A 144,179-nucleotide genomic window follows, 5' to 3' on the forward strand; every position below is an offset into this window, starting at 1 on the left:
CTGTGCCTCCGTAAACCGACTACCGCCGGACCAAACAAACCATTGGTGGAAATGGGAGCATCCAGAAAGGAGGGATTTGGTAGTGCGGTAGATTTGGTAGCGCACAAGGCTAGATCAGTGGTGTTGTGCAGGTCCTTCAGTGTCTCGGGGTTAGGGGACTTGTCCATTGAACGGAGGAGTTTGGCCTGGAAAACTTAAAGGACGGCCATGGAGTGGAGCTCCAAAGCAGCTTGGCAGGCGGTGGCATATGCTTAATCGGCGAGAGCTGAAGGGGTTCGGCAAGGTTTTTTACGGGGTGTTGCGCCTTATCCTGCCATCCTCTGGAGGAGGCGGGCAGGCGACGGCCTCTTAGAGTGGAGGAAATTCTTCGTAGCCTTTTTCCTTTGAGCTGTCGACAGACGCGAGTGCTGGGGAAAATGACGACTTGGCACGAGCTGAATAAGGGGATTTCCACGACTTGGTCAACTCGTCATGAACCTCCGGGAACAAGGGGGTTTGGCTTCTGAGGGAAGGATAGGCAACGGCTCAGCAAGAACCACTCATCCAGCCTACTTCCTGTTGGCTCCTGGGGCTGGGACCACTCTAGCCCGAGGTCTCCCTCGGCCCTGGTGAGCACACGGACCAGCTCTGTGTCAACGTTGGCTTTCTGCGTTGAAGCAAAGGGCTCCGAGACAGAGTCTGACCACTCACTGCCAGATGCAGTCGTAAAAAGGCTGTCCTCCTCCTCATCGTCTTGCTCCGTTGCTGGTCCGCCAAATGAGACAGAACAGGTCACTGCAGGTGAGGGGACGCTGTTCTTCCTGGGAGAACATCTAAAGCGAGGGCGAGGCACATGGAGAGTTACTTGCCGTGTGGTCGCTCGATCGTTCAGGTAGCCTCTGACCACGCCGCTTCTTCTGGCTCGGTTCTAGAGGCGCCGGCGGGGCAGGAACATTAAAGATGACAAGGCAAGCTCTCAGGGTTTGCAGAGCCCTCTCGTCACACTCAGGGCAGCCCTCACACGAGAGTGCGACCTGGGGTGGTCCCGTCCAAGACACGCCACACAGATGATGTGGCGGTCGCCACCGAAGAGAGGGCCTCTGCACGAGGCGCTGGAAGTTTTACGAGGCATTTGAAACAACGGTCGTGCTCTTTTAGAAGTGGGTTGCAGCGGCAACACACAGAATAGAATAAAGGATATAGTCTCGCCCTCAGGGCTGCAGAGGAGTTCCGCTGGGTGCTTTTCAGCGGCAGTGCTTCAATTCTGAAGATCAACAAAGGTATCGCTGAAGGAGATTAAATTTGAATTCCTATGGCTGAACACTGTCTTTTCTAGCCTAAATTGTTTGTGTTAGCTGGGATAGGCCTTGGTTAAATTTGGACATTTAAGTAGCCTTGTTATAAATGTGCCTAATGGGTCCTGCACACTGTGCGATTTTTCAAAATCCTTTGCCAATGTCCCTTGTCAGACTGTACGAATGTAAGCCATGTCACACTGTAAGATCTCAGTTGGCATTAATGTCAGACTGCACGATAGTTAAGACGCGCTAAAGACAGACGTGCGCAAGAAAACTCACTCGGAGTTTTATATCATCAATGAATGACGCGTTGGGTGACGGTGAGCTTCATTACACGCGGGACTGAAATGCTGGCTACAAAGAAATTTCTAGCTCTCGTTTTGGTCATAGTTTGTCTTGAAAAACCAAGATATTTGACTGTCGTCGTAGGAGAAGTCACACTGCAGGATTCTGTGCCAAATCTTCTGACACTGCCAGAATTTCATCTGAGGTAAAATTTTATCCCAGCGCTCTTTTAATCGGCTGCCGGTGAACATGTCAAACTAACGACCAAAGACGTCAGATTTTAGCTTAGGATCTGAGAAATCTTTTAGGATTTGCTAAATTTGTCTCAGACGGCCAAATCCAGGGCAAAATCGCACAGTGTGCACCCGGCTTTAGAAAGAAAAAAAACTACTGGTGTGCATCTTGTGACAAAACAATTAAATTGCTTTCAATTAATAATGCTCAAAAATGCATTATAGTCTTGAACTAGGCTGCATTATCTATGAAACCGGGCATGAATCAAAAATTGTGTAATGTTCCCCTTGTGAATTAGCTCAAGAATCCAAGTTAAAATATGCTGTTGATTCATCACACTGTTTGGTGTTTGGGTAAATGGGTTTGTTTGACATTTTGATGAATTGAAAAAGGGGGGAAACTCAAAAAGTTAGTTTGAATAAGCAGTAAAGCATGTGTATAGCAAACATACTTTGCTTTCACCTAAAACCAAAGTAAAAGGTCAAAACAAAGAGTATCTGTGAAGGACGTTCGCCATCCTAACTTTCACTTCCTGGCTATTATTTAACCAAGTCACTCAACCAAAAATATGCTTTTTAAAATGACCAAATATAAAATGAACGAATAATCTAAAGGCTCAGAGCTGGGAGGGTCTATAGGTTAGTTAATAATTGATTGTAATCTGATGAAGGTGATACAGCAAAGGGTCAGTGAATAACTCTTCTGTTACACATGGGTAGTGTTTTAAAACCGACATAGGCAGATTTTGGGGAAATATATGCTAATGAACCTATATGCTGTCCAAACCTGCTGTCTAGGTGGGCAGCACACTAGGTATTGAGACACGTCCCGAGTAGCGTGTCAACTGCAGAAGCACAGGACGCGAGACACCACAGGAGCAGATAGACTGCTTGCAGGAAATTAAAACTCGTCCTCGCTGGTCTGAAAAGGATAGACAAAACCGCGGTCGTTTGAAGACAAACAGAGGTGGTTTGTTAAAGCATGACCTGGTGATAGTCTGACTGTCATGGGTGAGTTAGCATGCTCGCTAGCTGTCACACCACTGGTGATCTTAAGACATGTCGCGCCCATAACATATTCATCAGGTGGCTTTATGTAAGACCATGTATCGTCGTAGTTGTGGTCGAATTGAGTTGAGACATCATGCTTGGTGCGAAGCTGTGGTCATGTTTTGTAAATAAGGGAAGCAGCAGCACATGCTAACTCGCAGCTAGCCGTCTAAACTTGACCCTAAACATCTTACCGAGCAGTGCTACAAGAAGTCAAATGTTACGACAGCTAACGGGATGGTTGATCCTCACGTAAGTGACGATGAGCGACAAAAATATTTGGATTACAAGAAACGGCATGGATTGAATGACTTTCGCTCGGATATTTAAAGTTTCAAGTGCGGCGCTCGTCACGCGAGTTGGCTAGCAGTGTCGCTAGCTCAGCAACCCCAAACATACAAGTAAGTATTTCTCTTTACAGTAATTGTTTTTCTCGTCCAAATGTGTTTTTTTCTTTTTCTTGTGTATTGCACCCTGTATTACCATATGTTAATGTTGAAGATTAGATTCATTACATGCTGTCATGTATAATTCATATTTTTATGTAACTGTACAGTCAGCTTGGCACACTGTCGACTGTTGAGTGTTAATAAATTAATGGAGTAACGTTACAGGTTCACTTCTATCCATGCATAATTCATATACACGAGTTTATTCAACTAAGTTACGGGCCCTTCTAAAAAATAATTTTATTTAAGATATTTTTCACACTCTCACTTGTTTATTTAACGTCCGGCCGGCGGTCAGTATAGCTAGTATTTATGTATCTTAAAAACAGCTTATTAAACAATGGTTTCGCATATTTGTGCTTAATTGATTTGAAAGTTATGCACAATCAAAATATTTTGTTCCGTGATTTACAATAAAGGTTTCATTTGTTAGCATAACATGTTAACACGAACAAATGAAAAATGCTTCTAAAAAATTAGTTAGGCGTCATTCATTGAGAAATAAGCTTTCCCCTGAACTTTTGATTAGGGCTGTGCGATATTGAAGAAATATGCTATGCAGTATTTATTTTCTCGGTTTTATTTGGCAGAAGCGCTTTTCTCTTAGCAGTGTGAAAATGTCACAGCAGCGCAGAGCAAATGCACAGAGTAACGTCATAACATAATTTTAAACAAACTTAAATCGAATATGATAAACAGAGCTGCTTTACCTATACTCATGACGGAAAAAGCGGAAATAGTGCAGGTACCCGGCCCGTCATAATAAAAGCCCCGGTGCTCGCGAGCCGTGTGTTTGTGTAACAATCGCTCCAGCAGCCATGCTCAGCTCCACAACACTCGGCCCTGCTCTGCTTTACACTACAGTTACAGTACGATATTGCTTTTAGGGTCTAAAATCTATTTAAATTATATTTTAAAAAATCTTTACAAACTGAGAATGATACCATGTATGTGTTACACATTCTTTCTGGGAAAAGAAAGTGGAAAAAAAGAAAGTGGAAAGACCAGCAGTGTTTTATCAAAAATTTGTCAGAAATCTGCTAATACAATTTTATCATCTATGTTTCGGTGTGTGTGCATCAGACAGCGCAAGATTCTAAGGAGTTGTTTTTCACAAGTTATAGTGTTTAATAACTCTTTAAGGTCAAGCAAGTCACATAAGTAACAGTCGTGTGCGCAGTCTATTCTCTGCTATATGCGTCGACCTAAAACGTACGCTTTTCACAATGTTCAAGTATCCTACTAAAATCATTCAGATACTGCGTGCCGTTCCGTTATGCATATTGCGATATGTTAACTTTAAAACTAGCGTGCACAGTTGGTAATAACACAATAACCATACCGTGTTGTTCATTATAAACGTAGGATTATGAATTATATTGAGAACATCATACATAGAAAGCCTGCCGTAATTTAACGTTAACGTTACCCTGTAAACTTTAGCTGCAGTTCATCGTGAAGCGTTTTAACTTCTTGTGGAGGGGCAGCATAAACACGAAGAGCTGGTACAGATCTTTATTCAGGAGCAGCTGAATTAAATGTTCGGATTTAGGAACATCAGAATGACTGCTGTGTTCATTATTACACCCAAGAACAGAACACAACAGTCACCCAGCGTCTCTACTTATAAAATGGCGGACTGTAACGACCATGGACATCATATAGATTTGAAACCTATATGATGTCTATTGTAATGACGACAGCTGGAGCTCGCGCAGGGATGAAACCCTGCTTGTCAATCAACAACAGTCATGGGAGGGGTGTCCGAGCGTGTGACGTCACACATCAAACGGCTCGATTTGAGACAGGGGAAAACATATAAGGAGATTTAAAAAAAAAAAAAAAAAACACTTGATGTATTTTTATCATTATATGATGGTTGTGTACAGACACCGCCAACGCACATTTCCATACAATCAGCTTGTAAAAGTGCATGTACCATTATATGACCCCTTTAACAAAAACCCCTTTGTAGAAACCCCTTTCAGATAGTGCGTGCCATTGTGATATGCGTATTGCGATATGTACATTTGCGATATTTTAATAATTTTGATATATTGCACAGCCCTAGTGTCTTTCAAAATTCAAGATTCTTGAAGGTAGCAAAAACACATGACATAGTAAAAAAAAAAAAGTGTTTTAATGGAAACTCTGTTTTGTTCAAAATGGACTAAATTGTTCAAAATAGACTAAAGTGTAAGTCTGTTTTAGACTCTTTTATAAAATATTTTAATTTAAGAAAATCAAACCCTGTGACACATAAGTGCCTGTAGTTGAAGAAATGCCCACGTGTGCAATGTTTCTTTCAAAGGAACTCTTTTAAACCACTGTCAGCTCAAATCTTCCCTTTCATCTTGACCATGTAATAGTTTTTGCATAGCAATATATTCATGATAGGAATAAAACACGTGTTGCGGTTGGCAGCAGAAATGGCCTGCACCGTGCTTGAAGGTGATGTTACAGTGAAAAAAACAAAAAAACTCCCCCACAGGAAGTCGAGTTCACTCACTTCTTGTGCTGAAGAAAATCCTCCTGTTGAAGGCCTTTACTCCTTCAGAGAGTTTCTGTTCTCTACATCTTCCATTCAATATTTTGAGTTGGATTTTATTTAGCTTATTTATAGAGTTTTGTGAATGTGCATGCATGGGCTTTTCACTCTGTCAGGTTTAGTTGTGCGGTTTACAGGATGTGAGATTTAATTCAAAAGCTAAGATGCAAAAAAGTTGACTCAAACATCCACAAAGAGCCATAGCATGCACTGTTTCGTTACAAACTTTTCCAAAACACATTACCATCCATGTTTACCTTTCAATGACAGGTACTGGGCGATCAGCGTTCAGTCTGAAATGAATGCTGTGTGAATGCAGGCTTTGCATTGATCCTGTTGTTTGAAAGATTATTGAATCATATAAAGTCTGTTACTGATTGAAAGAGCCTGCTTATTTTTCTTCAACCTTCCCAGTACGAATGAGTTGTTGCAGCGCCTGCATCCCATAGAGAATTCCTAAATATAGAAAGGGCACGGGCGGGCGGGGGATCTCAATGTTTGCAACAGTGCAAACAATATGAGTCGTTATTAATAAATAAGCGTGTAGTGCAATAGCACAATCCAATAATCAATCGCAGTGCAGGTTTAAGTCAAAGTCTGTCTGTGATGTTGGTCAAAAAGCTTTCTGAACTCTACCGTCTGACTTTGGCCAGTCGCTCAAGGGCTTATTGTAAAACAGTAGGCTCTTACTGTAAAAGCACAGTCAAGACATTTCTTTTTCTTGAAACAAATTTCATAATCTTCTGATGGCCTTTGTGTCCTGTTTTTGTGTGTGTGTGTGTTGCCATAGCAAACAGCAGCAATGATGACAGTCCCAGCTTTGCTATTATTGCAGTTCCATTTATGTTGTACTTTATATGGTATTGCATAATTATTTTCTTGTTACCAGTAGTGTTGATGCTATCTTGTAAACACTTCTCCAAAGCTGATGGATTTGATTCTGAAAACAAAAGATAGTAAGAACAATTTTGTTGCCACACCGCCCATTTGCGAGTCTCGCGAGTGTGAGTGCGACACGCTAATCCTAGTCTCTTCTATAGTTAATCTTAAAACTTTGCAGGGATTGCTCTGTAAATTAAATTGAGAATATAACTAATACATATGCTATTTTAAATACTGTAGTCTACGCCAGAGCCATGACTTGTACGTCTGTGAAAATACCGTGCCAGGCAGGCTACACAAATATCGATCTTGACTTTGTTAGCCTCTTTTCTTTTTTACATTTCGTACTGTACATTTAACTGTAACACTGTACATTTAACTTAAAATATTTCATTTTGTACAAGAAAACAGCCCTTGTTAAGGGGGGGGGGGGGGGGGAACACTCAGTTTCAGTCAATCTCATGTCAATCTTGAGTACCTATAGAGTAGTACTGCATCCTTCATATCTCCGAAAAGTCTTTAGTTTTATTATATTTGTAAAAGAAATATGGGCTGTACCGAGTCTTTCCGGAAAAAACAGAGCGCCTGGAGGTGTATCGTGTGGGCGGAGCTAAAGAATGACGAATGCGCAAAGCGGTGACGTCCTCAAGCGTGGAGAAACCCATGCTATCGATTTCAGCTAATAGATATGATCCAGAATCTAATTCGGAGGCTGAAATAGAAACAGCAACAGCAGGACGTCCGTCTCTGTGGTATGTACTGTATTTAGTGGCCTGTCAACATTTGTCTTTACTCTCCGTTTATGAGGACATGATTCGGTTTATGGACTATTGTATGCGACCAAACCTTAGTAGCAAGCAAAACGGTTTTGCACGTCAGACTAGTGTAACGTTATACATAGAACAGCAATGAAGTCCGTTAGTGCATTTGAATGATGGACGCACGCGATCGTGTCGTTTACTGATGTTTACATACGCAACGATAGCCAACAGCACAGACATTTGAAGCAGTTTTACTCACCGGCTGCTTCCAAAGCAGGACCGAACCTTTATCGCTGGGACGGCTCCATCAAAAACACTTCTTGGAGTGTGGAGATCCACTTTGCGATGCGACTGAAGCATTTCTGCGTTCAAATCGGTTCAAATGCAGCGCTGCGTTCCCGGAATGTCGCTTAATGTCAAAGTGGAGGAATGAAGTGGAGCGCAGCGCGGACTATAACGACATAAGTGTTCACGGACGACTGCATCTGCAGCTGAGAGAGTGTTTATGAGCGTGCATTTCCTCTCTCGCTCTAGTTCACCCTACCGGGAGAAGAGCACGTACGGCCCATACAAGGACCTTCAGGTCTATTAACGTCAAGTCGAGCCATACTCGAAAAAAAAACTCTCAGAAACCGGAAGGAGTATTTTTAACACAGAAATACTCCATCAAACGTCCAACATTAGTTTTTGAAACTTTGTCTATGTTTAGGATGGGAATCCAAGTCTTTAACAGTGTAAAAATCTCAGTATGCATGAAACAGCATTTAACCCCCCCCCCCCTTAATGAATTAGTAGTAGCCTATTGTAGTGTCTCAGGAAATCTTGGTTATTGTCACATACGCTGTAAAAACTTTTACAATTTACCCTTTTTATTTTTTGGTGAAACATTTTTACTCAAAAAGTTACTTTTCAAGCAGTGAAATCAATTACATACACTGTATGAGCTGAGTAAATGCAAGTTAAAAAAAATAGATCTGAATAACTGCATTTGGTACATTTGCAAATGAAAGAAGAAGAAATTGGGGAAAATACATTTAAAAACAAATATTTATGAATAATATTAACAGTTTTTATTTATGAGTAATATTAACTTTTATATTTAATTTCCTCTAAACCTTTGTAAAATACTCCACACAACCACACTTATACATGACATTGGCCTTGATTTTGGATGAGTAATGTTACAGCAATGCAGCATTACTGTTTTGACATGTATACAATACTGCCAACATTTAAATTGAACCTGAGATGAGACACGCTCTGCGAGTGCACCGTTTTAAAAACATTTTATCATGCGAATGAATTATATTCATTATCTTAGAAATAAAGTTGTGTGTTTTGAGCAAGGCATCAGGCGTTTCAAAGACGGACGCCACACTCGATTAGGTGACTCACATTGCGTCCCTGTATGTTGTTTTGCATTAAATAAAAGGCTTTTAAGCACAGTAATGATTTTATAGATAAAATAAAACACACAAACCTGAATTTCACAGAGGAAATGCACCAATTATGTAACACTGAGAAAAAGGAACTGTTCTGGGGACTGAAGAGAATTCAAGCAGCTGCGAGTCTATGTTTTTCCAATTCAAATCGCAGTTCACAATTTTCAAAAATAAATTTTCGAAATGTTTATTATTAATATTTTGATGTTGTCGGATCAAAGATGACAGTTTTGAGATTGCACAGACTGGGGGAAGCATTATGAAGGAACCTTACTTAACAGTTCCTATATCAATATCAAAACTAATAGAAAATAGCCTTAAAGGTGCAGTATGTAATATTGACAGCTAGCGATTGAAATAGGTACTGCAGTCCAAATTCAATGTACGAGAGAGAGTTGTTTCTCCCACCTTGTCCTCCCAGACTTGACACTAGTTTGAGCTTGTTCCGCCAGTTTGAGGAGGAACAAACGCAATTGACAATGGAAGGCAACGAGAAGACTTATACACGTGTTAGTTGATTCATTGATTTATCCATGTTTTAATATGCTCCTGTTCATAGAGAGTTTGAGGCTTTTAAAGTCAAGTAAGTCTGTTTGTAAGCTGTGTTTTCTGCCAACTGGCAACCCATGGTGTCGAAATACTATTGGGTAAACTGAATCACAGACCAAAACAAAAACACATTCTGACACAGAAAGTACATTTGAATAACTGTCTGTAGCATTGCTTTTTATAAAAACAAGTATGTGAACATGTTTCCTAAATGTCTACAAACATTTTTATGCTTTACTACAAGAAAAAAAAAGGAAAAAAAAAGAAAAACATAAAGCACCTCATACAGCACCTTTAACCCTTAAATGCAAAGGATTCGCCAAACATTCTTACATATTCGGGTCGTTAGCAACCCGGATCTATATTTCACATGGATAGACCTCTACCTGTCGTGATAATATATAAAACTCCTGATGTTAGAGTAACACTTACAGAAGAATAAAAATAAAACCTATTTCGTTACCTTTTGGAGCTTGGAAGGATTCAGTTTGAGCAGATGTTTAATACCATTATCATCTGTCCTCGTCAGAGTTCATTTACCAGTAGATTCAGCATTTGCCTCATATTTGCGATCTCGAGCATATTCTCCAAACTCATTTTCAACATCTTCAAAATCAATATTTTGATCACTGACAGCTTCTTGACCACATCCATCATCAAGAGACAGTGACACTAATATTTGATTTGTGTTTAGTACTTGCTCTCTGCAGTAAATCACTAAGCCATTTCAAGTTTTGCAGATTATAATTATTATTGTTTTGTTTTCTGTCAGAGGTAACTACGAGTGAAACGTCACTTCATCATTGCGTATCAGACATTGCCACCTTGTGGAATAAAGGTGAATTGCGCCCTATTTCGTCATTATAGATTAATTTATCATTGTGCAAAAAAAAATATACGTACAATCATACACACCTCGGGTCGTTAGCGACCCTATACAATTTTGACAAAAAACTTGTGAAAAAACAGGCATTCAATTATAATTCTATTATTTTTTTCTTGTTATATTGTTTAAAATGGATTGATTGAGGAATACTAAGAAGGTTGATTTTTACCCCCCAAATGCCATTTTTCCCCCAGAGAACCCCCCGAGAAGCTATTGTTTAGGACTAGTAGTTGGCGGGTTTTGTTGTAAAAACTTGGCAACCCTGTCTGCACGCGTGCTGAAATCAGGCTGGAATACACAATCTTTGCCGGTGTTGTAAAAAAACAAAAACAATGTAATAATACACAGAGTGCTTACCCAACATGATCATCATTTCTGAGAGAAATTGTGATGGTGAATGCAAACAAGCTCTCCGTTTAGGATTCGAACAAATATAATCCAAGCCCCTTTGATGATGTGCATGATTTGAGTACTGTTGATCATCTGTCCGTCATCGGCTAAAGCCCGCCCTGATGATTTCATTGGTTCGAACAGTTTCCGTTCGGGGATGATTACTCCTCTATGGAGCGAGGCCAGACTGAACTGCCCGACCTAAAAATGTTGTGGGCGGGGCAAAGTTCGGCTGGCATCCAGGCTAAGTCGAATCATCTATGTGTGTGAATGGGTTGGGAGGGACACAACACTAGTCAGCAGGAGGGTATTTTCCTTTACACACTGCATGCAGCAAAAACTTTTAATAAAGCAATCAAAACTGCCTACCAACTGACAGAAGAACTGACAATGGCTTTCTTATTTAGGTTTAAATAAAAGGTAAAGTGGTTGATAAACATTCGTAAAACGTTTTCTCTTAACATTTTAAAGCCACGCTTGAAATACAGAACATCACACAAATATATAAAAGAACATTTTGATAAATAAAAAATAAATAAAAAAAACCTGCCTAGAGAGGAAAAGAACACTTTGAGTGCGTTTACATCAAGGGGGTAATCTAGCACTCGGAAAGCGTTCCACCCATTGCTAACCAAGCCATCACCTGCTGTTAGCATCCCATTGACTCCCATTGACAGTGAATAACTTTACATCTGAGGCGTTTAAAGACTCCATTTGTCCATTGTTTATTTATAAAGAAACCGACAATGCATAAAAGGCTCCATTACCTTGAAATGGCACTCCATGTGGTGTGGCAGGATTTTAAACAACTTCCTGACTTTCCGCGGACAGGTGCAAAATGGAGGAGGAGCGGGACAAATACAACACAGACCAACACAAATTATTTAAAACAAGAGCCAGAGCAAATACATTGCATTGTATCTGCAATTTTATATAGAATCAATACAGAAACAAACTACTTGTGAAATTAGTAACACTTCTGCAGATTTTCCGTATCATAACAAGAGTCTCAACTGAAGAAGAAAAAACGCTGCCTGCCAAAATGCTCTCGAGGCGCTTTCAGCAGAGCGTTTTCAGATCAAGAAAGAATTTTTGCAGACGGGCGTATGTTTTGGTTTGGTACAGCCCTGGGACTAATACTCCATATGATACTACATATAAAAAGACGCTTTACACGCATAAGTTTGTTGCACCATTCCTGTCAGATCCAATATAGAAGGCACAACATTGTGTCTGCAAATCCAGCAATTGAGACTTGTTTAAAAACTAGTCAGCGGTGAAATAAAGCGAACACATGAACATGGTCTTTCTCACGTTAGTTGGAACTTCATTAAAAATAAATGAAGCATCATACATTCCTAATATTATGATCTGTAGGAAGCTTATGCAGCGACTGTGTTCTTCCACAATATCTTGCTATCTTCTTCCACATGTTTATTGCTGCTGGCTAGCGAGCCGAACAGCTCAATGAGTCGGTGGGCGGGGCTACTCAATTAAACGTTCTGTAGAGGTGTGTATCGTCGTGCAATGACGTCAGGATGAAGCTCACAATCGTTTTCTGGTCCTGGTGTCTATAAAAGCTTTTCTTTGACTAAAAAGGAAGTTTTCAGCTATGAAACTTACAGGATAATCTTAAATTATCATGACCTTTTAAGCTCAAGGGAAAGTCAAGGGGGTAATCTAGCACTCGGAAAGCGTTCCACCCATAGGGGCGGCCATTGCTAACCAAGCCATCACCTGCTGTTAGCATCCCATTGACTCCCATTCATTTTTGAGTCAGTTTGAGTCACCCCCAAAGCTTGCACAGTCCCCTAGCTCTTCCTGGGTCGACATTACATTTGGTAACGGCCTGTTATATCCGAGAGTGTCATGATTCAGAAGTCTGGATGACTTGGCCAACACCAAATTAGGGCCGGGTGATAGAGTAATATATCTATATATTTTTATATCTACTGTATGTATGTAGGAGGAGGCAGTACAGTAGTTTAATTTTATGAGAGTATCTATAAAATATACAGAAGCATGCCGACTGAGCTGCGGCAGGGAAATTGCATGATAAGCCAATTTGTCATAACAAGATACATGCTCTTTATTAAAGGATTACTTCAGCGATTAGCATATGGCTTTCTATCAGTAGAAACCCTTGAGTATATTCGAATGATCGTGCTCCCCCCTCTCATATCTTCCTGAGACGAGATTTATATGCATTTTTATTTCTGGAAAAATTACTCCGGTGACGCAAATATCGTCGATTTGCATCACCGGTAAAATGTTTGTCCAGACGCTAAAGACTACAGCCAGCAGAGGGAGCTATTTCTGCATGTTGGGGATGGGATCACACTCACAGCTCAGCTCGGCTCAGGCATTCATGGAAATGGTGCGGCCGGCGGAGCAAAGTGAGTATTTTATCTTCTGAAATTAATTCCTATGAAAGTTAATCTTCCAAAGGCATGAACTGAAAACGCGCCAGACTGAACACATGTTGAGAACTACTGATGCGAGCGTGGACGCGTATACCTCAGCTCTCATCACGAGAGCTCATTCAGCTCATCACTCCTGCTGCATTTGAGCTGACACTTCCTCAGCGGCTAAATCACAATATATCGAACAGACACTTTCAGTGTTTAATTGTAGTGTCTGTTCTCTAACTGAACTGATTTTATGAAGATGAACGCAGTGGTTGGTGGGAAAGTCAAAAGCCCCTTTCACACTGCGATTTTGGCAAATACACAGATAATGCGACCAGGCATTTGTTCCCGGGCCGCTAGATTTGGCCCATTCACACTGCCAGCTAAATACCGTAATATGTGCGCTTTCACACACAACCTGTAACAGTCCCGGATTGAGTTGACACATGACATCCGAATGTGACGTATAATGGCGAGCGATCTCCGCTTCAGCGCGGATAGTAAGGAGCTCCGTGGTCTCGACTTGTGTCCAGTTTGCACACATTTCTGCTTGTTTAATTTTAGTTTCTTTTGTATACGAACACTCTCTGTGTTTAAAACACTGACTAGCTCTTCTGGCACTGCAGGGTTGTATTATTGAAAAAACAAGCTCTATGAGTCGCACGATAAATGTACACATTGCGGCATTAGTTTTGGCTTTTGTTAACACTAGGGCTGTGTATTGCCAAGACTCTGGCGATACAATACGTATCACGATACAGGGGTTACGATACGATGTATTGCAATACATTGCGATATTTCTTTTTTGTGTGTTTTTGTTTTTTATAATTTAAAAGAATAAAGAACACAACCATAAGCCTAAAACATGAGACAAAGTATTTTATTTAATTAATACAGTATAATTGATATCACTAATCATATGCAATGTGCAATCTACACTCTAAAAACTAATACTATGATTTACTCAATTTTTTTGGTGAAACATTTTTACACTAAAAAAATTGAGTAAATTTTAAAGCAGTGAAATCAATTATAGACACCATATGAACTGAGTAAATGTAAGTAAAAAAATTAAGTAGATCTGAGTAACGGCATTTGTTACATTAACAAATTCAATTGAGTAGAAAAAATTGGGTAAAAAGCATTTAAAAACCAATATTTATGACTAATTTGAACTGTTTTTACTTATGAGTATTACTAACTTGTATAGTATAACTTTAATTTCCTCTAAACCTTTGTAAAATACTCCACAGTCCACACAAACACATACATGACATGGCCTTTATTGTCGACGAGTAACTTAAGTTAAAGCAATAACGTTACAGCATATACTGTTTTGACATGTTAAGAATAACAGTTATTTTACAACATTTAAACTCATGTAACAGACATTTTAGAAGTAAAAATGAAACATTTAAAAGTAATTCAAGTGTAATCAACCGGTCTGTTATCCCATTTCCACCGTATCAGCGCTGTCTCTCGAGCCTGAGAGGGACTAACGTTAGTGGTCTGCGGGTGGACTTTGAACTTGAGACCGGTTTCGTAGCTGAAAGATGCTGCGAGGCGCCAGACTCCATAACCTGACAATAAACAAACAGTGCCCAGTTTAAATAAGATTTTATCATCCAAATTCATTATATTCATTATCTTAACGAATAAAGTTGTGTGTTTTGAGCAACACAGCAGGCGTTTCAAAGACCAACGCCACACGTTAACTTAAGGTGACTCACACTGCGTCCCTAGATGTTGTTTTGAATTAAACAAAATGCCTTTTAGCACAGTAATGATTATATAGATAAAACAAAACATACAAACCTGAAGTTCACAGAGGAAATGCCCCAATTCTGCGACGCTGAGAAGAAGAAACTGCTCTGGTGGTGACTGAGGAGAATTCAAATATCCGCCCTCACTCAACCGTCGAGCTGACATCACGTCAGAGGGTGGGGGAGGGGTGCATTGTTTTAATCGAGTAAACTTACTCAATTTCTTCAGTGTGTGTTAAATATTAATAATCTTGATTTTAATCAAGTAAATGATATTGAGAGATTTTATTAAGTTAATAAAGTTAATTATTACTGTGATATTTACTAAGCCACTGAATTATTTTTTAGAGTGTAAGTTAAGGGAAATGTAAAGTTACTGCAGGATTCTTTGTGTAAATGTTTTAAAGGTTCACAGTATAGCAGTGGCTATTTAACAACAGAAAGTGCAGTCCATTTCATGACAGAATGACTGTTTGTTTTATATTTAACACAGTAGGGCTACTACTATCTCACAGAACGCGTTTTTGCAGCGAGGCGCCTTTTTTGAATGGATTTCGGTTGGCAGAGAGCATTATGCGTGTTGCTTATGCGCCCTGGGCGCCTCGCGTTTTTGAATGAGCGCATGAAGTTGAAAAAAGTCAGCTCTGAGCGGAAAAGAACGCAACATCATCAAGCTTATTTTCTGTTGTCCAATCAAATGAATGAAGTGGCAGGCCTTCCGTTGTGTTGACCGTTACATTGATTTGACTGACAGTACAGGTGATTCGGGGGTTGCCTAGAAACATTAAAGCGCACTGCTCATTTTTGAATGAAAAAACGCCGACCAAAAAAGGGAGTGCAGTGCGCCTCGCGTTTTCGAACCTGAAAAACGCGTTCTGTGTGATCGGACCCTAAAGCTGTTTTCTATAGAGCAGTCTATTTTAAAAAAGTGCTATTTCAAGTAACGTTACTGAACTGCAGAGCTGGTGCATCCATATCCACATCGCTATGATCTTTCGTTCTCCTGCCACCGCTGTCAGTTTTGGAGTGTGTTTATTTTGTTACTGAGAGGAAAACGTGCAGTAAATTCTATCGAAACACTTCTCACCAGCGCGGGTGACGACAGGATGTTAAGCGAGCTCTCTGTTTCAATGTGTTTCCCGAGTATTAGATTATAACTTGGCCTATTTTGCAAACAAAATGATTCTTGTCGATTTCCTTAGTGGCTTATTTTTAGCTGAAGCCAACATGAGTCCACACTTCAGCTCTGTACTGCAAGAGCGGAATAATTCTATCGTCTTGAGAGCTGGGTTTGCTAATGTAAACACTAACGTTAGTGATGCACGCACTTTTACCTTCTGCTTCTCTGAGATAACACTGCCATCTAGCGGTGGGGTGTTATACAGTCTGGTTTAATCTAGGGCTGAAACGATTCATCGAGTAACTCGAGTTAATCGAATCAAAAAAATCCTCGAGGCAAAATCATCTGCCTCGACGCTTCGCTTAGTCCATTTAACTACACACAGATATTGCACAAAGACATTTTTTGTGTAAGGACTCGGAGTATGAGCGGATTGCGGTTATATCCGCGGTTCGGGTGCGTATAAACATCCCAAACATTGCAGGTGGATGAGAGAAATCGTTAATATGTTGATTTTAATAAAGACGCGGAACTCTCATATCACGCTAAAACGCAATGAATGCGTGTCGTTCTTTAACTTTCGTTTTCAGCTCATGTCGAGATCAAAGACCGCAATGCGAGAGAGAGAGAGCGGGCGGGCATCAGCACTGGTAATATCATTTAATATCGCTGTTTTTAAATGAAGAAAACTGTGTGTTGAGCTTCAGGATGCGGCGCTGAACATTTAAGTTTCATTTGCGGCAGTACACGCGTCAGCTGAGGAGATACGCGCGACTCCAAACACATGAACGCGATGGACTTTGCAGCTTTGCACATGGATCACCGTCATTGTGATGTGTGTGAAATCTTTAATGAGACTTTATATATCCTACTTGATAATATCTTCGAAATGCACCATTAGATGTTCTCAATATAGGCGCAACAAATATCAGAACAAGCTGTAACGCGTGTGTGTGTGTGTGTGTGATGAGCAGCGCTCGTGCTTTCAGAGCTCAGAGCTGCGTGCTTTCATTGATTTGTGTAATTTAAATATCACACTTTAATCATATTTATAGCTACTAACTTAAAACAAGCTGTGTTACAATGATGAATGATTAGTTCAAAAGATCAGCATGTGTGATGTACTTTAACTGAATTAATATCTCGCGTTTGATCATGTTCTAGCGGTTATTCCTCTGTGTGATGTAGCCTATAGGTTGTCGACCCTGGTTTATGTAAATGTAATTTTGCCAAAATAAGTTTTTTTGTTTTGTTTAGCAACCTACTTCAGTGTAGCTAATATGTGACGATAGCATCGCGCTTAACACGGTGGATTTGAAGTTGTGACTATTGGGCACTGGTGGATGGTTTGCTTCTAACAGCTGATTCGGTGACGATAGAGCTGATCCGCACATCTCTTATTCCAAGTTAACCTGTCCAATACATTTTGCTTCAGTAAAGGAGTAAATAAGACAGTAAATGCTTATGTCATGCCTGAGCTGAAGCTGATACATGAAAGTTAAGTTGCACAACATAAATACAATGTTTAGTTATTTATATTATTTATAGAATATTTATAGAATATTAGAATATTTATATTATATAGAATTTATAGAATATTTATATTATTTATATTGGCATTATTGTTATTTATATTACTAATATTTAGATTTATTGGTTGTAGGTTTAGTTTTAGATTGAACTATGTTAACCTTTTTGAAGTAATTTGAAATAGATTTTTATTTAATATAATATGGCAATTGTATGCATTAAAATTGTTTAGTTTCACTGTTATTAATGTGTGCAATTTCAGCAATAAAACTTAATTTTTCTAAAAAGAAGACAAATTAGATGTTAATTTTAAGATACCCGTCTTATTGTCTCTTATTGCTCTTTAATAAAGAAAAAGTAATTATTATCCGATTAATCGATCGATTAAGTGGTAGATTAATCGATTACAAAAAGAATCGATAGCTGCAGCCCTAGTTTAATCCGAACACAAAGCCACGAATCTTGGATGCAAATAAATAAATATATAAATATCAATACAGCGTTTTTGAGAATCGATACAGTATCGCCAAACATAATATCGCGATATTCACGTGTATTGATATTTTCTTACACCCCTAGTTCACACAGTGCTCGTCCCGGATCAAACCCCACAATGTTACTAGGTCCCCGACCCGGGTTCAAATCGGTAATCAATTCCGGGACGTGGTTGCTTTCACACAGAAGGCGACCTGGCAATGTTCCGGGAATATTGCGGTCCGACGTGCAGTGTGAAAGGGGCTAAAGTGATTCAGTAGTGGTAGCTTTGTGAGTGGCCTCACAGGGTAGTGAAGCATTCTGGGAATTGTATAGTCTTTCATCCCCATGAGACAAAAATACATTTTCTGTCTTTTCTCAGTCTAAAAAATCACCAAATTCAAAAATTATTTTACATTTCTACTACATTAATGGCCCAGTTTAAATACAGATTCATCTTCCCAACGCTGAAGTACCCCTTTAAGGGCTTAAAAATGCCTTGTGAGATATAGCTAACGCAAATAGTTGTAACATTTTGCTTTTCCTGTCAGATGCTAATTTGTGCTCATTGCATAACTTGCATTTTACATCATGCAGATCTCTATCGGTAAATGTTAGAAGGTCATTCAAATTTATTCTGTTTTGGTGTCAGGAGAGGATGAGTTGTAATCCAATCTCCACTAAACTTCACAGAACGACGATGCGCATTGAATAGCACAATAATTCTGACTAAAATATACATTTAAAATGCTTGTTGGTAATAATTTTAAATATGATTAATTCTAAAATTATGTATGTGGCACAAGTATATTTTTATTATAGAAGGAACTGTAAAGTGACTATTGTAATGGGGTTATCAAATGGAGTGTGATGTGGTCCTCTTGCCAGTAAAGTCTGAAGTGAATAGAAAACGAGTTGAAAAAACGGAGATGTGTATTGCCATACAGCCTAAAAAAATACAGAGATTCACTCGAAAGTGAAGTGAAAATGATGACGCAGGGAAGGGCATTGCAATAGGCTATATATATCAAGTAAACTCTGTACGCTTGTTAATGTGTGTACAGTTCACACAGTGGTTGCTAGTACAGTGTTGTACTCTTCATATACAGACAGGTAAAAGCACGCTGTTGATAGAATTCACCTGATCCTTCTGCATTTACACATTCGGTGTTTTGACCATATATACAACAACTACTATGACTGTCAGATGGTTTGCGGATCGGGTCCGTTCTCTAATCCGTGAGTAATACCCAAATGACAGATATTGAAGTTAAGGCATATTGAAGTTATTGTTGTGTTTGTGTATAATTACATTTGTGTGTTACACCTATTATCTGGAGCAGCTAAAGAATTAAAAACCCTTTACTTGATTCAAAATCTTGTTAGAGTCTGAAATCATAAATCAGCATGGATTTAGGAATTCTGACTAACTCTAAACTTCTGCTTTTTAAGTCGCTGAAAAAAAATTAAAGTTCTATTTCATGATTTAATGAAGTATTAGAAGTGAGTAAATAAATAAAGCAACAAACTTTTTTCTTCACATGAAAGAGTGTGAAAACCCTTTTATTAGATGCAAGTGGCTGTTCGCACAGGACATAGTTATGTGTTCAAAAAGAGTTTAGTGGACAGAGATTTCTATCTGGCGCATGGCATCTCCACATAAACCTGACCCCCTGGTCATACACAGATGTGGCTTTGACAAGATAACCTTACAAAGCATCAGGATTCAGGTCAAGCTTACATGCTGACCACATGAAAATGATTAGGTCATACACAAAAAGATCTTGGTATACCATGGCTAGCAAGTTATTGATTAAAATTTTCCTTAATTAGCATTACAATTACCATTAATTCCACTTTCAGCATCAACATAATTGTTATTGTAAAATGCCACATGGTTGCTGATATATTTTACAGGGCTACTTTGTATTCTTTTTGTTTTGTTTTGGTTGTTGTTGTTTGTTTTTGTTTTGGTTGTAGATAATAGGAACAGGGAATGAATGCACATTGCTTTTCAGATTTAAATTTGCGATCACGTACTGCTTAAACAGGAATGTTTATACCTGCAGCTGTGGTAACTAGAGCAGAGCTGGCAACCCGGATGCCAAAACACTACCGACTTTGTGATTGGTCGATAGGTGGAGGGCGGAGCTTCAGGCCAAAACACAACATGTCAACATCAGTTGAGGGCTGCAACAACAACTTTTAAATGACAATATCCTGGCCAGACTATGTTGTCAGTGATAAGTATTTGAAATGAACATAATTTCTTAATGTCTAGTGACATATCAGGGCCATTTTATGATTCATTGAAATACATTTCTTTCATACAGTTCATTTAAGGTATAATTCAACCAAAATTTTAAACTGACATCATGTACTCACCCTCTTGTCGTTTCGTTTAACTTCCAAACACAAATTAAGATATTCTTTATGAAACCTGAACTTTTTCTGTCCCTCCATTTAAAGTCCATTCTTCTCAAACTTAAAAGATCCCAAAAATTGAATAAAGGCATCGTAGAAATAACTAATCGAGTTATTTAGTTTTTATGCACTAATCTAGTTTTAGTAGTATGATTATTGAAAGCATTTTAGATGGTTTATTCTTATATGTATAGTGCATTAATAGCAGGAGAAGTGGGATTGAGCCCCGGGAGAAAATGCTGCCTGTTTTGAAAGCACGAATAATGCATGAGAGAACAAAATTAACGTTTACTGAGTTTGTGACATTACTGCTTAAAATGACTGTATATAATGTTTGATAATGCAATTGTGGAATATTTGCGGCTCTTGATAATGGTACACTAATAATAATATCATTTAAATAATAATAAAATAGTAAAATAAACTCCCAATCGATTTTAACTGGCCATGCGCTGAGTGAACGTGCAACTTCAGTAGATGGCGCTCCCGGTACACAAGGTGGTGCAGCTGAGCCATTTACGCTTCTGACACTCGCTTTTAACACAAAAGAAGATGAGAGACAGTATTTACGTGCTTGCCAAAACCATTCACACACTTTTTGCTAACTGGCAAGCAGCATTAGCAGCTCATCTTCTTCTCTGATGATCCTACGTCCTCTTCTTCGTATCAATGTGTGCTTGGCAAGACCGTTTTGTGCTTGAGTGCCACCAAGTACTGTTTTTCTCCTGGCACGTGAACAAAAGCGGCAATCTCATTGGTCGGCTGGTTTTTAGCACAGTGCGTCAAACCAAAAAAACAAACCCAAGGGTTTAAAAAAAAAAGATGTTATTACTCTTTTATGCCTGCTGTTTTTCACGTCGGTGTGCACACATTGTTGCCCTTTGTTTAGTCAAGAGGCGTTAAACGTTGTGATAAACATGTGCGATAATCGTCCCGGTGTGAATAGGCCTTTAAATTGAAAGCAGCCTAATATACTTAATTGTCTCTGTGTTTTTAATGTTCAAAAACACTCGCTGCTAATGACTGAATAGCTTTTGTTATTCTCTGTTTAATCTATGTTTAGTTTATACAGTGATGACTATGCTGTATTTTTTGGGTCTGATTAGCCTATAGGGGTTGAGCGACTTCCAATTTTTTTAAGTCGACATTTATGTGATGAAGTCGAGTCAATGTTGACTAGTCGCTGATGACGTCATTAATAAACAAAGAAGCCTGAACCTCGAGCTGAGACGCGAACACGGATTTTCTTGTGCACAGGACAGCTGTGGCATATGACACAGCACTGCCCACAAGGTTATTGGTCCTACATAACAGCTTTTGTATCAGTTCTTTTGTCTTATGGTTGTAATATTTCTCACACATTTCTGTTCATTCTGAATAAGATGCAGAAAGTAGCACAATAAAGATTACATGTATATGAATGCATTAGTGAGTGATTGCATGTGAATTAATTCTACCTGCCAACGTCTCTATACTAATAGTGAAGCTCTGAGCTTTAGTTATCAAAAAATATATGCTAGAACTTTTCCGTTTCTAAGCTATTTTATTGATAAATCACAGAACATTGTTGACAATACATTTCTGCGCTACTGAATGGTTTTAAATGAGGCGCACGCAATCTCTGCGTGATCTGGTTCGGCTATGTGTGTGCGTTGCAATGCATTAGTTTTAGCACGATGATTAACTTGCGTGTACAATAAGCGTGCATTCTCCCGATCAGTTTTGAGCATCCTGATTTTATAATCAAACATGTCTTGTAGAGAGCTCTTGGAGTATGCATTTTTGTCATTTTTTACTGCTGAAAAGAGAGCCTGCTTCAGGAAATTGCTTACCCTGTTGCGCCTTCTATAGGCCAGTCAAGCTTAAAGCGTCATGGCAGAACATTATAGTCGACTAGTCGGTGCAACCCCTATTAGCCTACTTTATAAAATTGTTGTACCTGAAAATTGTGAATTTTCACTGGTATCTAAAAGTTCGGTGTCATAACTCCCTGTTTTTCCCAAAACTTTGCTAAATTTTCATGACCGGTTAAGCATATTTATGTCTGGTCGCTGGCCATTGGCAGGTGTGGCAAGAAGTTAGTTTTAGGGTCTGCTCGTGTTTTTTTGGATCAGAGCAGATGCTTTCAGTTTATATTTCTTTAAAAAAAAAGGCAAAAACGGCTGGGGACGGTACCGCGGTGGCCAAGTAATATACGCCCCAGAACACTGTGTAACACCGGTAACGCAGTAAATCTACCGCAGCAAGTAGATAATGTACTCTTTCTCCATGCCCTCCACCAGGTGAATGTTGCTGTTTAATCTCTCATCACATGTGTCTCTGTAATGGACATGGAGACGGAAGTCTGTAAACCACATTATCAAAACGGTGGCGTCCACCATGAGGAAATCTGTCCAAAGCAGACCACCGTTCTCAAGATCCACCTCTACCACAGCAACCAGAGCGATTCTAACTGCACCCCTCTCTGTTACCCCCCGGGAGAGTACGTGACCGAACAGCTCATCATCGATGCTGCCAAGGAGTGCGGTCAGTTGTGCCCATCATGTGATTTATAGAAAAGAAGCTGAAAGTGTATTTAGAAGTTATAAAGTAGATATGAATTACATGTTCTGAGAAATAATAATATGTTGCACTGTTTTCCATCCAGATGCAATGAGATAAATCCCTTGCATGGAGACTGTGACAAACATCCCACAACATGATTTTTATTGGTTGCTTGGTGTCTAAACTTGTTTTGTTCCACTGATTAGTCCCACCTACTGTGAAGTTTCATTTATCAAAAACTGGGATGCTCACTGCTGTGTGTTAAACAAAAAATATACTGTCACGGAACATTTTCGCTTTCACCGTGAAGAAAAATAGGACTTGCTGAAAACTTGTCACGTTGCTCCGGTTTAGGACACCGTGTTAAACTGATTTTCCTAAAAAATGGGTTTATCAGCCTAACCTTATTTCCTTCTTGCCCAAGTACACAGATTTGTTATTGATAACACAGCATCTTCTTTTTATTCCTATTTAGGAGATGTAATTATTGTACTGAGATTATTGTGCAAACAGTCAGTTATTGGAGGCGTGGTGGGGATTCTCACATTAAAATCAGGTGCAGCATTGATGGCTTATGTAATATAAGATCCTGTCAGTCCACCTGTGTTTACTGTTTAAAAAAGATAAACATTATGCCCAGAGCATTCAGCCTGCCCCCAACAGGGCACTGGTGACAGACATATGGTGGTATTGTAAGATGTCACACTTTTCAATTGCTAAATATAGTGCTGCTGTTATAATAATGTAAACGGGCTAGTGAATTCATCTGTGAGGGATGTCATTCATTCTGCAAAAATGTATAGAAACATTTTGTCTTTTTCTATGCTCTGAAGACATCAACTAATAAATAATACATGTGCATTTTTAGGTGTGAAGTACACTTATGACTAAACTTATCAAATTAATAACAAGCCTTAGCTAATTTTTGTACCAATAATATTGTAGAATAATATAAATATTTATATACACACTATTATATATAAAGTCTCATTGCTCACCAAGGCTGAGCAATGAGATTAAACTTTCATATATTTTAGATTCATTGCACACCAACTAAAATATTTCAGGTCTTTTATTGTTTTAATACTGATATTTAATACTGTATTAAATGTCTCTTATTGTTTTAATACTGATATTTAATACTGTATTAAATGTCTCTTATTGTTTTAATACTGATATTTAATACTGTATTAAATGTCTTTTATTGTTTTAATACTGATATTAAATACTGATATTTTGGCATACACCTCATGAAAACCCAAAATTCTCAAAAAATCTAATTTTTTTGCATATTTCATCCGACCAATAAAAGGAAAGTGTTTTTAATACAAAAAAAGTCAACCTTCAAATAATCATGTTCAGTTATGCACTCAATACTTGGTCGGGAATCCTTTTGCAGAAATGACTGCTTCAATGCGGCGTGGCATGAGGCGATCAGCCTGTGGCACTGCTGAGGTGTTATGGAGGCCCAGGATGCTTCGATAGCGGCCTTAAGCTCATCCAGAGTGTTGGGTCTTGCGTCTCTCAACTTTTTCTTCACAATATGACAGAAGAGTTGGCAGGCCAATTGAGCACAGTAATACCATGGTCAGTAAACCATTTACCAGTGGTTTTGGCACTGTGAGCAGGTGCCAGGTCGTGCTGAAAAACGAAATCTTCATCTCCACAAAGCTTTTTAGCAGATGGATGAATGAAGTGCTCCAAAATCTCCTGATAGCTGCATTGACCCTGCCCTTGATAAAACACAGTGGACCAACACCAGCAGCTGACATGGCACCCCAGACCATCACTGACTGTGGGTACTTGACACTGGACTTCAGGCATTTTGGCACTTCCTTCTCCCTCTTCCTCCAGACTCTGACACCTTGATTTCCAAATGACATGCAAAATTTTCTTTCATCCGAAAAAAGTACTTTGGACCACTGAGCAACAGTCCAGTGCTGCCCAAAAGTGGCTTGACCTGGGGAATGCGGCACCCGTAGCCCATTTCCTGCACGCGCCTGTGCACGGTGGCTCTCCAGACTCAGTCCACTGCTTCCGCAGGTCCCCCAAGGTCTGGAATCGGTCCTTCTCCACAATCTTCCTCAGGGTCCGGTCACCTCTTCTCGTTGTGCAGCGTTTTTTGCCACACTTTTTCTTTCCCACAGACTTCCCACTGAGGTGCCTTGATACAGCACTCTGGGAACAGCCTATTCGTTCAGAAATTTCTTTCTGTGTCTTACCCTCTCAATGATGTGTCAATGATGGCCTTCTGGACAGCAGTCAGGTCGGCAGTCTTACCCATGATTGCGGTTTTGAGTAATGAACCGGGCTGGGAGTTTTTAAAAGCCTCAGGAATCTTTTGCAGGTGTTTAGAGTTAATTAGTTGATTCAGATGATTAGGTTAATAGCTCGTTTAGAGAACCTTTTCATGATATGCTTATTTTTTGAGATGGGAATTTTGGGTTTTCATGAGCTGTATGCCAAAATCATCAGTATTAAAGCAATAAAAGACCTGAAATATTTCTGTTGCTGTGCAATGAATCTAAAATATATGAAAGTTTATTTTTTATCATTACATTATGGAAAATAATAAAAATTATCACAATATGCAATTTTTTTGAGAAGGTATGTGTGGGCATTTCTTACTTTACACTGGATGTTTTAGTGTGAAAGAGTGTTTATGTTCTTTGTTTTTTTACGTGTTGTTCTTGGGCCCTAGGGCTGATGTCATGTCTGTCTCTCTTGTCTCATTAGCGCATGTTCTTTATGTTCATCTGTTTCTCACAGGAGTTACACCAGTCTACTGCAGCCTGTTTGGACTGTACAGAGAAGATGAAGGGGTCTGGTTATCACCCAATCATGTTCTTCATTTAGACGAAGCAGCCGATGATAGTTTGTTATTCAGAATTCGGTAATGCACAGAGCTCCATCTTTCACTCATTTAACCTGGTTTATATTATTTGGCCTTCGTCCTTTCCATTTGCAGCCTGCAGTTTAGTGACTGATATTTCCTGTCAGGTACTATTTTCCCGGCTGGTACAGTTGTGGAGCGTCTCGGGCGTACCGCTATGGAGTGACTAAAGGATCTGAGAGTCCTGTCCTGGATGACTGTGTTATGTCTTACCTCTTTGCTCAGGTGAGGCTTCCCCAGTAATAAATAAATGACCTTTAATTGTGAATTAAGCATTGTTTGCAGTGTCAGTGGATACTGAATCACCATAACAACAGTTTTTTACAGTTAGGCATCACTTGCCCTTAAATCTGAGCATATCTTGTGTAATTGAGCACATCCATATATAATTTAATTGCAGTTTGGCCTAGATTAACTTCTCAGAGAACAGACAGTCTTGGTTTCGGATTTTACAGTGTTTAAATGTGAATTACGCCATTCTGTATTGCAAGGATAAAGGCCCCTATTTACTAAACGAATGGTAAATAAAGGAAAATCATGCTGGCTGCTCTACCGAGTGGGCTGGTTTTCTGGCGCCCGCTTATCTTCCACCAATAGTCTGGTATGTAATGACTGTCACTGAGGGGAAGGTGATTGATCTTATGTTATATTATAGTGCGTCTCCATTAGGATATCTTAAAGACAATTCAACGTGTTTTTTCATGTTAATGCATGCAGCTTTCTATGGAAAATGTAGCCACAATGCTGGATCTTAAAATTCTAGGCTGTTTTTTCCAAGTAAATAAGTGACTGAAAACTAAGATTGTTTTAAATTGGATCTTTAAAAAAAAGTTATTTAAGATTACATTTTAATGGTTACTTTATTACTTGAACTGGGCCTTAGACCGCGGCAAAGGTAAGGTAAAAGTAGAAATAAAGTAAATAGTCTGCATCTATTAAATTTGGGTTAATTCAGCCCAAAATGAAAATCATCCCATGATTTACTGACAATCAAGCCATCCTAAGTGTATATGGCATTCTTCTTTCAGACGAATACAATCAGAGTAATATAAAAAAAAAAAATCCTCGCTCTTCCAAACTTTACGCATAATGGCAGTGAATGGCGGAAAAAAGGGCATCCATCCATTATAAAAGTAAGCCATATGATTCCATCGGGTTAATAAATGCCTCGTGAAGCGATGGAATGCTTTTAATTAAGAAAAATATACATATTTAAAACTTTATAACCTAAAATAGCTAGTTCCCGTCAGACGGCCAAATGCATTGATTAAGTCTTGACCTGACACTCGATGTATTGATGAATGCGGAAGCGCAAGAATTGGAAGTCTAAAAGGAGAATTTATAAAGCAAAAAATGTCAGAGGATTTCAGTATAAGAGAAGAGGTGCTTGAGTTTGTAGGCCAGCCCTATATTTTTGAACCACGTGAGGTGTCAAAGCTTACGCTACTCATATATTGCGTCAAATTACGGTTGCTACTTGCGTAGGCTGTCTGCCACAAGCTAGTTATTTTAGTGTATTAAGTTTTAAATATTGATATTTTAAAACCCATCGCTTTGCTTCAGAAGGCCTTTATTAAAGTGTTAATTCTGCCAAAAAGTCTGTCTTTAATTACTTACCCTCATATCGTTCGACACCCGTAAAACCTCTGTTCATCTTCAAAACACAAATGAAGATATTTGTGTTGAAATCCGATGGCTCAGAAAGGCCTCCATTGGCCACAATGACATTTCCTCTCTCAAGACCCAAAAAAGGCACTAAAGATGTCGTTACAAAGCCCATCTCACTACAGTGGTTCTACAATAATTTTATGAAGCGACAAGAATGTTTTTTGTGCGCGAAAAAAAACTAAATAATGACTTGTATAGCGATGGCCAATTTTCAAAACACTTCTTTGTAAGCTTCGAACTAGGGATGGGCATTTTTGTCAATTTTTCATTTCGATCATCGATAGGTCTCAAAAACGAGTTAATCGATTAACCGTGGGCGGGGCTTGCGCGGGTTAATCGATTAACTCGTTTTTGAGACCTATCGATGATCGAAATGGGGATATGAAATGTATGCTGTATTGTATTTGAGCTGAAACTGAATACACCACCCCGCAGAGCTTTGCTAGAGAATTAATCAACTCAGTCAAACGCATCCTATATGAGATTAATCAGAGATATGCCTATTACAATTTACATCTGCCCAAAAGGCGCGCGTAAACGCGAATGCGCGCGTAAACTTGGCCATGCTACTGTTTAACAGGCTTGAAAACGAAACTCATTTTGAATGTGCTCTTCCCTTAACAACAACGCTAATACATGGGCAACGAAACCACAGATCATTTACAACACTATAATCGTGTTCTTATTATAATTTTATGTAGCCTCTCATGGCCTCCTAATAATCCCCATATCCTGATTGGCTTCATCACTCTGTCTCCTCTCCACCAATCAGCTGGTGTGTGGTGAGCGTTCTGGCACAAAATGGCTGCCGTCACATCATCCAGGTGGATGCTGCACATTGGTGGTGGATGAGGAGATTCCCCCCTTCTATATGTAAAGAGCTTTGGGTGTCCAGAAAAGCGCTATATAAATGTAATGAATTATTATTAATGAATTATTAGCCTACATGACAGATTGGCACTGCACGTAATTTTATTTCTCATGATCAAATGAGAATATGCGCGTTTTCAGATCCATGAGAAACAACTTTAAAACAGATCTACTGTTAAAAAATTAGTAACAATGCTGCATTATTATATCATCAATGATTTTGAAAAAGAAATAGCCTACCAGTATCTAAACATATTATGACCGTCTCAAATAACCCAGAGTCGATAATGTCGGGCTGTTCGCATTTGAGCTAAAGCTGAAGAGAATGAACACCAGCCGAAAACACAGTTATTAAAATCAACCAAACGCCGTCCTATATGAGATTAATCCGATATAGACAACAAATAATCAAGTATTAAACAAGTAATCTTACAGGGTTTTTCCTGGGTCAGAAATGGTCTTCGGTGGTAGCTGTCTAGCTGACCAGACATGGTCATCCACACACAGGCATACATGCGAGCACACACACACACACACACACAAACACAGTAAAAGCTTTTTCTCATTATGTCTTGATGTGTTTCTTTTGTTCCCTGTTTTTACCCAGTTTGTATGGTTTAATGATTAATTGTTTTGACAACAATCATAAAAAAATAGCATTAAAAATGTAATAACAAATAGTCTCATTCTCTACCATATCTACAATTTAATAACATTATCAGCCAGCTATTAACAAACGTAAAACGCAAACGCGCCACGTGGAACATGGAGTCAGTCTTACGACCTTTTACTTTTGTGTAAGTTCCTCTGAAGTCAGAGAGTGCGCGCGGCTCTCTGCTCGTTCTCTGTCACTCAGTTAACGTGTGCGCCCTGTCACACGCATTAGTCATCCACATCAATATATAAAAAAAAAAATTTCAATGTAGGAAAAACCCTGCTTACAAATTGCATCTGTGGAAAAGGACGCGGATGCGCAGATGAACTTGACCGCGCTCTGATCTCGTTGTGGATTTCCTTTAACAGCGCGCGCTGATACACGGGGAACTAAAGCACGGAGAATACAACATTCTATTACAATCGTGTTCTTGTTGTAATGCTGTGTGTGACAGATTAGCGCCGCACATCTTCACATCTTGTATTTCATGATCATTCTCAGTGCTTCAGGCATCACTGCACGCTTCAGTTTCACTTTATTTCACCGTCTGCAAGGCGTGCTGTCTAATGCTAACCAATCAGACCTCAGTTACCGTCTAAAATGCCGCAATAACCAATCTGAGAAATATACAAATATATTTTTTAAAGTCAGGGCGATCATCGTTTTCATGATCGATCATCACTGTCACGTTCGAGTACTCGAGTACTCAACCACTGTTGCCCATCCCTACTTCGAACCATTATGAATCATTGTATCGAATTAGCGGTTTGAATCGCCAAAGTTATCACAAATTGATACGCTGATTCATTAAGCTCATAGGCTTCAGGAAGCAGTGTTTTGAAATCAGCCATCGCTATACAAGTCATTATTTAGTTGTTGTTTTTTTACACACAAAAGTTATTCTCGTTGCTTCATAAAATTATTGTAGAACCACTGTAGAGAGATGGACTTTTTAACGACGTCTTTAGTGCCTTTTATGGGTCTTGAGAGAGGAAATGACATTGTGGCCAATGGAGGCCTTTCTGAGTCATCGGATTTCAACACAAATATCTTCATTTGTGTTCCGAAGATGAGAAAAGGTCTTACTGGTCTGAAACTGCATGAATTTTCATTTTTGGGTGAACTAACCCTTTAAGCTTCTTGAGTCACATGGATTACTTTTAATGGATAGATGCGCTTTTTGGACTTCAAAATCAGGTCTGCCATTCACTGCCATTATAAAGCTTGGAATAGCCTGGATATTTTTTAATATAACTCCGATTGTGCTAGTCTGAGAGAAGTTAGTCATATACACATGGATTGGCTCGAGGGTGAGTAAATCATGGGATAATTTTTTTTTTTTTTTGGATGAACTATCCCTTTAATATCAAACACAGACCAAAAAAATCTTGGCCAATATGCAATATGACACTGATATTCAGCAGGCTTTGTTCAGATGTTTTACACCGTCATAGCCTGAAGTTACGTTCTTACCTTATCGTTCGAGGAATGAGAAATATTCTTTAATGTAGGTTACTTTGACCATCACCCAATTTGTTCAATGATTCAAAAATATCATCGTCAGCAGATTATGCGAAAGAAACCTGCAAGATCTCACTGCAAAAATTATACCACTTATAATGTGGCTACTTGCCACCTAAGTAAATATAATTGAACTCAAAATATTAATTTGATGTATTATCATTGAAAATGTATATTATTATACTAAGTTGTAGCAGTTGCTGTCCACAACTGCTACAACTATAAAAGAGGCAACTATTTTAAAGACAACTTTAAAAGAATGATGCATGGTTCTGAACTAAGCATGGACAAGTTTGTGAAAGGGCACTGTCTACACCAGATCCGAGAAGTGTAACATGAAAATATTTTTCTCTACAAAATATGGGCCCGTTAGGAAAATGAAACCACTATCATAGGGAAAGCTGTGTTTGAGCGGAAGTGTTGAGTCAGATGACCATCATGTTGAGTTCATTCAGGGAAAGAACAGGCTTATGGGGTTTAAAATTAAGCTGTGATGTGTTTGGAGGTGCACTCTGCCTGACCCCATTGGATTACATGGGTTTATGTCCTGTGAAAGTGCAAGTCTGACACTGACAGGAGTCACTTTTAAACACGTTGAGGCAGCAGCTTTGCAGTGTCATGTTGTTGTGTACACCTTGTCAGTCAGTCTGAGTCTTTGGCTGCTCTGTTCGTGGTTGATGTATTCACAATGTATGTTTGCTTTTAGATCTGCTGAGGTCTTCTCTAGCACACTCGTATTAATGCACAGCAGTTTCTTAGTTGGTAATGTACAATAAAACAACATTGTTTGCTTACTGATGCAAGTTTAACATGTTTTATAAATGGTGTTTTTCTGTGTAAAACCCCAGTTCCATGATGATTACATCTAGGGCTGCAACAACTAGTTGATAATCATTGATTCTCATTATCAATTAGTCAGGTCTGCCCTATGTGCATGATAAGCTTCCACCAGGCTATTGGATCTTGGGTTCAATTAGTCAACTCCTATTATATAGTGACCATGATGTGAGGAAATTGTGAAGAAGTTAGTAAAGAATGCAGCATAATCTTCTTTTGGACCATATACAGTAATTAAGTTCAGTGTTTCTTACAAAAGGGTTCCCTTTACAATAACATATCTTCCCATAGTATCATAATTTACCTCAGACATCTGAAATGATATAGATTTATGAATCAAGATAATTACTCATGATTGACTACTATAAGATGCAGAAAAAAACTTGTCCATGCCACCTCTTTCTAACCCTTTTATCATCTTCAGATCTTAGATGTGTTTCTGAGTCGCAGCATGACCTGCTTGAGTTTTGTAATATTGTTAAGTCCCCTACAGTTCCAGGATGTTATCTTTAGATTTACTTCTCTAGACATTGTTATATGCAATGCACCATTGTTCTCTAGTTAACCCTTGCATATCTCCAAAATACAACAAAATAGGCATCTTCGTAAACTTGTAAACCCCAAAATGAAAAGCAGCCCCTATCGCTAAGGAACAATTACACATAAAAAAATAAATAAAATAAAATAAAAACCGAACAAAAAACAAATAAACTAAAACATATTTCCCAGATCTCTTTGAGCGCCCTTACACCCTAAATTAAACTTTGCTATAGGAACAATATGGGTCCTCCAACTCACTTCTTCACGAGGAACCGTTTTTATGTCAACATCTCGCCATCACTTCCATACTTAAGCTCTTTAGAATTTAGCACACTATTTACACTGATATTCCAAGAAGAAGAAAAAAAAAAAAGGTGGGGGGGGTAATGATGAGTAAAATTATACCTTTCCCCACACATCCCTTTAAATCAAGTCTAAAAGATAAAAAGTAAATACCGGTATTCAGGTATAAGGTGGACATACTGTGTCCAACTGATTTAAATAATTAGTTTGCACTCTTTCAGACGCAATGTCATGTCCAACACTGTCAAGCAAAATTGTATAAATAAATAAATAAGATAACTAAATAAAAATAGCAATGAAAAATAATGATTTTTAAAGAGTATACAGTGCCTTGCGAAAGTATTCGGCCCCCTTGAACTTTGCAAACTTTTTGCCACATTTCAGGCTTCAAACATAAAGATATAAAACTGTATTTTTTTGTGAAGAATCAACAACAAGTGGGACACAATCATGAAGTGGAACGAAATTTATTGGATATTTCAAACATTTTTAACAAATCAAAAACTGAAAAATTGGGCATGCAAAATTATTCGGCCCCCTTAAGTTAATACTTTGTAGCGCCACCTTTTGCTGCGATTACAGCTGTAAGTCGCTTGGGGTATGTCTCTGTCAGTTTTGCACATGGAGAGACTGAAATTTTTGCCCATTCCTCCTTGCAGAACAGCTCGAGCTCAGTGAGGTTGGATGGAGAGCGTTTGTGAACAGCAGTTTTCAGTTCTTTCCACAGATTCTCGATTGGATTCAGGTCTGGACTTTGACTTGGCCATTCTAACACCTGGATATGTTTATTTTTTAACCATTCCATTGTAGATTTTGCTTTATGTTTTGGATCATTGTCTTGTTGGAAGACAAATCTCCGTGCCAGTCTCAGGTCTTTTGCAGACTCCATCAGGTTTTCTTCCAGAATGGTCCTGTATTTGGCTCCATCCATCTTCTCATCAATTTTAACCATCTTCCCTGTCCCTGCTGAAGAAAGCAGGCCCAAACCATGATGCTGCCACCACCATGTTTGACAGTGGGGATGGTGTGTTCAGGGTGATGAGCTGTGTTGCTTTTACGCCAAACATAACGTTTTGCATTGTTGCCAAAAAGTTCAATTTTGGTTTCATCTGACCAGAGCACCTTCTTCCACATGTTTGGTGTGTCTCCCAGGTGGCTTGTGGCAAACTTTAAACGACACTTTTTATGGATATCTTTAAGAAATGGCTTTCTTCTTGCCACTCTTCCATAAAGGCCAGATTTGTGCAGTATACGACTGATTGTTGTCCTATGGACAGAGTCTCCCACCTCAGCTGTAGACCTCTGCAGTTGATCCAGAGTGATCATGGGCCTCTTGGCTGCATCTCTGATCATTCTTCTCCTTGTATGAGCTGAAAGTTTAGAGGGACGGCCAGGTCTTGGTAGATTTGCAGTGGTCTGATACTCCTTCCATTTCAATATTATCTTTCAAATGTTACAAGCTTTTTTTTGACCCCGTAGAACCCTTGACGTTTCTTGCTGACCTTGGCTGAAAAATCAGGAAAGCATCACTCGCTTGTCTTTATACAGAACCTCTCTTTTTTTTTTTCTTGGGCCGTATTCGAACTTTATCTTTGTAGTCGAGAAACTTCATTATTGAGGCCCTCGGCTGTGCTTCGTCATCCGACCTGTGAGCACATTCAACGATCAGCGGTGAGTGAAGTGGTTCCATTCCCAGTACGTCGGGAAGCCACTTTTCCAGAAAACCACACGCGTGTCTGCCTTCAGCTTTCTCCGGTAGCCCCTTACGTTGGAACGTCGACTGCGATTCTCCAGATCTTCTGTTTTAGCAGACATTAAGTGACTTTATTTTGTCTTCCAACATTTTAGCTGTAGATTGCAGTTTGTTACCTGTATCCTCGGACAGAGAAATTCGTTCCTCCGCTTCTGTCAGTCTAGCGGAGTAGTCACCCATTTGATTCTTAATGTCCGTCAACATGGTTAGCACAGATTAGAATCTCACAGAAATATCGGACTTTAATGAGACAATTGCTTGGAGGATATCATTCAACTTTCCAGATTTAGCTTTGCTTCGATGTTTCTGCGTCTGAAGACTCTGCCTCTTGAGCTTTGGCTGACAGCCGCCAACTTCATCTCCTCGTGGTTCTCAGATCCAGAGAGTCCTTCATCCCCATCTGATTTAGACGCTTTCCCTCCTTTATTTTTCGACAATTTGGGTGCCATGTTTGTCAGGAGTATAGGAAATGTTAAATTTTCAATGAAATTATATTAAACTGGAAGCAATGCAAGATTACTCTGCCGCCATAACCAGAATTGTATAAACAAATATTATGCAGGTAATAACGGTTTCCAACCATTAGAATGATTTCTGATGGATCATGTGACACTGAAGACTGGAGTAAAATGGTGGTGAAAATTCAGCTTTGCCATTACAGGAATAAACTAAATGTTAATATTAAAATAGAACTTGATATTCTAAAATTCTAATAACATGTCACAATACTGCTGTTTTTACTGTATTTTTGATTGACTAAAAGCTATCAAGTTTAAACATGGTCTTTAAGGGTTAGCTCAGTTGTTATTCTTTTGCTGTCTGCCAGAACTTCGTTATTTTACTTAGTTATATTATTATAGTGTTCAATATTTATTTTTTTCTCACAAAAACGCATCAGTTTACCTCAGAATGCCTTTATTAACCGGAGCCGAGTGGACTTTTTATGACAAACAGATGTCTGTTATGAAAAAACAGACACAAACTACCATTCACTGCCATAATAAAGCTTGGATGAGTCAGGACATTTTTTAATATAACTCCAACTGTGTTCCTCTGAAAGAAGTTGGTCATGTACACCACTTGAGGGTGAGTAAATCATGGGATAATCTTCAATTTTGGGTGAACTAAACTCTTGTATAAAAAAGGGTTTTTAAACATTGTGCCCAGAGAGTTACTATCATTCAACTCTCTCTCTCTCTTACTGCTCTTTTCGGATTTGTATACAGTCATAATGATGTGGGGTTCCCCTCTCTCTTTTGTGTATGCAGTGGAGGAGTGACTTTGTAAATAGCTGGGTGAAGTTGTCCAGTGACCATGATATTCAGGAAGAGTGCCTTGGTATGGCTGTGCTGGACATGATGAGGATTGCCAAAGAGAAGCAGTGCTCCCCGCTGGACATCTACAATGACATTAGGTACTAGTAATGGGATGATCTACTTGATATTTAGACCTGTCAATGTGTCAGATCTACTGTGAGTCTTTTTTTTTTAAATCCCCTGTAAACCCTCCAGAATTTTGGTGCTTTTAAAACCTGCTTTATCTGATTCCACATAATCTCAGGGTGTGTTCACGTTTGGTATGTTTGGTTCGATTTAAAATGAACCCTGTGTGTGATTTTCTCTTTTAGTGCAGTTCATTTGAATAAGGGTGAACATCTGAACCCTGGTGTGCATCAAACAAGCGGACCAAGACCGCTGAAATGATGGGTCTTGGTCTGCTACCAAACAAACTCTGGTGCCGTCCGAATGAAATATGAACGCAACAAATCAAACAGACTAACAAATCATGCTGTGAACGCATCACTATGCCTTTAGGTTCTATCTTTTTTTGTTGAGTGATTAAAAATGCCAATCTGAATGCTAAGCGTACCAGGACTACGTTTTTCTTTTTTTGTACGGACTAAACAAACCAAGCAAGTGTGAACACACCCCTCAGATCTCCAAATTCATCATAGACACAACTTAAATAATTTCAATGTAAGACTTTAGAAACATAAGACCACTGAGATCTAGAGCAGTGGTCGGCAACTGGTGGCCCGTGGGCCAAAAGTGGCCCGCCAGCGATAATATCTGGCCCGCGCCCGCATCTGCCGCATCTGGCAGATTTTTTTGATTGCGGCTGGTTCTGACACATATCTGTCAGTGTAACGGAGGCTAGCTAATGAGAACTGTGCAGGTAGACTCCTGTCATATCAAGAGACTCTATGTCTATGCCCAGTGCAAACAGGCTAATATGCAGCATTTAGCCTCATCGTTGAGCGTCAGACTCCCGTGCGGAAAACCCAGAGTTCGAACCCCGCTCAGAGCGGGCAGTGCGATCCTACTGATTTTGCCTTCAAAAAAAAAAAAAAAACGACTGTTTTAGCAGCAATGTTTTATTTTGGGATAAATTTAGTTCTGAAAGACATTTAAGAGTCTGTGGAATAGATCGCTAGACACACCTCTAAAAAAGCTGTCGTGAAATGTGTGGTATGATGAAAAAACGAACAGTGAACCATTGAAACGTTTGCCTATATCGCGGGGTCTCAGCACAACACACATCAACAATAACAACTCAAATTCAGCTTCCTTTTTATCAAAAAATATTGACAAGACAAGCAGAAAAAAATGTGCCATGCTTCGCCGTGGTGCCGTCTGATATTATATTATTTACAAACAGTGACAACTTTGTTGCAGATTAGACAGACCAGCTTTGCATTCACAAAAACAGGTAGGATGCATGCACAGATGTCTTCCCATTCTTCTTTGTATGCCCTGTTTTCGCTGTTAACTTTCCTCTTTAGACTCTTTGATAATGCTATCTTAAATGTTAACATCACTCTGCACTCGATGTAATAATAATTGTTTACCTCCAGCACGCAAACGATTAAAAAAATGCAGTTTAGTACGTGAGGATGCCAAGGAATAATTCTGAGTGTATAAGTAGCCTATGCTATGTGACGTCAAATAATTATTACAATAAATAGGTTCCATGTGTAACTAGCAAATTAAAATACATTTATTATTCACAATATGGAAAGTGGAAATAATAAAACATAGCTTGTTAAGAGCATGACTCAAACATGCCATTAATGGGCTTATTCAAATCCTCTTTTATTTTTTTAATAATTTTTATCCATTCCGCATCTTCCACGGGGGTTCGACTTCCAAGTTGATGATACTTGCAAGGTTACATGTCACTAGGAGACTTCTTTATTAATTTTTTTTTATTTATAAGCTCACTACCAGTTACAAAAGACAATGTTATAGGATGTCAGGCAATTCTAGTTGTATTTTTTATTTATCTATTGCTCAAATTATCCCTTGACTATATTCTGGCCCGCCATCTAGTGCCGAAAAAAAAAAAAATTCGACCCATGGTCAAATATACTTGCTGATCCCTGATCTAGAGAAATATTCAGATGTCTAAACCTTTGATGTGGACTGACCACCATGGTACTGATTAATTACTATATTTATTTTACTTCGGCAGTGGCTCAGTGGTTCATGTAGATTGTCTACAAACCGAAAGGTTGGTGGTTCAATCCCCAGTTCCACCTGACCAAGTGTCAAAGTGTCCATGAGCAAGACACCTAACCCCAGCTGCTCCCGACGAGCTGGATGGTGCTTTACATGGCTGACATCGCCATCGGTGTATGAATGGGTGAATGTGAGCCAAAAATGTAAAGCGCTTTGGATGGCCATAGGGTCTGTTAAAAGCGCTATATAAATGCAGTCCATTTACCATTTACTCACGGTATTTTACTGTACAATTGGACTACCATGGTAAATATCCAGAAAACATGGTGTTACCTTGCTGCTATGTCCCAAAAAACATTGAAATTTTGTACAAATATAACTATATAAAAACTAGGGCTGTCAATAGATTAAAATGTTTAATCTTGATTAACTCTTTCCCCGCCAAACACAGAATTTTCCATTATTTGTGAGAAAATGCTTCCCAGCCAAACACAGAATTTTCCGGGCTTCCATGTTTTCACTGTAGTCGCTAGGGGGCGCTAATACACATCTTATGAATAAGTACAGAATCTCCTGATCAGAACATATGCGAGGAAGACAGAGTAAAACAAGCGATCGTATGTAAGCAGATGCATATGAAAAATAATATAATCATCATCATTAAAAATAATATAAATCAAAACTATCTAATGTTGCTGAATGAAATTTCGACCCAGGACGAGCTACAGGACTGTACAATTATTAGGGGTGTTGATGGACTTGATCCTTCTGAATCTGATCTGAATGCAGTTTTTGACAAGAACGTGATTTTTCTCCGCTAAATTTTGGTGAAAATGGTCAAAAACCCTGAAGTAAATTGAATAACCAACGTATAAGAAGTACATATAATTCATAAATGTATGCACAACCAAACCACTCATGAAAAAAAAAACGAATTGCAGAAAAAAATCTTTACAGTGCAAAGAATGTGTACAGTGCAACAGAAAAGAGCTTGTTTACATTTGAAGTTGCAATAGTTGCAAATAGGATCACATGAGCCCCTTTCACAATGAGCCTTGGTCTCAGAAAATTGCAATAGAATTGCTAGAGTGCCTTCTGTGTGAACACAAAACGTGTCCCGGGATGGGGACCTAATAACATTGCCGGGATCGGTCCCTGTGTGAACAAAAGGCAGCATCAATGCCATTAAGGGTGTGTCATAGTGATGACGCTGAAGCGGAGATCGTTTGCCAGCTTAGTGAAACAGTACGCGACACACTAGTTTATGATCAAATCAGAAGAAAATGTACAAGCGTGGTGTAACGCGTCTTTACGGGATCTTTACAGGATGTGTGTGTGAATACACGCACAGATTCCAGAAAATCTCTGGCAGTGTGAATGAACCAAAATAAAACAATCCTGGAACATTATCCCGGGAGACATAATCAGGGTATTCTCCAGAATTTCTGTGTGAAAGGGGATATGAGATGCCAAAAATAAACCTAAACCAATCACCTTGACCTGTATGCATATACTAAAGTACACAGATTCATTTAGAAATACTAAAAACAGAAACATACACACGACAGATCAAAACATTATACTGACTGTGTGTGGAAACACACGTCGAGAGAGCACACACAAGGTTTGTTTGCGCATCAATATAACAGACACGCACACTTAATGCACAGGGCAATTTTTTGAGCAATGTTTCTGAAAGATATTGCTGTGGGCACTTTACCATTGAGAATAGGCAACAAATTTCTATCTGGATATCCAAAAAGAATTTATTTGCCCATTCCCAATGGGAAAAAGCACACAGCAAAATCTTTCAGCAATATTACTCAAAAAGTTGCTCTGTGTATCATCAGCTTTACTGTACGACTCCTGTACGTCACTGCAATCATTTTTACCTTGATTACAAACAATGTAATGAAGAATTCTCTGAAAAGCAATGCAAGTCTTTATTCTCTCTACATAATCTTTACATTTGTGCTGTTTTGGACTGATTGTTTGAATGAATTCACCTAACAGATCATTGGACTGAAAATTTCCTTGAAGTTTAGCGGCTTAGATTGATCTGATCGCAAACAGAGAAGCTAAATCAAGTTAAAGGGTAAAATAGAAATTTCCACCTACCAGGGTTATATGTGCTTGCACCATTTTAGATGCTCAGTGTGATAAACTCTGCATGACGTAAATTACGTTAATGACTCAATTTCACACGCTTTAGTAATTTATTTCCATTGTGTGTTGTGATTTGGAATTAATTGCATGTGTTAATGCGTTAACATTGTCAGCCTAATTAGCACTTTGAGATTTTGTTTAATATAAAGTGCATTATAAATAAAATTTATTATTATTATTAATAAAAATGGGACACAGACCTCTAAAACGTCCATCCACCCAACGAACAAAATGTGGTATTTAATATTAACTCTAATTAACATCTGCTTTACTCACAGTTACAAGTCTTTCCTCCCTAAAGACATGAGGGAGCGAATCCAGGACTACCATTTTGTCACAAGGAAGCGGATCCGCTACCGTTTTCGGAAAGTCGTGCAGCAGCTCAGCCAGTGCCGAGCCTCAGCGCGCGACCTAAAGCTCAAATACCTGATCAGCCTGGAGTCCCTGCACTCTGGCTTCTACACCGAACGCTTCCAGGTCAAAGAGCCCTCGGCTGAGCAGGTCACCATCGTCATCTCCGCAGACCACGGCATCCAGTGGTGCCGAGAACGACACAAAGACTTGCAGGCTGAGGTAACCAGTTTAAATGACAACTCCGGTGAGAAATGAACCTAGGGGTAATTAACACATGGTCTGAGAAATTGTGTGAAAAATACTGGGGGGTTTTTTACACGCGAAAGATGAACTCATGTTATATTGCACACTGTAAACACAATCAAAGCTTCAAAAACACGTAGTATTGGTATCGACCGGATTGGTTTTGAAAAATGGTATCGTGCATCCCTTCTTAAAAATCATGTGTACCCCACTGGCCATGCCTATACACAAAGCAAGTTTCAAACTAGTGTGATTTGTCAGTCTGGTCTCAAATATATTTTTGTAAATGTTTAAACCGCTTTATGAAAGCCTATTTGTTCTAGGACCCAGTACCCACTTCAAATGAAACAGATCTGACTTTAGATAGTCAGGCCAGTGACTCCGTAGTGTTTTACTAACACTAGTTTTAAATACAGTGTTTTCAAGGCTGCACAAACAATCTGTTCTTATTTTTTCTCCACAATTAATTCAAAAACCATGTACATTACCGTTCAAAAGTTTATGGTCTCTAAGATATTTAATATTTTTGAAAGAAATCTCTTATACTCACAAAGGCTGCTTTTTAAAATTAAAAATTCAGTAAAAAATACCAATATTGTTAAGTAATATTACAGTTTAAAATAACAAATCGGCTCTGAGGTGGCATTTTGTTTATGGTGAACTAAAGCCTGAAACCTAAACCTTCCTGGAACTTAAAAACAGTTATTTTGCTGCCTTTAATGCATTGGCATATCCTGAAGGAAATACCAGTCTTGTTGTGTTTATTAATATTTCTGTACTGATGCCAAAATAAAAAAGGGGGTTTCTTTTTTTTGCTGGTGAAATTTCGTAACACTATTGTACTTTCTCACAAGGACCTGCAGACGTATTGTGATTTTGCGGAAGTTGTCGATATCAGTATCAGACAAGCCACCAAAGAGGGTACCAATATGAACCGCATTGTCTCCATCAACAGACAGGATGGAAAAACTCTAGTAAGTCTGTTGTAACTCTCTGGGATATCCTTTCATTGTTACACCATTTTAAATGGTCTCACTGCCTTTGAACTTCTGGATTTCTTCCCGCTATTATCTTTGAAAATATTTACAGAACATACGCTAAAATGGGATTTTATTTAAAAAAAAATTTACAGGAGCTGGTGTTTTCCACCTCAATGGAGGCAATGTCGTTTGTGTCTCTAATCGATGGCTACTACAGACTGACCACAGATGCCCATCACTACCTCTGCAAGGAGGTTGTCCCACCCCATCTGCTGGAGGCCATCGAGAGCTACTGCCATGGGCCGATATCGTAAGCACTACAGGAAATCCTTATGAATGACATGCTATTTATTTACTCTTCATTTTCTGTAAATGCTTGACTAAACTTACTGTAAATGATTATTATAGAGCCCCGTTTTTGCCTCTGCAGTGCTTATACAATTCATCATCATACGATGGAAAGTTTTAACCTTAGTTTTAGTTTTTACTGGCTTCTATAAAATGATTCATCAAGTTCTCAGAAGATTTGCATTCATGCATCATTTGTAAGCATCATCATTGTTTTCATTGTTGACAGAATGGAGTTTGCGATCAGTAAACTGCGCAAGTCAGGGAACCAGAGAGGTCTCTTCGTACTCCGGTACAGCCCCAAAGACTTCAACAAATACTTCCTGACTCTTGCAGTTGGGGTACGTACTTGCAAAGTGCCCTTTTAATTACACAAAACATGATAAAAGATCAATTAGATGCATTTTGTACTTTAAGGTTGTTCACATCAGGATGATTATAGCGTGCGTGCTTATCGCCGACGTTTAACGACTAAACAAAGACTAAACTTATCTCTTTGACTAAACAAAGGGTGCCAATGTGAGTGTGCACACCGACTCGCAAAACGGCATGAGTAAAAGCATCATTAAAGCTACACTGTGTGATATTTTCCCCCATCTAGCGGTGTAAAGGTATATGACCATTCAGTGAATATTAGTTTCTGTTCCTCTCAATTCCGATTTAGTTTTGAACTCCTACGGTGGCCTATTTAGTCCAAGATTAATATGGCTTCCAGTTCGACCTCGTTCATGACTGCCATCGAGTGTTAAAATGTGAAAAGTGAAGATTGAATTTACGGGTATGCCCCTTTTTGGCTAATGTACTTTCAAGATGGAGGGGCAACATGGCGACCAGCATTTGAGCCCCTCACCCGTATGTATTTTCAATGGCATATTATAAACTTATGAAAATACTTTTTTACTTGAAAGAAGTAAATATACATTAATGATCACATATATTTTTGAAAGAACTAAGTGTTTTAGCTAAGAATAAACTAAAAAAGTTACACAGTGTAGCTTTAAAGGTGCCCTAGAATGATTTGAAACAATATTTTAAATTGTTCTCTGATATCTAAATAGAGGGTATGTGGCTTATTTAAGGTCAAAAATTGTCCAGATACAGTTTTACAGATCCATTTACAACCCTAGAAATTGTCCCTAGGATGTAATGCTCTGTTTTTTACTTATTTGGAAGGGTCATGAATATTATTTCAGAAGATCTGCTTTGATTGGCTGTTTCACTGCTTTGCTCAATGACAGCTAACACACATCTTTACCATCTGTCATGGCAATGATTTGACAATGATAGCTTCTTAACTTTGAATCAAGAACAGAACTGGGTAGCGCATAAATATGTTGCTTACAGTAACGTTACAGTTTGACGGTAGAGTACTGATTTAAAAGTCACTCAAAATAGTCAGTGGGTGCGTTTTTACATGCACCCGATTAAGCCGATTATGCCCAATAAGACGACAATAAACATGATCATGTAAACACGGTAAACTGTTTTCTATTATCGGTGTAAGGTCATAAACGGTGTAAGCATAAACCGGTCGGGACAGGTAGTTTTCTTCCTCTTACGCCGATTTTGGGCTGCATGTAAACACATTAACCTGCTTTCTGTTGGCTTATTGAAGTGCGCATGTGTGATAGGTGACAAAAACGCAAACTTCGAGCAGATTTAAAGGCATCCAGACAGAGCAAGCTAGCATTTTGCATGAAATAAGTAAGGGATAATGTACACCCAGTCGGTTGTTATCGCAGAATAAACCCCGACAGAGTGATCAGCACCCCGACGCGAAGCATAGGGGTCTTGCATCACTCTGAAGGGGTTTATTCTGCGATAATGCGATAATGTTTATTCTGGGATAATGTACATCCGGCTGGGTGTACATTATCCCACTTATTACACGGCTACTAGTCTCAAATAAATTAGACACAAAATATTGTCTTGAGATTCAATATTTTATTAGCTCTTACGCAAAGCTTCCACGAAGAAAAACAGTTCCAAACTGTTTTAAGCCTTTATCTATTGCTGCTAAATGTTGAAAATGAATGCTGAAAGGGTTAGTTCACCCAAAAATGAAACCAAACCTATGATTTACTCACCCTCAAGTCATTATAGGTGTATATGACATTCTTCTTTCAGACAAATACAATCGGAGTTATATTTAAAAAGTCCAGGCTAACATTAATCCCAGCAGTAGTTGTAGCTGTTTTTGAAGTCCATAAAAAATGCAGCTGTCTGTCAAATAACGTGCTCCACACGACTCCGATGGGTTAATAGAGCCTTCTGATTCTAATCGATGCGTTTGTGTAAGAAAAATATCTATATTTAAAACTTTATAAAGGAAACCTGCCTTGAAGTCTTCCATTGTAGCCATGGCTGTTTAAGTATTTAACAGCCACAAGATGGTGCCAGCGTTAAGCATAGAAGTAGTAACGGTCAAGATAACTCCCGGATGAGCGGTTGTCTGGAAATAACATACCGCTGGAATGTGCGATTGACCAATCAGAATCAAGTATCTCACAAAGCCGTGTAATAAGGACATATATCACAAACGCAGACTCTTTTAAGATCCAGAAAATTTTAAAGATGTGTTCTCTTTTCTCATGCAGCAGAAGTAAAAGAGGTTGAGTCTAAACGCTGCATAACAGCATTAGGGATAATGTGAGCCGTAAATCTCCCGCTGACACAGTGCACGCTTTATTTAACATCACAACTGACGTAACATTTGAAAAACTCAGAGTCAAATACGGACATTATTATTTTTGACGTCACTACAAGGAAATAACCTGTTTTATTTATAAAGTCATGTAATCATGGTTTACTTGCGCTGTCAGTTTACTGGTTTTCATGTAAACGGGGAAAACTGGTTATTTCAATTAGCTGATTTTTTTGGAGTTATCAGCTTACTGGTGTGCATGTAAACGCACCCAGTGTTTACTACTCACCTACTGCAAAATAATCATACTTCAGTTCTCAAAAATGTATATTTATTTAACAAATTGACTAGAAGCCTTGTCCAAGCCCAGTATCAGACGCTGAGTCAATCCTGCTTGATATTGTCCAGGTTAGAAAAACTCTCCGTGGTGAAATGGGCCGAGCAAACAAACGAGTTTTAATTAAATTGTTGCGGTAGCCGATTGTAAATAAACATCAACCATGACTGTTGACATTTTTTATCTGTGGGAAGGCTATGAAAAGTCCTCACATCCCCTGCACAGCCCTGATCATAACATTTATTTCCATGATCTGCCATTTTTGCTGTCCTCGTGTGACGCTTGTTTACCTGTTTAACTCCCAATGATTCGGCTGCACATTTCCGTCTGACAATGAACATTGTTTGTCATGCAAATGTTTGGGGCGTACATATTAATGATCCTAGCGATTGTGTCACAGTTGGTGTTATGTTGAGAATGGCTTGTTTTCCGTGGTGTTTTTCTCAAACAAGATTTACATATGAAGGAGGAGGCAATGGTGTTTGAGACTCACTGTATGTGATGTCCATGTACTCTGGTAAAGTTAATTCAATTTTTCATTCTAGGGCACCTTAAAAAAAAACGCCTGGGGTTCTTTTCTTCTTTTTTTTGGTTTGATGTGTCACATAAAAAAAATGGCAGACCAATGAGATAGGTGCTTTTTTTCACTTGCCTCGAGCTGCTGAAGTTACAGTAAAACACTACTTTGTGGCGCTCAAGCTCAAAACGGTCTTGCCGGGCACAAATTGATTCCTAAGATGACGACGAAGAGGAAGTAAGTAGATGAAGAAGATGGTGCAACAAGGCAAGACAAATAAAGAGCAGCTGGTCTCTTTGGTGTCTGAACACAAAATTTATTACAAATGCCACAGCAACTAGAAAAATCTCAATACGACTGAGAGGAGAGGATGTTATGGAGAGGAATTGCAGATCAAATAGTTGGATCGACTGATGATCCTTCAAAGAACCGGTTTGCCTTTCCACATGCTAGAGAGCCAGCTCTTGCGTCACTGTATATGTATCATCTTTCTCAGCAACGCTAGCGATGCAGCGGGAAACACAAACATCAAATGATATGTAATATCAAAATACCGCATGAGTGATTCAAAAGCATAAGGAGTCGTATGCTCTCGCTGTACTTTGATGTCATATGGCGATCGGTCTGCACAGTACCGATGCATCTCGAACAAGCCTTCCATCAACAATGGTGAACGCTGTTTACTATTGATGCTCATGGCTTTATGATCCTACATCGGCATCAAAACACAGCGAATCCAATGCATTCGTGTAGTTCGCCATGATTTGTATAGACTGAGATTACAATCGAGCAGCTATTAGCTTGAGTAACTGCTATTTTAAAAATAAATAGCCCCCAGCCCCTGACGCAAGCGGTTCTTGCTTCTAGCCCAGCAATGTTTTCGTGCTACTTAAGAACCACTTTTCCTGGTTCAGAGCTGGTGCTTTAGGTGTGGAAAGATTTGAAACTAGGCTCTGGCTCCAAACCAGGACCAGCACAGTGGTGGAAAAAGGAAATATGTAGTATTTTGCAGTAAAATATCCAAAAAGCACTAGGCCAGTGTTATATATTTTGTTCAGTTGAGTTCTTTCTATATGTACATTTTGAGAAAATTGCTATTTTTACCAAGAAACCAGGACGTCTGAGGAAGTCGCCTGTCAATTCAGGGTCCCCGCGGAGTCTTAAAAAGTCTTAAAAGTATTAAATTTCAAAATCAAAATATAAGGCCTTAAAAAGTCTTAAATTCGCGGAAGCACTGCGTTCTAGGTCTTAAATAATGTTTAACAGGTCTTAATTTTCCTACGTTCATGTAACGCTACCTCATTGAAATGCTCTCGCCTCCCGCAGCACGCGCGCACGTGTGTGTGTGTGTGTTTGTTCTGTGGTGTTTGTAGTTCTTTCTTTCGCTAGACCAACTATTGTTCGCTCTAGTACAACTACAAATTAGACAAGCATGCCACGTGTATTGCAGCCAATCAGCTTTCGTGTTATTGGCACGAGCCTCTTTCTGATCGTACCCCACAGACGCATAAAACGGATTTTATTCTTCAGCTGAGTCTGACGGTTCTTGCAGTTCCGCGATCGTGAACGCGAAGGCGAATCTTTCTCACCATCTTGCTTAATGACCAAATAAAAGTATAATATACCCGATTTCACTAAAATAGTTAATAACAGTGATGTAAACTCCGAACTCCGATGTCAGGCTGCGTGTGTTTGCTGCCTGTCAGCGCTCGCGCGAGTGTATTGAATGTGTTATTTCTTGGCTCATTACCCTAAGGTTACTCTTGAACGATCAAATATACACATTATCCATATGTCTATATCCTGATTTGAGCTAAAAAGTTTGGGACGTGTAAGTAAGCGCTGGATCTGCGCATTAGTATGTTCTCAAAGTGAAAGCAAACTAATATAGCTTAACAACAACACAAACGGGGGAAACAGCACTTACACTTAAAGGAACACCAATTGTTTTAGAAATAGGGCTTATTCAACTTTGGTACTTTGCTACATTTAGATATGTGGGGAAATGCATTTTAAGCTAAGCTAGCGGCGACCCTGCCGAACTAAAACAATGCATGCGCTGAGACAAATGCATTTGCCCACATATCTAAATGTCTAAAGAAGTTGAATAAACCCTATTTCTAAAAACGGTGGAGTGTTCCTCTTTGTAGATATGCATCTTTATATTGTATTTATTTGTCCTATTGTCATTTGTTTATAATAAATTTTATTAATGACCGATTACTTGATTACGTAATCACTTGAAAACGTTTTACTTATATTAAGCAATTATTGCTGTGGTTTACTTTTAAGATGTTGGTTCCCACCCTAAGCGATCATGTTATTAAAGATAGATCGCACACAACTGAACCAGCCTTTTTTGATAATAACAAAACAAGATTCATGCATTTTGTCAGTTTTATTGCAATATGTGACTATTGTGCATCTAACATAATAATATGGTTAATGTTGCATCCTAATTATAAAAAAAAAAAATGTTTGCAAATCTATGGAAGTGACCACCACAAAATAAAAACTAATTTTGGTCAATTGAGATATATATATATATATATGCGCTAATCCTAGTGGGACTGAGCTATGAATAATACGTTTACTAATACTTTGTTCAATTTAAATAAATTAAATAATATAATTTTAAGTAGCCTAATTGAGTGATTCTGCATTTCCTATGCGTTTTTTTATTGCGTGATATATGTCTTAAATTTTATTCATAATGGTCTTAAAAAGGTCTTAAAAAGTCTTAAATTTGACTTGGGGAAACCTGCAGATACCCTGTCAATTGCGTCATATGTGTTACCCTCGGTTTATGGTTTTATTTAGCAGAAACTCTTTACTCTTACTGCGGTGAGCAACAAGTGTCATAGCAGCTGCTGAGCGAACAACGTAATGTAGCGTATGAGTAACATCATAACATTATTTTAAACACACTTGCATGTATCTAATATGATAAACAGAGCTGCGTTACCTCATACCCATGACCGGAAAAGGGAAAATGGCCCCGGCGACCAGTCATAACAAAAGTCCCGTTGCTCGCGAGCCGTGTGTTGTGTAACAATCCATTCATGTGGCCTCCAGTAGCCGTGCTCAGCTCCACAACACTCGGTGCTGCTCTGCTTCAAACTACAGTAACATTCATAATCGCATCCATGAACATGATTTCTGCCTGGGTCCTATCCCGATTCTTTCCCACCGTGCTGTGAGGTGAAGACCACATGTCCCAAGATTTTGCGTCATCAAACCACACCTATGTTTTGAATAGCGGGTGGAAAAGTTAAATAGTGCAGCTTTAATATTTTTTGGGAAAACATTATACTTTTTTTCAGGATTCTTTGATGAATTAAAAGTTTTAAAAAACAACGTTTATTTGAGATAGAAATCTTTTAGACATTATAATTGTCTTTACTATCACTTTTCTACCATTTAATGGCTTACATTCAACTTGTGTCCTTCTGAACATCCTGACAGTCTCTTGACATAATGATTTCTTTCTATCAGGCGTATGAGGATGTGGAGTACAAGCACTGCCTGATCACCAGGTCTGAGAATGGCGACTACAATCTTAGTGGAACCAAAAGGAGTTTTAGAAGCTTACAGGAGCTGCTGAAGTGTTACCAGAAGGAAACTGTCAAATCAGATGGCGTCATATTTCAGTTTACCAGGTGCTGTTCACCAAAGGCCAAAGGTCAGTACTGCACATGATGTTCTCATTATAGTTATATGATAGAGGAGTATCAGAAATATACAACTCTACAGTATCATCTTCTCGAAAACAAACCCTTTTGATTGTGAAACTGTATTATTGATATTTATCCTTTGACATAATGGGTTGATGGTTTCCTTTTTTTACTTTGTGTTTTTGATGTGAATAGAGAAGTCGAGTTTGTTGGTGTGCCGAAGTCACCGCGGTTTGGAGGTTCCCCTGTCCTCCTCACTGCAGAGACACAACATCAGTCAGATGGTATTTCACAAAATCAAGAAAGAAGACCTTGAGCTTGTAAGCATCCTTTTATCTTATACACGGGATGAGATTTTTTTATTATTAATACTTTTATTGAGCATGGATTCATTAAAAAAATCAAAAGTGACTGTAAAGACATTTATAATGTTACAAAAGATTTGTATTTATATTCTGGAAAACATGCATCTCAGTTTTAAACGTTGATGTTAATATTTATAATAATAATACATTTCTTGAGCTGCATTTGAGCGTATAAGAATGATTTCTGAAGGATCTTTGACATTACATGAATGCCATTACATGTATTTTATAAAATATATTAAAATAAAAAACAGTAAATTGTAATAATATTTTACAATAATACTGTTTTTACTTTAAAAAAAATTGTACAAATAAATGCAGCCTTTCTGAACATAAGACTTATTTTAATTCCCCAAACTTTTGAATGGTAGTGTAAATGTTAATTTCATATGATTACATGTGTGTAATATTGTTTCCAGGGTGAGAGTCAAGGTCAGGGGACATTCACCAAGATCTTCAAAGGGATTCGGAAAGAGCAGGGAGACTACGGAGAAACCCATAAGACTGAAGTCATTGTCAAAGTTTTGGACAAAGCACACAGAAATTACTCTGAGGTAAGATATATGTACTCTTTTAATAGAGTTTTTTCATAAAAACGGCCCACATAAATGTAGGGGGAAATGTGCAAGCAATTCTGGAATCATTTTGGAATTGAATTATGACTCCCTGAAACGAAAAAAAATTGATTCCTGGCGACCCACTTACCTGAGGAGTTTAGCTCAAATATAACTGAACCAGCTAATCAAGCGCTTCAGGGTCAGTTGGATATAAACATTGCATGGCAGTGGGTCTCCAGGAGCAGGGTTGAAGACCTCTGCTTTAATATGAAATTTCATAAGACGTGACGTGTCTCAGGCTCACTAAGGGAAGTATGCTTGTTTATGCTTGATAAATTGATGTGCCATGTGGTTTCTTCAGTTTCTGAATTTTCCACTCTCTGTAAGTCTTTCTTTGAGGCAGCCAGCATGATGAGCCAGCTCACTCACAAGCATCTGGTGTTGACCTACGGTATCTGTGTGTGCGGAGATGAGAGTGAGTGTTCACACTGTTCACATGTGACCCAAATGATTTACCACCATATACTTGAGCTTGTGGATTTTTTGTCTTAGACATCATGGTGCAGGAATATGTGAAGTTTGGGTCCTTGGACACATACCTGAAGAAAAACAAGAACTCAATATTAGTTAATATCCTGTGGAAGCTGGAAGTGGCCAAACAGCTTGCATGGGCTATGCTGTTTTTGGTAAGAAACAGCAACAAATCAGGAATAGCCCATGTGGATTGTGAGCCAAGTAGACTCATGCTTTTGTTCTTTCACACACAGGAGGAAAAGAATCTGGCTCATGGGAATGTGTGTGCGAAAAACATCCTTTTGATCAGGGAGGAGGACAGGACGTTGGGAAACCCTCCATTCATCAAACTAAGTGACCCTGGCATCAGCATCACAGTGCTGCCTAGAGAAAGTGAGTGAACAGTGTAAAGGCTCTTGGGAGAACGTGTGCCTTTTAAGTATCTCCGATATTTGCATATGTTGGTCAGGTTTTGCCCTCCCAGTGGCAATCGCACAGAACTATCAAACTGGTCATGAAGCAGCCGCTGCCCTCCGCTTATTCTCCATGATAAAGTGAATGAATAATGAATGTATGAATATTTCCACACAAAACAAATGACGGCCAATACGTTTGAAAGAAAAACAGTAGATTTTTAGAGCTAATCAGCATAAATAATTATTTAACAATAATTTTACATAACCACAAATTTTACAGAAAAAGGCTTTTCACACTTGAAATGCTTAACCCTGGGGGATTTTCAACCCTGGGTAAACGAAATCCTGGGTTATCTTGCTACATAATTCACATGGCTCATGATTTACATTAATCATGGGTATTCATAAGATGACGTTTCACACTGTACATTCCTAATCCCTCAGTTATTGTCCTTTGCATAATTGTGGCGTCAGTCTCGCTGATTGGACGAACGCAGCACGCAACCTGTTTATATAAAAGCTCTAGCATTGCACACTCTCATATTATTGTAGAATTTTTATTTTCGTCTCCATTTGACATTTTTCTCATCAAAATGCTGAATTGACTCTTTATACAACATGTTTCGGGTGATGGTCCAAAGCATGTGAATTTGAGGCACGCGATTGGTTGTCTGTTGCTAAATGCTAAGCATCTCGTAACATTCTAACTGCATTTTCACATTAATGTCTTTTTAGTGAAAAGAAAAGGATAAAAATTCTTCTAACTTTTTTTTATGTGAAAGAGATGCAACTCTATGAATGAGAATTGTTTAGTGATGTTAGTTCCATTTGTAACATTACTAAAAATAATTGTTACCTGAAGAAATGTTGTACAATAAAGGTCTGTATACTATAACAAATTAATATAATTAAGTGACATGACGTGAAGACCTCTGGATTTAACCTATCCAAGTTAGTGCACACACATTAGGAGTAGTGAAAAGTAGTGAACATACATGCACACACATGCACATAAACACACACACACACACACAAAGAGCAAAATGTGGACACACATCCAGAGATGAATAACAAGAGAAATTCAAATTAAAGGGTACGTTCACCCAAAAATCGAACCACTGGAGTCCCATGGACTATTTTAACAATGTATTTCTGGGCCTTGAAAGTCTTAATTAAAAAGCTATCTATGGAGGTGTCAAAAAATAAAAAATATCTTCATTTGTGTTCTGACGGTGAACAAAGGTCTTACTGGTTTGGAAGGACATGAGGGTTAGTAATTAATTACAGAATTAAAATGTTTGGGTGGTCTAGCCCTTTAAATAAAACAAAAATGCTTTTCAAGATTTCATGAAGTAGAATGTCAATGCTAGATATACAATGTGTTCCAAATTATTATGCAAGTGACATATCATACAATATTTCAGCACAATAAACATTTAGATTTTAGATTTTTTAAAGAAATGTTTTTATTTATCCATATCTTTTTGATAACTGGTATCATATGCTTCATAAGCCTTTTGCATAACATTGCACCATTTTATGCTTTTCATCTTCCTCCCGATGTTGCATGAGAACTGTGATTTGCCTAATAATGGGAAACAACCTCTTTATGTAGAGTTGGCAAACTATTTAACAAACCTGTCTAATATTAATTTCAGGTATTTAAAAAGATATGAAAAAATTAAACAAACAAAAAAACTAACACTTTGAAAAACTAAAATCTCAATGGTTATTGTACTGAAATCCTACTGATGTGTCACTTGCATAATCATTTGGAACAAAGTATATTTTAGCATAAGCATATTTTACTTGTTGTACATGCACACCAACCAGTAGAGGGCAGAAGTCATTGGTCATCTTATTAACCATCTGTTCACCAGGCCAAAAATGAAAAAAAAAAAAAAAAAATAGGTTATCGTTTACTAACTCCCATGTTGTTCAAAATCTGTATGACTTTTTCTTTTGTGGAACACAAAAAAAAAGATATTTTGAGGAATGTTTCAACCGTTTTTGTACACACAATGACAGTCAATGAGGCCCAAAACAATAAATACACATTATTCCACAGAAGAAAGTTATACTGGTTTGGAATGACACACAAGTGATTAAACGATGACTGAATTTTCATTTTTGGGTAAGCAATACCTTTAAGATTTGTTGTTAATACAGTCCAAACAAAGTCAAATAGCGGTGTGGTCCACAAATCTGGGTTGCTTTAATAGCCGATAGCCAACATAATGACAACTTGTGTCTCACCGCATAATTTAATTAAAACTAATTCCATATACATTAAATTGCTAAATTATATTTACTAAATTAAATTAACTTTATTTAACAAAATGAAACTAGGCGAAAGGAATTTATTTGCCCCATGCTGATCATTTAGAAATAAATTCCCCCTCTAGTCAATCCTTTTTGTAAAAACTAACCTTTTATCACCAAAATGACATATTTTAAATGTTTTTTTCCTGTGAAAATAAATTCTTCATGCCTTAAAATTCCTTGAATGTACTCTGTACCCTTGCTTTATTTAGTATACATGGATCCATGTATATGCAAATTAGTCCCGTCTCCACCTAATCACACCAGTTCAACTGGTTAAATTTACTGTATTAAACGCTGCACAATGGCAAGTTTCCACTTACTGGTTTAGTTCAGCCATATATGTTTGAATCAGAAGTGGAAGAGCAAATTTTACAGGCTTGTCTACAAGTATCAGAAAGATGATGCATTTTATGTAACCCTTTCTACACAGCGATCACATTGCGGTAATTCATATGAGTAGCCTTTGGCTTGACTACGTTATCAAACAGCTAATAATGTGTCGCTAATGTCACACAAACCATGTTTGCGTTCGCCATCTCAGAGTCAGACAGCTACCTTCTAAAAATCAGTATCGTGCTTTGTCCAACTTAGAACGTCAGTGTAGAAAGGCATAGTTCATCATAACATCGTAATATACATCATATACATAATTCGCCTGCTATATTGCTAAATGTACCAGATTTTTTATATCAACAGAAAAATATAGCAGGATAACCTTTCTTTTTTTGTGATGTAGCGAACAGGGGCGATTTCAAACTGTGTTTTTGTTACTGTCTCTGACTGAGGTTCACTGCAGTTTTAAGGAGAAAATACTCAGCAATGGTGTCTACTTATGAATTTGCACGTCGTTCATCTTAAAGCATATTAACAACGCATGACCATATAAACAATTTAAATGGATATGTTATTTGATTAAAATATTTGCATTTATCATTTCGTTTTAAGTTCAATTTTTTAAATATGTTTTCAGTTCTCGTGGAGCGAATCCCCTGGGTGTCCCCTGAATGCATCTTGGATCCCAAAAACCTGAGCCTTGCCTCAGACAAATGGAGCTTTGGGACAACTTTATGGGAGATTTGCAGCGGAGGAGAAAAGCCACTTGCCAGCATGGACAGTTCCAAGGTGAATCAGTACTTGCGTCCACAAATACAGTAAATATCTATTAGAAAATCCTTTCTTAGGACGAAGTGCTGTTAAAGGAATAGTCTGAACCTCTTGAAGAACATTTCTTGTATACCTCCATTCAGAAACACTTGTTCTATGAAAACCGTCACCAACTGCCTGCTCCCAAGTGGACAGAGCTTGCTAACCTGATCAACAGCTGCATGGACTACGAGCCATCATTCAGACCTTCATTCAGAGCCATCATACGAGACCTCAACAGTCTCTTCTGCCCAGGTCAGGACAGTCACTGTACAGTCACAGTCTGACCCAACCCCGCTGACATTTTGATGTGTCAATGTATTCATGTTGTTGGTCATTCTTGCACTTACTGTGTAATGCTGAGGAATGAATTTTGTTCTCAGATTATGAGATCGTGAAGGAGAGTGACATTTTACCTAGCAGAACAGGAGCGTCTGGTTTCAGTACTGGAGCGTTTGAGAACGAGGAGCCAGTGCAGTTTGAGGAGAGACATCTCATTTTCCTGCAGCAGCTTGGCAAGGCTAGTGTTCATTTTGTCACCTATTTTTAATTTAGTCTTAGTCTTGTGCTAAATGTCCTTGTTAGTTTAGTCATTCACATATCTTTTTTTAGTTAGCTGACTAGAAGTCTTGTCATTTTAGTCTAGTTTTAGTCAAAAGACAACTCAATATATCTTAGTCAAGTTTTAGTTGAAACATTTTAGTCTTGTTCTTACATAAATCATTTCTGAGATTATTTCTAATACTATTTCAGTCAAATAGTGTTTCACACATCTCAAATATTGGTTAAATGTCATAATTATCAGACAAAATACACTTGATGAAAATTTAACTTAAATTTATCGATTTCGATCCGTATCAATTCATATATGTATAGCCTACTGTACATATAAGGGAAAAAAAGTTTTCCTTTTTAAGCACTATTTTAAAGGTCCCGTTCTTCGCGATTCCATCTTTAAAACTTTAGTTAGTGTGTAATGTTGCTGTTAGAGCATAAATAATACTTTTAAAATTATAACGCTCAAAGTTCAATGCCAAGCAAGATATTTTATTTAACAGAAGTTCCCTTTCAAAGCCTACAGTGAACGGCCGGTTTGGACTACAGCAGGAAGTGTAGGGATTTAATGACGTCACTAGAAGCGTTTGTTGACTAACCCTCTGCCCACAAGTACATGCAAAATAGGGAGAGTGGTCTTGTTGCTCTCTCACGAGGAGAAGAGTGCGCATTCAGCGCTTGCATCTCCCCGTTATGGTAAGAGGCGGGACCTTTCTGGGCAAAGTGCGCTAAGCTGCTGTCCAATCACAACACGGGAAGCGCTGGCCCAATCAGAACGCGTTACGTTTTCTAAAGGAGGGACTTCATAGAACAAGGAAATCATCAGGCTTTTCCTGATGATTTCCTAAGGTGGGACGACGACCATCGCACTTTCTTCTGATAAGTACCATTGAAATGTATCTCTCAATGGGTCAAACTGCTGGAAACATCGATACATTTGTTTAGTGAAAGAACTATGCGGCCGTCATTTACTGATAACTCTCCTCAGCTGGTCTGATTCTGCGTGCGTGAGCTTCATAGACTGTGGTGAGCTCTCAACCAATGATGCGCTGAAGCTACACAAGGACCGCCTCCTCATTTACATGTTGCACACAGAAAAAGAAAAAGAAATCAGGGTATCTGCGGGGTCTTGAAAAGTCTTAAAAGGTGATAAATCAATTTTGGGAAAATTAAGACCCTTATAAAGTCTTAAAAAGTCTTATCACGGCTTCATAAAGTCTTAAATTTTGAAAGTATTTTGTTCAAGCTTTGTCAAGAGTTTGACTCCAAAAAGTATTTATGAATATATTTCTTTTCATCCCCATAAGTATTAAAAAACAACATGGTGCTCAGTCTGAGATCGGCTCGGAGCGCACGCGCCAGGGATGGAAATTAGCACCGCCACCAGCCAAATGCGGCTGATTTTGAGTTGTGGCGGGTAAACTCGCTTCACCTACCGAGCTGTTTCACCTCTTTGTAAACTTTGTTCAATGCATGCGAGTGCTGCTGTATGTGCGCATATGACCAGTAGTTTTCTCCGTCATCACTCGCGTGAAGACGCGCTGTGAGACTCGCGCGCGCTGAGAGAAGATCTGAAGCTGTGCATCATCCGAGAGCGCGCGCTCGTCTCACAGCGCGCAAATATTGAGTTGTCTTTCAAGTCTTGCGCTTAAACGGACAAACTCACACAATACGTATGTCAACATGTCCATCTTGATGAGTATCCTAGCAGACATAGTCTGAATATGCCTTAAGTGAACTGTATAGTGTGCACAGTCGAGAAAGACGAGCATATTCCTATATCAGGTCTTAAAGGCGCAGTAGCCTTTACTGCTGCTGAGTGATGTCCTTATATTCAGTTTGACATTAAACAATGCTCTTGATTGAATAGCTTTTGTAAGTTTAATAAGGATTAATCTTTCATTTAAACAGTTAAATATGCAGTTATTTTACATTTGATTACTTTATTCAAGTTCTGTACCTTTCTACAGGCCAGTAGGCCTGTACATTATTATTTAATGTACACATGAGTGAGGTCGAGTTAAACATTCTAGTTTGAATTTTATTTTTCGGTTTACGGCTTTGGTTTCTTCTTTTTTTGTTTCGGCCAAGAATTTTGATTTCGGTGCATCCCTACTGACAATGTTCTGCTCGGTGTGTTGTCAACACGCTTCAAAGATGCCAAAACAAATAGTTTCATTCTTGGGACTAAAAACCATAAAACTGGAAGCCATAAAAGACCACAAATCATCGTGAAAATGTCAATATTTCATTGAGACTTGAGATTAAATAAACTGCCCAAGTATTGTAGAGCTTGTAGTATTAATTTGTTAAAAACAAAAAAGTGGCTGGTAAAAACATTGAGTGGTAGACTTTGAAAAAAGTTCATTTCCATCCCTGGCGAGCGCTGTCTACGGGTGACGTCATGTATTTTGCGAAATGCGCAGTTAGGTAATGTGTCGCCCTCCATACGTTGTAAAACAGATATGCAATATAAACAATACAAAATTGGCCTACGCTAGAGATTTTAAGTCTACAATCTACTACAACTGTTTATTAAAGGTTTGTTGCCGATTAGAACTTGAAGTGCGATGAGGTCTTAAAATATTTTGAGACGGTCTTTAAAAAGTCTTAAAAAGGTATTGAAATTAACTTCAGGATTCCTGCATCTACCCTGGAAATGAATCGATCGATCAATAAATGTAAAAATAAATGCATGTGGAAAAAATAAATGTAAAAAATAAATGAACGCATAAATATAAAAATGTATGTAAAAATAAATGTTAAATTTAATTAACAAATAAATAAAAGTAAAAAATATATATTTTTATAAAAGCTGAAAATAATAAATTACGGGAAGGATAATACAAAAATGTATTTGATTAAAAATTAATCATATTTATTTAATCAAGTCGTTTATTCTGTTATTTATTTTCCTATTATCACATTTATTTATTTATCTCTTTATGTTTTTATTAATTTACATATGTGTATATTTATTTATTTATTCATTTATTTACTTATTCATTCATTCATTTATTTATTTTTCATTTGTGCAGGTTTGGTCCTCCATAACAGATAAGTAAATTGTGTGAAAAATACTGTGTTTTTTTACACGCGAAACATGAACTCATGTTATACTGCACACTGTAAACACAATCAAAGCTTCGAAAACACGCAAAGAACGGGACCTTTAAACTTTTCTTGGGTTAAATTATATTCACTTGTGTGTGCTTATATAAGTATAATATAGTTAAAATATTAGGATGCAAGGTATTAATGTTTTAAAATTTCACATTTAAGGAAATCTAGTCTAAATGCATGTATATTTATTTATTAAAGAGCCATACAGGCACAACATGGGTATTACAAAGGAAAATGATTATATTTTTAGCCACAAAATGACTCTAAATTTGCCTCTTTGCATTGGAATTCTCTATTTTAACCTTAATCAGTACACTAATTGTAATATAAATAATAAATATATTAGAAAAGAAAAGAAAAATATTTTAAGTGCTCGTTATAATTAATCGTTTTTACTACCAAAACATCTCCTCAACATGTTCATTACTGTACTGTTTACCTGTAGTGAAGCTGTTGTCTTTTCAATGTATTGACAGCGCTGGCTTGTGTGGAACTATTGAGAGCTCCATGAGCCATGTGACCGCGCGCGCTGCCGGGAGATGAACGCATGTCGTTATTCAACAGCTTTGGCTTTAACTGTTATGCCACATTAAGTGAGCCAAAACGCTATTTATTGTTTGAATTTCATATTTACAAATTTGGTGTGAGATTTACTTTGCCAGAGTGAGAGCATAGGGTGACCAGACATCCTGAAAAATTCGGGACTGTCCCGAAATCTAAACTGTTATCCTGAATCTGGCCCAAATTGTCCTGAAAATTATAGTAAAGCAAAATCTTGAGTAGTTATTGTCTGATCAACATTAAAAACTGTCTGCGGAGGTTGAATCATTCAGCAACCAGCCTCCGCCGGCTGTTCATTGGCTGCAGCACCTTTTTTTCTAAGTTCTAAAAAAATACGTTAAGCGGCTAGGTGCAAATTTAGATATGCATTGGTAAGCTAATTTTCATTCATTCCGTTGGCATGGCTGGTGTACCGGTACCCCAACGCTGCTAAAAAGCAAAAACACCTCTACTGTAATTAATCTATGCACAAAGACAATAAAACCTTTTTGTCCCCTTTTTGTTTTAATCCTTGATAAGTAGAGCGCAAGTTGCTGCAGCCATGAGGAGGGCAGTGATGCACGCGTAAAGGAGTGATTGATTGTTTGCGGCACTGTGTACAAAAAAAATACGTCACTACACAATTATTTTGTTATTTTAATTTAAGCTTATTAGTGTTAGGCTATACAGAAAGGTCTGATTTACGCAGTGTTACTTACAACAGTCATTGTTTTTGGGTTTTTTCACAATGACATTTGAGTTCATTATTTTAATGTTTTTTTTTTGTGGCAGACTAAAGACTAAGGACAGACTGAGGATGTTTGAATAAAAATATGTTTGGTTCAGGTTTGAAAATCATTATCGTTTATTATAGGCGACGTCACCACAGACACACTTTGGAGCTCTGTGGCGCGGCAGGATTTTGAACAAAACACCGAATGTGCGTACACTCATTGAAAACAATGTTTTCGAATTTTAAAGACGTGGCATGGCACTGAGTTTTGCGTCCGGTGTGAGACCCCCTTGAGACGAGACGTGAACTTGAGCAACAGCACGAACACATGCGGAAGATGATTTTTTTTTTTAATTTATAACAGCTCATGATGAAAAAGTAGAGACGATTGTAGACAAACATGAAGAGAGAATTTATCTTGGTTTTTATTTTATACAAAAAATTTTAGTCTCGTTCTTTTTCGTCAACAATAATGCATGTTAATTTAGGGTGCGTTCACACTTGTCATGTTTGGTTCGATTAAAACGAACCCTGGTGCGGTTGCTCGGTTAGTGCGGTTCATGTGAACATATGCCACCCGAACCCTGGTGCGCACCAAACAAGCGGACCGAGACCGCTAAAAAGATGGGTCTCGGTCCGCTTCCAAACGAACTCTGGTGCGGTTCGATTGATATATGAACGCAACACGGACCAAAGACATGTAAACGGACCAAAAACCGGACGTAATGTCACAAGATGCGACGCATAATGCAGCTGATTTGACGACGCGGAAAGATCGGTGTATCCAAAATGAGTAACTTTAACATTAGAGGGCAAACGTGGAGCAACGAGGAAGAGCCTCATCAATATTTGGTCAGACGAGCATGTTTCGAAAATGCTAGAAAAAACACACAAAAAGCATACCTGGCTCTTCTCATCAAAGTTCCTGTGTTGCCCATTATTAGCAGGTGCAGACGACAGCGGCCGTCTCTGTTCTGCACAACGGAGGGAATCCTGCTGCTGTTTTGAATGTTTTGAACATTTTATGAGCTCTTCATGAGTTCTCAGCAGGTAAAAATAATGCCACATGTACACGCATAAAATGATCGCGTTTAATCCAGCACACAGCGTTGTTTTGAACATTTCATGAGCTCTTCATGAGTTCTCTGGTAAGAAATAATGCCAAATGTGTTACACGCATAAAATGATCGCGTTTAATCCAGCACACAGCGTTGTTTTGAATGTTTTGAACATTTCATGAGCTCTTCATGAGTTCTCTGGTAAAAAATAATACCATGTACACGCATAAAATGCCCGCGCGTGTAATCCGCACACAGCATTGTTTTGAATGTTCGGTAAGCGAGCTCCTACGTCATATAAGCCGACCAATCAGGTTGTGAGCGTCTCCCTGTGCCTTTGGTTCGGTAACTTTAGGTTCGCTGTTAAAAATGCCCGTGTGAACGCTAAGCGGACCAGGACTATTATGTTTGTTTTTGTTTTTTGGTCCGGACCAAACGAACCAAACGAACCGAACTACAAGTGTGAACGCACCCTTAGTCTTAGTCAGCTTTTTTGGACATTGGTGCAGTCTCGTCATAGTCATGGAAAAAAGGTCGTTGACGAAAACATATTTCATCTCGTCTTGAACACTAGTAGACTCCAACATCCCTGTAGGATAACTTTTTATTTTGTACATAAACTATTGTTCAAGTGTTTGGGGTCAGTAAGGTTTATATATTTTTCTTCAAAGAAATATAGTATAATAGTATAATTTTACCCAGCAAGGATGCATTCAATTGATCAAAAGTGACAACAAAGACATTTTTAATGTTGCAAAAGATTTATATTTCAAATAAATGCTAACTTTCTATTCATCAAAGTATTCTGAATAAAACTGTATTTTGGTTTCAACAAAAATAACTTTTCCCACCAGCATTTTTTAAAGAAGTTTTAAAGAAGCCAGATCATTTTCACAAAATTTTCATGGCCCTCCAGAATATTTTGTTTTATTAATATATGTAAATATCATGCAATATATAAAATGATGTGTATATATAATCGTTTTATTTTAGCTTCATGCATTTTTTTTTATTATCAACACTTGAATGCGGGTAAATTTCATTTTTAAAAAAAGAACATTTTGAGCAAAAAGCTGCGAAAAATGTGTTTTTGTCACAGATTCAGAACAGTGATCAAAACACAGATGGAGTAGATCGAGTCTATCAATACCCCTTAAGCTTGCACAGTCCTGCAGCTCAACTGGGTTGACATTTCATTCAGTAACATAAGTAAAACCATTTTGATTTATATGCTGTTTAATGTTTATGACATAGACCGTAAAAAAATATAGATGACGCGACATCATCCGTTTCCGCTTGCCAGAGTTGAAGCTTTCAGGCGGCCTGCACGGCGCTGACATCTTGGGACCGAGTCTGCACAGTAGTGATTTCGGGACTGGAGTTGTGCAGTAGAGCGCAGGAAGTAGAGCAGGAAGTACAGTCGCGATATCAAAAGCGCTCCCAGACTCTCAAAGATGCAGAACAATTAATGTTGGTGTGAAATAAACAGTTATGGAAATGTAGAAATTAAAGCTAAAGCTCCAATCTGCTCCCAAAAATCCCGAAAAAAGTCTGTTAGTGCCTCAGTGACAACTTCACTCAGAGAAGCCGTCAGTCTCAGCTGTCAATCGCAACGTCCCCCCCCACCCCCCGCCCGTTTTTATAGCATCAAATAACTAAGTAAAACTAAACTTATTTTAAAAACAAACACTTGAAATGAAATCATCGTGATGATAACTGCCATTAATGACATATCTGAAGTGTAATTTTATTGTTTAGTTTGCCTCGCGTATATTAGAAAACACCGAGGGGCGGCTTTACTGGGACCGGTCACCTGGGGGCGATCGAGGCGTGAAAGCTTCAGTTTCTGAGAGGGGTTCGGCAGGCTTGGTTTATGATCGTGTTTTTTACATATGCATCTGCTTGCATATAATATCGTTGTTTCTGCTTCTTTTTGGCCTGTTTTGATCAAGAGATTAAGTACTTTTCAGAAGATGCGTGATAGCCTTATTACAGTCAAATCACTGAAATCTGGAAATTTTTGTAAAATATGGGGAGATAGTTAAGCAGCAAAATGGTTATTAACCTCAATAAGAAGAAGAAATCAGCATATTAAAATGGTTTCTTAAGGATCATGTGACACTGAATACTGGAGTAGTGATGCTGAAAATTCCACTTTGATATCACAGGAATAAATTACACTTTAAAGGGTCATGAAACCCCGTTTCAGCAACAGTCAGTTCTCGCATCAGTTTGGAAAAATGCTATAGAAGTGGGCGTTGAAACTAGAGCAGAAAGGTTTAAAATTGACTACCATAGTTTTCTCCCACATTCAAAATTCGATTTAGGGTTTCATGACTTATTCATATATATTTAAATTTTAAATTGTAATAATATTCAACAATAATCACATTTTTGATCAAATATGTGCAGCTTTCTTTCAAAAACGGTAAACAATCCCATTATTTGCTTTATATTTCTTTAATTCTTAAAGGGGAGCATCAAGTTAAGCTCTACAAAAAAGTAGTATTTATGACCATTTCAATTGCCACAGTAAGTAAATTCATGACAGTTTTTGGAAATTGTAAAAATAAAGAATGAGTAGATGCGTGCTAATCAGCTAACCATAGTAATTAATTTCTGTTTCCAGGGAAATTTTGGCAGTGTTGAAATGTGCAGGTACGATCCCCTGCAAGACAACACCGGTGAGGTGGTGGCGGTGAAAAAATTGCAACACAGCACGACTGAACACATCCGTGACTTTGAGCGGGAAATCGAGATCCTCAAATCCCTCCAGCATGAAAACATTGTGAAATATAAAGGCGTGTGCTACGGTGCAGGTATGGGACTGACGTAGTGTTGTGAAACCATTAGATGCATCATCTTTAGACCCACACATTTACACAATTTGAGTGACAGACAAACAGGAGTGTAGTACTAGATGCATTAACACGTTCTGTCACATTCAAGGCTGTATTCACATTTGGTTCAAATTTGCATGGTCTGAATACAATTTTGATTCCAAACAAGCAATGAATAGATATTAAACCAGTGGTATTTAGACAATTTACTACCAGGGATCATCACCAATGAACAAGAAAATTTGAATTACCTTTCATTTTTTCAGTATTGATCTTTGAGTACCAGTAACTGAGCATTATATGGCCATATTGTAACTAATAATAATAATAATATTACTCTAAGATCAAATGAAAATATCTTCTGGTGGAATTACTTCTTCCACAAGCTTGCATTTAGATCTGCCTTCATCCAATCAACAACATATAGGCCCTTATAGGCTTTTTTTCTTTCTTTCTTTCTTTTTTAGAATTCTTTTCACTATTTATAATCTTTTTTTCTCACCATTTTAGTTGCAAATTGAATTACTAAATACAATTTTGGAATATGATCTTAACTTCTCGTATCGGTCTCGAAGTGTTTGAAACATCTTGGTCAGACTGGTTAGATGATAATGCTCAGATCATTTGGTATGTTGCATTATCCTGTATTGCAGATTAATGCTTTACTTCCACAAATAAACCAAACCAAACTCTTGTCTCAAAGATATTCGAGTCCGAACCAGAGGAGATCCCTAAACGAGTGCATCATTTAGCGATCGTTTAGTGCATTGTTTTTTGTCTCCCTCAATCGGTACAGGAAGTGTGCATCTATCATTGTGCGCTCTCCGTTGTTTTACCACATTGAAGAAAAACAGTAGACCTTTGCTCTTTTCCTAAAGTTGGCTTATTGCAGCTCTAGCGTAATTTCTTGTTCTCTCAGGAAGGAGAAACCTTCGACTGATTATGGAGTACCTGCCTTACGGAAGTCTACGAGATTATCTCAACAAGAACAAAGACAGGATTGACCACAAGAAACTTGTTCATTATGCCTCTCAAATATGCAAGGTAATGTGGACCTTTCTTCTTATAACAATGGTTCTCAACCAGGGGCCAGCAGACAGGATGAAAAGAGGATTTGAAATGAGACCAAACTATTAAAAATCTAAGAGTCTTTATAATTCTCCTCTTCAACAACAGTTTTTTTTTTCTTTTTTCTTTGAAGAACCAGGATTCCCTCTGTCTTGAAGAAAACATATATAATGAAACCGAATTTTAAAAGTTTGACTTGGGCCACATCCACACAGAGATGTGGTATACAGCTAATGTTTAGCTGTATACGTAAAAAAATAAAATAAAATAAAAATAGTATCGGATCAGCGTTTATTCCAGACGGATCTGCCGTTTTTTGTGCCTGAATCCAGTGTTATTTGGATCCGGGTCCCAGAGTGGATAAGTCTGAAACCAACACCCTTGCATTTGCATTTTTTGTGTACAGCTAATCTCTATTTTGTGAAATGGTGATGTCGTCACACCACATCCTGCACGTTAAAGACTAGAAGGCGATGCAACTACGGGCACTGGGCATGCACACATAAAATATTGAGTCATTTACTTTTGTATTTACATTATTGTAAAGGGTTTGGGCTTTACAATAATGGTTTCTGTCCCTCAGAGGTACCAAAAGGTTTAGGGTTGGGCTTGGGCTTGGTGAAGGGATTAATAAAGCATAATTTGGAAAGTAACACATTTATTTATTGTTATTTTATTGTGAAATTTTGAAAAAAATGATGAATTTGGTGTTTTAGTGTGGATGAGAAACTGCTAGTGTTGACCAAGAGCGTTTTCAAACGTTTCCAAATCTATCCGGATTAATGTAGATGGAGCCTAAAATGATAAAACCTTGATCAAACTCGCCTGCCTATTGCTTTTTAGTAGGACCTTATTAGACCTTGATTAGCTTGGTCAGGGGTGTTTGATTGAAGTTGGAGCTAAACTCTGCAGGAAAGTAGAGGCCAGAGTTGAGAACTCGTTAAGAAATTGCGTAAATAATATGAAAAATCTGTATCCGGTATTATCCGGTGAATCACATACAACTAAAAAGGTCAAAAGTCTTCAATTCAAAAAGGTCGAGAACTATTGTTTTATAGTAATATTATGATGCGTCTCTATTAATTTTGTCCTGTAAGCCTCCTTTTTTTTCTCTTCATTTCAAACTAGTATTAATTTTGTCCGATTTTTATTAATTTATTATTATTTAGTCTTAAAAGATAGTTTGCCCCAAAAAATAAAATAAAATGTTTATCTGCTTACCCCCAGGCCATCCAAGATATAAGTTGACTTTTCTACAGTAGAACACAAATGAAGATTTTTTGCAGTCTGTCAGTCCTATAATGTATGTCAATGGTAGCAAAATCAGAGTAAAAAAATCATGCACAGACAAATCCAAATTAAACCCTGCGGCTCGTGACGACACATTGATGTCTAAAGACACGAAATTATCAGTTTGTGTGAGATACCGAACAGTTTTTATATTTTTTTTTTTACCTCTAATACACCATGTCCAACAGCCTGCAGCGCTCGATCACTTGCGGTAAGTGAGGTCAATGTACACGGTCTGGCGTAGTTTACGTAAACGCCGGAAGTGATCTCTCGCACGTATTTCTACACCAGATACTGACTTACCGGCCACGATCGAATGTTGTACTGCGCCTCGAGCACTCCAATGTGTGCAGATTGTTTTCTCTTGCTTACATTTAGTTATTTTGTTTAATTTAGTAACGCTGTGGATGGAATATTTGTGACGCACTCTTGTGAGAATTTTGCAGGGAATGAAGTGCGAGCTGTTTAATGTCAGTCTCCTCCGTGTTTGCATTAATTCCAGTTAAGTGAGCTATCCCTTTTTTTTCATCCGGTCACAGCGTGTTACAGTCTATAGCCCTATTCGGACTGGATTAGTTTAACATGGGGACATGGGGGTAAAGTCATTTTACCTCAGGACGTCTGTAATATTAATGGCCAATTCGCACGGGATAAGACATCTCAGTAAAACTAGCAGAAGTGGGAGGAGTAACTCGCTTTACGCACCTCCTTGACGTCATGTGCGTATGACGTTACCTTTATAACGTGAGCAAACACAACCTGAGCGCCAGTCTGAACTCCGTCTCCAATATATATGTGTTTTAATAAACAGTTAGGTCCAGTCTAACGATTCTGATTGGATTATGTTGGTAATAGACACTTTCCTAGAGCTAAAATGTGTTGTGCCTCTAATAAGTGCTTTTGATCTTCTTTTTGCTTTAAATGATATGCGGAAAATACTGGACATTTTCCACAGATTTGTCCCACCACCTACAACGCAACCGAATGCTTCAAGCGCCTCTATGGTCGCAAAAAGTGCTCTTTTTTAACTTTTAAACAGGAAATGACGTAATTTTACCATACATTTTTACAGCAGGTCTATTCGAACGGGATTAGTATTACCCCGAGGTAATTTTTCCGGACCTTTTTACAGAAGGTAAAAGTCTCGGTAATCTTTACTGACATTCTCCGTAATGATTACCGAGATGGCACATTCGGACGGGACTAAAATCACCGAGAACCTCTGGTAATAATTACTTTACCCCCACGTCCCCATGTTAAACTAATCCAGTCCGAATAGGGCTTATGGTTACAAGGTGCTCTGAGTTCGGTTGCACTCGAACTGTGCCACGATTCACATGAACAGTGTGAGAAGCATGGACTCGGAAGCGCGCTTGATCAGAAAAGTAACCTGCATATTTGTTTTAGCTGATTGTAATGTATTTAGTTGAATCAAACACATGTACTGTAAGTGGTGATGGTGTTAATGATTTACCTCGGATATGACTTGTAGTGTATTCGCAAATCGCGCTAGGACTGCAGAGAATGTGCTCAGTGTAAAAACGCGACCTGGAGTCTAATAAAAGTTAATACAGAAAAAAGGTAGCTTATGTAGCCTTTAACTGCACTTTTTTCCGAACAGTAATGTAAATGTTAACCCCTTTCTTTCCCTATTTCTATTTGCTGCTCCATCCTTCTATTGAGATAAGTCTATGGCTTATCTCAATTTCTCCAACTATGGGCTAGGACACTGATCAAACAGAAAATGTGCGCTGCGTTAATCGCGCGTTAATAAAATTAGTGCTGTTAAAATGAATTTGCGTCAACGCAAATATAAGTTCATTAAAATATAATTTTGACAGCCCTAAAATGAGCACACTCTACATTATGAAAACTGGTAAAAACAAGAAACTTCTAACAAAAATGAAAAACGGTAGAATTCCTAATAGTAATTAGGGCTGGACTTCCATCTTGTGCTTCCAACTTCCAAGCTGGACTTCCATCTTGTGCAATCAAACCGCTGCAAATGATCCAGAACGCTGCGGCACGTCTTGTATTCAATGAGCCCAAAATGGCTCATGTCACACCTCTATTCATCTCTCTGCATTGGCTACCGCTCGCTGCCCAGATCAAATTCAAAGCCCTGACTCTTGCTTATGGATCTTCCACAAGCGCAGCACCCGCATACTTCGACTCACTTCTACGAGTCTACACCCCCACCAGGTACTTGTGGTACCATTACAGAGGCATGAAATCCCTCTCTAGAACTTTTTCTTTCATTGTTCCTGGTTGGTGAAACGATCTTCCGTCCTCCATACGCACGAACGAATCACGCGCTTCATTCAAAAGACAGATATAAACTCATCTCTTCCATGAGCACTTAATCTTACATTAAAACAATTTTAAAAATAAAAACTCTTTCCTCCTCTATTTCTCCTTTCTTCTTCCCTTTTCTGGTTTTTGCTACTCTGAGCGGTATAGAAATCTTGGTTTTTGGGGCACTTTTTGTGTTTCTTTGTCTCTTCTTGACGGATCGCTTCCTGTTCTCCTGAGTTGGAAGTCGCTTTGGATATAAGCGTCTGCTAAATGCATAAATGTAAATGTAGTAATTCCAAAATTTACATTGTTTTTCTATTAAAACAGCAGCAAAAAAGACTTTGTATTAAACAGACAGTAAGTGCTTTTATTCAGCAACCACAATCACAAATATAGTGGATATCATGTTTGGAGTTATTACAGTTCATCACTGAGAAGGTTTGATCCCAGATTTAGGTGCAGCAATCAGCACACGTCTTGTGAGTGAACACACACAGACTGAATGACTCTTTGTCTTAAGAATATCTCAGTCGACATCACTAAACTCAAGCTTAGTTGTTTATCTGTTTTCAGATCATCTGCTTGTCTGGCGATCACCAGACTAAGCTCAATTTAAGATTGAACATGGGTCCGGCGAGTCTGCTCTGTATTATCAACTGCACAAGAGGGGTGATAAACGAGCATTATTCAAATGACTCTGTATGCATATATGTAGACCTTTAACCAATCAGAGCACAAGAGGTGTGATTAACAGGCAACGACCCATCGCTTCTCTATCCATCATCGTGTTAAATCCGCCAATAGCATGCCAGGGGCCTGTTCTTCATATGTGGCAAACTCAGTTAGCTGGATTTGATTGTTGACGGTTTGGCTTGATCTCGGATTGTTTGGTTCTTCGAAGCTCACCCTGGACACTGCTACCTTATTACAAGAGTTCATTACTGAACCAGGGGCAATAATAATTTAAAATAATAATAAATATAAAAGTTTATTTGAAAATATTTTAATGTTGTGTAAAATGTGTGTATAATACTATAGACACATTCACTTGATTGAGAGATTTATTTGTGAATTGCGATGGAATAATTACTTTATAGATGTATTGGAGGTTTACACACATTGTGCAGTTAATCTCCGTCGTGCATTAATGTGAGTGGTGACGGATAATATGAGAGTGGCTTGATGCAGCGCAAGAGATGCAGATCATATGATCTTGACTGTTAAAGGGTTACTTCAGCGATTAGCATAGCAATGTTTGGCCAAAGGCTTAAGACTACAGCCAGCAGAGGGAGCAATTTCCGCATGTTTTGAACCCGCGCATCAGGGATGGGAGATTACACTCAGAGCTCAGCTCGCAAACTCTTTTAAACGGAGCTATGTTGAGCATTGTAAGTCTTTTAACTTTTCAAATTAATTTCTATGAAAGTTAAGCTTGCAAAGGCATGAACTGAAACGCGCCAGACTGAACTTGCGTTGTGAATGTATGCCGCGAGTGTAGTCGCGATTACCTCAGCTCTCATTATGAGAGCTCATTCAGCTCATTTATCTCACTCCTGCGGTTAGTGCTCAGTGCTGTGATACTCGCGCGGAGACTCACTCATTATATTGAACAGACACGTTCAGTTTTTAATTGTAGTGTCTTCTCTAACTCAAAGTCACAGTAATCCAGTAGGTGGCTTTGGGAATGGCCTCACTGGGCAGCGAAGCATTCTGGGAATTGTAGTCTTTCATCCCCATGAGACAAAAATACATTTTCTTTTCTCAGTATAGAAGGCACCAAATTCAAAAAATAATTTCACATTTCTACTACATTGATAACCCAGTTTAAATACAGATTCATCTTCCCAGCGCTGAAGTACCCCTTTAAGAAACTTTAATTAATATTGTCACATAACAAATCTGCTTCAAATTGAATTAAAAATGAAATTTGAAAAGCAACATTAAAATAAAAATGTAAAGTGTGTACAAATATTATAAAATTGTTTGGTCGTTTGTCTGTTTCCCTATAAAGGTCCAGAAACCTTTTTTTTCTTTGACAGGTTTATGGTTTTTTGGCCAGTGGCTTTTTTTATTACATGATGTCATTACATTGTCTTGATGCCAGCCAATCGCTGCATTGCTGATCATGGTTTCGAGTATCGATGCATCTGCCCTCTTCAGGGAACACAGGCACGATCAGTGATCTCAGATCACTTCATCCAGATATTTTAATCCAATCCGCAAATTCGTTTGAAGAATCAAATTAGCCAGAGATCAGTTATCAGGATTAAAAGATCTGGGATCTGTCAAATCATCTCTGATGTATTAAGCGAGGTACGAAGAACAGGCCCCAGGTGGATAAGCCAGTCTGTTATTGGTTCCTGCACAAGTGTAACAGAAGCAGTAGAACTGAATTTACAGGTTTTTATACAGGAGTTGCCGGGCAAAATTTAATTGCCGGCAGATCACATTGGATCACACCTCTGCACTCTGCAGTGTGTAGAGAGAGCACATGCACATGGTTGCCAGACTATATATATATATATATATATATATTATTGTATATCCCGTGTTAATATTAATATAGTCACAGTTATTGTTTAATGAAGTTGGTGTCGCCTCGTCTTAGTCATGGAAAAAAATTTGTTGACATTTTTCATCATAGATTTTGTTAACGAAAATGAATACCATTTCAAATGGGTCTCTTTTACTATTCATATCTTTCCTTTTTCTTTTTCTTTTTTACACTATCTCATTACACAACAGCGTTGAATCTCTTGATATTCATGGTGACGTCTACTGTGATGTCTCTACAGGGCATGGAATACCTTGCGACAAAGCGGTACATTCACAGAGACCTGGCCACACGAAACATCTTAGTGGAGAGTGAGTTCAGGGTGAAGATTGGTGACTTTGGCTTGACCAAGGTTTTACCTCAGGACAAAGAGTACTACAAGGTTAAAGAACCTGGGGAGAGTCCAATATTCTGGTATGTTTTTAATTCACACCTGTATGACTTTTTAATGCTTTGTTGGAACACAATAAATGTACAGAAGAAAGTCAGTCATAGATGTATTGACCAAGTGAGTAAATGATCTTTATGACAAAGATTTGTTTGTTGTGACAGGTATGCGCCCGAGTCTCTTACAGAGAGTAAATTCTCGGTAGCGTCAGACGTCTGGAGTTTTGGAGTGGTTCTGTATGAACTCTTTACATATAGCGACAAGCTCTGTAGCCCACCTACAGTAAGTGTCACGGCTGTTCTTTGGCTTTTCTTGCTTTGTTTTCCATTTTATTTTTCCCCAAATTCCATTACATTTTGGGGATTACGTTTTCCAGAATCCATTTATTTATTTATTTATTTATTTTTACAAATGCTCTGAAATTCTGCATTATACAGAAAATCCAGTTTTTATGACTAGATTCCATGATTCCATCCGGTTTCTGCATCGCGGAAATTGTAGGCCCCTAGACATGCCACATTCTTGTAACATTTAACAGTTGCTTGTTTTGAATTGCTTTGTAAATCACTCAGGAGCAGGACATGTCTGAAGAACCTGTCAACAGCACCGCATAGAATAACTGTTAAAAAAGAACATCTATTTTGCTGTGTTCAGGTTTTCCTGAGTATGATGGGAGGTGACAAGCAGGGACAAACGATAGTCTATCATCTCATCGAACTCTTGAAAAAAGGAAACCGTTTACCCCAACCTATGGACTGTCCCTCAGAGGTACCAGATCTCAGAAAACATACAACACAATGTCTACTGTATTACTTTTTTTTTTTTTTTTAAATCAAATATTAAAAACTTTACTAGTGGTTTTTAACTGTGGAAACGTGTCATCACAGTCCATGAAAAAGGACTATTATAATTATTTCTGAAGGTCGTGATCATGTGACACTGAAGACTGGAGTAACGATGCTGAAAAATCAACTTTGATCACAGGAATAAATTACATTTTACAATATATTACAATAGAACAGTCATATAAATTGTAATATTTCACAATATTACTGTGTTTTTAATCAAATAGATGCAGCCTTGCTATGCATAAAGAACCTCTTTTAAAACATTAAAAAATAAAAACATTGTATTTTTGAATTCTTTCAGATGTGCGAGATCATGCAGGAATGCTGGGACAATGACCCTAGCCTTCGGCCAACCTTCAAGGAGCTCGCTCTCCGTGTAGACTTGATCCGGGACAGCAGCGACTCAGACAGATATGCCCAAGTGCCTGCGTTTTAAGAGAGAAGCTTCGCTCACTCACTGCTGCCACGCAGATACCCAGCCCTGAGCCTGTTCTCCGGCCCTGTCTGCTGTCTTAAAATCCTTCTTTGTGCCATTACGGCAGATCTAACCCTAGGACTTGATCTCCTCATCTTCTGGCTGAACAGTTAACATCATTTATATCAAGATTGGGTTTCTCTTTTGCGAGCTGTGCTGGCATGCGTCCTTCTATCAGCGATGAATGAATCGTTTTATTAAGAAATGCAAGAGCTGTGCATTTTTACATTCAAGTGTTTGTATGTACATATATAAAGATGATTTTATAATTTTATAAAAATGAAATGAACTGTTTGGAAGCAGTCATGTAAATTAAGACTGGAAAAATATATTGTTTATAGGTTGTTTGTTGTAATGCAGTTGGTGTCTGATTGAAAAAATATAAAAGATCTTGCTATTGTAAGTCTTTGTTTTTCTTTGAATAAAAAAAATGCAAATATGTGTCAGTCATTGCCACAGCCCAAAATAGCCGTTAATAAGCCATTTCCAAGTGGTATATTCGCCATTAATCTCTTTGTAACGCAATGGGCATGTAGAGTACGCGCTAACGTATTCTCTTCAGTGCTACATCTGTGAAACATGCTATGCGTATCTTTCAGCCCTGCTTTATATTGGCGTGATTTTATTGATAGAATGTAGAATTCAATTTTTGCTTCCTGTTTTTGGCCTTAAACATTTTGATATTTGCTGCAAGAAAGAACACACGGTTTGTGAATTCTGATCTGTCTGGCAGGCCTCTGGAGCATTGGAATGGCAACATACTGGATGTCAAACATAGACTTGACATTATCCTCTTACCGCAGACTGGTACAAGTTTTCACCACACCGACTGACTGAAGTGTTATTGCAGCAATTTTAAAGTATCTGAAGTAAAACTGATTCGAGTACAGCATAACTATTTTGTGAAGTCTGTAAACCTAAGCAGCATTGGCCTGTAAGCCAAACATTCTGCTTTGCTTTGTCCTTTCATTGTTTACAGAAATGTAAACAGTTTAGTCGATTCACACAATCCAAAGTGAGAACGACTTTTTAGTCGTAGCTATCGGACTATCGCTATTATTTTGGCATTCACGGTGTGTCTTATTTTGAATAACTTAAGAATAGATGTTTTAGCATTTGCATCTATCATGATTGATTTTGCATATAAAATGACAATTCGATTGGATTATGATGCCAATTATTATGCAGTTCGTAAATGCCCTGATTTTGGTCCTGAAACCAGCTCAGATTAGGCTGACCATCCAGTGCATATTTGTATGGTAGCCATGACTTCCACAATTCGGAGTTTTGCTTTTTTTTAAGCAAAAATGTATATGCTGACAGACAGTATCTTCTCTGTAATTTAGGACAGGGTATAAGTCCATGTACTTTTTGATGTACTTTAATTGATCTGTTCTTTCAGTGTTACACATTTACATGATCTCTCCGCTCAGTTATTGTTTAAATAGGCCTATAAAACATGTAAAATATAATTTAAATGTTTTAAATATATTGTTTGGTATATAGGTAGAGATTGTCACAGATATTGTTTGTAACACGTGTTGACAACACAGTATAACTTTACATAAATATGTAATGGTTACTGGCAGGAGGTTGACAATCAGCTCATGTGAAATGGGTGTGGCATAACATTCTTAAGAAATGATCCAACAGGTTAAATATGCATTAATGCATATTTGTGTATGAGAGAATGGACAGAAGTATGGCATGCCTTTTATTCCTTAAAACTATGGTGTTTCAGTCAAATGATTTTAGGCATCTGCCAAATGTATGGCCATCAGTCAGTCAGACAAAAAATATATATATGGGGTGGCACGGTTCACAAAACCCACGGTTCGGTTCGTGTCACGGTTTTTGGGTTCTTGTTGTTTTTTCTTTTAATTGTTAACACTCCAGAAATTTACTTCAGCATATGATATATATTTTAATTATCCACAATTTATGATACAGTATTTTAAAAAAAAAGTTATATCATGTAGTTGTTTCCTAACTGCCTGTCTCCTGCTTACCCTGTCCAACACATTGCCGTAACATTTTTCATGTAAACATGTCATTGTAATTCAGCGTGAGCAGCTTTTTCCCCAAGCTTCAAAGGCCTGTTTAATGATTAAAACTAGAAGTTTATTTTCACTTTTAATGTAAAATTTATCATGTGAACTATACTTATATACAACATGTTATATGCATGTGTGTTTGGGACAGAAGGGAACATGGTCGCATTTAAAGCAGATATTTGCTGCCCATCAGAAATCAAAGCACAAGAATGACTGTCATTATTCATTCATATTTATCTGTATTTGCAATACACGAGCTGCGGTTCAGCTCCGCGAGAAAACCGCTGGCAAACACACTTTTTCTGCCCTGCCAACACACACACACAAACACACACACACATATTGTTGTGAAAAAGTCTTAGCCATGTTTTAAGCCAATTATTAAATTGTTTACTCTAGTGTTTCAGTATGGAAATACATTTCCAAACATTCCTTTTGCCGTTCATTGTAATAATAAAGTGAGATTTTAGTATGCACAATTAGTCAACGACAACGGTTCATCAGCATCGAGTCTTTCTGAGATGAAGAAACGCAACAAAAACACAAAGACAACGTCAAGGGACTAAGGAGGCAACTTAAAGATTTCAGAATGCTGAGCATGAACACTTTGTTGCATGAGCGATGTGTTTGGAATTGTTATATTGGAAAATATTTGTTCGCCAAAAAGATCCTCCATACTTGGCTACATTGTGTCCAGGATTCCTAATTCTTGGCCCATTTTCTAAGTGACAGCAACTTTGCATCCCTTTAACACCCCAATACCATTATATTTCCCCTGCTGTGCTAACGTCTCCTACGAATGAACATAACTGTCATTACGTTCACCCCATGTCATAATTACCGTAATTATGTGATTTAAACTCGTAAAGAGCGTTCGTGTTCATATAAATAGAAATTAACTATGAAAGGCAGTATGATATGATGATCATATTTTCTTCGTTACTGAATGAAGTATACTATGAAAGTATATATGAAATCAAACTTGACAATCCTTATTTTTTCATTGAATATTGCAGAAGGCCAATATATTATAAATTATTTTCCGTGCATTTTGTTTTTTGATTTTTATTCATGTGGCCTTTAATCAAAACACAAATTCACATTCCACTTGCAAGGACAGTAATATGATCAAGTGTTTACTGGCGTGTGGGAAAGGACAACCGTTCACTTACATGAGATCAACAAACAGCAACAAATATCTAATCAATTCCCAACTGAAGTCCCACCCTACATTTTTCTTGTTTGAGAAGCCATTTCACTCGGGTATACATCACAATAAGGAAGAAAATGCTATCGCAACTTATGTTTCATTTTGACTTTGGCTGCATTTCAGTTAGTTTTTACTTTCTAACTTCCCTCTATCTCGTTGACTCGGATGTCAACAGGATTGCCCACTACTGGTGGAACCTTTCCAATGGGCTGAACTGGAACGTCCTAAGTCAGGGGTCCCCAATCTCAGTCCTGGAGGGCCACTGTTTTGCAGAGTTTAGCTTCAACCCCAATCAGACACACCTGAAACAGCTATTCAATGACTATAAAGTCATTGATTAGCAATTTCAGGTGTGTTTGATAGGGTTGGAGCCAAACTCTGCAAAACAGTGGCCCTCCAGGACCGAGATTGGGGACCCCTGTCCGCCTTTGTTCCAATAAACTTTTAGACAAGCTCTTGTGAACTTCCCTAAGCACTTCCCCTGGAGGAATCTCTGCGACCATTTTTAAGTGCGTTTCACTTCGTGAAGTGGATGAGGAAAATTTATATGGACAGACCCTCGCTGTCTCGATTTGGACAGAGAGAGCAAGTCTCCTTCATATGTAAACTTCAGGCAGCTGAGTTAATTTTTAATTTATTTTTTTCCCTAACAAAATTTTTTAATGCAGCATTCTATAGGTGTGTTTGGGTTGTTTTAAATAATTTTAAAAATGATGTATCATAGAGTTGTTTGTGGTGGAGAAATTACACAAGATATGCGGTGATGTCCCAGCCACGTTGCATTGTGGCATATGAAGCTGCCTGAAGTTTACATATAAAGTATGTAGGCTAACCTTACGAAGTGGAACATACTTCAAAATGTCGGCAGGGATTCCCAGAGGAGAAGTGCTTGGGGAAGTTTGCAAATGTATCTGGAAGTGGAGTGGAACGCAGCCTTTAATGGAATAAATGTATTTTCGGCTTGCCATATGGAAGCGTGTTGAGCAGGAGGTCGGAAGGGGTGTGGCCAGTGTTGTGCAAGTTTATAAATAGAGATCCATTCACATCAGCGGCAGCATCATGCTGCTATAGCCTACTACTATTGTGTTACAGGCTGCGATGAACAACATGAAGAGGACCTGACCGAGGACAGAAGGGGAGAAGAGTGCATGTGGTCGCACCTATGGTGTAAGTAATTTCCCTACCGTAACATGTAGAGCAGGATTTTATTTTAAAACACTGAAAGGGCGTACATATCTTTGATGGAGAAATATCTTGCAAAAAACAGCAATGATTAACAGTTTACAATAATGGAATAAGATACACAATACAGGTGAGACATTGCATTTGTTCACCATTCTACTGCAATCATTATTTAGATTTATTTTTTAAATTTAAATGTTTCTGTATCGGCACTAAACTGGTACATCCAACCTTGATATTCATAAAGAAAATCTACTTCGGACTTTTAGTTGTCTACTTCGGACAATTTAGTAAAACCAAAAAAAGTTTTCGTTTTTTGAATGAATTGTTAAATTAAATTTTTATATATATATATATATATATATATATATATATATATATATATATATATATATATATATATATATATATATATATATATATATATATATATATATATAATTTAAATGTTTATATTTTTATTTCAGCTAACCAAGGAAACATTTCTCATTTGCTTTTAGTTTAACTTGATAACAACTTAAAACAAATAACTTTTTAAAAAATGTACTGACCAAAAAAACTAACAAAAAGACACAAACAAACAAAAAACTTAAAAATGAAAAATATAAAAGTAAAAACTGTATTCCCAGCTAACCATTTTTTGTTCCAGAACATTCTTTTTAAAGTTTGTTTTTGGTTAGTCAGGAAAGTTTTAGCTAGTAGAACGTTATTCTAACGTCATTTTAAAGTTCCCTTAACGTTAAGTTATTCTTCTAACATTCAGTAGCCTAATCATCCAGCACACCCGCGACCTGGTATTGAAGATTGATGACGCCTGTAATCAGTAAAGTTGTTATTTAAAAAAAAACATAAACTGCAATATTAGATAGTTTTCTACAAGATATTCAAACACTTTCAAAATCATATATCATAGAGCCATCATTTAAATCTAACGTTACACTAACATGGGGAAGCGATTCCAAAATAAAAGTCCTCGTATGTTTTGATGTCCACGTGTTCTTGTTCAAAAATAAAGAAAAAAACAGTGGCTGTCGAATTTCTATCGTAAGGAGTGACAAAATATTAAGTGGATATTTAAGGTTGTTAAATACATATGTTATTGTAAATAAGCCTTTTTTTATTTATTTTTTTGGAAAGGCTCTCAGCCAATCAGATTCGAGAACCAGAACGAACTATTCAAAGGCAGATAAATGAATGTAAGTCAGTTTTGACTAACAAACAAGTTAGTCAAAGTCCCTTTAAGATTAAGTTTTGAGTTAGCCGGGCAGCCAGTAAAACAAAATTATTTTTTAAATTGAGCAAGTGCACTGCTTTTTGTGGAATACAGGAGAAAGTGCTTGCAGATCAGTGGTGCATACTGACCACAAAGTCATTTGGGTACATTTTTTGAAATTGAGATTTACACATCACATGATAGCTGAATAAATAAGCTTTATATTGATAATATTTGACTGGGATACAACTATTTGTAAATCTGGAATCTGAGGAAACAATCCAAATATTGAGAAAATTGCCTTTAATTTTAATGAAGCAAGGCATATTATTACTACTACTACTATTACTCCTACTACTACTAATAATAATAATATATTTATTATTATAAAAAAAAAAATAATAATAATCTGGTAACACTTTAAATTACAGCCCGGAAAGTAGCTAATGCATAAAGCGAATTTACAGCATAACTTGCGGTAAATATAGTGTAACTATAAAGTAAGTATTTGTAAGTATAAAAGAACAATATGTAATATTTGGGGAATTAAGGGGTAACTATCAGGAAGATGAACAAATTATTTATACTGTAAGTATTTTTTTAATTAAGGGGTAATTATCTGAGTAGTTACAGGGTAAGTACGATTCTGCGGGCTGTGAATTAAAGTGACTCTTGTTCTCCTCTTGTTTCATGTGGTTACAGGGTAAGTATGAATGTGCGTGCTGTATATTTAAGTGACTCTTGTTTCAAATCTATAGGTTTCAAATCTTTTTTATTTTTCATTTATAATGTTTTTTGTTTTTATTGTACTTACCCTGTAACTACATGAAACAAGAGCCACTTAATTTACAGCCCGCAAATTCATACTTACCCTGTAACTACATGAAACAAGAGGGAAACAAGAGCCACTTAATTTACAGCCCGCAGAATCGTACTTACCCTGTAACTATGAAACAAGAGGGGAACAAGAAACACTTTAATTTACAGCCCGCACGTTCATACTTTGCCTGTATAGCTACTTTAACAAGAGCCACTTTAATTTACAGCCCACACATTCATACTTAGCCTGTAGCTAATTACTGAAAGTTATGCTGTAAATTTGCTTTAATTATGCAGTACTTTCCTGGCCGTAATCTAAAGTGTTACCAAATTTCTTTTACAATGTTTTGTTGAGTATTGCCACATGCATACATTATTGCAACTTATGACTAGTTTTTTGGTCCAGGGTCATAAAGATATAAACTAATTTATGATTGCTAAGCTTTTCACTTTTAACCCTGGCTTTAAATTTAAGCTGCAGGTGAATTTATCAGATCATTGAACATGTTTTGATTGAATTAATTTCAGCTACATTTTATTATATACTGTCTAAAATTACTGGAGCTCTGTCTTAAATTAGATGATTCTATGACAAAGATCTGCAACTTTTTCATTGGAAGGTTGGATGTTTATAAAAATAATAACCTAAAATAAATTAGGGAACGTTCTGTAGTTATTTTAAGGTTATTTAAAAATAACCTCCTTGCAATGTTCTAGCCACATTAATTTATGGTTGAAAAACAGAACCATTAGGGAATGTTCTGTATAAGTTATTTTAAGGCTTTTTAAAAATAACCTCTTAATGTTCTAGGAACACTATTTTATGATTGAAAAATAATAAACTAAAAATAGAACCATTAGGGAACGTTCTATAGAAGTTATTGACAGCTATCACTGTTGTGGTGATACCGTGGCTCACCGTGTGGTCTCTGTGGGTCCGAATCCGAATAAGTATATCGAATAAGTATAGTATAGTGATGGGATACTATGCTGTCAAAAAGCACCCTCCTTAGAAGTCAGTTTTCTATACATACATGGTATGGGGGCCCAGCAAGATGGTTTGTACCCAGGGCCCAAAATTTGGTGCTACGCCCCTGTCCACCACCACGACCACGCAATCAACATTTTTGCCAAATTTGGAAAACCTAATCGCATCAGACCGACTGAAACATCTCGGCTTGACGGTCAAACAGAAAACATCTGCTCTGATCGCATTTGCCCCAGTTGTAAGGCATTTGTATTGCAATTTGGAAAATTGTCTCACAAACTTTATTAAAATTCAGTCATTTCAGATGTGTTAGAACATTTTCAGACTTGAACATAGTTACGTTAGTTATTTATTAAAAATGTTTACATGACTACCAGGGCCCGTATTTTTCAAGCTTCTTAAAGTGCTATTTTAATCTTAAGTGCTGAGAATTCATGAAATTTTCTCCTACTTTCAAACTTCAGTATAAAAACAAGTTATCAAATTTCTTAAAGCTAAGAATCACTCTTCCTCTCCCAGTTATTTAAGACAGCTCGAGAGGTCTCGAGTGGTTAGGAGTTGCCAGTAGGGGCTTGTGATGGCGCTGAGCAGACAGAGACGTGAGCAAATCTTTCAAGAGAGGGAGAATGTGTTCGAAATGTTTGACGACAAGCAGTTAATCAAATGGTATTATTTGGACAGAGCAGGCATCATCTTTTTCAGCGCTGGTTAATGTTGTTTTTTGGGGGGGTTTTTAAATGCCTTTTTTCTAGCTTCTTCCTCCTGCCATTTCAGTTTTCTTTTAGAATCCACGGTGGCTGATTTTTTTTATTTTTATATATATATAGATATAGATATAGGCAGGTCAGTTAACAGCACACCAGTTGTTGTTAAAAAATGTTAAGACATGTATGAAAACATGTTTATCTTTCATTTCAAATGCGTATATTATAATGTATTCTCTGGAATGTAGACTCTTTATTGTCAAATGTGGATGTAAACTCTTAGGAACTTCACCATTCAATGTGATTTTATCTGAGAATATTCTTAAATAAGGACATCTATTCAGTGATTGGTTCATGCCTATGACATCATCCAAAATCCCGTTTGTGGCACAACAAAGTGTCCGGATTCAACTCTAAGACTGACACTTAAGATTTAGTCCTACACTTTACTTAAAGTATGATTGGGATGCTTGATAACTAACTTTTAAGCACAGCTTTGAGCCAAGATTTTTTTTACTCTTAAGTCAATTCTTAGCAGTATTCTTGTGAGTATATATGTTTCGTAAATACGGCCCAGATCTAGTGTGAGGAAATAAGCACAGAAAGGCCAGATCCAGAGCTGCTGTGGTGTTGGCACATCAACACACTCCCCATCCTCCTCATCAAAGTAGCCTGTGTAATCCACATCTAGTAGCGGAGTGTTGTTCCTTGCTCGGGCTTTATACGTTTAAATTGCTTAAAACAGACGCGATGGCTGATTCGAATGAGTGAAGTTCCACGTCGTCAAGCATCTTTGTAATGTACAAAATCTGCTTCACCGTCGCTGCGCTGTCGTCATCGTGTAAAGCCCACCGCAAAGTTTCTGATTGGTGCCGTGATTTTGACAGATTAGAAATGGGTTTAAATAAGCTCTGTGCCAGGCTACTTGCAGGTTAAATCTAAATTTGCCGGAAGTTGTCTGGGTTTTCCCTAAATGTAAAGCGCTTTGAGTGCAGAGAAAGGCACTATATAAATGTAACAACTTATTATTTAATACTGAACGTAATGGTTGCAAAAAATAAAACCCAAAAGGAACGTTATTGGCTCCCCCCCCCCCCCCCCCCACCCCCCCAAAAAAAGAAACTAAACTGGGACCAAATACTAAGGTTAGGGAATGTTCTGTGTTTGCTGGGTGTCTGAATGTATGTCAGTGTGGGTTTAATGTGTCCATTACAGCACAAAAACATCAAAATATTTTAGTTTGAAATAAAGCTCACTTTGTCTTGTAATATTGTTTATGGAAACATAACTTCATGTTTGCATAATATTTCTATGAACAACGTTAAACACAGTTCTACCAGATTTGAGTTTACATTTGATAGTGATTCAATATGCAACAACTGCTGATGTAGACAGGTGCTAGATGTACACAACAATAGTGCAGACACATGGAGATTTTGCCTGTAAAGCTCAGGAGTGCCTGTATTTACTCTTTTGGATTTTGGCTTGCTCAGTTGGGGACACTTAAATTTCAACTATATTAGTGATCTGCCTGCATTGACACTATATTTTAAATTATTGTTATTATTGAAAATAATACTGTTGCATTATTTTCCTGGTAACACTGTGAAGCTGCTTTAAAACAATTGGCATTGTAATAAGTGCTAGATAAATAAGAGACTTGACTTACACCCAAATCTATAGAGTCTGTATTAACACAGATACATACAGCAATAGATTTGAGCGGATTGGGATGGGATTCTATCAGCAGGGAAGCAAGATGTTTTGAAAGGTAAAAAAATGCTCTCATGAATAACATAGTGGGTGGTAAGCAGCTTTTTATTTGGATTGCAGGACATCAGACTGTTTTTGTACTGGAGGTTGCTGACAGTTTGATAGCTTCTTTAATATGTGAAGCTGTAGTCTAATATGGGTACAAATCAAGGACAAGGTGGTCATGAACTATACTGTAACATGAGTATGTTTGCCTGCTGCTAGTGGTGTTGAGTAAATGGCAGTGAAGGACTGGCTTAGTCAGTGATCACAGCAGGCATTGTGGGTCATGTGTGTTGACGCTCATGAGCTTATGATTTCTGACACTTGCTACAGATTTCCATTGTGACCGATTGTTCCTGTTAAGTCTGTGTTGGTTACTGCTTGTGCTTGTGCTTGTGCTTGTACTTGTACTGTTAAGTACTTTGCCAACACTGGCCAAGAACCAGAAATGGAAAGAGCCGTCTAAACGTGCATCCGCTGGGATGCCCAAACCATCCAATGGATTATAGGAAACATGACTTATGAAAACCGTTAAATGCACTCTTCATATGTTGGACTTTTTCTTTTTTTGGTCACAACTATGTGGAACAGGTTGCAGAAGTGCTGACACCGATACATTCATTACATTATCAAATCATAATGCTGGGTGAAAAACAACAAGTTGGGTTTAAAAATGGACAAACCCAGAAATTGGGTTGTTTCAATGGATCCATTCACTGTGGGTTCAAACAACCCAATTTCTGGGTTTGTCCATTTTCAACCCAATCGGAGTTGTTTTTAACCCAGCATTTTTTAAAGTGTAACAATCACTTCTTAAACAATTTTAGTCATTTTGCTGAAATTTGTAAAATTGTAAATATGATAAAACAGAAACCATGGCACGCTTTAATTGAAGGGATAATTGCATTCGTCGCACAAATAGTTTGTCATTTCTGCTCGCTAGCGGAGGTTAAAATATCACACTTTAATAATAGTTATAGCTCCTAACTTAAATGGGCTGTGGGACAGCGAGGAATGACCTCGATGTACGTCAGTATGCATGACTTTAAATAAGATTCACACCTCTTTAGTTATTGTCACGTGTCAGTGATTATACCTCCGTGTGGCAATTCATTTATCGCTGAGGTTGCGAATTGCCACTGCCCAATGCTCACCCCTCTCTATCAAGGCACATAGAGAAGCTACGGTGGCCAACACAGGACAAAGATGCCATCGCCTGAGACAGCAGAGAGTAGCTAGCGCTCTGTAGAGCGTTTTGAATAAAATGGTGTAAGCGGCGTAAAATGGTGACTTCACTTTGTATGTAGATTGAAATGACTCATTCTAAGATAATAACAGCATAACGGTGCATTAAGTAAGGTCTTTATACACCACCGAAAAGTACAGTTATGTAAATTGATATAAATACTACACACTGCACCTTTAATACTTTTATTCAGCAAGGACACAACAAAGTGCCAAAAGTGGCAATAAAGAAATATATAATGTTACAATTACAAACTATATATATATATATATTATATTATATTAATTACAATACTGTGTGTGTATATTAATAAAAATAAATCGTTTTGGTAATTTAAATGCAGGTGAAATAGTATACAACATTTGTATTCATTTAATTTAACATGTTTTTTAGAATGTTACCTTGGCAGCTAACTGGAAAATTATGACTTAAAATTGAAGTAAAGCTGGACAGAAATATTACATAAAACCTAATACAAATGTCAGAAGCATATGATAAAATTAAATTAAAAATGAATAGTATAAAAATAAATAATATATTTAAACTATTGATGAATATTATAATAGTATGTCAATGCAACACTGGTATAGGCCTATACAGTATAATCCAATGTTGAAAATCTGTGCCATAATTTTACAGAAGGTGAGAAGCAGCTGTCAGATTCAGTATGGAGATGTATTCGTTAACCCCGCCAGATGGAGGCTATGGCTGGGTTGTGGTGACCTCGGCCTTCTTCATCATGGGCCTAACTGCTGCTGTTCATAAGAACTTTGGCCTGTTCTTCCTTGAAATCCAAAATCACTACAGTGTCCTTACTAGTACTACCTCATGGATCACCTCGACTACCATTGCTGTGTTTCACTTGGGAGGTGAGGAATGCCTTTTTTCTGTAACTGTATGAATTGTCTCAGAACTGCTATTACAAACTGTCTTTAAATTGACATTTCATGATGACACCCTAGTAAACCCCAGACCTGCATAGTGAGAGGAGTTTTGTTTTTTTTGTCTGTTTAGCTCCTCTTGCCAGTGCTCTCAGTATGCACCTGTCCCAGCGCACCGTCATCATGGTCGGAGGGCTTCTGGCTGCCTCAGGAATGATTATCGCCTCTCTGGGCCTCAGTCTGCCCTGGATGTATCTGTCTGTGGGTATACTGCAAGGTAAGTTTAGTTTACTCTGCTTATTTTGTTTAGTTATAATTATGTAATGCTGGCATTTTAAGTGCATAATACTCTATTTAAATTGTATAAAGGCTGGTATATACTACATGACTTTTAAAATCTTAACAGATTGAAACCATCACACACTTGCTGGCATGCAAATGGTTACAGAGTAAAACTGGTTATAATCATGTGGCAACCTCCCCCAGTTTCTTTTGATGCCAATACGGAAGTGACTTAAACTGCAATTCATTGATTGGCTACTAGACACGGGCTCCACAAGGGAGAAGAATCTAATTGAGTCCATGTTAAAATGCCCAACATTATAGAATAAAAGATGTTTACAGCCTAACACAAATTGTGGTTTTGGTCTTTATAGCTTTTTTGCCCTATTTTTGCCCTTTGAGGGGGTGATTTAAAAATAATTATAATTATAGAGAGAGAGCTCACGTGCATATGGTTGCCAAATTATACATGTTTAGGTAAAACACAGCATAGTATACGTGTTCTTTTCACAGAAAAGCTCTGTTTTTTGTTTGTTGTTTTTTTTCTTCTTCAAAATTTACACATTCAATAGCAAACCATAGTTCAGTGCTTCACAATACAATGCCTTCTGTTTCGGGTTATAAGATGGTCAAAGGATATGGCAGTAGGTCATGGTCAGACTCCGGTCCACCGCTGTTTTATGATGAATGTTGTGGACTGTTGTATACATTACCATATTTAATGTGCAGTATATGATAGACAGATGTAATAGGCTAGCATGCTATTTCAAACCCAGAGTCTGTAAACAAAATAGGTGACACTAATCTAGAAACAAACTTTGACGCGCACTGTATTTACTCCACGAGTCTTCTACAGTATGAATGCAATATGGTATGCGTGTTCATTTAAAAATGAAATGATCAAATTTAATAAAAAATATTTAATCTGTAGACAAATAATATTGTTTTAATGTTTAAATTAGTTAAATGTAAAATAATAAATTGATAGATCATGTTTAAATCCAAATTATTATTAATGTATATAATGTATTATTTTATTATTACATATTAAATATTACTTAAGCAGTGTTTTTTTCACAACCATTCAAAAGTTACAGGTCAATATAAATTATTATTATTATTATTACCTGTAATACTTTTATTTATCCAGGATCCACACACCTGATACACCTATTATAGGCATTGATTAGCTGCTTCATGTGTGTTTGTTTGGGGTTGGAGCTAAACTGTGCAGGACCGAGATTGGGGACCCCTGGTTCAGAATGTCTTTAAATGTCAATCCCAATGCGTCTTTTTCATTGTCTACATGGATATTAAAATCACCAAGAATTAGTACTTTATCTGCAGCCAGGACTAACTCTGCTAGAAAACCAGCGAATTCTTTGAATTCTTTGTTTGTATTGTGCCCTGGTGGCCTGTATAGAGTAGCCAACACAAATGTCAAACGGGATTTATCATTTACACTACACAGCGTTACATAAAGCACCAAAACTTCAAAGGAATTCTATTTGAAACTAGACTTCTGAGTAATACTGAAGATATTATTATACATTACAGCAACCTTTACCTTTCAGACGTGGCTTGTTTTTATAACAATAATCTCGGGGGGTGGACTCATTTAAAATGTAGTCGTCAGGTTTTAGCCAGGTTTCTGTCAAACGCAGCACATCTCGGTTATGATCTATAATCATATGATTTACAGTAAGCGCTTTTGTAGAAAGGGATCGAATATTCAGCAACCCAAGCTTAGACAGTTAAGGATTATATCTGTTGTTTATTTGTTGGACATCAGTTAGATTTTACTGTTGAATGGTTTTGATGGTTTTTGTATTTATTAATTCTGGGAACAGACACAGTCTCTGTGTTAATATCTAGGTGAAAGAGTCTCTGTGCTGGGATTTAGCTGACTCTGAAACAATTATTTATGCGATTTCACAAGAAAAGAAAATATGAAGTAATAATTTCCCAACTTTAAAAAAAAAAATAATAATTTAAAAAAAAGAGTTGACCAGCACACATTACACATTCCTTCTCTCGCACATTCATGCAGAACAGTCCTAAGGGAAGATTATATGCATTATATACATGAATAATAATAATAATAATTTGCATTTAAACATGATTGACAAGTATGTTATTTGATATATTTATTTATTTATTACAGATGACTTAATTAAATGGTGAAATATTTATCTATTTGTCTAATGATTTATTTTTAGTGACTTCATTAACTGTAGTGTTTTTTTTTTTGTGTGTCTTTGATCTAGGAATTGGAGTCTCATTTTCATGGATATCAGCAAACAGCATGGTCAGCCATTACTTCAAACGCTGGCGCCCCATTGCCTATTCTATTGCTAGCTCTGGAGAGTGTGTCTTTGCCATGGGGTTCAGCCCATTTTTCCAGTGGCTTATCGACCGCTATTCTTGGCAGGGGTCTCTACTCATCATCGGCGGTCTTCAGCTGAATCTGTGTGTGTGTGGTGCTCTGATGAGGCCCCTTCAACCTGCACAAACCTCTACCCAAGGCAAACCTATGCTGGACTCCAAAGATGAATGCAGGACATTAAAAAAAGGCACTTTCCAGTGGGATCTCATTCAGAGGCCTGAGATGCTGCTATATATTGTGTTTGCTATCTTGGCTGTAGCAGGTTTCTTCATTCCACCTTTGTTTCTGGTGCCGTATGCCAATAGTTTGGGCATGGAGCAGTACTGGGCCGCCTCCGTTCTGTCAGTGCTGGCATTGGCAGACCTGTTGGGCAGACTGGCGTGTGGATGGCTGGCTAACCTGCGGGTTGTGAGAAACCTGCAGCTGCTGACTATGTTGGTCACAGCGTTAGGGGTGGTGCTGTTTCTGCTGCCCATTGCACAGAGCTACTGTACCATCCTGGTCTTTTCCTCGTTCTATGGCTTCCTCTTTGGCTGTGTGGTGGCCATCCATGTGACGAGTATTGTGGATATTGTTGGACTGGATGGGTTCGATAGCGCTCTAGGGCTCTTCATGCTGTTCCGGAGCTCTGGAGGATTTGTGGGTCCACCTGCTGCAGGTCAGTGCTTGTCTTTAACTATTCTTTAAATGTATTGTTCTCCCAAAAATTAAAATGGTCATCATTTCCTCATTCAAAGCCTCTATGACATTCTTTATGTTGAACATAAAGATATAGAAAATCATATAGAAGAATGAAAGAAGATTTGGAATGACGTATGGGCAGGTAAATTATGACAGAATCTTAGCTTTTGGGTGAGCTATGCCTTTAATTTAACCGTCATTTATTTACTTTTATTATTCAAAATTGATTAGCTTATTTTATGTATTAAATATGTTAAAATGAATTAATGCATTGTGATGCATCAATGTGACAGTGAAAAATGGCACAATGGAATTTATGACCAAATTAGCAATTGGCTAGAGGACTGTGTCAGAGCATCATAAAACTGTAGCTCTTGTGGGTTGTTCTCGGTCTGCAGTGGTTAGTATCTATCAAAAATGGTCCAAGGAAGGAACGGTGGTGACTCGGCGACAGGGTCATGGCCGGCCAAGGCTCACTGATGCACGTGGGGAGCGAAAGCTCCTCAGACAACTTTTGATAGATACTGACCAATGCACCCCACAAGAGCTGCAGACCTTTTGGAGGTGCTCTGACCTAGGGGTGGGCGATATCTCGATATTTAAAATATATCGAGATATTTTTTCAGCTCGATATGGATTTGGACATATCGTATATATCGATATATTGTTATATTAAATTCTGATTCCGCCACTTTGCTCGTTTGCCTTCTCTGTGTTGTGCTCGCGGAGCCTCGCGCGCCTCCCGCCTCTTGCTTTGTTCCCCCTCCCCTCGCGTGTTGTCTCATTGAACACGGCTGCTTCCACAACCAGGTGAGGATTAGTTATCATATTGACAAGCGCGCACGTTGTTCAGGACTCAGTTTAGAGACCATGTTTTCCTTCTAACACAACTGCTTGCTAAAATTCATAAAGAAATATTAATGTTCATCATAGTTCAAATCGCACGTTTCACCCACAGTCAGGTGATTGACACTGGTGCGAGACGCGGTCGCAATCATGCCAGTTAATGTTGCGTGTCTTACTGATCGCATAGTTTTCGGTTAAAATGTCAAAATGATCGCATATCATTTGAAAACATTTAAAAAGTATTGCAATATCATTACTATTATTATTTTGTCAGCTTTATCACGGGATTATGATGTATAGGTCTATTCACGTTTTAACCAAGAGTGAAAAACGCGACATCCCGGGTGTCCTGAGACACGCGCTCTTCTGTAAGTTCTGTATCATATTATCATATAGCCTACCTTCTGACATTCATATTTCGTTCTGTAACTGGAAAAGAAGTGAAATTCAGCTCATGTGTAGCCTACATGATCTGCATGATGAGTTTGAATTTTGTCAAACTCATGATAAACATCACTGTTTGAATTTTGATACAAATTTAACAGGAAATGGTGTTATGACAAAATCAGTTTATTTATATCTCAGTCATGCCCCCATCTTTCTGCAAAATGCTTACTGTTTTACTGTTAAGTGTAAAAAAGGGAGTCTTTGATTCATCTTTTGAAAGCATGAAATAAATGAAAAGAAGGCAATATTATTTATTTTCTTTTACAGTTAAATTATTATGTATTTAATCAGGGAGTTTTTTTTTTTAAAATGTCGCAAAAGCACTTGACTACCTCTTTGCACTTCAATTAAAAAAAAAAAGTTTTTGTGGTATTTGGCATATTTGTTTTTGCTGTAGTTTTTAGGGGGTTATTTTTCCTGTAAAGATATCGAGATATATATCGTATATCGAGATATAGCAAAATATATCGAGATATATTTTTTGCTCCATATCGCCCAGCCCTACTCTGACCCAGTCGTCTAGCGAGCGCAATTTGTGCCTTGTCAATCTCGCTCAAATTCTTTGAGGACAAAATGTTCACTTGCTGCCTAATATATCCCATCCACTAACAGGTGCCGTGATAAAGAGATAACCAGTGTTATTCACATCACCTGTTATAATGTTATGCCTGATCGGTGTGTGTGTGTATGTATATGTGTATTAATTTGTGACTTAATTTTTTTAAATAATTATGAATCATCTCAAAATTAAATTTTAGCTAGTCAATTTGAGTAAAAGTGCCTGCTTAATCTAATAATATGAATCAAATGGAATGGAGCCGGTTTCAATGATAATGAAAGTAAAATATGAGTAAAAATCATACTTAAAATGAATCATTGCCAGCACAAGTATTTATACCTCTTTTATCTGCACACATCATATTTGTAATGATATCATATTAATTACAAATGTTGATTTTATCATATTACAATATCATATTCAAGGTCTAAAGTAGTCATTTTTTTAAGATTTATGTGCAATATTATTTTAAAATGCGACTTAATTTGCATTGTGTGGATACATTTTGACGTTTGCTAAGTCTCTTTGCAAATTTTGTTGCATTTATCTTTTTTAACCAAAAGCAATTTTAAAGTTAAATTAGCTGAATGCATCTCTTCAGTGGGTGTAGGGGAGACTGGGGATATGATTGTAAAAACAAATTTTCTCCAGCACCTAAAACTACCCCTTTTTTATTTTATTTAACTACATGAAACTTGTCTGAATGTCTGAAACTTTTAGGCAAAATACCCACATTTTTCTACTATAAATGGCAACATAAACAGGCATTCTGTAGATTTATTACAATCACAAAAATGTTCTTAGTTGTATGTAAGTGGATAGTTGTTTCAAAACACTTGTTATTTACCCTGGCTGCCACTGTCACCCATTGTTTAGCTAGCTGTATTAGCATGGTGCTTTGAAATTAGGAGAAGGCTGATACACCATTCTTTACTAGAGAAACTACACTTTGACCTGATATAACCTATGACGGTAGAAGTACTAAACATATTATCTTGGTGGGTTTTTGTTTTTTACTTTCTTACCTCAGAATATTTTTTTCTGCTGTAGCTTCTGGAGAGATAGCAACACAGACTGGAAAACCTCCATAATGTGGAGGTTAAGGAAGCCTGAGAAAACTGAAACAGTCATATGACTCCTATCTTATCTGTGATTCGTGGAATTGGTAGTGTCTCCCCTTGTTACAACTATACCCGGTCTCCCCTCCTTTTATTTGATGTGTTTTTTAATTTTTCTGCTGGCAAAACGATTCAAAAATATCTTTCCAAGAAATTTCAGTAGACAGCATGAGCTCTGAAAACTTTATACAGCTTTTTTTCAGCGAATGTGTTTTTGAAAATGCGGTAAATGTATCCCTCACAGCCTCGCTTTCAAACTGGTCATGGTGCTGGTCTGAATAAGGTCTGCACCATGTGCTGGGCCAAGTAGGTGTGCACGCATGTGTAAATGAAGGTGTGCATGTGTTGACAGCCATTAATCTCTGTTATGTCATAAAGGATCTAATGTTGTAAGCCTATTTATTTATTTATTTTACCGTTTATGCACTGTTGAGTATGTTTTAAATGGTGACGCTTTAGTTGGGAGGATACAGACACCGCTAACAGCAGGCTTTTTTCTGTATCCCATGGGCTCTTTGTTCACCTGTCTCACATTTCTTCTGTGTATCTGTGTCACAGGCTGGCTGGTGGACTGGACTCATGACTTCAGTGCTGCTTTCTACTTGTCTGGCATCTGTCTTGTCTTGTCTGCGTTTTTTGTGGTGCTTGTTGACCGGCTGGTGGAGAAGAAGAAAACCAAACTACCAGATTCATGTACAGAGACTACAGATCATCCAATACCTAAAGCGGACAGTGCATCTGTTTAAAAGCCACTGATTGTAATTTACCAGTGTTTTCTTTTGTTGTATGAAAATTTATCTATTTAAAGCCATATTATATTAATGTTAGGCTATTTACCTTTCAAAAAAGCTGCAGGCTTTCAACCTATTGCCCCATAAGCAGAGAATGATTCGTTTAAAGGTGCACTATGCAACTTTCCGTCCACTGGAGGGCGCCTATTCAAAACAAAGGTGTAGTTTGATGACTCAACGTTTGAGCGCAGCATCTTGGGACAAGAGGTCCTCACCTCACAGCCGGTGGAAAATAGGACTCGGGCAGAAATTACGTTCATGGATGCGGTTATTAACGTTACTGTAGTGTGAAGCAGAGCAGGACCGAGTGTTGTGGAGCTGAGCACGGCCGCTGGAGCGACTGTTACACAAATACCCACCTCGCGAACACCGGGACTTTTATTATGACGGGACGGGACACAGTCACCGGGCGCCTGCACTGATCCGCTCTTCCGGTTATGATTATGAGGTAATGCAGCTCTGTTTATCATATTAGATACATTTAAGTGTGTTTAAAATGATGTTATGACATTACTCTGTGCGTTCACTTTTTCACACTTCTAAGAGTAAAGCGCTCCTGCCAAATAAAACCTGAAACCGAGGGTAGCGCAGATATGACGCAAATGACAGGCGACTCCCTCAAACGATATGCTGAAACTTCCCGGTCCATAGTTAAATTAGCAATTTTCTCACAATTTACAAATAGTTGGAAACATTTGGGATATTGTAGGTACTCAACTGAACAAAATATATAACACGGACTAGTGGTTTTTGGATATTTTACTGCAAAATACTACATAGTGCACCTTTAGGACTGTGAGGGTCATGTTTAGAACCACTAGGCCTAATTGTTCACAAACAATGACTGAGATGCGTGCAAATAATTATAGAAGCATTGAGTTCAAATGAGGCTGCTTTTTAATAGAACAAGCATTGTGAGATATTTAATGATTTTATAGTATCCAAAAGCAATAGTAATATTATAATTTCTCTGTCTGTGTGCATTCATCCCACAAACAGAATAGAATTATAAATGCCTAGGTCAATAATCTACATACATGGCTCCAAAAAAGTAGTGGCATCTGCAAATAAATTATGACTTTATAATTTCTGCTACTTACTGGCCTCAATGTGAATTATTATTATTATTATTATTATTATTGAATGGCTTCTGTTTTTTTTATTTAAAAAATATATTTTTAAAAATTTCTCTAAATTGTTTTGCTTTCAAAAGTGTACTTCTATTGAATTTAAAATATCACTTGGTTTCATATATTAAGTGTTATTTTAGTATCATGTAGATTTTGTTAGTATTTTAAATTAGATTTTATTTTTATATTTTCAATTTCAATTATGTTGTAATTTTGTTTTTGTCATTTGAATTTTTTGTCTTTTTATTTTTTATTAGGTTTTAATCTATGAATACGAAAAATGTTACAATTGTGTTCATAAGTGTGAATACTTTTTGGGGCCACTAAATTATTTTAGAAATCCACAAAGATTTATGCAACAAAATAATACAGGGTACATGGTATTTGAGTAGTTGTTGAGAGAGTGGACTCTCTTGTACAGGGCATCCATAAAGTATTCACAGCGCTCACTTTTTCCACATTTTGTTATACTACAGCTTCATTCTAAAATGCATTCAGTTCATTATTTTCCTCAATTCTACAAACAATACCCCATCATGACAATATGAAAGTTTGTTTGAAATCTTTGCGAATTTTTCACAAATAAAAAATGCAACAAAATCAGATGTACTTAAGTATTCACAGCCTTTTCTCAATACTTTGTTTAAAGCACCTTTGGCACTAATTACAGCCTCAAGTCTTTTTGAATATGATACTACAAGCTTGGCACACCTATTTTTGGGCAGTTTCTCCCATTCTTCTTTGCAGGACCTCTCAAGTTCCATCCAGTTGGATGGGGAGCGTCGGTGCACAGCCATTTTCAGATCTCTCCAGAGATGTTCAATAGGGTTCATGTCTGGGCTCTGGCTAAGCCACTCAAGGACATTCACAGAGTTGTCCCATAGCCACTCCTTTGTTATCTTGGCTGTGAGCTTCGGGTCGTTGTCCTGTTGGAAGTGGAACCTTCGCTCCTGTCTGAGTTCCAGAGCCTTCTGGAGCAGATTTTCGTCAATGATATCTCTGTACATTGCTGCATTCATCTTTCCCTCGATCCTGACTAGTCTTCCAGTTCCTTCTGCTGAAAAATATCCCCACAGCATGATGCTGCCACCACCATGCTTCACTGTGCGGTTGGTATTGGCCAGGTGATGAGCAGTGCCTGGTTTACTCCAGACATGACGCTTGCCATTCAGGCCAAAGAGTTCAATCTTTGGTTCATCAGACCAGAGAAGTTTGTTTTTCATGGTCTGAGTCCTTCAGGTGGCTTTTGGCAAACTCTAGATGGGCTTTTTACATGCCGTCTGGCTACTCCACCTTACTGGCCTGATTGGTGGAGTGCTGCAGAGATGACGGTTCTTCTGGAAAATTCTCTATATACATTTACAAACAAACTTATTTCATTTTGTCATTGTTATGGTTTAGTTTGAGGAATCGAGGGGGGAAAATATGAATTTAATCCGTTTTGAAATGAGGCTGTGACAGAAAAAGTGAAGCGCTGTGAATTTTTACTGGATGCACTGTATTTTACTGTCGTTTGTGTCTTGTGTTTCTTTGTATAATACATTGCTCTGAGTTTGGTGGCTAGCACTTGTCTGCTCTAAATATTTGGAGTACATAATGTGTACACGCATACCTTGGAATCACAAAGATGCAAACAAGTTTTACAAAGAATTTGCCAACTTTATCCACAAGGTTTCAGCAGCCAGCCAAACTTCTATTCTCTGAACAATGTAGAAGCATAAATTATGTTCAGATTTATGAAAAAACACTGTGGACTGTTTATATCACGACCAGTGTTGGGGGAAACCAGTTACAAGTGACTTGAGTTATGTAATCAGATTAAAAGTAAAGTAGATTAAAGTAACGCATTACTTTTGAATTTAGAACAAAATATCTGGGTTACTTTTTCAAATAAGTAATGTGATTTCTTCTATTGTATTGTATTGTAGACCCACAACTCTACTTATTCTTAAACAGCTGTGAATTTGCATTTCTTTCACCCTGAGGCTTATTCTTTTAATTTGCCAAAAATAGAATATTTTGTTGTTGTTAATAACCAAAACAAAAGTAATGCATTACTTTCGATGATTACTTTTTTAGGGAGTGTAACATAACTTTTTAAAAGTAACTTTCCCCAACACTGATCAACATTAATTTCCTTATACCATCAAATTCGGTATGACTTTGATGTAAATGTGACATAACCTGTAGAATCATACTATGTGATTTAATGTCATATGCATATTTTAGTCTTTTGATACTTACCCAAATCCACATTCTCTTTCCAAGGATACATAGATAAAATTCTGTTTTACTTTGGTTTATTGAGCAAGGAATGTCTTTTTATTTGTTTTTTGTACACTTTTTGAATTTTGTAGTGATGAGTCTTTTTCCCCCCTATAATTGCAATTTGGTGACAGTCAGGAAAATACAAATAATTAATTTGTAATCCAATCAGATGTATTTATGTACCGCAGAGTTATAGGGGATCTGTTTCATTCGTCCAGCCTTTAAATTGTTACACGCTATATATATGTACGCCCTCTAGTGTCCCAAACAAAAATTACACTTTCATTTAATGGCTCATACAGGTGCGTCTCAATCAGCTCCCTAGTTCAGTAGTAAGGGCACTGATCAGGGAGTCAGCCCATTGACTTACGTCCTGATCAGTGCCCTGAATAGTTGACGTAAGTCAACTAGGGAGCTGATTGAGACGCACCCTAAAAAAATGTACATCCCATCAGCCTGTATTCTCCACGTGGGTAAACAGAGGATATAGAGATTATCTCTGTCACCAGGTGGCAGTATGACCACAGTAAGAGTAGCATGTTGTAGTGTTGCTCGTTACATACCATAAATATTCACTGTTTTTCTTTGTTTTTTGTTTTTTGTACACCGTTCTGACTGAGTGTAAAGTTTTATTCTATTAATAATAAAAAGTCATCTTGTTGATTATTCTCTTTGAACACAAAAGGAGATTTTGGGCAGAATGCTGGCACTGCATGGAAAATGCAGAGCATCTAGTGAAATTTAACTGCGGTCAGCCGATGTGAAGAAATAAAAAAGTAGGCTAGGCCTACGGAACGTTTTTTCAACGGGTTTGGACTTAACGTAAGTACATGATAAAAGGATGCTTATTTTGGTGATATATTACTTTAAATAATTAATAATACAAAAAGCTAAACTTGAAGAAAATTATTTATTTATAATGTAAAATGTGGAAGCTTGAGCTCTCAAACCAACCTCCCTGTTGAATTAAGCATTAGTTCATTTTACACACTTTATTAGTAGTAGAGTGTATAGTTCACCCAAAAAGACGTAGGCTATACTCACCCTCGTTACAAACCTTAATGACGTTTTTTTTATATATTCTCTCATCGTTTTAGTCATGACCGATATCACACAAGCAACCAATAGCCTAGCTGCTCCATAAAAAGGTTCGTAAAGAGATTGTAAAAGTAGCCTAATCCATATTGAACGGTTAAATTCAAGTCTTCTGAAAGAACATCCACACTTTATATGCAATGCATGAACAGATTTAATTTAAAAACAAAAATCGACATTGCACAACAAATATGCATACCGTGGTAAACGGTCGCTCAAACATAGGCCTACTTTTCTGATCTGCAGCCTACCAATATTTTGGCTGGTCAAGCAAACTTGGTTAAGCTTCTGGGTTTACCATATTTGGTGACATTTATATAACACTGCTATGGATTTCTCACAGGATTAAAGTCATCAGAATACTCAGTAGTGGAAACACAATGATATATGAAGACCAGAGCAGTTTCACTGATGCTAAACTATGAAGTTCCACACAGACAACAACACATGCAATGGTCAGTTGAGTAAAGGCCCAGTTTAGACACACATACAGCCATTTCCTCCACAGGGAAGTAAGCTTTGGATGCAAGAAGTGATGTAGTTTGTAGTCGCTCTGCACAGAGAAGGCCCAGATGAGAAAGCCCAGTATCTGCCCTGGATGAAGGCCATGCCACCATGCTGAGAACCCAAAGGTCATGAAAAGTGGAGATCTGTTGGACCTTTTGAAAACCATTCTTCGAAGCCACGCTGCTGTGGTTCTGTTCCACTGGCGTGCAAAAACTGACGGACGACTCGACGCTTCAGTCACCCATGGACTTCCATCAGAAAGCCCATCCCATGACGTTTTTCCACTGTGACCATGGAGACCTATTCCTGCAGCACTGTTAACACACTCACTGATCTTCCAGTGCGCATAATAGTTCATCTTAAGTAGCAGTGACAGGATCCAGATCCATAATATATCTTGACAAACATAAGTGCCGTTTACTCCAAATGTGACTGATTTTAAGAGCTCCTTGAGAGGATATTTAATCCACACCAATACTACAACTTGCAATATATTTGAAGTAAGATTCCCTAAATATGAAGCAAAGGGTGGAGTAACACTCATTTGACTAACAGACTCCACAAATTTTTTGAAACTACAAAGTGGTCCTCCAAGAAGAGCAGGAAAATAAAGTGAGTAGCTTAGAAATGGAATAAGGACAGATCGATCCTGACTGCTGTTTTGAAAGGGACTAGAAAGTCTTCCTTCCTGCAGATCAAGTGATAGAGAAGAAACCCTCTGGGTCATCAACATGAGTGCAGATATGGCCAGTAAAAGCCTGTAATAAAACAAAAGCTCAAAATTGGATAATTATTGGATGTTGCATACAGTGTATACTTTTGGAGAATTACCTGGAGTCTGGTGTTTCTTGAAGGCAGTATAACTGGTATTGGATGTACAAATGCCAGCAGGTTTGCCAAAACATCTGCAGTCCCAGCATCCAATGATGAACATGCATTGGATGTAGACAGTGGATAAGGAGCAAGAGAAGGACGGCACTGGAGAACAGCAATAAGCTGTAGGGACCCATTGTTACAGTGGCCAGGATGAATCCTCCCAATGTCAGATAGATATACCTTACAGCAGGAGATGAATTTGCAGCTTTTTCATTTAACAAGTGACCTTAACGTTCTAAGAAAGGAAAATGCATTTATCAAAAACATAAGTAACAGCTTGGATCTTGTTGTCATACTGTACCTGTTGATAATTGAGAGATGTCCGTGTCTAGCTAAACAACAAAAGAGAAATGCAAATGGTATGTTCAGAAACTGGTAAAATAGCTGTGGGTTTCCATCACACAATATCCAAATGAGAACCATCACCAGGCCAGACAGTTGTGCTATGCTCCAGTGACTAAAAAGAGTGCAAGAGTAAAATAGATGTGAGGAGTACAGTATGGCTGACTTATCTTTTATTTGATCTTCAGAGTAAAATGTCTTTCTGGATTTCAGACGTGCATAGATAAACAGACATTCAGTATTTAACAGTGTGTACTTACTTCCGAAATGGAATGATACCATGCCAACCATGTTATGAGTAAACAATTCCCTCAAAAAGGAAAGTGCTTTTTACACACACATAACAGATGGATGGATGGATGGATTGACAGATAGATAGCCATGCTGTGCTGAGACTGGGCAAAAAAGGAATCTGAACCGGATAACAGATCCAAAAGGCAATGAATAAGTGTTTGGTTACAACTGAGTCTAAAAAAAAAACTCCCACCAAGAAACAACCTTGACCAAACTGTGAATAAAAACGGTACGGAGTTATTGCACCCCTAATGCTCAGGCCGATACATACTTAAGGGCACGATCAATCAATCAATCAATCAACTTTATTTATCTAGTGCTTTTACAATGGTGATTGTTTCAAAGCAGGACAATATTGCAACAAAATTCGTTCTGGAGAAAACAGTGATATTATCAGCTTATTTTAATGTATCATATAGCGACAATGTTGGCAGATCAGTATTATAGTTTATAGAATTAAATAAGACCTAATTAATTAATTGTATTTGTATATGTAGTTGAATAACTTAGATCATAATAAAAAAGATCAGAGGGGATTCTTGGGAAGGTTCACATGTCCAGCTCGTGGAGCTATAGTTGCCATCACTGCAGGCTTTGCATTGGAATTATTGATACAGTGCCTTGCGAAAGTATTCGGCCCCCTTGAACTTTGCGACCTTTTGCCACATTTCAGGCTTCAAACATAAAGATATAAAACTGTAATTTTTGGTGAAGAATCAAGCCAAAGAGACTGAACTTCTGGAGAGAGTTTGCTGCACTGAAATTAATTTATTTCAATTGGTCATTATATTTTAGAACAAATGTATGCAGGGTTGAGGAGTGACACTGTAAAAATGAATCATGGGTCTTGTAATTTTCACTCAAAAAAATAAGAGGATAATTAAAAATAATGTGTTTATTTTATATATATTATCATTATATATTATTTCTAAGAAAATTTTGGTTCAGTTTTGTATAGAAATAAAACCAAGAGATACACTTTCCTAATTTTTTTAAGGTAATGTAAGCAATTTTGAGGCTTGAATTGAGAAACTGATTAAGTTGATAAAATTAAAAATTAAAAAGGAAAATAAGCTTACTTGTTTATTTTAAGAGAATTAGCTCAATTGTACAGTTTTATTTAGAGGCACCATTGTTAGTTCCCAGTATGCTTTGCATATGGCTGGAATGAAGTGTTGTTGAATTTGTGTTTGAGTGAAGGGAAACATCTGTTAATGTATAATGTTCATTTATGTTTGACATTTGAAAGAATTTCTATGTTGAAGTTTTGACCGTTACCATTGAGCAGAAGAGTAGAGCTTATGGTTAGGTTGTGATGTGAATAACTGCAAGTATTATTATTATGATTATGATTATGAAGAATGTTTCTTTGTTCAATGAGCAATAACTTTACTAATGCTAGTGCAATAACAAATTTGTTTCTACTTGTGCCAGCATCAAACTGACTATTCACTGAATAACATAACTGAAAGTCAAATATAAACAGGTCATTTACATTTTTTCTAAGTTTACTTAAATTAAAAGAGCACATTCCACTAATAATATTTAATTAATCCAACAAAAAAAACGTAATAATATGTGTAATATTGTAACCATATTTGTTTAAGTAGATACTGTGTAATATTTTTACAGTGTAGATACGTGTAATAAAACTGTGTTATTAAATTACAAAATTAATGTAATTGTTACATTACTGAGGTAAAATGTGTAATTTAATTAGTTAATAATCACATTAAAAGGAAATTGCTTTGCATTGATAAAGTATTCCAAACCACATTTATAACTTATAACAGTAAGCAATTACATTTCCAAAGTAACTTTCCTAACACTGAATGTATGTGAGATTCAACACATTCTTTCTTTTTTAACTTTTTTGTCATGAATTTAATTCCACTTCCTGTCATTCCAATTCCAATTCAACTTCCTGTGGGGTGGAGTCAATTCAATTCAATTCAAATTCAAATTCATTAATTGAATGGAGGCAATTCTGAAATTCTGAATTTTGTACAAGCCTGCATCACTGACATGGACCCATCCTCCTTCAGTGCATTTGCTGTCAAACAGTAAACTCCGCTTTCTGACCATAACCAAACAAACATTTATATTATCAAAACACATCACACACCAGAACAAAACTGTGCAAAAATGCATCAGGTCCAGCAGAGTTGAAGATGGGCTCCAGGCAGTACAAACACATTTATTCAAGCCTTCAATTCAGAAGAACTGAAAATTCTGAAGTTGATGTGTTAGAAGCAGAAAAAAGGGCCAAGTTGTGATGGCCAGACGACTCCAGAGCATCTCCAAAACTGCAGATCTTGTGGGTTGTTCTTGGTCTGCAGTGGTCAGTATCTATTAAAAGTGGTCCAAGGAAGGAACAGTGGTGAACTGGTGACAGGGTCATGGGCGGCCAAGGCTCATTGATGCACGTGGGGAAGGCTGGCCTGTGTGGTCCAATCAAACAGATGAGCTACTGTAGCTCAAATTGCTTAAGAAGTTAATGCTGGTTTTTATAGAAAGGTGTCAGAATGCACAGAGCATCGCCGTTTGTTGTGTATGGGGCTGGATAACCGCTTAATAAATGCTCATGCTGACCCCTGTCCACCCCCGAAAGCACAAACAGTGGGTCCAGAACTGGACCACGGAGCAATGGAAGGAGGTGGCCTGGTCTGATGAATCACATTTTCTTTTACATCACGTGGATGGCTAGGTGCATGTGCTGTGTGTGTGGCTTACCATGGCAAAATGGTTACCAAAATGCTTATCAGTGCAAAATGTGGGAACAAGGCAAACCGGACGAGGCAGTCTGATGCTTTAGGAAATGTTCTGCTGAGTAACCTTGGGTCCTGCCATCCATGTGGATACTATCCTTTGAAACTACCTGAGCATTGTCGCAGACCATGTACACCTTTTCATGGAAACGGTATTCCCTGGTGGCTGTGGCCTCTTTCAGCAAGATAATGCGCCCTGCCTCAAAGCAAAATGGTTCAGGAAGGGTTTGAGGAGTTAACTTGGCCTTCAAATTCCTCAGATCTCAATCCAGTCGAGCATCTGTGGGATGTGCTGAACAAACAAGTCAGATCCATGCAACTTACAGGACATAAAGGATATGCTGCTAACATCTTGGTGCCAGATACCACAGCACCTTCAGGGTTGGAGTCCATGCCTTCACAATTTAGGGCTGATCATTGTATATGTTACAGTTTTTCTCAGTCGCTTTGGTGCATTTCTCAAATCACTATTTACATTTGCACAACCTCCACAACATTTAGTCATTTGTGCACATCCTAACAGTTTCTCAGTCCTTCCAACAAATTGTAAATGCTTTTGGACATGCATCAGTTGCTTTCATACAACTCTCTGCTGTTTTATTACATTATCATTTGCTTATGTCAGTCAAAATGAGCTATTTAGCATTTAAAAATTAGCTATTAGCATTTAAAACTAATAAGTCCTCATTTCATCGCTTGAGTCATTATAAATGTTGAACTATGGTAGTTGTCAAAATCTGTCTTCATTTCTCTCAGGTGAATCTCAACTTTCACTGATGAGAAGGGGTGTGTGAAGCATTATAGACAGTTATATATATTTGTATGTTCAGTTCCATGTAGCCTACAGCAATATTGTTTACAGTTGTGTTTGTTGTAATTAATTAATTTTTTTGCACAGTACTGTGAACAAATTAGAATTGCAAAGAGCATGCAGTAAAAATGTGAAACACATGTCAGTGTCTTGTACTCACAATAATGTGTTTTACTGTATTTTTCAAATGGCTGTGCAAATGTGGTGCTGTCTTGAGCAATATTGTATTATTTACATCCGATGTCAATTTTGAATTGGACAGACATAGATAGATAGATAGATAGATAGATAGATAGATAGATAGATAGATAGATAGATAGATAGATAGATAGATAGATAGATAGATAGATAGATAGATAGATAGGTAGATAGGTAGATAGATAGATAGATAGATAGATAGATAGATAGATAGATAGATAGATAGATAGAGAGAATGAGATAACCTATACCAGATTCTTCGGATTGCTCCAAAATGTTCTCAGCGTTTTATTGGGCAACTAAATTGCAATTACAAAACATGTAAAGACATAGAAAGGATATAGCTGATACCAACAGTATGAGTAATGAAGTAGCCTAAACTAGTCAACTCCCCAACGGCTGATTTGAAAGTTACGGCGAAACCTGAACGAGCGGGGCTTGTCCCTGCGTCAGAGAGAGTTCCCTTATCGATTGGCTGCTCAGAGGAGGCGTATAAAATAGACACTTTTAAGGAATTTCACAGACATTTAGTGGGTTACACGGCGTGGAGGCTTGCTGAAAGATTATCGCGAACAACATTCGTCAATATCAAGCGAAGAACATGCAGAGCTGCGCTAAATCCTGGCGTGTTGTCATCAGCCGGTCGATGAACGCTCGCGTGCCGTACAGGAATACCAGCAGCAAAGGGAATGTTTTTATGAAACTTCAAGGTTTAAACGCAGATGTGTCTGCAAATGTGCGCTATATGGGCACCTCACAAGTTTTGTGGTCCAGAAAGATTGAAAGAATTCTGCCGAGGCACGATGATTTCTCCGAAAGACACATTGGACCGGGTGACAAAGAGAAAAGAGAGATGCTCAATATTCTTGGACTTGAGGTAAGACTTATTAAATCGAATTGAACAGCATATTTTTTTTAACTAATATGCTTGATTGCTAGCCTATTTAAACTATTTATGTCGGCATATCAAACTTTCTAATGGGCAACAGCCTCGCTGTTTGTGTTGATACAATGATAAACAAAATAATAATAGTTTACATTTTGGTTTCAGTCAGTCGCTCAGCTAATAGAAAAAACAATTCCCGCATCCATCCGCCTGGGAAGAAGTTTGAAAATGGACGATCCTGTATGTAAGTTGCTTTTACTCCTCTCAGCAGCCGCAGACAGAGGAAACACGTGTCGTTTGTTGTTGTGAATTCATCATATATTTGCATTGCACTGTCTTGTGAGACAAACCGCGAGGTAACATTTCATTTAAGAGGTGTTTACAAACTATGTGTTCCTGCAGATTTTAGGGCAGCGGAATTCTTGATTCCATCCAGCCTTTCCTATCAAATATATATTTTTATTTCGAAATATTTCGAATTCGGGGTTTCTAACGGACAATACTCTAACAAAGGACTCTATCCGAGCGAGGAATGTAGGTTACACGCTCTTTGTGTGCCAATAGACCTTACTGGAGGGTTTTTCACCGTTAAGTCTTCCTTTGAACATATTTGGAGTTGTTTTTGCGGAGCCCGGCGAGCAGCACCAATCTCCTGACGCCCTCAGCCGATGCCAATAGGATGACAATTAGAGTGTAAAGTTCAGCGTCACACGGCCAGTTTGATCTGGTTAGCAGTAGCATTACATCACGCGTGCTCCTCACAACATTTAACTTAGTTTGTGTAATAATTGGGAATTTAACGAGAATAATGAGGAATAGCAGGCAGAACTTTGAGTAGCATTGTCCATTATAACGTCTGACAATTATTTAAACTACACTTGCTACAAAAAGCGACGATTTACACATACAAACAAAGGAGTGTGAATAACACGTTTTATGTTACTATTAAAATTACTATCGACTATTAAAATGTAAAACAACAATTTATTTTTATGTTAACACATCCATGTAAAATCTCTCTATTTTTAGAGCTTGTGCAAATAACACAAAGACTGTTTTCCCCTCCACAAATCATTATAAATGACAAAATGAGTTTTTTTTTTTAGGTATATTGTGTTGAAATGCATAATTTATTATAGTTACTACAGGGGTTTTTTTATATGGCAGGAGTCAGTTTTCTCGTGTGTGTGTGTATGTGTGTGTATGTGTGTGTGTGTGTGTGTGTGTGTGTGTGTGTGTGTGTGTGTGTGTGTGTGTGTGGTGTGTCTTTAATGAAGCAAGCCATGCTGAAGCTGATGGGGGGGCTATACTGGATTCTGCTGGTTCAGCTGTACAGAGCTCTGCAAATTCACTGCTCAACAAGGATGGGCTGTTCTGGCTCTCTAAACTTTTATGTAAAAATGTTTACATATTGTTTAAAGCAATTTAAACACTATATAAAACCTCAAATAGCTGCCTGCTTCATTATCGCACACACATTCAGTGTAAAACAAGACGAACACCCTGCACACATGTTGTGTGAGGGGGGTCAGTAATGTGTATTTCTCTCTAGTTGTTTTTACTACTGCATTATCTTTGCCCTGCTCAGTTGATTTGTTGCTAAGCTGCGACACAATGCCTCGGGAATTTTTGAGTCTCTGTCTGAACTGGCTACAGTGCCCTCGAACTACAATCATTAAACTAGTTACCTAGCCATCAGGAAATGTCCCATATTTGCGTTGTACCTTTTCACTAGTAAATTATACATTGCAAAAGCTCTTAGTGCATTTATTAATCAGTGGGATCATGTGCTTTTGTAGTTTTTATCAGTAGGTCATACATTGTTGCAATTGATGTGATGTTTTTGTAGCGTTTTAATACCAGGTATGTTTGCTGCCATGCACTGTCACTTATAAAGTTTGAGACTGATTTTAATTTGATGCTACACAGACCTTTTTGGAAGGAGCTTAAATCTGAAAGATCTAATAATCTTCTTTTTTTCTTTTTTTTTACTGTTGAATCAAACCAATTTTTTCATGACTATATTGACGACACAACTGCTAAATCTATGCGAGCACTGTTTAATTAACCTAGGGAGTTATACACACAGTTTGTTTTAATCAGTAACCTCAGATATCCAAATTGTTCTTATCTTTGTACTTAATCCCCACAGGTGAGAATGAAATTCTTGACTCACTCCAAAAGATTGCATCGAGGAACAAGTTGTGGAGGTCCTATATTGGAATGGGCTATTATAACTGCTCCGTTCCACAGGTCATACAAAGAAACCTTCTTGAGAATTCGGGATGGTATGTATGTCTTGCCTTTTTTTCACCCTGTGGTGGAACAAAAGCCAAAAACCTAAACTATCTTGACACACATCAACCCTTTGTTTCAGTAATAGAATTAAAATGTACAGCCACAAGCTAGAACACCACATTCATTATTAGTTTCTCATGGTCAGTTCCGTTCTTGTCAAAAAAGGAATAGCGTGCCCAGCATCAGATAAATCTTGTGACTCAAACTGAAGGTCTTTGGTTAGCGCTTTAGTGAGTTTCTGTGTTCACTGTAGGGTCACTCAGTACACACCGTACCAGCCTGAGGTCTCTCAGGGGCGTCTGGAGAGCTTGCTTAATTATCAGACAATGGTCTGTGACATCACCGGAATGGCAGTAGCTAATGCATCGTTGCTGGATGAAGGTACAGCTGCTGCGGAAGCCATGCAGCTCTGCAACAGGTTAGTGCACCAACTGCTGAACCAGCACTTTATGGCCTTTAGCATGCCCAATGGCAGGGAGTGATGATGATTTACTCTCACCTTTTCCTTTTCAAAGGCAAAACAAAAGAAGAACGTTCTACATTGACCCACGCTGCCACCCACAGACAATTGCAGTTGTGCAAACCAGAGCTAAGTAAGGATGTACACCAATTTATAGAATAAAACTGTCTGTATGTCCCTCTGTTGTTGTCTATCTATTCTATTCATCCGTCTCTTTGATTATCTACTTATTGCTCTATTATGTCTCTATTCAATTCAATTCAAAATTGCTCTATTGGCATGACTGTAAACATAACAAATTTGCCAAAGCTTTGAATATATGTACATGAAGTAATAATAATAAAGAAGAAAATATTATAGCATAACTTAAACTCTAAAAAATGTTATCATTTACTCCCCCTTAAAGTTCCAAACCTGTATGAATTTTTTTTTTCGGTGCTGAACACAAAATATATTTGAAAGAATTTTGCTAACCAGACATTTGATGGCACATTCATAGGACTTTCATAGTAGAAAAAATGCTTTAGAAGTCAATATGTGCTGTCAACTGACACCAACATTCTTTAAAATATCATCTGTGTTCAACTTAAAAAAGGTTTGGAGCAACTTGAGGGTGAATATATGATGACAGAATTTTAATTTGGGTAAACAATCTATTTAAATGAACTGTAACAAATTAGAATGTGTGACCATTTGATACAACAGTTTTTAAAGGGTTCATTCACCCAAAAATGAAAATTCTGTCAAAAAAATACTTACCCTCATGTCGTTCGACACCCGTAAGACCTCTGTTCATTTTCGAAACACAAGATATTTTTGTTGAAATCCAATGGCTCAGAAAGGCTTTCATTGACATGTCATTTCCTCTCTCAAAACTCTCTCAAGACTCATAAAAGGCACTAAAGATGTTGTTACAAAGTCTATCTCCACTACAGTGATTCTACAATAATTTAATTAAGCAACGAGAATAGTTGTGCACAACTACCCCCCCCCCCCCCCCAAATAACGACTTGTAATAAAGTTTTGAACCGTTATGAATCCGTGTAACGATTCATGATTCGGATCGCCAAAGTCATGTGATTTCAGCAGTTTGGCAGTTTGACCATAGACAGTAAAAGAAATGGACACAGCGACCCCATAGATTTCAATGGCAAGAACTGAAGTAAATTAGAAGCACTCACTTCCTGATGACTGAGCGTACTGCGCAGCCTCAGACTGAGCTTGACGACGTAGATGTTACGTGAGCCTCCTGTCTGACCGTTGTAAGTCTCCTAGTAGTTGTGGAAAGTGAAATCTGAATCGGATTGTTTAAATGTTTTGTCCCATTGCTTTTGGCTCACTATTGGCTTCTCCCCATTCTTCTCCCTTTTGCGCACAAAAACTATTCTCGTCACTTCATAAAATTATTGTAGATGACAATTTCATTTTTGGGTGAACTAAACCTTTAACATGTATTTAATATATGTATACACACATACTGAGAGTCACCTGCATCAGAGATCCCTTATCGATTGGCTGCTCGGAAGAGGCGTATAAAATACACACTTTTAAGGAATTTCACAGACATTTAGTGGTTTACACGGCATGAAGGCTAGCTGAAAGATCGAGAACAATTTTTGTCAATCTCAAGTGAAGAACATGCAGAGCTGTGCTAAATCCTGGCGTGTTGTCATCAGCCGGTCGATGAACACTTGCATGCTGTATAGGAATACCTGCAGAATTTTCATTTGGGTAAACTATCCCTTTAACATTAGAACGTGTGAGCATTTGATACCTCAGTGTTTAACATGTATTTAATATACGTTTACATGCACATACTGAGGGTCACTGTGGTGGATACACTGAGGTCAGACACAATACATGCATACGTTACTGTCATTACACGCATTCAGTTGTTGTCTCAGTTTGCGGCACATTCACACAGCCAGTCATGGCTGTAAACATTTTTATTAATTTGATGCATTTAGGAAGTGCTCTCTATGTCTGACAGTCTATCAATCTCTCCGTCTTATTTCCATCTTGTCATCTCGGATAAATAATTGTTTTATCCTGTAGTTACATTGGTGTGAAGACCGTTCTCAAGCTTCCTCATGAGATGGACTTCAGTGGGAAGGATGTTAGCGGTGTGCTGTTCCAGTATCCAGACACTGAGGGCCGGGTGGAAGATTTCACTGCACTTGTTGATCAGGCTCACAAGGGTGGTGTATGTACATCTGACTTCTGTTTTTCATTATCAATTTATATTTACATTTGTAACATTACTCACCGTTTCCAAATCCAAACCTGTTTGACCACTCTCTGCTATGGAAATCGAAAGGAAAAAAACTTTCACATGATTTAAAGGAAGTGTTTGTAAGATTGTGGCCGAAACTGGTACTGCAATCACTTTCAAATTACTGTAGAGCAGTGTAGCACCTCCCCCTGACTCACGGTTGCCAGGAACGTTTGTAGCTGCAGCTGTGGTAACTAGAGCAGAGCTGGCAACCCGGATGTCCAAACACTACTGACTTTGTGATTGGTCGATAGGTGGAGGGTGGAGCTTCAGGCCAAAACACAACATGTCAACATCAACAGTTGAAGGCTTTTAAATGACAATATCCTGGTCAGACTAGTGTTGTCAGTGATATATGTTTTTGAAATTAACATGATTTCTTAATGTCTAGTGACACATCAGGGCCGTTTTATGAATAATTAAAATATATTTCTTACATACAGTTCCTTTATTATGGTGTGACCCATCTTCATGGCAAGTTTAAATGCTGAAGTGAGATTAAAAATATCTCCATCTGTTTTCCATGTAGATTAGAATAAGTAAGTCATTCATGTTTTGAATGACTTGAGGGTGAACTATCCTCTGTTCCCATCACATAATCTATTTGAAGTTTTTGTATACAGATACATTGACACATACATGATCAAAAAGTATGATTCGATTGTTTATTTTTTTTCTCGTTTTTTTACAAAGGCACTGGCTTGCTGTGCCACAGACTTGCTGGCACTCTGCGTGTTGCGTCCTCCGAGTGAGTTTGGAGTTGACATTGCCTTAGGCAACTCTCAGCGCTTTGGAGTTCCTCTCTGCTATGGTGGGCCTCATGCTGCATTTTTTGCAGTCAAAGAAAATCTGGTCAGGATGATGCCTGGAAGGATGGTTGGAGTGACCAGGTGAGTCGGTCCTTTTTATAGTCTCAAGACCTTGGTGTAGTTTGCCAAATCAGTGTTGTGTATAAACTGTCAAATGTTTCCTGTTACAGAGATGCTGCTGGTAAAGAGGTTTATCGCCTGGCTCTCCAGACCAGAGAGCAGCACATCCGCAGAGACAAAGCCACTAGCAACATCTGCACTGCGCAGGTAGAGCTTAACTAATCTGAAAATACAATGTACGTCAGCATGACCGATTTGAGTTTTAGACCATCGGAGTGAAGTTTTGGCCGGTCCTTACTTTGAGACCCTTTGTAAAGGCGTTTTGTTGTTAACACTTGGTTTTTGGGATATTATAATTGGTTTAGGTTAGTTTTAGGCACCTAGTTATTGGTAGGGTTCGGGTAATTCACTAGATGTGGCATTGTGTCAATGAATATCCTCACAAAGATAGCTGTATAAGAATGTGTGTATAATCTGTGATTTTATGTCTGTACTCAATTTGAATGTCTTTAAACTCAGGCTCTTCTTGCAAACATGGCTGCCATGTATGCATTGTATCATGGTCCTCAAGGACTGAGGCACATTGCAGAGAGAACCCACAATGCAACATTGATTCTCGCTGAGGGCAAGTTGTTTGACTCTGGATTACTTGTTTATAAGAATTTTATATGGATTTTTGTGATGCTGATTGTTTCTTGTTGATTTATAACAGGGCTGAAAAGAGCTGGGCACAAACTCCAACATGAGAACTTTTTTGACACGCTGAAGATCAACTGTGGTGTGGCTGGCAAGGACATCTTAGAAAAAGCTACGCAGAGGGAAATCAACCTACGGTTGTACAGCGATGGAGTGGTGAGACCTGTGAAAATGTTTAAAAAAAAATAGACATTATTTTATTCATTTGTTTAATGCTTTTCATTTGCTTTTAGCTCGGAGTTTCTCTGGATGAAACCGTCACTGAGAGAGACTTGGACGATCTGCTCTGGGTATTTGGGTGTGAATCATCAGCTGTAAGTTCCTGCCTGATTCAAAAAGATTTTGAATATTTCTAAAAATCTGTTTGTCTTTGTGCCCTTTTGAGAGATTTATTTATTTATTTATTTTTAACCTTATTCAGGAGCTTATTGCTGAGAAAATGAGCGAAAGAACAAAAGGATTGCTTGCAAGCCCTTTTAAGAGAACCAGCAAGTTTCTCACCCATCCAGTGTTTAACAGGTTGGTTTGTTTGTTTCAATGCTAGCTAGGGGGGAGGGCGTGGAATGATGTTTTATGCATACTGAGCTTTTTACACTGTTAAAGACTTGGATTCCCATCGTAAACATGGACAAAGTTTCAAAAAATAAATTGGTTTTGTTTGAGGATGCACGCTTGAGGATGTCACAGCTTTCAGATGGTCTCATGCAAAACCTGCACGCACTCGTGATTCTTTAGCTCTGCCCACTCCATCTGCTCATTTTTTTTCGGAAAAACTCTGTACAGCCTATCTTTCTTTTATAAATGTAATACAATTAAAGACTTCTCAGAGATATGAAGGATGCAATACTACTCTATAGGCACTCAAGATTGACATGAGATTGAGTGTTTAACCCCCCCCCCTTTAACAAATCTGTTTGTGAAGAAAACTTGCCACAACTGTGTGGATGTGCTTTTTTTCTGTATAGTTACTTGTATTGCTTTAAATTTCAGTTATCACTCAGAGACCAATATTGTACGTTACATGAAGCGCCTGGAAAATAAGGATATTTCTCTCGTACATAGTATGATTCCATTGGTAAGTAAAAAAAATCAGAGCATCACGAGTATACTTGGGGATTTTTACTTAAAAACATCACAGTAACACAAATTCCTCTTTTGAATCCAGGGCTCATGCACAATGAAGCTGAACAGTTCCTCAGAGCTCATGGTGAGTCCGTCTTGCTCTGCTTTATATTAGCCCTCTTTTTTACTTGTTCTTTTCTCATTTCAACCAATCAGGGCTGCATTTCCCAAAAGCATTGTAAGTAAAGTTGATCATCAAGGTCCTTTGAGACAGTGGTTCTACAATCTTCTTAGGCTTACAATGCTTTTGACAAACGCAGCCCTGGATCGTTTCGTTGTTTCACTGTAACGTTTTCACTACAGCCAATCACCTGGAGAGAATTTGCAAACATCCACCCCTTCGTGCCTTTGGAGCAGGCTGAAGGTTATCAGCAGCTCTTCAGACAGCTAGAGAGAGACCTTTGTGAGATTACAGGATATGATAAGATCTCCTTTCAACCAAACAGGCAAGTGTCTTGTCTGAAATTGCTTCTACAATAGCAAGCAGATGATTCATTTTAATTGCAAACAACAGTGGTCTTGTATAGTTGACAATTCAATTGTCAACATGATTCTTTATTTAGGTTAGTTGTGCTTATAAGTGTGGGGGTGTGTACGCATCTATACGTTCTGCTTGGTTGAGACTTTAACAGGATCATTAATATACTGTACTCTTGGGCAAGAGCCTTTTGAAGCAATCTTTGAACTCTGTTGTGCTGAGGTAGAATGGTTACATGATGCTATTGATTTCCTTGTCCCGCAGCGGCGCACAGGGGGAATATGCGGGCTTGGCAGCAATCAAAGCCTATCTGAATTCCAAAGGAGAATCTCATAGAACTGTGAGTATCATCCTGCAGTTAAACGCCGCTCTCATTTAACCTCATGTTTGACCTCAGGGCCTTTTTAAAAACATTCTTGACATCAGGTTGAGCCTGCATGACTTTTACTAGCATCAAAACTGAACAAAATTTTAATCTGATAACACTATTCAAATGTCCTCCATAATATATTTTTTAAGTAGATCAAATTAATTAGAAATATTATATATAACATTTATTTAATTCAGTTCAACACGCATTCATACACATCAGGTTTCCATGTTTATGGGGACATTCCATGGACATAATGATTTTTACAAACCGTATATTCCATCCCCTGACCCTAAACCTACCCTTAAACCCAACCCTGACAAAACCTTTTTTGCATTTTGCAAAAAAAATTGTGTATTGTTTTTCCCCTCTTTGTTCCCAAATACATAATTTAGCATGATTTATAAGCCGTTTTCTTAATGGAGACCAAAATATTTTCCCATAAGCCAAAGGTTTCTGGTATTACATACTCTCTAATGCATGCACACACACACATACACAGAAATTGTACATAAATTGGGACATTATTATAAATAATTATTAACCCAACCTTAACAGAAAAATTCCTGCATGTGTACCATTTGCACAGGTGATTTCTACAGCTTTTACAAAAAGGGATATCCACAAAGGGTTTAAGATTGTGTTAAACAGACATGTTTGTTGAATTTAATAATTTTTAAAGATTTTAAAAATAATAAATATGAAAGTTAAAAATATATTTTTGTCAGTAACTGTAGTACGCATTTTGCACTACCTGCAAAAGTTGGTGAAAGGAAAGCAAACGATTCATGAGCAATCTTTTCTTTTTAATGGTAATTGTTAAATTCTCTCCACAGTGTAAAGGGACAAATGGTCAGAGGCGTTTTGAGGCCAAGGGAAACATTGTTAAAAAAGTAAAAATTGTTGTGGCAAGTTGGGACTGGAAAGAACATTAGCGATAAGAACGTTTAGTCAAGTCATTGTAGTGTTTTGTAACCTGGCCTTTGTTTTTTATCATCTCCCTAATAAGCAGATCTTAAAGATAGCGGATGAAGCTCTTAAACCAGCCAAGGTTCAAACTGCCATGATTGAGTAAATAGCCCTAGAAAACAACCACCCCATTACAGGATTCTACTTCAGGGCAAGATTCCATATTTGGTGATTTTTAAGACTTGCAGTCCTTGGACGATGAGTTTGTCTATGGTGACCTGCTGCAAATTGCATAACGTTTAAGTTTTTGGGTCACTGTGTCCTTAGTTCAGAGTCTGCATACAGTCTGTTATGACATTTTGACATTTGATGATATTTAATGGTTAAGTGGAAGATACTTTAGAATTCTCTTATTTTTACTCTCCTGCATGCCAATCCAAATATCTGTGGAACATAAAAAGATGCATAACAAAAGTAGACCTTAAGTTTACTTCTAAGCTTCATGAAAGTAGACCAAACAGACTGAAATTTGTTTTTAACAATTCTTATTCAAGCTACATATTCTTCAAATTACTTATCACATCTTATCTTTTTTTTTGTGTGTGTTTTAAATCTATTTAATAGAAATGATGTAAGTTAGAGTGCAAAAATAGGTTCTGTACATCTTAAACAACCAGTAAGTTTCCTTGATTAGAAAAATGAAGATTTGTGTTTGCTTATTTGGTTTTTCAATTAATCTTCCATATTAAATCTGTTATGGATTTGTTCAGGTCTGTCTGATTCCCAAATCAGCTCATGGAACAAATCCTGCCAGCGCACAGATGGCAGGCATGAAGGTTCAGGTGGTGGAAGTGGATAAAGATGGCAACATCGATGTGTCTCACCTTAAAGCCATGGTATGTACAATGATTTAAAGTGTTTTGTGTTGCATCACTTGTCAACAGGAAGTTTTTATCTTCGGTTAGAGAGAACTATTTACACTGATGTGGATGATATCACAGACACGTTCCATCAGTGTAAAAGTGTAATTTCTGCCTCACTAGCAGCATCAGACAAAATAGAGAAAATGACAAGATTCAACCCAGTTTCTTGAACACCCCTTTCGTCTGCCACTGGTTAAGCAAAGAAATGGTGCCAAAGTTAAATGAACACGCCGAATTTAAGACTTCAGCTTATTCACCGTATCCCCTAGAGTTAGATAAGTCCATACATAAATTTTTTATCTGCGTGCGTGCGTGCCAGATCTCTGTGACGCACCCACCGCTAGCCTAGCTTAGCACAAAGACTGAAGGTAAATGGCTCCAGCTAGCCTATTGCTCAATAAGTGACAAAATAACACCAACAGTTTCCCATTTACATGTTGTGACGTGTATAGTTACATCATGTACTAAGACCGACGGAAAACGAAAAGTTGCTATTTTCTAGACTGATAAGGCTAGGGACTATACTCCCATTCCTGCTTAATAATCCAGGAACTTTGCTCTCGTACTATGGGTGCAGCGGTACAATATTACACAGCGCCTGAAAATAGGCTAACTTCCGTCAACATAACCAGCGTGACAACCTGCTTGCACAGGGAGTGTGCTGGGGACTATTTTCAGGTGCTGCGTAATCTCATTGTGCCTGCTGCACCTGAAGTACGGCAACAGTTCCTTGATTATTAAGCAGGAATGAGAAACTGTAAACACAACTGTTTAACTCTAGGGGAGTTGGAAATTTTGCCCATTTTCAAAAAAAGTGGAGTGTTCCTTTAAACTCACACATTGTTTTTGTCATGATGCTCAAACAGAACGTTTTGAAAGCTCAGTGTTCATACTTTCTGGAATCCACCTATGAATGGCTTGGTTGTGTCTGGGATAGGGAAAGAGTTTTAAGTTAAACATCTAAAAATGGCACTCTTTGCCTTAAAAGATGTACTTTACCACATTTTTTTTTTGTCAGGTGGACAAACATAAGGCCAACTTGGCCGCTATAATGATCACCTACCCCTCCACTAACGGTGTGTTTGAGGAGAACGTCCGTGAAGTGTGTGAGCTCATTCATCAGAATGGTGGACAGGTGTATCTGGATGGTGCCAACATGAACGCACAGGTAAGCTGAATTAAGAACCATAATGCTTTAAAGTACTGTAGTAAAAAGAGCTGCACGATTAATCGTTAATTGATTCAAACACCCACACGATCTTACTCCTAAATGACGAAGTTTTGGCTGTGTCTATTAAACATTTGACAACCAAACCGGAACATTCTGATCTGCATTGGTGCTGCCGCTGAGCCAGAGAGCAGTTGTATAGGTATGAATCATTTCAACCACACAGTATTATTATTTCTGCATTAAATATATTCGAATGATCACAGAAGTACTTGGATAAAACTTTATAGTTTACATATAAACGCTGATGTCTAACGGTAGTGGTCAAAATAGAGCAAATCACCTTTTGGAAGTAACTTAAGGCTTCAAATAATGATTATATTGTTACACCAGTAGGTGGGGACAAGTGACTGTTACATTAAAAAGAGATCCATTAAAAAAATGCTGATTCATCAATTAATGAAATGTCTTTGAGTGAATCATTGAATCATTTATTCAAAAATACATATATTATTATTTCAAATGAATTATTTTTAAATAGACAGCAGCAATTGGAATGGTCAGAACCTCTAGTAAATCGTTACGTGTACACTAATAAATTATTTAGAAAAAAGTTACCTGGTTGCCTTAAAATTAAGTTAATTGAAATTTAAAATTGAGTTAATACAATGAAAATGTTTTGAGAATTGGACAACCTTTATTAAAATATTATTAAAAGATTTTGTAAGCATATTGGGTAATTGTGTGTGTTTTATTTCTGATGATGCAGTGAAACATGCCAAATAGTGCTATTTTCATGATTTATCAATTTTATGTGGTTCAGACACAATAATATTTTGAGTTTCTATTTATTAAACAAATTTCCTTCATAGTATCAACTCAAATTTTTAATTTCAATAAACTCAAAATTTTAAGGCAACCAGGTTACTTACTTTTTTAAGTTAAACCAACAAAAAACATTTTTTTTTTTACAGAATCGTGATCTCTATTTGAAACAAAAATGTGATTCTCAATTTATCCAGAATCATGCAGCTCTAGTAATCTTTAACAGAAGTTATAAAATGGTTAACATGAACTAAAAATAAACAATGCTTTTACAGCATTTATTAATCTTGGTTAATTTTAACGTCTACAGTTGTATATGCAATATGATTAAACGGTGCACCACGATTCTGAATCAATATTATTATTAGTAGTAGTAATAAATGCTTTGAAAGTTTTAGCTTGTTACAATAAGAGCTGTTTTCACTTTTTACATTTTTAGAGTTTTACATTTAAATGTGATTTTATTTTAATTCCCTTCTCAATGTTCTTGTTTCTCTTTGATTCAGGTTGGATTATGTCGACCAGGAGACTATGGCTCAGATGTTTCTCACTTGAATCTCCACAAAACCTTCTGCATTCCTCATGGTGGTGGCGGCCCTGGGATGGGACCAATCGGAGTGTAAGTGTTTTGAAGTGAACAGGCCTTTCCTATGGCACCTGTACCAGAAATGTGGACTGCAGTTAACCTAATTGATCTTGCCTACAGGAAACAGCACCTTGCCCCCTTTCTGCCCAATCATCCAGTGGTGAACATTCAGTCTACTAATGCAGGAAGTTCTCTGGGCACCATCAGCGCCGCTCCCTGGGGCTCCAGCGCTATCCTGCCCATCTCATGGGCTTACATTAAGGTCAACATTTCCTGCCTTTTAAATTATAGGGATGTACGATATTAACATTGGCCGAGGTAGATTTACTAAACCGGGCAAATTTGCATGAGCGCAATTCCAAAAAAGCACAGATGGAAGTTCTGTGTTTGATATACTGGCGACGCACAATTTAAAGAACAGAGACATGGCTGTATCATTTCCATAATGACCAACACAATCTACCAAGAGCAGCATTAAAATTAGCATCTTGTTTAAGACATGCTTTTTGTGAGCTCTAAATGGTAAATTGTCGAGCGCAAACTTTAGTATATCACCTTGCATGATTTCTTTAAATACTCTCCCCCTGTAAGTTTTGTGTCTGAAAGGGAAACTCTTTCAAAAGTATATGCAAAAGTAACCCTGTCCATGGCTTTTTAGTGCTCTTTTTTTCACTGAGGATCTTTTGTATATCCTGACAGTAGTTTTATTTTTTATGCCAAAAGGGGGTTTGTACTGATGCAAGCTGTTAGTAAATCTGGCCCTAATTATTTTACATGTCTGATATATAACATTTTCTATACTATTTGCCTAAATATTTATTTAAAGTTTTTTTTTATATATATATATGTATTTGCTAATGATTGCATTATTAAATTAGTCTCATTTTTTTATAAGTTTTAGATTATGGCAAATGAGCTGCACAATATCAAGCTAATATCTAGACGGGGTTACCCAGCCTTAACTGCCGGCCATTTGATTTCGCTGTGCAACTCAGCCTGGAAACCTTTACATTATTTTCTGCGGCTTCTGTTTCACTTCTGCAAGAACCACAGTCACAGACTGGCTTATCCACCTGCCATGCTATTAGCGGGTTTAACATGATGACGGATAGAGAAGCGATGGGTCTGTGCCCGTTGATCACGCCTGTTGTGGTCTGATTGGCTGAAGGACTATCCAATTGCATAGCGAGTCATTTGAACAAAGCTTGTTGATCACGTCTCTTGTGCAGAAGATACAGAGCAGACTCCCCAGACCAGTATTCAATCATAAATTAAACTTGTTCTAGTGATCAGCCAGACAAGCTAATATCATTAAATATATTTATATTTTAATGTAGTTATTATTTGCTGAGATGTTACCTATGTATCATGCATCCCTAATTTATTAATCTAATATTTGATTTATTTTTCATTTAACAGATGATGGGCTCAAAGGGTCTTGGGCACGCTACAGAGGTGGCCATCCTTAATGCCAATTACATGGCTAAAAGACTGGAAAACCAATACAAAATTCTTTTCAGAGGCACTAAAGGTTGGTGTTATTGAATTAAATATTTTATTTTCATATATTATTCGAGTTCCTCACAAATTTCACATTTCTGTTCCCGTTTCAGGATTCGTTGCTCATGAATTTATTTTGGATGTGCGGCCTTTTAAGAAGTCGGCAAACATTGAGGCAGTTGACGTAGCAAAAAGACTGCAAGATTATGGTAAATTTAATATAACCTGCTTAAAAATATATATATTTTTCATGGATGACAATTCACAGATTCTCCACAACCTTTTATGACAGGTTTTCATGCACCGACCATGTCATGGCCTGTGGCTGGAACTCTAATGATTGAACCCACGGAGTCTGAGGATAAGGCAGAGCTCGATCGCTTCTGTGACTCTCTGCTGGCCATCCGACAGGAAATCGCAGACATCGAAGAGGGCCGGATGGACTCTAGGGTTAATCCTCTCAAGGTGAGCACTAACTTAACGGAACATTCCTTGTCAGCAGCGCCTGTGGAGCTTTACAGTAACACTCTTGGTAGTTTGTGGAGCGTAAACATATTTAAATTCCTCATGCCAACACAAATTAAGCACATTTATGCACAGAAGAATAAGCACTTTATTAAAACACTAGCTTCTCATTTCTGCCAAAACCTGCAAATAATTTTTTGTCTTGCATTTGTCATCCATAGATGGCTCCTCACTCATTGGCCACTATTACCTCGACCACATGGGACAGACCTTATTCCAGAGAGTATGCTGCTTTTCCCATGGTGCGTACCTTAAATCAATGTAAAAATGCATACTACTTAAATCAGTTTTTTTTTTTAAATGTACCTTTTAACTGTTATTTCAGCCTTTTGTGAGACCTGAGACCAAATTCTGGCCCACAATCTCCAGGATCGATGACATCTATGGGGACCAACATCTCGTCTGCACCTGTCCACCCATGGACGCCTACGAGTCTCCGTATGAAGAAAGGGCTTCCTCGTGACCTCATTATTCAATGAGGCCATCCGATGGACTTCTTCATCCAAATGAACCATTCCCATCAAACATTATTATTCATACATTGTTCCCTGTGATTTTTACAGTCTCTTCGGTATGTTCACAGTGCCTCAGATTTCCTTTTGCATACAATGCACAAATAGCTGGCCTCTTCTCCTGTTACTCTACTAAAACAATCCAAATATGATTCAGATACTGTAATTGACCTGTATAGGGGTTAATTTTTGTTGTTGTTGTTTTTATATTTTTATTCACTGTATAAACATATTTGGGTGTTTTTGGTCTGTATCTAGGTATAACTTACTGGCACTGTTCTCAATGTTAATCATTTTATAGATGTAATGTAAGTTTTCTAATTATTTAAGAAATAGAGCCTATTGTTTGTTGCAATTTAATAAATATTTTAAAAGGAACACTGATTTACATATGCCTCGTAAATCATTGGAATTATTACAAGTAGCACAACCAGCAGACGCTTTAATTTGAAATGGAGCTGAGCTGTGTTTGATACTGCTCATCGTTTCTCTTTTTCCATAAATTTCCAGTCACTATTCCTAAGAATAAAAGCAGTCCGAGGTTTCGGTTTGAAGCAAATTTTTTCCAGCAGTCCTCTGGTCTGTTGATGTCCACAGCGTAAATCTGAGGAACACACATGCACACAAAACTGTTAATTGTCTTTGCAAAACTTTTTGTAATTGAGAGATTCTCAGCAAATATTGATATGCATGTAATTTGATAAATTAATCTAGCATATCATGCAATTCGATTTTTAATCCCAAATGTTTTTTGCATTAATGCTCCACTACAGTGAATTGGCAAAACTTTGTGGCTCATGATTATTTTATTTATATATGTATGTTTATATAAAATAGGACTTGCAGAACTAATGATTTTACTTTTTGAAAAAATAGCTGGGGAAGTTTCTTTTAAATAATTTAAATGAATTAAATACGATATTGTTTTCCTATTATTAAATATATTTCTATTATTCCAAGCATATGCATTTTGCTTGCGTCTGACAAAAGATGCCATCTGAATACATTTTATCGCTGAGGTACCATCTAAATTAATTTTAACAGACCTCCACATGGCCATCCAAATAAGGTTAAAGGCTTAAAAAAAATAAAAAATAAGTAACCCCAGACAGGCCACTGCTTTTTACAGTTTGTCTTGCTCACCTGATGTGCGAGATGAATAGCCACTGCAGACAGTGCACAATAGTAGGGCAAAGTCTGGTCTGCATTAACTCCTGCTAGAACCAGCCCTGACAACATCGCTCCTGTAAAGCCACTCAGCCACAGTTTGGTGTTCTCCTGGAACCTCAGAGCTGTAGACTTCACGCCCACTTTTAAATCATCATCTTTGTCCTACTCATGAGAAGATGATTTAGAAAAATGTACACTACACACATTTATGTTAGGGTGTGATATAATTAATCAAATACTGTACCTGATGGGCATAGATTGTGTCATAAATCAATGTCCACATGACACCAGACACATAGAGAGGTAAACACACAGACCAGTCACATGATCCCTTCACAGCTGACCAACCAAGCAGCGCACCCCAGTTAAAAGTGAGACCTAAAGGGGAACAAACAATGTACCAAGTTTTTGTTTAAGTACTTTCACTTTTATATTTTTATCTAAAATATGGAAGGGAGGGGTTTGAGAAAGATTACATTAATGTTAACAAACCTAAAACAAACTGCGGCCAGTATGTGATTCTCTTCATGAGAGGGTATGTGACCACCAGTGACAAAGAAGCAGCTCCGAGAGCTATGCTAGAGAGAGATGGGAAATCACAGTTTATTAAAGTTAAATGACAATCGAGCTGGCCTCTCAAAATACTTATAAAATATTTGTATTTATAGATTTACCGGTATGCATATTTTGCAATAAAATTTTTGAGTGTGGCATGGTTGTCGGTGCCAGTCTGAGTATTTCACAATCTGCCTGGTTACTGGGATTTTCATGCACAACCATTTCTAGGGTTTACAAAGAATGGTGTGAAAAGGGAAAAACATCCAGTATGTGGCAGTCGTGTGGGCGAAAATGCTTTGTTGATGCTAGAGATCAGAGGAGAATGGGCTGACTGATTCAAGCTGATAGAAGAGCAACTTTGACTGAAATAACCACTCGTTACAACCAAGGTATGCAGCAAAGCTTTTGTGAAGCCACAACACGCACAACCTTGAGGCGGATGGGCTACAACAGCAGAAGACCCCACCGGGTACCACTCATCACCACTACAAATAGGAAAAAGAGGTTACAATTTGCACAAGCTCACCAAAATGAAACAGATGAAGACTGGAAAAATGTTGCCTGGTCTGATGTGTCTCAATTTCTGTTGAGCTGTTGAGATATTCAGATGGTAGAGTCAGATTTTGGCGTAAACAGAATGAGAACATGGATCCATCATGCCTTGTTACCACTGTGCAGGCTGGTGGTGGTGGTGTAATGGTGTGGGGGATGTTTTATTGGCACACTTTAGTCCCCTAAGTGCTAATCGGGCATCATTTAAATGCCACAGCCTAGCTGAGCATCTTTTCTGACCATGTCCATCCCTTTATGACCACCATGTACCCATCCTCTGACAGCTACTTCCAGCAGGATAATGCACCATGTCACAAAGCTTGAATCATTTCAAATTGTTTTTTTGAACATGACAAGAGTTTACTGTAGTAAAATGGCCCCCACAGTCACCAGATCTCAACCCAATGGAGCATCTTTGGGATGTGGTGGAACGGGAGCTTCGTGCCCTGGATGTGCATCCCACAAATCTACATCAACTGCAAGATGCTATCCTATCAATATGGGCCAACATTTCTAAAGAATGCTTTCAGCACCCGTGTTGAATCAATGCCAGAATTAAGGCAGTTTTGTAAGCGAAAAGGGGTCAAACAGTATTTACGGTGTTCCTAATAATCCTAAAGTGGTCCAAGTAATGAACAGTGGTGAACCAGAGACAGGGTCATGGTCAGTCAAAGCACATTGATGCACGTGGGGAGCGAAGGCTGGCCGGTGTGGTCCAATCAAACAGATGAGCTACTGTAGCTCAAATTGCTCAAGAGGTTAATGCTGGTTCTGCCTGATAGAAAGGTGTCAGAATGCACAGAGCATCGCAGTTTGTTGTGTATGGGGCTGTATAACTGCAGACCAGTCAGTGTGCTCATGCTGACACCTGTCCTCTCTGAATTATTGTAAATATAGGTTTCCTGGGTAAAAATTACATATAAATGCCTCATAATCATGACTTCAGAAGTCGGAATAAATAAATAAAAAAAACTGTAAAAGGTGAAGTACCTGTAGTAATTGAGGCAGAGCAGGACCCCCAATGCTAAACTCAGCTGGCCTCCAAGGAAAACCAGAGCCCCAAACTGTGTGATCTCCCCTGATGCAATGGGCCGAGTGGCTGTCCTTGACACCTACCAGAAATATGACATACGCCAACATCAGATTCCAACAGCTGCCAAGATCAAATCCAGATATGATGTTGTTGAAGAAATTTTAATCATTTATGTTTGAGTTCACACAAGAAGTCAACATCTGTTTCTGCCATAATAAAACACCAAAAGACAGTATCTTTTGAAACCCAGGGGGGTTGTGGCGGGAACCCTAGTTTGAGTTTTCCCTCATCAGAGGTGTCGGCTAATCTAAATTAGATCTAACACCACTGTTTGTTGCTTTTCATTTAAATAAGTTCTAAGACAGAAGGGGGGCCATGTATGCGTGTGTGTTTCTTACTTTCCCCCTGTAGGTACAGGGACCATTGTGTCCCATGACAAAAGGGTTGGGGGGAGACATTTGTTTCACCTTTCCTCGGTACGGAAAAATACTACTGAGACACTGAGGGGTATAAAAGCTTGGGCCTTCTTTGTTTCCTCAGTTCACACTCGATGCAGGCATTACCTGGTTGTGTTGACTGTGGATTCATTCTTGCAAGGATTAAATCTTTATAAAGACATAATTGGCTAAGGTTTGTCTCTTATTCAGAAATGCAACGGAGTTAACATATTTTTGCCACAACAATGTTTTAAGAAAGGCCTGAGAAAAAAGTTTGTTTACGCCCATGTAATGGAGGTCAATTATCACCAAAACTTGTAAGGCAACATTCTTCAAAATATCTTATCTTACATGTATGTACCACAGAAAAATGTCATAAAGGTTTAAACTACAAGAGGGTGATAAGAGATGCATTAATGTTTCCTTTACTAAGTGATAAGAGAATGTTTTTTTTAACTATCCCTTTAAAGGTTCACTATATTACATTTCTGTCCGCAAGAGGTTGCCTATTCACCTCACAGCCGGTGGAAAAGAATCGGGATAGGACTCAAGGCAGAAATCAAGTTCATGGATGCGATTATGAACGTTACTGTAATATGAAGCAGAGCAGGACCGAGTGTTGAGGGAGCTGAGCACGGCCACTGGAGCGATTGTTAATAAGATGAATGCAACACATGCCTTGTGAACAGCGGGACAGCCCTAATGAGTGATAAAGGAGGACAGAACTAACACACTTTACACACTTTTTAGGTTACAGTTTAGATCTGTGATAGTCTGATTTTATTTTAGATTTTGGCTTCCAAAGACCTATAATAATAATATTTATGTCTTGCGCAACTTAATTCCCTTTACAGCAGTAGCCTATGCTGTCATTTCTCCCTATAACTCAAACGTAATGTCAGAATCAGCACGATCAGTGATTGTTATAGAATACAGTCTAGGTACTGTTGGTAAATTGTGGGACGCGTTTAATAATAAAAAGAGCGATTAAAAGCACAAAAATGTGCGCAAGAGATTGTTCCCAAGTTGGCACGCACTCCAAAACAACCCGCAACAAGACGGGCAAATTACACTTTCGGGTTTCACACTCGCATCTAAACGATCAAATGTGCACAAACATCTATGTCAAAATGACCGGCTTGGAGAGTCTCTTAAACACAATTTGCTTCTAAAATGGACATAGCTATTATGGATATAGTTGGGAGAAAATGTAGTGCATCTGCCTATTATCAGTCGCCTATAGATCTGCACATCTGTCTTAAAGAGGCAGTGGTGTAAATAAACATGCTGACGAATTACTGCGAATTAAAAAACCAAATGCAAAGAGAAAATCACTCACAGCTCTTTAATAACTTCAGCTTTAATAAACATTAATTTAGGCTATCTATGATAAACTATGTAGTGTTATTTTACATTTGATTACTAAAATTTCTAAAATTACTGAAATTAACAAGTCTCATAGCAGCCATGGTGTGAACGCGGGGTATCGTTAAGGTTTTAACGGTATTACTACTCTTACCGATACTGCTTATCGGTCCGGTACTTAAACGGTATTCTTATCAGCATATAGATGTAGGGAAGATGTAATGTTCTCTCCCTGCCATTGGGGGGAGCTGACTGTTGTGTTTCTTTGGGGGAGTTGCCCCTTCCTTACCCCCACAGTCTTATTTCCTTTATGAAAAGGTAAGGAAGGCTATCACGGTTGTTCCATAATAATTGATAATTTCTCTAATTATATTAGCCATCCATATTATTACAGGAGATATACTGATGTTTAACAAATTTACTAAAGCATATGTTAGATTATTTTTGATAAACTGTTTTGCATTTCTGATATTATTGCACATTTACTATGTTCCATGTGGCTGAGTATACTTTTTGTACTTTATGTTGTGTTTAAGGTTTATTTGTGTATTTTATGGTTTTATTGTTCCTATTTTGAATATATCTAGCATTTATTTCTTTTGTCTGTCACATGTTGTAGTTTATATTTTCTGAGCAAGGAGTTTACTATTGAGTTAGCTGTGGTTTTCCATTATGGATTATTGTGTGTTGTAATTTTGAAGTTGATTTGAAATAACACAGTCTTATTTCCTTTATGAAAAGTGGCTGAACTAAAAAAGAAGCCTAATAAAAGAAAGCTGCTCAGCATTGACTACCAGCGACTTTGGTGTCCTTCCTATTCACCCCCCAACACCCACACAACGCAGAGACAGTCAGGGAAGCACATCAACGAAGAGGGTTACATCTTTGGTGCCGTGACCCGGATCGTTGGTTTCTATGTCAACGGAAGTAAGCTTTTTGACAAATAAACAGTGTAAATAGAGTGAAAGAAAAAAAAAAGCAAGGGGGAAAAAAAAAGAAACCAAAAAAAAAAAAAAAAAGAAAAAAAGCACAAAAAAAGCACAAAAAAAAAAAAAAAAGCACAAAAAAAAAAAAAAAAAAAAAACATTCCCCGCCTTTCTTTTGGCCTAAAGTGACAGTGTAACTATTGTTAGACTGAACTGACTGTTTTGTATTTGATATATTTTCTGACCTTTTGATAAGATGCTATAAGTGTTCGTTGAGTTGAGTAAAACATTTGTGAATTAGTGAGCTTTTTGAAACCATATTCCTTTTTTTTTGTGCGCCTGATTAGTATTTGAGTGTATTTTAATGTGTTGAAGTGAGCTATTTTTATTTCATCCATTATAAAGTGCTTTGGTGAATATAGGAAAGTAATATAAGTAATATATAACACATTCACTTACTGCATTAATTTGCACTTTCCTACATTTGTCATATTAACATATGCAAGCACTATAGTGTATTGCACACTACATACACATTGTGTGCTGCACAGGCAAGAAGAGTCACAGAAGTGGAAGAAAAATGCAGAGGTTCCCTGAAACCACCCCTCATCGACCTCGTTCCCATCCCCAAGTACCAATAAGACAGCCCTTCCAGGCCACCCCATGGTTACCAGTAAAGCAGGACAAAATCCAACAGTATGAAATAAACATGCCTGTCGATGTGAGTATTGAAACTGTCTCCCAGCCAGAAGATATACCCCAACAGTCTGTCAGGCCAAAGACATTAAAGCTAGCGACACGCACAGAGAATGTGCCTCCCCCGGCAGTGAGCTGGCACCAGTCAGACACCTGCCCCAGTAGTTCTGTGCAATATAAGCCTTCAGCTCATGCCCAGGCCCCAGACAGCCCTTTCTATGGACTTCCAACCACCTTGCACCTTGTCTCTTCAGTTAACCCACACCCATCTAATGTGCCGACTGTTTCATCCCGAACTAACATGCATGACAATGTCACTACCATTCAGGCTTCACCAAACATGGCTAATAGAACACCAACTGACATGCCTCCTTCTCCAAATGACCCGTACCTGCCGCCAGGATTGACTGTGCAACCTAAAGCTCACATTTCCACTTACCCAGGTATGATCCAGGCACCCAGTATGTACACTTCTCCATGTGGCCTGCACTCCCCTGCTGCAATGAGTTTCTTACCCCAAACCAACTTGCCTGGTCATTCAGCGGCCATGCAGATTCCTCCATCCTTCTGCTATGATGGGCAAAATGCCATGTACTCAAAACCACCTAGCTCACTCCTTCCCCCAGCACCTCCTGTCTTATCTGGAACCAGCTATCCTCACAAAGCAGATCCCATTCAAGCGCAACAAGCTTCCAATGATCAAAAGCACACCTCACATTCAAACTGTGCCGTTGTGTCATCCTTCTCTACTCCTGTGTATGCTACTATGACAATGCCAATGCATCCTGGTTCACATATGTATGCACAACAACCCAGTTCAGTGCAACAGCCCCAGACAGCATCTCCGTATGTTGCTTATCAGCAAGATGCAAAAATGAATTCCTCTGCAATGACCACACCACAACCCAGCTTTACGCAGACACACCAAGTTCGAAGTGTCCAAGTGTTCAGTGGTGGTCCTGATTGCAGAATACTTATTGAAGACTGGATACGGGACATGCAGTATCTCCTTGATGCTGGAGGAATGCCTGCAAATCTGTCATTTGCTACTGTAGTGCGACATTTGAATGGTGAAGCCAGAAGGCTAGTTCTGAATCTCCCTCCTAATGAGCAGACTACTGGCAGAGCCTTTGAGGAACTACGAGCTGAATATAGTGATATGCAAACATCTCTGGACCCATTAGCTGATTTCTATGAGAGATGCCAGCGCCCTGGCGAGTCAGCATGTTCATACGCCATTGCTCTGGAGGCCAGTTTACGTTCAGTGGAAGAGGCACAGTATGGAGGCCAATCTTTTCCAGACAGAGACAGCAAACTGACTCGTCAGTTCATTAGAGGTTTGAGTGATGAAGAGGTTTATCACAGGATAGCACCGATGAAGCCTAGACTTTTAAGTTTCCGTGAACTCCAAGCAGAACTTCGTAACCTTGCAAGGGAGACAAAGAAGTTTCAGACACAGCCAAGGGCCAAAAAGTCGTACACTCAGGCTCAGTTTACAACAATGAGTGGTAACCAGTCGGACGAAAAGCCGAGAACCGAGAAAGGAAATAGACAAAACTCAGACCTTACTGAACTCACAGCCATGGTAAAGAAACTGGTGAGCAGCCAACAAGATCAGATCAATAGGTTGACACAACTGGAGGCTAGAGTTGGAGCATCACCACAGACTGTGCTTCCTCAGGTCCAGAGATCTCAAGGGAGTAGCGACACTGCAATAAGAGGCGTAGTGTGCTATCGCTGTGGAAAACCGGGACACATTGCACGTCTGTGTAGGACAATGATGACCGATGATGATGCAGCTCAAGCTGAAAATGGAACAGAGACCAGGCAGGATTTAAATGTGTAGGGCCTGTGGTTACCGGGGCAACCACAGGCATGCAAAAGTGTCCCCAGCAACATGAAACAGGCAAGTCTAAACCAGCTGATACCCCACTGGTAGGTCCCTGTAATGAAGGGGTGGTTGAAGTGAATGGAGAGATGTGTAAGGCTCTCATTGACTCTGGCTCTCAAGTAACTACAATTACTGATGAGTTCTGGCGAGGGCATCCTGTCCTATGTACTCAGGAATTGCACCCATCAGACATCCCCATTGAAGGTGCCGCTGGCCAACCTGTTTCTCATGTTGGTGTGCTTAGTATCAGCCTCAAGTTTTTGGGAAGGGTCTACTCAAATGTTCCTGCCTTTGTTGTCCCTGTGACAGAGTACCGATCCTGTGTTCCATTGCTCATTGGGACCAATGTAATAAGGGTTTCCAGAAACTACCTCCAAGCGTCATATGGCAGAAAATATCTTGCCAAAGTCAAGTTGACAAATCCTGAGTGGCATTCTGCACTGGTGGCTGTAAGTAAAAATGAACCAGATGGGTCTAGGGGTAAAGTGGGTAAAGTACAGTATGCTGGCCACAGAATAATAATACCAGCTGGTAAGGAGCAGGATGTTATCGGCAGAGTTATGGGTGGACCAAAGAGAACACAGTACACAGTTCTGGTAGAGAGCCAGTCCTCCAAAAGGATACCAGAAGGCCTGATGGTTGCCAGGCTGCTTGCTAATGTGGACAAAGGCTGTGTTCCCGTTCGCCTCTTGAACCTGTCTGGGAAAGATCTGATTGTCCATCCAAAGGTCCTTCTTGCAGATGCTTTCCTGATCCGGAATGTTGTTGAAGAAGGACAAAAGTGCCAAATGCCATGCCAGAACCAGTTCATGCATCCGAGTCAGTGTGGGTATTCAGTGATACCATCTTGTCAAAATCAACAGCAGACTACCAGTGTTGAGTCTGTTAATGCTATGGCATGTGGAGTTGACCTTAGTGCTGCAGCAGTGGAAGATGAGGAACAGTTGGCGTTGCTCCGGGAACTGTTAAGGAGAAATGCTGATGTCTTCTCCAAACACTCCATGGATTATGGCCATACCACCACTGTGCAACATGAGATACCTTTGGTAGACCCAAAACCTTTTCGCCTCCCTTATCGGAAAATACCCCCGTCTCAGTACCAGGATGTACGGAAGGCCATATCCCAGATGGAAGAAGCTGGAGTTATTCGTCCAAGCAAAAGCCCTTATGCATCCCCCATCGTTGTTGTGTCAAAAAAAGATGGCTCCTTGAGGATTTGCGTGGACTACAGGAAACTGAATTCCTGCAGCACCAGAGACGCTTTCCCACTACCAAGAATAGAGGATGCATTGGAGGCTTTGGGAAATGCAAGGTTCTTCTCGACTCTTGATCTCACTTCTGGATATTGGCAAGTTGAGGTGGCTGAACACGACAAGCCCAAAACTGCTTTCAGCACCCCCATGGGGTTATATGAGGCCAACAGGATGCCATTTGGTCTGCAGAATGCCCCGTCAACCTTCCAAAGATTGATGACGTGTTGCTTTGGTGATCTGAACTTTGAGAGCCTCCTTATCTATCTCGACGACATAATTATCTTCTCTAGGACTTTTGAAGAGCACCTTGAGCGGTTGGAAGTGGTGTTCAGCCGTCTCCGCAAACATGGTTTGAAGCTGAAGCCTCAAAAGTGCAGGCTACTGAGGAAAGAAGTTCATTACCTGGGCCACATGGTGTCCGCGGAGGGTATTCATACGGATCCTGAGAAGATAAGCCTAGTCCGAGATTGGAAGCGGCCATCGAGTGCGAAGGAAGTATTGAAGTTTCTTGGCTTCACAGGATACTATAGGCGTTTCATCGAGGGCTATGCATCACTGGCAGCACCTCTGTATCAGCTTACCTCTGGAGACCCTAAGAAAAAGAAAAGAGGTGTAAAAGGAACATCTGGACCTGCAAAGATTTTTGAGTGGTCAGATGAATGTGAGAAGGCTTTTGAAGCTCTGAAGGTGAGATTGACAACAGCGCCAATCCTGGGCTACCCCAACTTCAATTTACCATTTGTACTGCAAACGGATGCTTCTGGTGAGGGTCTTGGAGCGGTCCTTGCACAAGTTCAAGATGGTGTGGAAAAGGTAATTGCTTACGCAAGCCGAGGTTTGAGACCACCTGAAACCCGTTACCCCGCACACAAGTTAGAGTTTTTGGCTCTAAAGTGGGCTGTTACAGATAAATTCTATGACCACCTCTATGGGCATAAGTTTTCTGTGCTGACTGACAACAACCCACTTAAATATGTGATGAGTACCGCAAAGTTGGATGCCACAGGTCAACGTTGGGTGTCACAGCTTGCCATGTTTGACTTTGACATTGGTTACAGGCAAGGGAAGTCCAACGCTAATGCTGACGCACTCTCAAGGATGTCGAGTCAAGAGGTCACAAAAACTCTTCAGTCCTGCCCACAGTTGATTTCCTCCACACAGCAAGACCTGTCCTGCGGGGATATGTTAGGAAGGAAGGAAGATGTTAGTGAGCAAGTGGAGAGAACTGTTGTATGCAAAGAGGGAGCGTTTATGGACCGGGTTGACAAGCTAGCTGATCCATTTGACGGAGCTGGTACTGATGCACTGCCTGCAATGACAAAGCTGGAGATCAGAGGATGTCAAAAAGTAGACCCTGTCATTGGACCAGTTATGCACTACAAGACACTAAACAGAAAGCCAAGACGTGGAGAAAGGTTGGAGAAAGGAAAAGATGCTCTGCTTCTTTTGAAAGAGTGGAAAAGACTGGTGGTTAAAGATGGAATTCTTTACAGGCATGTTAAGGATGCTCTGGGACAGTCCATTGCTCAGCTGGTCTTGCCAGAGAAAATGCGACTTTTGGCTAAAACAAGTCTTCATGACAACTCTGGTCATTTGGGATTTGAGCGTACCTTGAATCTGTTCCGGGAACGATTCTTTTGGCCAAGAATGCATTGTGAAATAAAGTCCTGGTGCGAGCAGTGTGAAAGATGTTGTTTGAGAAAAACTCCAACAGCTGGAAATAGAGCTCCGCTGGTGAGCATTCACACTAATGCCCCTATGGAACTTATCTGCATGGATTTTCTTGTCCTGGAGAAGTCTAAGGGAGGAATAGAGAATATCCTGGTGGTCACTGATCATTTCTCAAGGTTCGCCCAGGCTTACCCCACAAAAGACCAGAAAGCTGTCACTGTGGCAAAGGTGCTGTGGAAGAATTTCTTCTGTCGGTTTGGGTTTCCAGCACGACTCCATGCAGATCAGGGCAGAAATTTTGAGAGCACAGTGGTGAAGCAGTTGTGTAAGCTGACAGGGATCGCAAGAACTCATACCAGCCCCTACCACCCACAAGGCAATGGGATCACTGAGAGATTTAACAGGACTCTAATGAATATGTTGGGCACTCTTGATCCTGATCAGAAGCCCAGGTGGCATGAATACATTGACGCACTGACACATGCTTACAACTGTACTCAACACGATTCGACTGGTTTCTCCCCATACTTTTTGATGTATGGCAGACATCCACGACTGCCTGTTGATCTCCTTTTTGGCCTGTCAACAGAAAAAGAGCCATGTGAGTACAGTGAATATGTGCAGACACTGCGTGAATGCTTGACCTATGCTTATGATGAAGCAGATAGAATGTCAAGGCATGCTAAAGACCTTCAGAAAAAGCACTATGACAAGAAAGCCAAAAGCCACATGTTCCAACCTGGTGACAGAGTGATGGTGAAAGTGTGTTATGTTGAGGGGAAACAGAAGCTGGCAGATAGGTGGGAACCATGCCCATATGTCGTGGTAAAGAAACAGGCAGGAATTCCAGTGTACGTGGTTCGTCCAGAAGAGGGTGGCAGGGAAAGAGTCATCCACCGCAATCTTCTGTACCAGTGTATGTTTTTTCCGGTGGGTTCCAAGAACCTAGGCCAAGAAGAGTCTAACATGGAGGAATTGTCTGAAATGGACTCAAGTGTTTCCGAGGAAGAAGAAGAATTAGTGGAAACAACTGAGAGTGGAGACAGTGCCACTACCACACAGTGTGTGAGTGTGGAATTGCCAGATGTTGATGGCGAAGAGTGTGAACAGGATGAAAGTCAGTTGAAAGAAAATATGAGTGAAAAGGAAGGGGATAAGGAGCAAACACAGTTGGAAGTCTCAAATCTTGATCAGCCAAAGAGGAGATATCCTGAGCGGAAAAGGCGCCCACCGAATAGACTCTCACTGGAGGTTCATGTCCTCCAAGGTGAAAGTGACAAGGAGAAGGTAGAAAGAGGAAGGAAAGTGTGGGAAAAAGCAAAAGCAAAGAAGAACTGCCTTAGCAACACACTCACTCATTTACATCCCCCACACACACTTCGAAGAGAATTTTAAGATTTAAACTTAATTTGTTCCATTTATGTTTAACCTAAATTAAGTGATGACTGGGACGACATCATTTAAAGAGGGGGTGGATGTAGGGAAGATGTAATGTTCTCTCCCTGCCATTGGGGGGAGCTGACTGTTGTGTTTCTTTGGGGGAGTTGCCCCTTCCTTACCCCCACAGTCTTATTTCCTTTATGAAAAGGTAAGGAAGGCTATCACGGTTGTTCCATAATAATTGATAATTTCTCTAATTATATTAGCCATCCATATTATTACAGGAGATATACTGATGTTTAACAAATTTACTAAAGCATATGTTAGATTATTTTTGATAAACTGTTTTGCATTTCTGATATTATTGCACATTTACTATGTTCCATGTGGCTGAGTATACTTTTTGTACTTTATGTTGTGTTTAAGGTTTATTTGTGTATTTTATGGTTTTATTGTTCCTATTTTGAATATATCTAGCATTTATTTCTTTTGTCTGTCACATGTTGTAGTTTATATTTTCTGAGCAAGGAGTTTACTATTGAGTTAGCTGTGGTTTTCCATTATGGATTATTGTGTGTTGTAATTTTGAAGTTGATTTGAAATAACACAGTCTTATTTCCTTTATGAAAAGTGGCTGAACTAAAAAAGAAGCCTAATAAAAGAAAGCTGCTCAGCATTGACTACCAGCGACTTTGGTGTCCTTCCTATTCACCCCCCAACACCCACACAACGCAGAGACAGTCAGGGAAGCACATCAACGAAGAGGGTTACATATATATATATATTAGGGGTGTAACAATACGCGTATTCGTATTGAACTGTTCGGTACGAGGCTTTCGGTTCCGTACGCGGTACGCATTATGTACCAAACGGTTCTTGGTCTAATTAATTAGATTTGGAAAATAAAAAAGTATGTAAAATATAATATTATGCGTTCAACAAGGAAGCCAATAACCAAAACGACGTAACAGGCAATGTCCCTGACTAAGAGAAAAAAACAAAAAACAAATATGTTTTAGGCTGCTCAGTCAGGTGCTCGCTTACTCAGTACACGCTGAATGCTCATTGCAAAATGGCTATTGCGTTTAACAAACCAGAAATAGAAGATCCTCAAATAACCAACGGGTCTGGTGTGTTGGTGAACTTTGGATTCTCTGTAAGCTATGATGGTGTTGGCAAGAGTGATGGATTAAAAAACAACGGTATGTCGCATTTGCTACATGATGGTACAGCAGTGGGAATAATTCATGTCATGTCAATCAACTCATTTACGCCGACAACAAGACGATAAAAAGGAGAAACAACCACAAACTATCCCCGCAGCATTTAGGCCGACATTTTCAACTTATTCAAATGGCAAAACATTTATAGCCGCGGATATGAGACCGTACGCCCGTTTCACACAAACTCCGTCTGCAGTGCGTAGTCTGTGCGTATCGGTGCGTATTTGTTCTGTACCCATGGTTGCGGATTGAAAACGCAACATATGTGAAAGGACAACAGGGCGTGCGGCTCCTGCACCGCATACGCAGCGCAAAACGCACCGCATACGCACTGCAGACGGAGTTTTAAGAACGTGCTTAAAGTAATTGAGCCCCGTTACAATGTTCCTTCACGAGCCCATTTTAGCCAGTAATTCCTGCTTTGTACTAAAAACAAAAGCCCAAATAGAGAACCAATTGCCAATTGGCCAAAGCAACAGCGGTTGCTCTGACAACAGACGGCTGGACGTCAACGGCTACACAAAGCTACCTGACTTTAACGGCACATTACATTACCGATGAATGGGAGCTGAACAGCCACGTTCTTCAGACACGCCCCCTTGAGAGTCAAACAAGTTAGGATTTGGCCAAAGGGATGACAGAAGCAGTAGTGTGTGAAAAAAGTGTGGAGAGAGCTATTGTAAAGAGCTATTTCTGTAACTACATAGAAGATGGGTAAAGTATAGCTCCATCTTTGTTCAATGTAAAAAAAAATTTTTTTTTAAATCATACTTTGTTAGTTAAAAAAAAAAAAAAAAGTTTTTATTTTTGCTGCATCTAACACGTACCGAACTGAACCGTGACATATATATATGTATAATGTATTATTATTATTATTACAGTTATTATTATTTGTTGGGAACCTGTGGTCTTTTTTTTTTTGGATTCATTGACGAATAAAATGTTAAAAAGAACAACATTTATTTAAAAAAAAATTAAAAAATTCTAACAATCTAAATCACTTTTTATCAGTTTAACATATCCTTGCTGAATAAAAGTATTAATTTATTAAAAGATAAATAAAGTCAGAGATCTGTGCCCAGTTTCACAGACAAGCTTTAAGATATTCCCAGACTAAAATGTTTTTTGTAAGGCATGTAAAGACACATGTTTTTTCTAAGGCATGTTTATAAAAGCTACTTAAAAGTTCTAACTGAACCTAGTCCTAATCCTGGCTTAATCTAAGCCCTGTATGCGAAACCAGACTTAGAAACGTTAATATCTCATAATTCAGACTTTTCCCCCCTCAGAATTGCAAGATCTTTGAATTAAACTGACTTTTTTTCTCATAATTGGATTGTATAACTCCTAGTTGCAATAAATTGTCAGAATTGTGATCTGATTTAATTTATCAGAATTGCAAGTGTGCATCTCACAATTCTGAGAATAAAAGTCAGAATTGCAAAATGTAAAGTAGTCAGAATTGTGAGATAAAATGTCAATTACTTTTGTTGATTTTTATTTTATTTATTTTTCTGTGCTAAAAACAATCTACCATAGAAATGTACTCCACTAGTGGCATGGAAATCCACTGCATCTAATTTTCTCATGTAATGAACATAAACAAAAGACTTTTGGGACTACGGGAAGAACATTATGAGGGGGGAAAGGCATCTTAAAGGCAACAAAGTATCAGTAATTATTATGAATAATTTATCTGTGATTTGTTTTATTTTATTATTTTATTCATGTGCTCTCATCATCTTTAACCAAAGTAACTTCCACTCCAACTTTCAGCGATCTCTTCTCTGATGAAGTGTTTTCCAGTTAGAGGGCAGAACTTCCCTGTGGACCAACCTACATTTATTCTATTTTAAGAAGTTGTTTCACTCAAATATATATTTCACAATAGTGAATCGCAACAACTTCAAATTCATATACGCATACCTTCCTGTCAAAATCTTTATCCCACATGTCATTGATAGTGCATCCAGCTCCTCTCATAAGCAAAGCTCCGACACCGAACAGTGCAAGCATGCGCAGATCAGGAAGGCATCCTGGGTCTGCCGCCAGCCCAATACTCCACGTACAAGGCAGATACAGCAGCCACGTTCCTACAAGAACACATAATTAATATTTTAATGAAAAATAGAAAAGCTTGTAATGTTTGAGCGTCCTGGATAATGACATATTGTTTCTTCTATATGCAGCTGGGAAGCGTTTGACATGACCTCACCTATGGGTTTGTCCAGTCTCATTAATCTGAGGTATGGCTGAATGGACACTGGGGCAGCATTGACAATCCCAGCAGGCGTAAGGCTGAAAAACCTTCTGCCATAGTTGTGACCTGCCAGCGAAGGAGACCATATTCTCTGTTTGTGATCATCACTTTCGTTAAAGCAGAATCCTGGCTGACAGTAGGCTGTGATGATGTTTTTATGCTGTCTTCCGAGACTTGAAAAACGGGCAGAACAGATCTGTGGTAGATTCCTCTTCACTGCATGTGGCTTAAGCAGTGTCAGTAGTCTGATGCACATCATTTTGTCTGTCATGACCGACTTTTAGTAAGAGATGTCACGACTGCAAAGTAGCGGGGTGTTTCATTGTCCACTTGCATTCATGTGTAAATCAGGGACCTCTTCGGGAACAAAAAACCTGACAATACAAACAGAACACAATACACAGTATTCAGTACAGATTACTGACGAGTCATGAAAATGCCAAACTGAGCGAAAATAAGCCTTGATCTTGTGAAATTGTGCGCCAGAATTCTGTAACTGTAATCAAACTGAATATAATTTTACGTTTTTAGATACTGCGTTTCTTGTTACACTCTGCACACTCATTATTACCATGGAAATGCGCCTGATTAATCAAGCAAGTGTGTTACAAAAAGCACCAAACATCGCTAATGTGTCATGTACGCAGAAAAAAAGATAGATCAGTAATGTTAATGGTGTTTCCCAGTAAAAACGGTTTTAAAATATTAATTTCTACTTGACACATTGAACTTACAGCGTTGTCTGACCATAGACAGTAAAGTGTCTGACAGCTGAACGATTTGAAGTCCTTTACATGGTGTGCGCTGGTGTCTATAGTTCCTCCTGAAACGTTTGTTTTCTAATTGGTTCCGCCTGTTTGATGTTTTAATTTTTTCATTCTCATTCTTATCTCCTATGTATTTTATGTTAATTATCCATCCAGTATTTGTAAACAGCACTTTAAGATTACATCTATCGGAGTCAATGCTATAAAACATTTGGAAGTATCATAATGTATGCTTTATAAAAATTTCAAACTATGCAATATATTTAATAAAATAGTCATGTACAACGTATATGAATCTGTTCATTATGGTTGACTTTGCTAAGCACTATAACAAGCTATATAAATAAATGAATTTGTTACATGGTCATAAATTAACCAGGCATACATGCCACTGAAAATTACAAAAATTACCTATTTATGTAGAGACAAAAATGCTGTAGAGACATTGCTGTATGTGCTGTATTGCTGTATGTAGAGACAAATGCTGTAATGACAAAAAATGAAGATCAGTAAATAATACTATTTAAATACTATTTCGGCCAAGCCGCAGTTTCACCCTAGCCGCGGTTTGCCCGCGCATGCGCAGTTTCATCTCTTGATTATCGTTGCTCCTGCTATTTATTTATTTATTTATTTATTGCATCTGCTGTTGCCCAGAGACCTTCAGGCTCCTTTACTGATATAAAACAATGCTGTCACGAACACTTAAATATTTCTATTACATTTTTTTTACTCCAAAAACAAACAGCCTGGTATAATAAACAAAAATAATAAATAAAATAAATAAAAAACGAACTTTCGAATATAGACATTTCAAAGTTTTCTATAATTACTAAATTATTAGTCTAAAGTCAAGATAACTAATTCCTCAAGTTGAAACGAATTTAATTTACATTTATTTATTACATTTACAATTTACATTTTACACATTTCATTATTTTACCATTACAGTTGATCACTAACTAATTACTATAAAATCAAGCAAATGCAATTACAATAAATAAATAAATAAAATTGTAGTTGTATTCCCTTCCCGTGTCGTAAGCCGTAACCGGGCCATATCATACGTAACATGCGTCTCGAAGACATAACGACGCAATGCGCATGCGCAGTCACAACTATGGCAGAACTGCTGCGGTAAAACTGTGGATGCGTCTCAATCTGCTCCCTAGTTCAGTAGTCAGGGCACTGATCAGGACGTAAGTCAATGGGCTGACTCCCTGATCAGTGCCCTTACTGAACTAGGGAGCTGATTGAGACGCACCTTGTGGTTGGGGTAAAACCATCCAATAATATCTGTCTGCAGAGCCGCAGACCCGCAGTTTCAACATGAGTTTCACCCAGGTTTCACCCTATGGTTTCACCCCAGCCGCGGTTTTACCCGCGCATGCGCAGGTTCATTAGCGGTTTCATGGCACGCTGATACCGGTGTCATGACAAATCCTGTCCCCCTGTGAAATCGGCTGATACATTGGATTTAAATCTTAATTCTGTCCTAAAATTATCTATTGATTATTTTTGCTCCTGCTGTTATTTTTTTTAATCTGCTGTTGCCCAGAGGCATTCAGGCTCCTTTACTGATATAAAACAATGCTGTCATGAACACTTCAATTACGTTTTTTTTTTCAACAACGAACAGCCTGGTATAATAAGCACAATGTATTTTCAATGCCTGGTATAAAAAAACGAACTTTTGAATAGACATGTCAAAGGTATTTATACTTATTAAATTATTAGTATAAAGTCAAGATAACTAATTCCTCAAGTTGATTAATTCTGCCTGGGGTAAATGCATAAACTTGAACACAAATAAAACGTACTTTTAAACAGGCTGAAAGTGTGAGAATATTATTAATTTGTTGGAGACATAACCAAGAAACGAATTTAATGTAGGTTGGGGTAAAACTGCGGCTCTGTGGCTCTGCAGCGCTCTACAGTGAAGTCGTCTTCTCGCCAATTTCCCAAGATCTCAACCAGTTAACTCCCCCTTGTGGTCTTTGGAAACCATTACAAGTGGTTTATTAAAACAGTGATGTTGAAAATTAAAATCAACAGATAAGTTAAAACATTTGGTTGAGAGGAATGATTAACATTATCGATTTTTTTTATTGATAATGCTATGATTATCTGTTCTGACAGCTGATTATGAGTATTACAGTTATCACAATTAAGTTGTTTTTTTTACAGTACTCCAATTTGTTCCGAATTACCTTCATAATATAGACCACATCAATCTATATTTTGTGGCAGACTCTCATTTGTAAATATTTGCACACTTCATTAAATTGACTTCAGTTGTACAGCTCGCGCTTCATCCCTTTTCACGTGACGGTTGTCGTAGCTGGTGAAATGAGACACCGCACTCGCGCTTCCTGGTGTGTGTTCATGATGGGGGAGTGTGTGGGGAAGTAGCAGCATCTTCTGGGAACTTTGATTGCACACTGCGAGCTTAAGCCAAGGTAAGATATCAAGTCACCTGACCGTCTAGGCTAAACGAAGAAAATAAACGATTTAAAAGAGTTTCAAACTGCCAACTCTCTTAGAATTTGTTAGAGATGATTTGAGAGCTGCATGTTTTCCCGGAGACTCACGCACGCAGACCCGATTGAAATACTGTATGGGCGGTGCGAGTTTAACTTTATATGACGGTGCATAATGGAAGTTAAGTTTTGGTATTTTAATTTTAAGTTAATTAAAGTTATAGCAAGTTGTTTTTAAATCAGTCCTCGATTAAATAAGCCAATTGAAATATTTATTTGATGATTTTTGGCTAGACTTTATTTTACAGTAAAACCCTGACCCTACAGTAACGTGCTGTCAGTTAATATTATTACAATTAACAATAACAACAACAACACTGACATATTTTTAAAGGCTTTTTTGGTAACACTTTTTACAGTGTCCTTGTTACGCGTGTTACATGTCTAAAGAAGTAACAGTAAACTGCATATTTACAAGCAACTCCATGAACCAAATCATAATCCTATAGTAAGAACGTGTTGTTAATTAATATTATCCAGCCTACTTATTTGTGAAATTACAACAAGGGTACTGAAATATTTATTAAATGTTTTTCCTTGTTATATATTTGTTGTACTTACTATAGCAGTAACTGTTAATTATGAATAATTACAATAAACCAAGCCTCTAAACGTATAGTATGTATTTATTGTGCATTTTTATTACTCAGTACTCATTTGTGCAATTACACTGTAATAAGGTCTCCTTAAAATAAAGTGTAACCTACCTTTTATATTTATAGTAAATATATACTAAAATGTAAAATGTTGGTACAATATGGTGATTTTATTATATGGTATTTAGGTATATCCAATGGTACTGACTGAATGATTTGTAAACTATATTTACATTACTTTAAAGAATACCATCATTTTACCAACATTTTTTACAATATCAGTGAATATATTGGTACTTTAGTTTTAAGGACAAATAATGGAGTTTATACTGTTGTTCAATGTTTTGCTTTTGTTTAGTGATTTAATTCACTGCCAACAGGAGATGCTTTAAGATTTCTCAGCTGTAAAGAAAAACTACCGGAGTAGAGACATGGCAGGTGATAAAACTACATCTGAGGATGTTTACTCCTCCAGAGTCATCAGGGTGGTTTTCTTGGCACTGCTGCTTGACTTGCTGGGTTTCACATTATTACTTCCACTGCTCCCTTCCATCTTGGACCACTACAGTCAAACTGGGGTGAGATCATCTTTTTAAGGTTATCATTTGGATATTTTGTTGTAATAAAATCTCAAACGGTGTTTCGCTGGCTCTTTATTAAAAAATACATGCTGCTGTATTTTGACCTAGATTAGTCATGCATGCAACTATAGTGTGTGACAGTGCATGATCCATTCCAGTCAGGACATGTTTCCCCTAACTATGACTTTTGAAGAAAGGATATACAGACAATTTCTAGTACAAAAGTCAGAGATGACTTATATGATTACTTAATGAATTAATGAACTTTATAATATTAAGTAATTTAGTTCAAGAGACAAGTCTGTGGAAAACCTCCAAGCTCAGAACTCAGAACATCTTTCTCATTAAATGAAGCTGACAATGGCTTCATTCACTTTTTCATGTAGTGCAGTCTCATTGAGCTAATCCAATTTTCACCCACTGGACTGGGGGACAGCACCCGTTGAAAAATTTCAGAATTGCAAAAAAATATTTTCTTATTCAGTATTTTTGTCTTGTTTTTCAGTACAAATATACACATTTTTAAATCGATACATTACCTTGAGAATCAAAATGACTTGTTTTCTGAAAAAAAAAAGTTTTTCCTTTTTTTGTAAAGCACAAATTTACTTACTTGTTTCAATGTTTCAGGAAACAAGAATCAATATCTTAAGTAATTTTCCTTATCAACTAAATGTGTCTTGATTTAAAGGTGCACTGTGTACACTTTAGTGGCATCTATCGGTGAGGTTGCAAATTGCAACTGCCTACCTCTCACCCATCCTTTTGAACCACCCCACACAGGACAAAGGTGTCATCGTCTGAGATGGCAGAGAGTAGCTAGCGCTCTGCAGAGAAGTGTGTCCCTTCAGGGCTACTGTAGAAACATGACGGCGCAAAATGGTGACTTCACTGTAAGGGGAACCGTGGTGAATGTAGAAAAATGGCTCATTCTAAGGCCCTGTCCAGTGTCCACGAACATGGGTATTTTCAAAACCGCAGCTCTTTCTACGTGGTTTGACTGTTCGTCCACGTGGAAACGCAGTATCCGGTAACTGAAACCAGACTTTTTTGAAAACTCTGGCCAGGGTGAAGATTTTTAGAAACTCGCGTTGTCGTGTAGAGGCTGAAGCGAGGGTGTAGAGGGAGAAGTCGGCCTGTGAAGTCGAAGTGCATGCCGTTCTCTCATTTGTTAGACGTCAGATTCTGCACTGTCATCTCTTTTGTTTTTGTACATGAGTCGAATCTATGCAATGACAGCTGTTGTAGATTTTAATAACTCTGCTAACAGCGCTTATCACATTTTTACATAATACATGCGCAGTTATCTCATTGTATTGCAGAACAGAGGCGCCAGAATGCAATAATAATACTAAATAGTAAGGCAAGTGTGTAAAGATATTATAGTTCACATGAACTGTGCATACACAGTTATATATCTCTGAGTCCAAAGTAAAGGAACTTGTAGAAGGGTTTCACTGAGCCAATGGCATCCCTCAGTGCATCGGTGCCGTGGATGGAACCTATTCGGATATCAGGCGATATCATAGCGCGTTTTTGCGTTTTCATGTGGACAGAGTTTTATTCCAAACCGTGCTTGTGTGGACATGAGTGTTTTTTAAAATGGAGGAGGAAAAGCCATGGTTATAAAAATACCCATGTACATGTGGACTAGGCCTGAGGTATTAAAAATAAAATATGTAATTATGTAAGGTCTGATACACCACTAAAAACAGCTATGTATATTATATTGAATTTATGTTAATAGATATTCATAAATTTTACACTTCACCTCTTAAGATTTGTTTATTTAAGTGCAAAAAAACAATAACAGTGATCCTTCAATTATTACACGGCTACTAGTCTCAAATAAATTAGACACAAAATATTGTCTTGAGATTAAATATTTTATTAGCTCTTATGCGAAGCTTCCATGAAGAAAAACAGTTCCAACCTGCTTTAAGCCTATATCTATTGCTGCTAAATGTTGAAAATGAATACTGAACAACCCAAAGTTAGTCCCAAAAATGAAACCAAACCTATGATTTACTCACCCTCGAGTCATTATAGGTGTATATGACATTCTTCTTTCAGACAAATACAATCGGAGTTATATTTAAAAAGTCCAGGCTAACGTTAATCCCAGCAGTAGTTGTAGCTGTTTTTGAAGTCCATAAAAAATGGAGCTGTCCCTCAAATAACGTGCTCCACGCGGCTCCGATGGGTTAATAGAGCCTTCTGATTCGAATTGATGCGTTTGTGTAAGAAACCCGCCTTGAAGTCTTCCATTGTAGCCATGGCTGTTTAAGTATATAACAGGTACAAGATGGCGCCAGCGTTAAGCATAGAAGTAGTCAAGATAACTCGTAGTACCCATATGAGTGGTTGTTATCTGGAAATAACACACCGCTGGAATGCGCGATTGACCAATTTAGAATCAAGTATTTCACAGAGCCGTGTAATAAGATAATAATAATAATAATACGCTGTTTGTTATTTGTCCAGAGGAGAACTGGCACCCCGACTGAGCCTGGTTTCTCCCAAGGTTTATTTTTCTCCGTTATAACACCTGATGGAGTTTTGGTTCCTTGCCACTGTCGCCTTTGGCTTGGTTTGCTCAGTTGGGTACTCAAATTTTCAGCTAAATTATCCAAATTAATCTATTTAGTAAACTAAATTAACTAAAACTAAATAACTGATCTGCCCACATTGTCACTGTATGATAATTTAACTAGACTGATGACATCACTGTTTTCTCCTGAGCGGCTGTACAGCCGAATCAAATTCTGTTGCATTATTTTCCTGTTAACACTGTCAACCAATCAATCAATCAATCAATCAATCAACTTTATTAATATAGCGCTTTTACAATCACGATTGTGTCAAAGCAACTTCACAGTGTCAAACAGGACAACACTGCAACAAAATTAGATTTGGCTGTACAGTCGTTCTGAAGAAAACAGTGATGTTATCAGCTTATTTTAATTTATCATATAGCGACAATGTTGGCAGATCTGTATTATAGTTTAGAGAATTAATTAAAACCTAATTCATACATTTTATTAGTATAATTAGTTAAATAACTTTGATCATAATTTGAGTGTCCTCAACTGAGCAAGCCAAGCCAAAGGCGACAGTGGCAAGGAACCAAAACTCCATCAGGGCATGATCGAGAAAAATAAACCTTGGGAGAAACCAGACTCTGGGTGCCAGTTCTCCTCTGGCCTATTATCAACAGTGTATCATTATGATTCTGGCAACCTTACAGGTCAGAAATTATATTAGATCGGAATATTCAAAATTTCAGGATATCACGGAAGAGACAGGTTTATTTAGGATGGGGCGTTGATTACACAAGACTATGAATACATGAAAGATCGGAATTATTGCGCCAGAGACGGGTTTATGAGCATGTCGTGCCGGTGAGGCACGAGGAGACACCAATTGACACAGTCTCAGCAGACACTCCAGGATGTGTTGGTCATGTCCAGGAGCAGGTCCACCATCCGATCCGGACACGGCCCGGATCCGGGATAAACCTTGGGATAAACAGAGAGACTAACATTAGCGTAGATTAGCAAACATTTTTATGATGTAACGAGTACATCAGGTGTTATGGGAAGTGTTCCTGGTTCCGGCTGACCTAGTTAATGCGCCCGTTTCACACATACTCCGTCTGCAGTGCGTGTGCGGTGCGTATTTTTTTCAGTACCCATGTTAACGGATGACAGCTTTCACACTGCACACGGATGCTGTCCGTCAGTCAGTTCCAGGAGCGTTGCGTCTGCAGCAGTGCACGGATCGTTTTCGTACCGAGTCTATTTTTTGCTGCGCTGCGTTGCTGCATTAAAGTGATAGAACATTGTTCGCATTAAAATAAACATGTACTGATGCGAAAATCTAGTAATTTCACCACAGATGCATATCATTTAAAATATACTCTTGTTTCAAAGTCAACACATGCTTTTTTTTCTCAAGTAAAGCAAAAAAACGACACCTTACCTGGCATTTAGGTAAAAAAATGTGCCATAATGGATAGCACTCGTACTTTCTTGGAGGTGGAAAGTTCTTTTTGACCGGCAGGATTTCTTTTCAAAGGGTGTAAAAACGAAAGAAAAGACGAGAGTCGGCTGTTTTTGAATAGACTATTGTAAGTTTCAAATTAAAAATGTTTGTGATTTAAGGCTATAAACTATGTTTAAATGTTTTGCCACTTGTGTGAGCTAAATCTAAAGTAGATAAACATGAATAAATGAATGTAATAAAATGAAGGCTACGTAACCTGACTTCTATTAAAGAGTAAACAAAGAGAATTGCAATTCTGATAAGCCATGTTCAGTAAAAACTTTAGGATTTTAAATAATAAATAATGAATCAATGCTGTGTTTGTGGTGTGCAACAGCGGATCAGTTGGGGACTGCAAACGCAGCATATGTGAAAGCACAACAGGGCATGGGGCTCCTGCAACGCACACGCAACGCAACACGCACCGCACACGCACTGCAGACAGAGTATGTGTGAAACGGGCGTAACAATCAGTCAATTGATTTGAATAATGAAAGTTAAAAATGTTCTATGTGTATGCCATAGTAAAGAGATGCGTTTTTAGTCTAGATTTAAACTGACAGAGTGTGTCAGCTTCCCGAACAATGTTAGGAAGACTGTTCCAGAGTTTAGGTGCTGAATAGGAAAGGATCGACCGCCTGCAGTTGATTAAGATATTCTAGGTATTATCAACTGGCCAGAGTTTTGAGACCGCAACAGACGTGATGGAGTATAATGTGTTAAGAGCTCGCTTAAGTACTGAGGAGCTAAACCATTTAGTGCTTTGTAAGTAATAAGCAAGATTTTAAAATGTATGCAATGTTTAATAGGGAGCCAGTGCAGTGTTGACAGAATTGGGCTAATATGATCGTACTTCCTGGTTCTAGTAAGAACTCGAGCTGCTGCATTTTGGACTAGCTGGAGTTTGTTTATTAAGCAAGTAGGGCAACCACCCAGTAGAGCATTACAATAATCTAGCTTTGAGCTCATGAACGCATGTACTAACTGTTCAGCATTTTGCATTGAAAGCATGTGCCGTAATTTAGATATATTTTTAAGATGGTAGAATGCGGTTATACAGATGGTAGAAACGTGGCTTTCAAATGAAAGATGGGTATCAAAGAGAACGCCCAGGTTCCTCACTGACGACGAGGGCTTGACAGAGCAGTCATCAAGTGTTAGACAGTATTCTCGGTTACTACTTGTGGAGCTTTTCTGTCCAATAATTAAAAATTCAGTTTTATCTGAATTAAGTTGCAGGAAATTATTATTCATCCAATTTTTTATATCAGCTATGCATTCCGTTAATCTTGTGAATTGGTAGGTTTCGTCAGGGCGTGAGGAAATATAGAGCTGAGTATCGTCAGCATAACAATGAAAACTAACGGCATGTTTCCTAATACAATCTGCATTGTAAAAAGCACTATATAAATAAAATTGACTTGACTTGACAATGCTAAGAAAAATCATTGCCATGTGCATAAAATAGCTTATGATTTTGATGTTGTAATTTCTGCATCACTTTTTCCTGTCAATTCTACAGGA

General features: G+C 38.2%; 6 protein-coding genes across 9 annotated transcripts in view; 4 read left to right on the forward strand and 2 right to left on the reverse strand.

The window, feature by feature from the left end:
* The first annotated feature begins 2,508 nt into the window (after positions 1 to 2,508).
* On the forward strand, positions 2,509 to 72,265 carry jak2b (Janus kinase 2b). The gene is made up of 24 exons (XM_067438113.1): positions 2,509 to 3,246; positions 22,754 to 22,997; positions 25,785 to 25,908; positions 26,016 to 26,133; positions 35,324 to 35,469; positions 39,958 to 40,252; positions 41,131 to 41,250; positions 41,409 to 41,566; positions 41,834 to 41,945; positions 48,598 to 48,784; positions 48,972 to 49,096; positions 49,561 to 49,695; positions 50,086 to 50,173; positions 50,251 to 50,384; positions 50,466 to 50,604; positions 53,923 to 54,074; positions 54,200 to 54,350; positions 54,479 to 54,615; positions 62,734 to 62,923; positions 63,864 to 63,988; positions 70,393 to 70,565; positions 70,704 to 70,821; positions 71,194 to 71,307; positions 71,689 to 72,265. Exons 2-24 carry the CDS (start codon positions 22,796 to 22,798, stop codon positions 71,821 to 71,823), a joined length of 3,378 nt encoding a protein of 1,125 aa, XP_067294214.1. The 5' UTR covers positions 2,509 to 3,246; positions 22,754 to 22,795; the 3' UTR covers positions 71,824 to 72,265.
* Positions 72,266 to 76,164: 3,899 nt separating this feature from the next.
* zgc:114041 (uncharacterized protein LOC574425 homolog) lies at positions 76,165 to 92,058 on the forward strand. The gene is made up of 5 exons (XM_067440025.1): positions 76,165 to 76,293; positions 83,673 to 83,902; positions 84,048 to 84,191; positions 86,464 to 87,240; positions 90,792 to 92,058. Exons 2-5 carry the CDS (start codon positions 83,701 to 83,703, stop codon positions 90,977 to 90,979), a joined length of 1,311 nt encoding a protein of 436 aa, XP_067296126.1. The 5' UTR covers positions 76,165 to 76,293; positions 83,673 to 83,700; the 3' UTR covers positions 90,980 to 92,058.
* A 3,796-nt stretch (positions 92,059 to 95,854) lies between these two features.
* Positions 95,855 to 97,323, reverse strand: mboat4 (membrane bound O-acyltransferase domain containing 4). The gene is made up of 3 exons (XM_067438115.1): positions 97,202 to 97,323; positions 96,856 to 97,080; positions 95,855 to 96,782 (listed from the first exon to the last, which is right to left on the reverse strand). The coding sequence occupies exons 1-3, from the start codon at positions 97,321 to 97,323 to the stop codon at positions 95,855 to 95,857; spliced, it is 1,275 nt and encodes a 424-aa protein (XP_067294216.1).
* Positions 97,324 to 101,774: 4,451 nt separating this feature from the next.
* Positions 101,775 to 118,096, forward strand: gldc (glycine dehydrogenase (decarboxylating)). Its single transcript, XM_067438114.1, has 25 exons — positions 101,775 to 102,190; positions 102,365 to 102,443; positions 104,352 to 104,487; positions 104,751 to 104,915; positions 105,013 to 105,090; positions 107,013 to 107,160; positions 107,923 to 108,119; positions 108,209 to 108,305; positions 108,618 to 108,723; positions 108,811 to 108,950; positions 109,028 to 109,108; positions 109,216 to 109,313; positions 109,785 to 109,869; positions 109,960 to 110,001; positions 110,220 to 110,362; positions 110,659 to 110,734; positions 112,444 to 112,569; positions 113,615 to 113,764; positions 115,096 to 115,208; positions 115,296 to 115,437; positions 116,595 to 116,706; positions 116,789 to 116,884; positions 116,968 to 117,140; positions 117,362 to 117,442; positions 117,526 to 118,096. Exons 1-25 carry the CDS (start codon positions 101,915 to 101,917, stop codon positions 117,661 to 117,663), a joined length of 3,078 nt encoding a protein of 1,025 aa, XP_067294215.1. The 5' UTR covers positions 101,775 to 101,914; the 3' UTR covers positions 117,664 to 118,096.
* Positions 118,097 to 118,137: 41 nt separating this feature from the next.
* On the reverse strand, positions 118,138 to 135,412 carry coq2 (coenzyme Q2 4-hydroxybenzoate polyprenyltransferase). Of its 2 annotated transcripts, none has more exons than XM_067438117.1 (8): positions 135,306 to 135,412; positions 134,083 to 134,501; positions 133,794 to 133,960; positions 120,983 to 121,104; positions 119,375 to 119,460; positions 119,127 to 119,260; positions 118,856 to 119,044; positions 118,138 to 118,316 (listed from the first exon to the last, which is right to left on the reverse strand). In XM_067438117.1, the coding sequence occupies exons 2-8, from the start codon at positions 134,396 to 134,398 to the stop codon at positions 118,155 to 118,157; spliced, it is 1,176 nt and encodes a 391-aa protein (XP_067294218.1). In that variant the 5' UTR covers positions 134,399 to 134,501; positions 135,306 to 135,412; the 3' UTR covers positions 118,138 to 118,154. The 2 variants fall into 2 exon arrangements, with proteins under 2 accessions (XP_067294218.1, XP_067294217.1); XM_067438116.1 differs by lacking the exon at positions 135,306 to 135,412 and adding an exon at positions 134,862 to 134,967.
* A 1,837-nt stretch (positions 135,413 to 137,249) lies between these two features.
* Positions 137,250 to 144,179, forward strand: part of mfsd10 (major facilitator superfamily domain containing 10) — a 16,313-nt gene continuing 9,383 nt past the window's right edge. Inside the window, exons 1-3 of one of the 3 annotated variants that reach the window (XM_067438125.1) lie at positions 137,250 to 137,346; positions 138,409 to 138,608; positions 144,178 to 144,179. The exon at positions 144,178 to 144,179 is cut by the window's right edge and continues 95 nt beyond it. In XM_067438125.1, the coding sequence (XP_067294226.1) occupies positions 138,462 to 138,608; positions 144,178 to 144,179 (149 nt within the window). In that variant the 5' untranslated portion in view covers positions 137,250 to 137,346; positions 138,409 to 138,461. Of the gene's footprint in view, positions 137,354 to 138,386; positions 138,609 to 144,177 lie in introns of all 3 variants that reach the window. The other 2 variants (XM_067438124.1, XM_067438126.1) reach the window with 2 other exon arrangements.

Source organism: Pseudorasbora parva, chromosome 3, assembly GCF_024679245.1.
Source record: "Pseudorasbora parva isolate DD20220531a chromosome 3, ASM2467924v1, whole genome shotgun sequence".
NCBI classification, from domain to species: domain Eukaryota; kingdom Metazoa; phylum Chordata; class Actinopteri; order Cypriniformes; family Gobionidae; genus Pseudorasbora; species Pseudorasbora parva.

Coding starts and splice junctions, on each gene's coding strand:
- gldc (XM_067438114.1), top strand. CDS start 101,915: ATGCAGAGCTGCGCTAAATCCTGGCGTGTTGTCATCAGCCGGTCGATG. Junction 102,191..102,364: donor TCAATATTCTTGGACTTGAG/GTAAGACTTATT, acceptor TTTTGGTTTCAG/TCAGTCGCTCAGCTAATAGA. Junction 107,161..107,922: donor ATCAGGCTCACAAGGGTGGT/GTATGTACATCT, acceptor TTTTTTACAAAG/GCACTGGCTTGCTGTGCCAC.
- jak2b (XM_067438113.1), top strand. CDS start 22,796: ATGGACATGGAGACGGAAGTCTGTAAACCACATTATCAAAACGGTGGC. Junction 54,616..62,733: donor TCCTGCAGCAGCTTGGCAAG/GCTAGTGTTCAT, acceptor TTCTGTTTCCAG/GGAAATTTTGGCAGTGTTGA. Junction 70,566..70,703: donor GGGGAGAGTCCAATATTCTG/GTATGTTTTTAA, acceptor TTGTTGTGACAG/GTATGCGCCCGAGTCTCTTA.
- coq2 (XM_067438117.1), bottom strand. CDS start 134,398: ATGACAGACAAAATGATGTGCATCAGACTACTGACACTGCTTAAGCCA. Junction 119,461..120,982: donor CTCTGCCTCAATTACTACAG/GTACTTCACCTT, acceptor ATCTCTCTCTAG/CATAGCTCTCGGAGCTGCTT. Junction 118,317..118,855: donor CTATTCATCTCGCACATCAG/GTGAGCAAGACA, acceptor TGTGTTCCTCAG/ATTTACGCTGTGGACATCAA.
- mboat4 (XM_067438115.1), bottom strand. CDS start 97,323: ATGGTTCTCATTTGGATATTGTGTGATGGAAACCCACAGCTATTTTAC. Junction 97,081..97,201: donor CATCTCTCAATTATCAACAG/GTACAGTATGAC, acceptor TCCTGCTGTAAG/GTATATCTATCTGACATTGG. Junction 96,783..96,855: donor CAAGAAACACCAGACTCCAG/GTAATTCTCCAA, acceptor GTTTTATTACAG/GCTTTTACTGGCCATATCTG.
- zgc:114041 (XM_067440025.1), top strand. CDS start 83,701: ATGGAGATGTATTCGTTAACCCCGCCAGATGGAGGCTATGGCTGGGTT. Junction 83,903..84,047: donor TGCTGTGTTTCACTTGGGAG/GTGAGGAATGCC, acceptor TTGTCTGTTTAG/CTCCTCTTGCCAGTGCTCTC. Junction 87,241..90,791: donor TGTGGGTCCACCTGCTGCAG/GTCAGTGCTTGT, acceptor TCTGTGTCACAG/GCTGGCTGGTGGACTGGACT.